This window comes from Sapajus apella, unplaced genomic scaffold, assembly GCF_009761245.1.
Source record: "Sapajus apella isolate SASKATOON/1434 unplaced genomic scaffold, GSC_monkey_1.0 scaffold19, whole genome shotgun sequence".
Lineage (NCBI taxonomy): Eukaryota > Metazoa > Chordata > Mammalia > Primates > Cebidae > Sapajus > Sapajus apella.
Window position 1 is genome coordinate 38,523 of NW_022436959.1, and position 144,179 is coordinate 182,701.

At 38.5% G+C, this 144,179-nt stretch overlaps 2 protein-coding genes, 1 long non-coding RNA gene, 1 pseudogene and 1 gene segment (V, D, J or C); 3 read left to right on the forward strand and 2 right to left on the reverse strand.

Moving 5' to 3' along the window:
• Positions 1 to 550: 550 nt before the first annotated feature.
• On the forward strand, positions 551 to 68,063 carry LOC116557317 (T cell receptor gamma constant 1). Of its 6 annotated transcripts, XM_032286773.1 has the most exons (7): positions 567 to 821; positions 926 to 1,242; positions 13,168 to 13,172; positions 40,545 to 40,600; positions 48,842 to 49,171; positions 54,250 to 54,297; positions 55,908 to 56,495. In XM_032286773.1, exons 1-7 carry the CDS (start codon positions 779 to 781, stop codon positions 56,048 to 56,050), a joined length of 942 nt encoding a protein of 313 aa, XP_032142664.1. In that variant the 5' UTR covers positions 567 to 778; the 3' UTR covers positions 56,051 to 56,495. The 6 variants fall into 6 exon arrangements, with proteins under 6 accessions (XP_032142666.1, XP_032142665.1, XP_032142664.1 ...); XM_032286774.1 differs by lacking the exons at positions 13,168 to 13,172; positions 55,908 to 56,495 and adding an exon at positions 67,473 to 68,063 and having other exon boundaries at positions 558 to 821; positions 926 to 1,249; positions 40,547 to 40,600; XM_032286772.1 differs by lacking the exon at positions 13,168 to 13,172 and having other exon boundaries at positions 926 to 1,249; positions 40,547 to 40,600.
• Positions 28,250 to 30,039, forward strand: LOC116557323. The segment is given in 2 exon segments: positions 28,250 to 28,385; positions 29,184 to 30,039. Coding segments are annotated over 2 exon segments (390 nt in total).
• On the reverse strand, positions 52,389 to 52,962 carry LOC116557325 (annotated as a pseudogene).
• STARD3NL (STARD3 N-terminal like) lies at positions 64,201 to 113,024 on the reverse strand. 7 transcript variants are annotated; one of them, XM_032286770.1, is made up of 9 exons: positions 112,581 to 112,797; positions 86,726 to 87,008; positions 80,328 to 80,405; positions 79,702 to 79,779; positions 77,741 to 77,794; positions 77,509 to 77,626; positions 75,136 to 75,231; positions 65,996 to 66,068; positions 64,201 to 64,942 (listed from the first exon to the last, which is right to left on the reverse strand). In XM_032286770.1, exons 2-8 carry the CDS (start codon positions 86,948 to 86,950, stop codon positions 66,013 to 66,015), a joined length of 705 nt encoding a protein of 234 aa, XP_032142661.1. In that variant the 5' UTR covers positions 86,951 to 87,008; positions 112,581 to 112,797; the 3' UTR covers positions 64,201 to 64,942; positions 65,996 to 66,012. The 7 variants fall into 7 exon arrangements, with proteins under 7 accessions (XP_032142661.1, XP_032142660.1, XP_032142657.1 ...); XM_032286769.1 differs by having other exon boundaries at positions 77,741 to 77,839; XM_032286766.1 differs by lacking the exon at positions 86,726 to 87,008 and having other exon boundaries at positions 112,581 to 113,024.
• Positions 112,925 to 115,176, forward strand: LOC116557327. Its single transcript, XR_004271466.1, has 2 exons — positions 112,925 to 113,275; positions 113,524 to 115,176. It is a non-coding gene; the product is annotated as an uncharacterized LOC116557327 (long non-coding RNA).
• The last annotated feature ends 29,003 nt before the right edge of the window (positions 115,177 to 144,179 follow it).

Below are 144,179 nucleotides of genomic sequence, written 5' to 3' on the forward strand. Positions count from 1 at the left end.
TTTGAGGTCTCATGTCAGATGTACTTGAAAATGTCCAAGAGTTAGCTGGATATGATACTCCCTTGCCATGCTGGGCTGTGGCAGTGAGCCACGGCTCCCAGTGGGTAAGTTAAGAATGGAAATCTGGAACACAGCAGCTTTTAAACGGTGTGTTGGGGAAGTTCAGTTTATAGCAATACACTGGGACAGATGAAACTGTCTTGGGTTAGAGAAACAACAGACAATAGGAAGCTGTGTCATCGAGGAGAAGCCGGGATTCAGCAGACATATATTATTCAGGTAGCTGAGGGAGGGGACAAGAACCTGAACCTTCAACAGAAGCAAACAAACTGGAACGGAGGGCCCAGCCCCATGAAGGTGACCAGAAGGACCCCATGCCGCAGCCTGTGTGGGTAGCTGAGCAGAGCTAAGCAGCTTGATGGACCAACATCTCTCCAGCTGGTTGAAGACAAGCTCTCGGAAGACAGTGCTGCATGGCACAGCCCCGACAACCAACAACACCAGCCTGACAACTTGCTGGGGTGACTGCCGGGGGGTCTGAGGTGGCTGTCTGAGCTATGTGGTCTGAGCTCACCCGGCAGGCCTTGTAGCACTGCCTTCACACAGGCTGGAAGTGCCCACAGGTGGTGAGGATACCACTTTACAATGATGCAGGAGGCCTCATGTCACCCTCACTCACGGGAAGTTTGACTTGGTGGACTCAGCCACGCCACAGAGGTCTAATGCTTCTCTGTGGTGATTTCAGGCTGCCCTGGCGGAGAGCACAGTGCCTGCAGACATGTTACCGCTCCACGCATCAATGCTGGCAGTCCTTGGGGCTCGTAAGTAGTTTACTCCCCCAATACCTTTGGACTGATATTCTCTATTGTTATCTATTTTTATAAATTCTACATTGTTGGTTTATTTACTCCCATTTTTCCCCCAGTGTGTGTATATGGTGCAGCTCACCTAGAGCAACCTCAAATTTCCAGTACTAAAACTCTGTCAAAAACAGCCCGCCTGGAATGTGTGGTGTTTGGAGTAACAATTTCTGCGACAGCTATATATTGGTATCGAGAAAGACCTGGTGAAGCCATACAGCTCCTGGTGTACATTTCATCTGATGGCGGTGTCAGAATGGAATCAGGCATTACGTCAGGCAAGTTTGAGGTGGATAGGATACCAGAAACGTCTACATCTACCCTCACCATTCACAATGTGGAGAAAAAAGACATAGCTACCTACTATTGTGCCTTCTGGGAGGTGCACAGTAGCCGACAGTTATAGCTATCTCATTCAAAAAATGTTTATTGAGTCTTTATTTATAATTACAAATTGGGAAGCCACAGTTACCATCAGTGTGCTTATAAACAGTCTTCTAGATAAACATTCTTGTGGTGACTCTACGTGGAGTTGCCAAATTCTATATTTTCTCAAAGCAGAAGCTTTGCATAAGTCTGTACAAGTGACTAGTCTCCTCTTTTACAAGGTTCTACTCTCTCTCCAACAGCTTTTCTAGGTCACCCATGTCTATTCATCTGGTTCAGCCTCTCCTACTCACTGTATCTTTTTCTGGCATAATATACACACATTTTTGGTGTGATTCTTTTGTACTAGTAAACAGGCATCACATCAGTTTTCTCCGATCTTCTTATCTCTCTTGATTAAAAAATGGACATTACATTAAATGACATTCATTTTTCTGGAGGTTAGCATGTAACAAACACAGCAAGATCTAACCATGAGCAATGACAGATATGTTTGATCTTAATTTGTAAACACTTCCACTAATTGAGTCTAAGTTAAAGTCTACTTTGGATTGGGGTTTGAGGAAAAAATCATTTTCTGGCTTAAGATTTCATTTATCCAACAATGACTCTTTGATAGACTACTCCGAGCTGGGCATTACGCACGGCAGAAATGACCATAAGCTCTGCAAAGGCTCGAGGTTGCTTTTGTTCCCTTTCTGCTACTGGGCTGCCATTCACCACTAAAATGAAAGTCCTCAACTTGAATATAACTCATGGTTGTTAATCTCTCATGAATTTTTGTTACTTCTAGTTCAACTTGGGCTTTGCAATTTATTATTATTGATGGTGGTGTTTTAATTTGTTATTTTTTGCCATGAAACCCTTTCTTGAAATGCGATCTTACAAATATAAAATAGAGAAAAGTAGATTTCCACCAGTAAAGAGTTGAGGGATGAATGATTCTTAGCCTCATCTTCTCAAATAGCTCTGATACCTTGATTTTTCAACAGCCCAATAATTATCTGAGTATAACGCATAGTGTACAAAGTGGTCAACGTCCAAATGGGACTCCCCTTACCACGAATGAGCTGTGTGGCAAGGCCTTTAGCGTCTCGAGCTCCACTTCCTCACCTGTGAAGCAAAGGTCCTGTAGTTACCATATGGGGTGGCTGTGAGAACTTCTGAGCTGATGTATGTAAAGGATTTGGCCCAGTGCTTGGCATATTGTGACAGCCCAGTGTTATCTGACAAGAAACAAAACTAGATACAACAGACAAATAACAACAAGCACGCATATATAGTCTTGTGTCCCTTAATGACAGGAGTATATCCCGAGAAATGCATCTTTTGGCAGTTTCCTTGTTGTGCAGATATTGTAGAGAGCCCTTAACACACACCTAGATGGTATAGCCTGCTACGCACCTCGGATATATGGTCTAGCCTGTTGCTCCTAGGCTACAAACCTGCACATCACATTACTATGCTGAATACTATAGGCTATTGTAACACTGATAAGTATTTGTGTATCTAAGCATAGCATAGAAAAGGTATAGTAAAAATACAGTGTAAAAGAAAAAACGCTACACATGTATAGGGCAGTTTTATTACAATTTGTCCATCTTTGACAGAAAGATTATGTAGTGCATGACTGTATATACAAGAAAACACACACACACACACACACACACACACACACACACACACCCCTTTATGTATCCAGGGCTTAGCACTACATCTATCATAGTATGGCTATCACAGTTTGTAGAGAGAATAGATAAATATGAAGAATCTCTTACAAGAGGTCATCCCAGATTAATTTAATTCTAACATTTTGGTCATGGTTCCCTAAGAACTTTGACTCACACACAGCTGGAGACGACAGTGGTCTTATGCATAGCACAGACCACCATCATGGGGAAAAAACAAGTCCAAACTTATGGTCATTTACTCCTTCCCACTTCTTTTGGCTAAGATGAGCTTCACCAGGGACATTTTGGCCACACCAAAGGAAAACTAGCCAGAGGCAAAGCAGTTCCGTCTAAGCTAATATTTGCCAGTTAAATGGTTTAAATTTCTGATTCATAGAAACACTGACATCATCTTATTAGAATATATTGTACTGCATATAGTAGGGGCTCAATGAATATCTGTTGAGTTGAGATTGATATTTTCATTATTATTGAGGTGTTCATTTTACCTAATGGGTCAGGGGGTTGTATGAATGGACGCTGTGACTATCTGATGATTTGGATTCAACTTATTTTCTCTTATACCTGAGGTGGGTGAGATACAATGACTCTGGATAATAGAATCAGCATTATATTATCTAGTTAACATAAAATTTGAATAAAATCTAAGGAAACCTTGGAAAGCAATATTTTCATACTCCATATTATTATCATTATCTTCCTGCCTGCCCCAGGAGAAAATTAGAAGAGAAAAATAATGGTTGCAGATTTCTGAGGAAACAAAGCAAGGTAAAGCCTCTTTTCTTCACCTTCCATTGGCAAAACCACCTCTTCAGCATTTTTGTTTAACTTTGGATTCAAAAGCATCTTGCCAATAAAGATAAATGTCATATACATCATTAATAAAATACTGCTATAATAAACCATATATGAATGTTGCATACAACTTTAGGGTTTGCATTTAATCCTGAAGTGGTCACCTCCTTTCATGTCTGTTTATACTATTTTCCCATTTACTGAGTGGGGAAGGGTCTCCTTATATAGTGCTTCATTGTTGATAAGTCAATACCTGTTGTTTCCGGGATGTTCTTTTTGTGCGTTAAAAACTTCAAAATCCAAAAAAGAAAAAAAAGCAAAAACTACCCACGCATACAAGTACTATGGAAAAAGTAATGTCTACTGCCCAAGAGTCATTGTACAGAAACCACAATTCTAGAAGTTGCTGTATCCACCTGAAAATCCATGTTGACTTTTTGTCTTGGGTGCTTTTTGCCTTCAGTCCTGTGAATGGGCTCACAAGAGGCAGCCTGGGGTAGGGAAAAAGGGCACAGAGTTTGAAATCTTATCTCCAGACATTGCGATCATGAGTATTTTTATTCATGTCATTTATGTACTTTTGAAATGGCCTAATAGAGAACACATCACTTTTGAATTTTATTTTAAAATTTACTTAAAAAAAGAAATCATGTTTCATAATATTAAACATGGCTCTGCATACGACTGAACACCTAGAGACAATATGGAAAATTTGTTGGTTAGAATGGCCTGGAAGGGGCCTGCTTGACTGCTTTTTCTTTAGTCTTCTCTAACAACTTCTGCTTCTTTTTTTTCTTTTTTTTTTTGAGACAGTGTCTCTTTCTGTTGCCCAGGCTGGAGTGCAGTGGCACCATCTCAGCTCACTGTAACCTCCACCTCCAGGGTTCAAGCAATTCTCCTGCCTCAGCCTCCCAAGTAGCTGGGACTACAGGTGCATGCCACCACACCCAGCTAATTTTTTGTTATTTTAGTAGAGATGGGGTTTCACCACCTTAGCCAGGATGGTTTCGATCTCCTGACCTCGTGATCCTCCTGCCTCGGCCTCCCAAAGTGAATTTTGCTTCTCTTTCAAAATGAAATCTTATCTTTTCTCCTGTTTCCTACTGATCACTCCGCTGAGCTAAAGAAAATGTTAGTGATTTGAGTGCTCAAGGCAGCATATTGGACTTGTATGTCTTCATTGAGCACTAGGATTTTCAAGCCTATAGATCCAAGGTCTTGGGAAAAAATAAACAACTTTTTTTCAGTGAGCTAATTGATATAGAAGATAATGGCCACTCCCACCCACACCTTTTGGATCCTGGGCATCAGCTGTGGAGTAAATGGCCCTATATATTGGCCAATGAAGGAGGATGCAGTCAACTCAAGGTCCCTTGTCAGGGAGAGAATGCTGACCCCACTCTCCTATTTCCCAGCTGCCTGCTGGTACATAAACAACGTCTGCAAGATAAGGAAGACCATCCATGCAGCCCAGCGTGGTCAGACTTTTAAGGCAGAGTCAGTTGGAAAATGGACTTGGATGAGCAAAGGAGGAAATCATGCAGATGGCCCAATAAGTGGGTTATGTTTGACCTCAAATAAGTAAGACAAGCTAAAGAGCAAGAAGGTTTTATCTAGTTTCATTTCACTTTCCACAAAACCACAAAGATCCCATCTCCAACAGAACAGATGTGTGACTGTTCCCTGGGTAAAAAAACAGGAAACTGGGCAAATCTTTTGAGATCATCATCAATTAGTGCTTCTTTAGATGATTTCTTTTTTTCTTTTTTGGATGTTTTATGTGTCTTTGTTTTATCAGTTTATTTGAAGTTGTTCATAGCATACTGTGCTGAAAGTATTTACAACTAAACTTAAACAAGTACAAGTCAGCGCAACAAAAGACTATGAATTTACTTTAGTCAAATGATCTAATTATATTCCATGGAATTTCCATTCCACTGAGACATTAATCAGCGAAAGTATTTATTGAACCTCGCATAGACACGCTGTATTTCAGCCTAAAATGTTTGTTGGGGGAGGAGGATGAGGTAACAGTGCAATCATTGCTTGAGAAATTTTATTTCACTCATTGGTTATGGCAGAAAATACCAACTACACATTTTTCTCTAATCTTCCTATTTTTTTTTTCAATATCTCCATTTATATGACATACTTATTTCAAGAGTATCAAAAATAGAATGATTTAAAGAGGAGCATGTCTATTATTTGTAATGCCTTTGTTCTTCAGTTAAGTGAAGGGGTATCAGATATTTGTCGTCTCATTAAATAAATCACCAACATATAATAGAATCAAATAAGAAATGTAAAAGTGATATACATTTAGATAAATGATTATTATGCTTTACGATTATAATACTTCATGAACTGATAACATGATTAATCCAATTGTGCTCATAGTGTTCTTTAAAACAATAACTAAGTTTAAAATAGGGAAACCACCTCAACTCTCATTAAATGATTGAGACTAGAGAAATGCCTGTCACGTTCATGTCAAGTAGGATTTATCCCCTCATCCCCGTTGCTATAATTGATGTGTCTCTTCTGTAGATTCCTAATTTAATTTCTTGACACTTTTAAGTCAACTTTTAACTAGCAAATTAGCAAAGTACTAATGGATTTTCAGAGAGATTGAATCACGTGCTGACCATTAGTAATTTACTGTAGTCCTGTTGTCTTTGTTTTTTACTTATAAATTAAAGTTGGGCTGGGCTTATATCTGTAATCCCTGCACTTTGGGAGGCCGAGGCAGGCGGATCACCTGAGGTCAGGAGTTTGAGAGCAGCCTGACCAACATGGAGAAACCCCATCCGTCTCTACTAAATATACAAAATTAGCTGGGTGTGACAGTGCGTGCCTGAAATCCCAGCTACTCAGTAGGCTGAGGCAGGAGAATCGCTTGAACCAGGGAGGCAGAGGTTGCAGTGAGCCAAGATCGTGCCATTGCACTCCAGCCTGGGCAACTAGAGTGAAACTCTGTCTCAAAAATAAATAAATTAATAAATTAAAGTTCCAGAGTAATTATCAAAACTCCATATTTGTATTCTGAAATTAGCATAATTTGAATTCACAGTCTATGGGTCAGCAGATTTCTCTGACTTTCCTTATTTTCTTTGCTTAGCCACAGACACAGAGAAAAATCAGTGAGTATGTGTACAGAGTTAAATACAGACTGTTCTCTGAATGAGCTCAGTTCTATGTGAAAATAAGGAATATGGTAAATGTTCTGATAAGAGTATAATAATGGTAGCTATTGTTTATTGAGTCCTTCTTATATGTGCGGTACTTTATACTGCATGCTTCATGTCACTTCAGCCTAATAAATTACCGGAAGACAGGTATTATTATCATTATCTCATTTTTATAGATGCCTTCTAGGAACAAATTTGAGACTGATAAATTAAGAGACTTGATAGTAAGCAGTGAGGCTGGGATTTGAATCCACGTCTGTTTGACTATAAAATCTATTGCCTCAATTTCCCAGTGATAAGAAAAACAAAGCCAAACACGTACTTTTAAATGGAGACATTTTGGGGGGAAATAGAAAATTTTATTATTCATGTTATGATTACTTTTTTTTTTTCACCTGCAGCATTAAGCTCCATTCTCTAGGGTCACATGAGGTTCGTTAAATTGATGCTTACAGGGTTTACTTCAAGACAATCTGCAGAGCATTCTCTACAGAGAACTTTCTTATGCAATCAAGTTTTTCTGACTTTCAGGTTCTGAGGTGGTTTTTTTCAACAAGAAAAAAAAAGTGCAACCAAGTGTTCGTTGAGCGACAGAAAGGCAGCGAGATGGAACACAAAGATGTTCCTCCTGATTATCACCTGTCCGCTGCACTCCCTTACTGTCAGCCTGCTGGGGAGCCCAGAAATGTTATCCAAAGGTGGACAGGAAAGGGAGGAAAGGCTGAGACCCAACTGCAGCCTGGCCTGAGATGGCCACATCATGTTCTGCTTCCTGCATAACTGCCCAGAGAGGGCTTGGATGGGCAGAGGGCCAAGTCAGTGTCAGGCCTGGAACTTTACATGCCTTTCTCACTTAGATATTATCAACCCCTTTCTTAGAGAAGGAACTGGGGGTTCAGAGAGACTGTAGCCTCCGAGATCACGTAGGCATCACTAGTAGCAGAGAAGGGATGGACAGTGAGTGTGACTGTCAATGAAACGTACCCTCTTTCCACCATACCACACTCACCCAGCAAGAACTGGCATAAATGACAAGGGAGGAACAGGGCCTCAGACTTCTCCGTATATTCACAAGGATGTGGAATATGTTCCTGTTAAGTGTACCCAAGCACAGAATTTTGTCCTTTAATGTAAAGGTTGAAGCAGAAAGACTTCCAATTTACCAGATGAAACGTAATACAGCAATCAAACAGCCTGACTCTTTTTAGTGACTATCAATAGGATTACCACTATATTATTCATTTGTTCTTCAAGGGAAAAAATGAAACTAAGTCCTTGATTCCATGACATAGATAAAAGTTCTGAGAAGGAAGAAGTTAATGGGTCACTGGGAAGGCTTCATGGAGCCAGAAGATTCAAGTAAAAGTCTTGCCAAGTAAGAAAAGGAGAAAGTTCATTTGTGCCACACACAGCCTGGTTGCAACAGTACAAACTAGCTTTTGTCATCACATTTTCTAATACCGAAAGGACATATCTTAGGAAAAAAGCATCCCAAATTTACAGATATGTTTTTATTTATAGCACTTAATTATTTTTTGAATCAAACTCTTCAGTTAAGTAATTTTACTACTTCCTTGGGTACAGGATAAGTGAGACATTTGCAGCCAGTCTGCTCCTTGCCATGTTTGCTGTGGACGTGGGAAACCTCTCTGGGGGAAGAGGATGGGCACAGCAGACCCATCACTGGTCATGCTGTACCCCACCACCCAGAGCCTCCATTCAGAGGGCAAGGCTGAGGGCCCCACCACTCCTCATGATGGGGAGTTCCTCTGTCTAGAGATGCTATTTATTATCATTCAAGTCAAGGAACTAAAATCCTAAGAAGAAGAGCATACCCCAAAGCCAAAATTAGGCCTCTTAACAGTAGCTCTGTGCTCATCCTGCTTCAACAAGGAGGCAGAGGAGAGAGGATGTAGGTGAAGGATATGGAATCCACTGAGTTTCCACTTGATGTCAGGCCTGTTATGCACTTATTCAAGCCAATGCTGGATAGGGCATTTCAATTTCATTTTCATAGTTGAGGGCACTGGGTGTCAGATAGCAACAAGTCAAGCTAACAGCAGGCTGAACTGGAATTAAAAGCAGGACTGAATGATTGCATGCTCACCTGTATAGCACACTATGTGGACTTGCTTGGTATTGAAGAAACAGGGTTTAGTTCCAATTCTACCATTTACTAGCTAAGAGGCCGTACATTACCCCCTCTTTCCCGTGGAGAATCCCTTCCTGTCTCAAACTGTTGCTTGGATTAAATGAGCCAATGTCTGTCAAAGTGTTTTGGAAATTGTAAACACCATACCAAAGTAAAGAGTTCTAGTTTTATTTTAACACATTTCATTCATTCCAGTATGATTTCTCATATGAATTATCTTCTAAGAATAGTCAATATTTGTGGAGCTCCCACTGTAGGGAAGGCACCCTTCTTGATAAAATAAGGGGCTTTAACAATCCCTAAAACATATGACCTCGATGTAGCAAAAATGAACTGAAAGTAGCAGGTAGCAAGTGTTCTAGCAAAGCTGCAGTGCTGTATGCTGAGTGATAGAGGTGTCTACAGTAATAGCCACTCTAATTCCTCAAGAAAAACAGATGGTAGCAAAGAAGAGTAAATGATATTGCTCATTGAGTGATTAGCTTTTTTACATAGTTCTGTGGGAGTTTCATTCAGTCGCAATCTCGGCTGAGACTCAAAGCTCGGGGCAATGGTAGTTATCCAAAAGAAGGGGACGGAACCAGAGTTTCTCAGTGAGGGGCAATCCCCTTTCCAGCTGATACTAGCAATGTCTGAAGACATTTTTTGTTGTCACAAACAGAGTGAGAATGCTACCGGTATCTAGTGAGTAGAGGCCAGAGGTGCTGCTAAACATCCTACAATGCACAGGAGAGCCCACAACGAAGAATTGTCGAGCCCAAAAGGTCAATAGTGGAGAGGCTGGGAAACCCTGGGGTAGCTGGCTGTGTTTCTCAAAGACTTGCTAAGAGGCAAACAACATTGATAGCTCCAACCTTTGGCTCATGAACTATATCCAGCCTAAATACAGTAAGAGCTTGGAGAATTCCTGGGGACTCTAATTTTGCAAAGACTTTCTCCGAAAAGCACTGTTGGAAGTTCCCTGGAAACCCCTTCCTTTCCCGGTGAGGGGGTAACAAGGTAGCTCTCCTACTTCCACACCAGATAGGACTCCCAGGTCCTACAGCCACCATGGGTCCAGAGCAGAGCCCTGTGTGCAGGTCATGGAAGTGTTGGGTCTGTGCTGTAAGCATTTGGTGGGCAGAGAAACCAGTGAGGACTCTCACCTGGAAAAGTGGACAGGTGGCTTCAGGTCATAGCACACTTGGTAAGTTAGTTAGATAATCTTGATGAAACAATAATAATGAAAAAGAATCTTTCTAAAAGTTTCTAAGAACGAACAAGATAACAAGGTGCCTGTTTTACCCTAGCAAACAGACTGATTATCATGGTGTCATATAGTTATGGGTAAAGGTCCCATGTGACCAATTAACTACCTCAGAAATGACTGATCTGGGCACAGGGCCGGGAGACACCCATTTTCTCTGTGAACACTCTACAAGTTTCCCCTTCCTCATCCTGGAGTGACTTCTCGGCTCCAGGTCACCTATCTCCTCAGCTTTCTTCTCGGGCACCCAGCCCTAGCTGATAGGACATCACAGCTACATGTATGCACCTGTTCTTCACTCTGGGAATGTGAACTTATTCCCCTAATTCTCAGATTGGCTGAGGGATATTTTTTTTTAAGATGTATGTTTCATTTCTTGATAACTTTGGTTTCATCGAAAACGCTATTTTGTTTCTAGTTGAAATTGGCTAAAAACAGTTGAAGCAAGAGAAAATCTTTATTTCATTAGCAGAAATGAAGCATATATTTTCACTGTAGGGCATCCAGATAGAACTTTTCATACACACTCAGATAGTAACAAATACCAAATCAGGCTTTTGAGTATCTGACATCTTTTCAAGGTCAGATATAGGCAAAGAGGTCAGATTATAGGCAAAGAGCCACAACCATATATAAAATTCTGTATATAAATTCTATATATAAAATTCTGTCTACTCTCCTCTAGTTCTTAATATAAAATTCCCAGAAAAAGAGGAAGACATGATGACCCAATATAATGGCCCCCAGGAACCTAGCATGACATTGGAGCCAAGGTAATGAGCACTTGCCCTGTTATGATGTGTGACCACATCCTTCCCAGTGTGGAAGAGCCTCGTCCAGTCCTCTGCCTGGCTAGGACTCAGCCTCAGCTTGCAGCACTTCCTGTGTTCCTCAGGCGATGCCTCTGTGATCACAGGAAACCAGAAAGGGAGCCTGATGACTATCAATACCCTTAAGTGTCTTATTTGACATCATTTCCTATTGACTTAGGCTCCTATTTAGAGACTACGTTTGTTGAAACTGGATGATTATTTCAGATAAGGCAAGGTCCATTATTTCATTTCTTAGAGACTTCTAGTCATGGTGAAATGCTCAGGGTGAAGATGCTGGCAAGGAACAAGATGGAATTCATATCCACTCATCTCCCATGGGCTGCCAGAAAATGTGATAGATATCCTACATGTTCAGAATCTCAGGTGATTGTCCTTACCTGGTAAATAAACTTCTTCATGAAAGAAATAACTGATGCTTAGACAGGGGCAGGTATCTGTCCAAACAGTTCATGCTCTTTCAACTGCACTGTTGGGCCACTTTGAATACCTTTAGTGTTTATTAACTTTACAGGAATAGGGCAAGGCGCCATGGCTGAGGCCTATAATCCCAGCGCTTTCAGAGGTTGAGGCGGGCAGATCACTTGACCTCAGGAATTCGAGACCGGCCTGGCCAACAGGTTGAAACCTCGTCTCTATAAAAACACAAAAATTAGCCAGGTATGGAGGCGCATGCCTGTAGTCCCGGCTATTCCAGAAGCTGAAGTGGGAGGATCACTTGAGCCCAGGAGGCAGAGGTTTCAGAGAGCCAAGATGGCACTACTGCTCTCCAGCCAGGGCTACAGAGCAAGACCCTGTCTGAAAAATGAACAAACAAACAAAACTTTATAGGAATGAACAGTGGCATTTGTGAGTAACTATGGGCTGGCCCAGACCTACTGCCCAGCCCTGCAGAGCCAGGTCAAGACAGAATGGGCAGTGACTCAAGAAGCCAAGGCTAAAGGGTCATGTTGGACAAATATCTGGAAGAGTTCCACCCTCTCACCCCATGCTCACCCTGCCCCCCGCCGGCATTCTGCCTTAGGACCCTTCTTACTGGAGGGGAAAAGGCTAAGAAAACAGAAAGTTCTCTCTGTTCTTGTGAACTTGCTTTAGCAGCTAATACTATAGGTGGGATACACAGAGAGAGATCAACACTTCATGGCCCAGACTTAAGGAAAGAATCAAAATGTGTAATGAGGATCATATTTTGGAAATATGTGGCCAACATATTTTTATTCTCCCAAATAAATCATGTCACCTTTCGCCCTTTCTTTATTATAGTGAATCCATATTTACTACCCATAGAAAAAGATGGTAGTTTCCCAGAACAAACTCAAGGTTTCAATTAATTGTGAGATGTTGGGCTTGAAAATTGGGTTCAAATTTTTTTTTAAGAGTTTTCTAAAGTTGTGAATCTCTCATTCATAGGTCAAAAGGCCACCCTGGCAAACTAAGAACACAGAATTTTATTTCAGGTGCTAGATATGAAGACTCAGTGTATGATATCAGTGACATTAATACCCACCCAGGGAGAAGCAGTGTTCCTTCTGGCTGGGAAGTGTGAGATGGTGGGGAGAGTGGGAGGGGCAGAGGGTTACCTAGAGGTACTTCCTGGTCCCTTGCCTCTGAGGTTCTTATAGCAGAGGGGATAGAAAGCCCAATGGAAACCCAAGATAGACAGAAGCAGAATCTACATGTGTCTGGTTCCTGTCAAGCTTCCCTGATATGGCCCTGGTAGAACTTCATCAAAAGTGGAAGGCGTTTGCAAAGCTGAGGCCAAACCAGTACCACTTTCCACATAGGCTGTGCATGTAGAAGGCCCAGATGCCTCTCAGGGTCTCTGAGAGGATATAAAGGTACTGAGGGGGCCAGGGGAGCACAGTGCCTGGGATTCGGATGAGAAGCCACAGGATGGAAACTTTGCATCCCAAGGCCATGGTGTGAAGTCAATAGTGGCAAGTTCAGTCTGGTTATTACACTAGCCAGTTCAGAGGAAGAGTGAAATCCCCGAGGTCAGCAGGGCAAAGTGCTAGAAGTCGTTGAGGATGCAGAGAGCAGCAGGAAGACAACTCTGACTCGCTCACACACCCTGGCCCTGTGTAGCAATGCCATCCTGGGGATGAGAAGGAGGAAGAGAGAGAAACGCAGAAAAGCCTAAGCCGCCACCATAAAGAGACAGAGCCCATCCAAAAGAGGCTGCTCTAACCTGGTGGAAACACTTTTAAGTTGGTAAGTTTAGTGCCTCCCCACAATATCAGAACGAGCAAGAGATGACAGGTATAGGTTGTATACATTTTCCTTCCATATTGAATGATAGCCTGTGTGTGTTCCACCACTGTGCCCCACTCAAAGGTACCAGGGGGCTGTGCCCTGCTCAAAGTCACTTGGGTAAGGGAGGGCAGGAGGAATCAAAATCCCATCTCACACCCACCTGCCCCTGCACACTCTGGAGCTGGGCGGTGACAGCCTGGAGAAAGGGCGTCTTTATCTAATTACTCTGCCTAAGGGCATGCCTTTTGTTAATTAGCAAAAAAGGAGCCTGTTTTGAGCTCTGGGAAGTGGAGGTCCAGTTGAGGAGGTAATTAATGATAGAGCCACACAGACAAGGTTTTAAATAAACTGAATCCATGTAGCTTCCTAACCCCAAGGAAAGACAAAATTAGTTTACACAAAAATCATCATTAAAGAACTAATGAAAATAATGTGTGAATTCAGCCACCAGACATTACATTCCAGAGCCTCAAGAAAAATCAATGGTCATGAAAAAAAGTCATTCGCATAAGCGACACCATGGCGTGAAGTCAAGGAGTGCAGACTCTGGAGTCAGAGGATTGAGTCCACTTGAGCGTCTTCAGCTTTGTCTTCTCTTTGGCAGAGAAGCCTTTATTCCAGGTAGTCAGGTAGACTGTGGACTCCAGCAGTTAGACACACTCCTCACAACCTCCCCACCACACGCACACACACACACACACGGCTGCTGGAGTGGCAGGGTCTGAAAGGTACTGTCTGGTAGGATGGAGTGTGCATGGGGGAGTTCCAGATGGCCAAGGCTGCCCTAGCTGTGGCAGCTCCAGGGCCCTAAGGCAGGCCCTGCAGACTAGCTCAGCCTGCAGGCACCCTCTCCTCCTTCTCATTCCCAGGACAGATCCTGTGCAGGGGAAGAGTGAGTCCTCCTACTTGTAGCCACAGGCCCATTGGTCTACTGACCTCCGCCTCCTCAACATTCAACTCCCCACCACTGAGTGTCTCAGAAATGGTATTTATCAGAAAAGAGGGTGAACGGGGCAGCTGCTTTAGGAGGAGCAATCCGAACCAGCCGTTTCCTCTCCTGTCTCCTCAAAAGGATCCAAGTTGTTGGAGTTCACACCTGTCACACATGACATGAGCCAGAGCTGGACAGAAGTGTCAGGGACAACCACTGTCCAAGGTTAAAGGAGCCCTGAAGCACCAGAAGATCTCCAAGAAAACCACATGGAATTCATAAAATGGAACTGAATGGAGGAAAAGAGAAGCTCTGTAATGTGGGAAAATGAAGTACTAACAATATTTGACCAATTTCCCTTGATTTAGCCGGGTTACTACTTCAAAACAGTCAGCAAAGCACTTTAACAATGAAAGTTGGGGTGGGAGGGGGCGGAAGTGGAGGGATGGTTGGAAGCGGAGGGAAGCTGTGCATGGTGATGCGTGCCTGTAGTCCTAGCTACTCAGGAAGCTGAGGCAGGAGGATGGCTGGAGCCTAGGAATACAAAGCTGCAGTGAGCCATGATTACACCACTGCACTCCAGCCGGGGCAGCATAGCGAGACCCTATCTCTACAAAAATAAAAATAAAAAGCAAGGGGGAGATAAAAATGTAGTAGTAGTAGCAATACCTAATAATTACTGAAAATTTACTGTACGTCAGGAATCATACTGTGTGTATTTAACTAGTCCGCATAAAATTTTGATATAGGTGTTATTATTATATTCATTTTCAGATGGGAGATTTGAGGCACAGAGATTAAGAAGCTTGCACAGGGTCAGGCATCCAGCCCCTAAGTGGTAAAGATAAATAGATAGACATTAAAAAGTGTTTCAGTGGGCCACGGAGGCTCATGTCTGTAATCCTAGCACTTTGGGAGGCTGAGGTGGGCTGACCACTTGAGCTCAGGGGTTGGAGACCAGCCTGGGCAACGTGGCGAAACTCCATCTCTACAAAAAATACAAAATTAGCCAGATGTGGTGGTGAGTGCCTGTAGTCCCAGCTGCTCAAGAGGCTGGGGTGGGAGGAGGCTGGGGTGGGAGGATCACTTGCACCTGAGAGGTTGACGCTGCAGTGAGCCATGAGTATGCCACTGCACTCCAGGGTGGGTGACAGAGCAAGAGCTTGTCTCAAGAAAATAAAATAAATAAAAAATGCTCCAATGATATGGGTAGTTGCTTAGAATATAAGACGAACTGAAAGAATACAGAACACTATACATGTAAATATATCTACAGTCAATAAAATTGTATTAATATTTACATATCTGCAATGAAAAAATCTACAAGTGAAAATATTATAATGTGAATAGTAGCAGGCCTTAGTGATATGACTGTGGATGTTTTTGTCGTTATCTTTCCCCATTGCTCTGAGTTTCTTTGACAAGCACTGTTACCAGCATCTTCTACCTATCAACTGTGTGACTTCTGCAGAGTTACTTGATGATTCTGGGCCTCATTCTCCCTGAAAATGAAAATTCCAAGTCTCCATATTACATGATCATTGTGAAGATTAAAAAGGTGAAAAGCACATAGAAAAAAAAAGAGCTAGAAAATAGAAAATGCTCATTAAGTGTTTGATATTATAAATGTTAATGCTTATAAATATGCAATAATTAAAAATATTATGCAGAGGAAAAGTGTTCATAAACAACTACTAGGCAATTAGAAACCCTTCTCATTTCCATGGAAATTAAGGAACACCCATGGCCCCCTTGCATTTGTGTGGAGGAACCCGTGGAGACTGCTGGCCTGATCTGAGATACACAGGGTGAGCAGGATGGGGGCACAGTGCTGAGCCTGCAGACGACACTAAAGGACCCCAAAAACCACTTTCTTTTCTCTCCCCAATTCAGGCCACACCCTCCAGCCCCTTACCCAAGGCGTCTAGCCACTATGTCTGCACTTTCCTGCCTTCTCCTTGGGGACACCGCCGGGCAGACAGGATGTCGCTGCTAGAAGCATTCGCCCTCTCCTCCTTCTGGGCTCGTGAGTCGCTGTCTGAATTTCAGTCTAGATCAGTAACTAAAATCATTCTTCGTTTCCTTCTTCCACTCTCAGATGCTCACTGGAAATTCTCCTCTTTTACTTACAGTTGGACTTGGATTATCAAATCCAAGTCCAACTTGGAGCAGTTCCAGCTGTCCATTTCCACGGAAATGAAGAAAAGTATTGACATACCTTGCAAGATATTGAGCACAAACTTTGAAACAGATGTCATTCATTGGTACTGGCAGAAACCAAATCAGGCTTTGGAGCACCTGATCTATACTGCCTTAATGAAATCCTCAGCTGGAGGCAGCATGGGTGAGAGGAGCAACAAATTGGAGGCAAGAAAGAATTCTCAAACTTCCACTTCAATCCTTACCATCAAGTCCATAGAGAAAGAAGACATGGCTATTTACTACTGTGCTGCTTGGGAATACACCATATCAGAGCTGTTGAGACAACACGCACAAGATCCTCTCCTGGGGTCTGCGCACCACATCCTTCCCGACAGGGGCAACCACAGCTGGTCCCCAGCTGGGCTCCCAGACTCAGGCTCGCTTTCTCTGAGGCTCTTCCGGGGCTTTCCAGGAAGCTGTTTCGGGTTGTGCTTATACCTTCGTTCCAGGCTGATCCCAGGAATTGTGCTCCAGAATCTTTATTTAATACTATTTCTTAATGAGTGTTAAAGACTTGTCTGGGGGCTGAGAGGACACAGGTCATGCCACCGTCCATCATATCACCACCTAGAGACTTCCAGTAAGTAGAAAGGTGCAGTTGAGAGAGGCATCCTTATAACAGACAGTCAAGACAACCCACTTGCAGCCTAACTGTCACTGGCACAGTTTACAACTAAAGAAACGAAAGCTTAGAGAATTGGGGTTGCTTGATCTGCCAGATGAGTCATGCTCTTAGAGCTGGCCTATGACACCATACTAAACAGTTTAAGGATCGCAATTCTCTAAGTGAATGATAGGATATCTGGGATAAATTTGGGAAAGAGTAAGTGCCCTTTTTACTGGGAGGGGTAAGGAGGAGAATTTGCTAACATGAGATTGTAGGAATAGAGCTCCAAGTCATCCCAGGCTCCACTGGGACATGTTGGAATAACCCTTGATCTTACCTGTAAAGGAAGAGAGAATTGTATCATGCTTGCGTGTGTGTGTGTGTGTGTGTGTGTGTGTGCACGCACGCGCGTGTGTGTGTGTGTCTAAGTTCTCTACAGTGTTCTCAATTCTTTGCATACATTAGCTCCTTTAACCCACACTATTTATAAGGTCTGGTTGGTTGTTCTCATCAAACATATATAACTCCTGATATAAGTGGAGTATTAGTTCATGCACTTGTCCAAATCACAGAGCTGGTATGTGGCAGGACAGCCTAGGGACCCAGGTCATCTGGTTCCTCTTGAATCTGACACTAAACTGTTTCTTAATCACAGGAGTAAAAAAGAAAAGACACATTTTTCCTATCCCCATGGAGGAGACAGAACTGACCATCATGGAACTTTAACTGACACAAATTGCTACTGTGTGCTGAAGCGTATGCCCAGGATTCCAGTGATTAGATGTATTCACAGAATGAGTAAAATGCCAATCAACTACCAATTGACTTTTCAATATGGAAACATAAAAAATTGGAGTTTTCCATTTCTATGTATGTGACAGGTACTGTTATCCACACTTTATGTTCATTATCTTTATTAAGTGATAATGTAAATTTCTTAAGTCCCTGGAAGCTATTAAGACACTGATAGCTGTAGAAAGTGAGACACAAAAATTTCAAATAACTCAGCCGATGTTGGATAGGGTAAGTGGTCTTAGAAGGGTGCATATTGTCATAGGTCACTAATAGTAATATTCAGATGAGCTTTTGAAGGACCAAATATATTTTTAAATATAAAGTTAAAAGAACAGAATATAAAACTGTAAATGTAAAACCCATTAAAAATGTTTAATCCTGTGTAATAATCCAAGTATATTACTATTATAAACATGTAGATAACATGCTTAAAAATAAATGCTGATTGCTCTTGTATTCTTTATTTTAATTAATTAACTAACGTTCTTCTAGAGTCTTCTCAAAATATTTTCATCACTTTGCAACACATTTGGTAAGATTTTCTTCAGGGAGGATCAGGTACTTATCCAAGCTTCATGTTTACCAACTTTGTGATCTGGGATGTCATGTGTGCCACACCATTCTTGTCTGTCAGAGGAAGATAAAGTGTAAAGGAAGTAATGCAAGAAAATGTTTAGAACAATGTTAGCAAGCCTACAATAGATGTTTGATATAACATTAATTTTAAAGTGCATGTAAAAATGAAGTTTATTTAAAAACACTCCTCTCTGTGACATAGTGTTGATAAGACTGTTCCGAAGTCCAAGGCGAGTTCCCACAGATTGCCCTGTCGGTCCCTCCAGCAATTTCAATCAAGTTTCCTCTTGAGGTGCACCCTCATTATAAGTGAAACTGGATTTCTCTGAGTTATAATCTGCATTGTGACATCCCAATTAATTATAAACCAAATACTCCACTGTGTTTCAAATAGAAATGACTATAGCTTTTTAAATGAGGTATGAATAATGCTGGCGTAAAATTTCAGTTTGCCTTTTTTAAAATTGTAAAATACTGTCCATGTTTTATGCTCCTGAGTCCCAAATCCCCAAAACATTAGCAGAAGGATCAATTTTTATGCGAGGTAGAGAAAGCCATATGCTCATTTCTCTGGAACAATGTTGTATAGTCTGAAAATCAAGGGGGGAATAGCTAAGTTTGAAGGAGAATTAGTTCAACTCCGGAGCTGCCTCCATCCCATTCCACAGATACGTTCCTGTCAGGTCATGGACTCTACTCCACCAGTGGTCAGTGCAGTGCTCCTGGGAACTGGTCAGCTCTGTAGTAGGCCATGAAGTCCCCAGAGGCCACCTGATCCCCCACATTTTTCTCTCTCGCCAAGTCACGCCACACCCTCTCCCCACTGACCAGGGCCAGCCAACAACCAGCGTCCTTCTCCTCGGGATATGGTTCAGCAGACAGGAGGATGTCCCTGCTAGGAATATTCATATTTTTCTCCCTCTGCAGCTGTGAGTTGCTCCTCAATTATTTCAATATAGATGAGCGATGAAAATGATTCTTTTTTTTTTTTTTTTGAGACAGAGTCTTGCTCTATCACCCAGTCTGGAGTGCGGTGGTGCAATCTCAGCTCACTGCAACCTCTGCCTCCTGGGCAATTCTCTCTCATGCCTCAGCCTCTCAAGTGGCTAAGATTACAGGCATGAACCAACGTGCCCAGCTTATTTTTGTATTTTTAGTAGAGATGGGGTTTTGTCATGTTGGCCAGGCTGGTCTCAAAGTCCTGGCCTCAAGTGATCTGCACTTCTTGGCCTCCCAAAGTACTGTGATTACAGGCATGAGCCACCGCATCCAGCCAGATGCAAGTGTTTCATTATCATTTTCTCTTTCTATGTCCCAGGTTCATGGGAATTTCTCTTTTTTGTTTGTAGTTGGACTTGCTAAGTTAAATTTAAAGCCATCAAAAATGTCATCTACTAGAGCTACAGATAAAAGTGTCCAGGTATCTTGTGTGTGGCCCACTATGTTTACAGAGTCTGTAAATATAGTTATACACTGGTACCAACAGAAACAATCTAAATTATGAGCCATCTGACATATATCACTTCAATAAAAGTCCCAGCTCATGCCTCCTTAAGTAAGAAAAACAACAAACTTAAGGCAAGAACAAATTTGCAAATGCCTACTTCATTCTTTATCATAATCTTTATAGAAAAAGAGGATGAGGCCATTTACTACTGCACTGCTTGGGACCCACAGCACCAGTGCCACACTGTCCCACATAGCATCCTCTCTTGGGTCTCTGCCCAACCACATCCTTCCCATGGGAGCAAACTCTGTGGGCTCCTAGCTGGGCTCTTAGCCGGAGCCTTGTTTTCTCTGCAGCACTTCCAGATCTTTCTGGGAAGCCATCTTGGGTTAATGCCCATGCATTAGGCCCTGCTTTAAACAGGAAGCATGCCTGATTATGACATTCCCAGATATTCATTGAATACTACTTCCTAATGAATTAAGGTTTTGTCTGGGAACGAGTGGACACAGGTTAACGCCCCATTCCTGTCACCATCTAGAGATTTCTATTAACTGCAAATGGCTTAGGCCAAGGAAGAGAATCATTGTATACCAGGAATCCTGTATGTAATTATTATAACACCTCTGCAACAAAACTATTATTTACCCATTTTAATAAAGAAATTAAAGCTTACAAGTTTAAAGCCACTGGTTAAAGACAAGAAGTGCATGTTTTGTTTTCTAAAATGAGATCATGAGGCCACCCTGAATATCTAAAAATCACAGTTGTACAACAAATAGATTCTTTGAGGTGACTTTGGGGTTGAGCAAGTATCTTTTTTCTGTAGAGAAGAAGATGGTTCCTCATTTCATACTAAGGGGTGTGACCATTTCATCAGAAAAGAGCCCCAGGCATTGGGCTGTTAAATAAGCCCAGTACATTGTGGATCACCTTGGTTTTGCCTGTGAAAGGGAGAGAATCAGTCAAGAGAACAGCTAATAATTCTGTGCAAGAAGGTTCTTTATTTGTACTCTCAATACTTTGCATTTGTTAACTCTTTTAACCTCTGGCAACCTCTGAGGTCTGTTCTGTTATGAACAGAAGTGCATTTTACTCAGGTAAGTGAGAACTGTGTGTCCTAGCCACTCAACTAGGTTCCACAGCTGGTTTTGTGGCAGCAGAGGATTGGACCCAGCTCATCTGGCTCTAGAGTCTGTACTCCTTGAACACAGAAGGGTGAAGAGAAGTACTGTACATTGTTCCTACTCTTTTTTTTTAATACCTTATTCTATAGATTCTCATGCCTCAGCTACTATTTTATATTTTATAGTAGTATTTTATATTTATAGTAGTATTTTATAGCTACTCAGCCATCTGAGTAGCTTGGATTACAGATGTGAGCCACTGAGCCTGGCCAGCCTCAATTAATTTTTAAATGTGATAAGTTCCCATAAATCCATCACAGACCCTAAAACTGGAATTTACATGTACCTAGACCAAAGATAATCACAATCTGGAATTTTCCTTTCACCATTCCTTTGCTTTCATTTTAATATTGTTTTGTGCCTCTGTATTTCTAAAAAGTATGCTTTTATTACCATGTTTGACTTTATAAAAAGGATATCATGCTCTATAATCTGCTGAGATTTATATTCCCTTATAGCATGTTGCTAAAATTCATTCATATTGTTGCAGGTGCTGATGCTGTAGAACACTCACTTTGAGTCTATATAATATTCTTTCCTGCGAATATACCACAATTTATTTATTCACGCTGTTGATGGCATTTGGGTTTTTTCCAGGTTTTTTGCTATTGTGTACATACTTCTTGAAACATTGTTCTGCATTCCTGTTGATCATGTGTTAAGAGCTTCTTTCATTCAAGACATGCACATATACATATATCTAGGAGCGGAATTGCTGGTTTGATAGGGCATGTGATGTTAGACTTCATAAAACAATGGCAAACTATTTCCCAAAGCAGTTGTTCCAATTTCCACTCCTAAATTGGTCAGATATGGTGGTGCACACCTGCAGTCCCAGCTACCGGCAAGGCTGAGGTGGGAGGACCGCCCTCATTGTTCCTACTCTTATAGAGAAGACAAAATTGACAACTTTTGTAAAACATTTAATGGCACAATAATTTTGAACTGAATCAGGTGACCAGAATTTGAGCAATTAGGAATCCTTGCTGAGTAAGTGAAATACCAATAAATTATCACTTTTTTAAAAATATAAAATGATACAAATTCTATTATTTTATGATGCCATCTCTAAAATAACTGAGAAAGAAATGAAGAATACCTTTAATCCAAGTGCTTTTTCTATAGCAGTACATACTAGGCACCCCATGGGAAAATATAGACACCACCTTGCCTTTGTACCATGTGTTGTCTTATTTATTGGATAATTTCCAAGGTCAGGACAACACATTCATCCTCATCATCCCCTTTTCCAAGGACCTAAGAAGGCTACTGAAGGAAATAAAGGGGGTCCCAGGAAAGGCTGACCTGGTGCTGAAATCAGACAATCTGTCAGTCTTTCTCTTCCCACCCCGATGCACTCAGCCTTTTGTGATCCACGTCTTGTCTGTGTAATTCCTGACCAACATATTCCCTCAGGGTGGGCCACACTTGGTTTCTTGAATCTATATAGGCAGCCTTTCAGGCATCAGACTAAATAGTGAGAAATAGAGAAAGAGATGCCTGATTCATAGTGCCTTCAAATGACAGAATACTATGACCTTGTGAAAATGTTTTATACATTTATTATTAAAATCAAACATCTTCACAATAAAATGTGAAGAAAAGTTCATGAAGTGTATAAAACCTCTTAAAAATATAAATGTCCGTGTTGATAGAATATTTTTTTAAATCAGAAAGGAATTATTCAAAACTGTAGAATAATTATTCCCAAGGGAATACGTACTTTTAAATTCTATGTACTTTCACTAATTTTTATATATTTTCTTAACTGAGATACTAAGGTTTTGTTGTAAGATATACTTAACAAAGTAATTTTCTCATTTGGTAAAAATAGTAATACTAAGACACAATAATGTCATCAAGGACTGATGCTGTGCCAGGTACATATCTGAGTATTTTATGCATTACAATTGTGTAACAGGATAATGATAATGCAGGCCCCTTAGTACCTCCAGAAGATATATATGTAAGCAAGGTACACATGTAGAAACTGAGGCCCAAGAGCTTAAATAACTCAGCCTACATTCTACAGAGTGAAGTGGTATAGGAAAGTGGAGCAACGTGAAATATTCATTTCCAGAGAAAAATACTATACGTCCAAATATTGTCTGGGGTGGTGTCTAGCCACTTATACTGGCTGAAGCATAACTTGATACATTTTCCACAACACCGTCACCTGCTAAATTCCTAGGGGCTATAGCTGAAAATGATGTTCCTAGATCTGTTTTGACCTAGAAGATAAATTCTCAAGAAAAGGAAATGGGGACAGTTGTGTGCTTGCTGGAATCACAGATGAGAGATGTAAGGACACCCGCACAGAATCCCTCTTCAGGCCTGTGTGTACCGGCTCCCTCCCAACAGGAGCACAGACTCAGTGGTGTTGTCAGGGTTGGACTGCATCTCCCAAGACTTCCCCCTCCACCTCTGGAAACTTGATTATGTTCACACATTAGGACATAGAAATCAGGGTACTCTGTACTCATGGTCCAGGGATTATCTGTAAGTTTATACGATCCAAATTCAAAGATGGAATCACCGAGTGGCAGAAAACACACTGGGTATCTTATACGTCTTATATAACCATGGCAACATTTCGCAATGTCATCTTCATTTTTTTTCCACTTTAATATGAAATAATTTGAAAGATAAAATACCTTCTTAAACCCCAGGTGCCCATGTTTCCTCGGCTCTGTCCTGCTCCCCTGAAGAAGTTAGCATTCATTTGTTCCACTCATGTTGGAGGGTGAGCGTGGGATCCAGCTCCTGCCCTCTCTTAGGCCCATTCCACTCTGAGGGATCCTGCTACAGCCCAGCCAGCATACTTTCTTTTGCACTGGCCTCAGATCCTCCTGGGGAAGGGAGGGGGCATTCGATTATCCCAGAACAAGGTGGATACCCACCAGAATTGATCCTCTTCCTGGCTTCTGCCTGTGATCACCACAGCCATTTATTCAGGGCCTTTTGCTCCCTTTTGGGCACTACTCTAAATCCTTTTCATGTAACTCATCTCATCCTTGGGACAATCTTTTTATATTAATCTGTCGTGATTCATATCTTACAGGGGAGAAAACAGAGATAGAGCGATGTGATTTACTTTGTGGTCACGGGGTTGCTAACTGGGGTGGGGAGGGGCTGGGGTTTTGGCTTTGGTGTCTGTCCTCCTAAGCACGCTATGTCCTGACTCTTAGAGAGAGGGTAAAAATGGCATCTGGTATATGGTCTCTATGGCTAGAAAAAAAACTGATAGGAGATTAAACTAGACATTTTAGTGAAATTATAAAGGCTGAGTGCAGACTAGTGGGAGAGTGTGAGGTTTTGGGGGCCACAAATACAGGGAATTTTCCATCATCTTTTAGACTTTTTCTCCAGGAACCCTATCAGGCTCTTGCAGGGAAGGACATGGTGAATTCAGAGAAAGCTTCCCTTTTGATACTGGCTGTAGGAGGGGAACAGTAGCCACTGCTGAAATTCACTCCGACCTACTCCACTTCCTCTCCACTGTAGAAGAAAGACTTAATTTGCAAGAGAAGGTCTCCATGGAATTTCATCTTAGATGAAGGAGGGAAAAAGAGGCCACCATCCACTCTGCCCAATACTTTACCCCTATCTCCACAAAGTAACAAGTTTTAATGTGCAGAAAAGTGGGTGTCAAAACCATAGCCAGAGGACATTGGTGGGTGCTTCCTGTGGCTGGAAATGCACCACCTCTGGAGTAGGAGCAGCAATTGTGAAGGTACATTCTCAAGTCCCAATTTCACCCTGCCTGTTTAAGACAGAAGCTGAATGAAAAAAGCAGAGAATGTCTCCTCTCCCCACCTCTCACCACCATATTGTCTTGAGTAAAAACAACAGTAGAATGCAGCAAAGAGAGCTTCAAAAGACAGACTGTATCTGGGGAGCAGAACAAAGGGAAGACTCAAAGCTAAGAACAAGGGATGACTAGAGAAATCTAAAGTCTCTGACGTCCTATGAAAAACAAACTCCAATCCTGATAACTTAGCAGCAACAACAAACTTCTAGCCCAGTCTAACTCTTAACTAGATTAGCACAGACTCTCACACTAAAGGTCTGGCAGAAGGAAAGATGTAGGCATTTTTAAGCATCAAATGTAATTATCTCAATATCTATTGTGTTATACAACATAGTCCCCTTTTAATAAAATGTCTAAGTAGCTTACCCAAAAACAAGAAGGAACACAGTCTGAAGCCACCAAGCAATCATCCACATCAGACTCTGAGATGACTTAGATGTTTGAGCTGTCAGGCAGGGAATTTAAAATAACTGATGAGTATGTTAAAGGCTGCAATGGAAAAGGTAGACAGCGTGCAAGATCAGATCAGAGAATTTCAGCAAAGAGACAGCAATTACATTTAAAAAAAATCAAATGAAAATGCAGGGCATAAAAAAAAAACCCACACTAACAGAAATCAAGAATGCCTTTGAATGGCTCACCAGTAGACCCTACAGAGATAAGGAAAGACTTGGTTAACATGAAGATAGGCCACTAGATGTTACCCAAATTGCAATGCAAGAAGATAAGAAAGAATAAGAGAGAAAGCATATCTTCATGGAAGAACAGAACTGTGGACAATATCATATTTTCAAACGTATTTGTCATGAATCCTAGAAACAAGAGACAAAGGAGCAGAAGAAACATTTGAAAAAGTAATGGCTGAGAATATTCCAAATGTAGTGATAGACACCAAACCACAGAACCAAAAAACTAAGAAAACACCAACCAATCTAAATATTAAAAACAAAACAAAACACCTAGTCATATTAGATTTAAACTGCTGAAAACCAAAAATAAAGAGAAACTCTTGGAAGCAAAGAGGAAAAAAGCAGATTTTCTGTCAGAAACCATGCAAGGAGTGAAATCTTTAAAGTGCTGAATGAAAAAACTGTCACTTGGCATAAAGACATCTTCAGGCACAGTAAAAACTGAGAGAATTCATTGCCAGCAGATACACTTCACAGGGAATGTTAGAAGATATTCAGGCAAAAAAAATTGATATGGGTCACAAACTTCACACAAAGAAATGATAAGTACTGGAAATAGAATAAATGAAGGTAAAACATTGTCCTTTAAATTTTATTTTTTAATTGCTCTAAAACAGGAGTTGGCAAACTATTTTTTGTAAGGGGCCAAAGAGTAAATATGTTCTGTGTTGGTAGACAACATAGTCTCTGCCCTAACTACTCAAATGGGCTACTGAAGCACAAAAGTTCTTGTTACTCTTAGGTCTGGAGGGATGTGGAACTGTTAGAACAACCAGGAGGGCATCTGTATTGAAAGCGACACAGCCAACCTGTCTTACTTTGAGTTCCCCAGGAAGCGAACCTCAGGCTTTGAGGAGAGCTATTTTGCTTGGGAGATGCAGGAAGACTAGGAGGAGAGTGAAGAATTGATGTTGATAGACTGGACAGGGAAAATGTGGCACATATACACCATGGAATATTATGCAGCCATCAAAAATGATGAATTTATGTCCTTTGTAGGGACGTGGATGAACCTGGAAACCATCATTCTCAGCAAACGTACGGAAGAGCAGAAGATCAAACACCACATGTTCTCACTCATAGGCGGGTGTTGAACAATGAGAACACGTGGACACAGGGAGAGGAGTACTACACACTGGGGTCAGTTGGAGGGAAATAGGGGAGGGACGGCGGGGGGTGGGGAGTTGGGGGTAGATAGCAGGGGGAGAGATGCCAGATGTGGGTGATGGGGAGGAAGGCAGCAGATGACACTGCCACGTGTGTACCTATGCAACAATCTTGCATGTTCTTCACATGTACCCCAAAACCTAAAATGCAATAAAATAAATAAATGGAAAAAAAAAAAGAAAAGGAAGGCAGATAGTTAAGTTAGTTTCATTAACTAGATACTAAATGAGCAATAGGCGCCTCATAGAGGTTCAAAAAACTAAGTGATCAACTAAACAATAATTTCTTCTTCTTCTGTGCCTGTAATTTGTGGGACTGGTCATGTAAAATAAATGAAATCACAGACCCCTATGTGTTCTGATGGTCAGTGTGGTGGTGAACCAGGGAATCTTGCTGAGTGTCGGAACATGACAAGAAAGTAACCACAGAACAGAAAAATGTTCCTGGTGTTAAGTTATAAAGGCAGATCTTAAAATTGAGCACACATCTTATATCTATATGAAACAAATGAAAAGGATGAGCATATATTAGCCTGTAAGGAAGTACACCAAACTCTTCATAGTAGTTGCCTCTGGGTGGTGGGGACAAAAAGGGGTTGTTTTCTCCCCTGTGTTTCTTTATGACCCCTCTGAATCTACACCTGTTTTATTATAGGAAATAACAACGGCTTTTGTTTTTGAAATGTATTAAAAATGTTTTGTTTTAAAAGTATACTTCAAGGACACAGCATCTGTAAGGTTCCCATTTAATGGTAACATTCAAAAATGAGAGAATCTGAAGTAAGTTTGCTCTAGCTGGGCTGTCTATAGGATAAAGCTGGGTCATACGTAAATTAGCTCTTCCCTTAGCCTAGATTTACAGCTGTCAGGTGATGTGCAGTGAAAAACAACCGTGTTATAACACTTGCCCCAGCTGGGCGGGGTGTCTCATGCCTGTAATCCCAGCATTTTGGGGAGGCCAAGGCAGATGGATCACGAGGTTAGGAGATGGAGATCATCCTGGCCAACATGGTGAAACCCCATCCCTACTAAAAATACAAAAATTATCTGGGCATGGTGGCACGTGCCTGTAATCCCAGCTACTTGGGAGTCTGAGGCAGGAGAATCGCTTGAACCAGGGAGTCAGAGGTTGCACTCCAGCCTGGTGACAGAGCAAGACTCTGTCTCAAAACAACAACAAAACAAACAAACAAACAAACTTGCCCCTGAGGCACCTCAAAGGCAGACTTTAAGGTTTCTTTCTCTCTTTCTCTGTTTTAGACCAATAAAGAATGTTTATCCTTTAGCAAGAAAAACATCTTCAGATAGTAAAAATCACACAGCAATGAGAAATCCATTGACATATTGAGTTTGAAAACCGGTTACACAGGATGTTTGAGTGAAGCAGCATGGGTCCCTTTCCCTGCAGTCTACAGGTCTTAGCTGTGTGTTCAGAGTGCACTTCCTCTTGCCACCTCAGACCTCAGATTTTCTCTGTGATTAGAATACCTCAAATCTGGCCACCTCTCTGGACAAGAACTTATAGAATGCTGCTCCTGCTGCCGGGCATCCTGGTGGCCTCCCTGTGGACGTGTGAGTTGCTTTAGCCAAGGGACATCTTGTTCATTGGAAGGGAGGCACAGAAAGTGTGGATGTTTATTTATTTTTATTGTGGGTATTTATTTATTTTTACTGTTTTACTTTTAAGTTCAGGGGTACATGTGCAGGTTTGTTATATAGGTAAACTTGTGTCATGGCGGTTTGTTGTACAGATTATTTTGTTACCCAGATGCTAAACCTGGTACCCATTCATTATTTTTCCTGATCCTCTCCCTCCTCCTACCCTCCGCCCTCTGATTGGCACCAGTGTCTGCTGTTTCCCTCTTTGTATCCATGTGTTTTCAACATTTAGCTCCCACTTATAAGTGAGAACATGTGGTATTTGGTTTTCTGTTCCTGTGTCAGTTTGCTAAGGATAATGGCCTCCAGCTCCATCCGTGTCCCTGAAAGGACATGATTTTGTTCTTTTTATGGCTGCATGGTATTCTGAGGTATCCCCATCAATCCCATTACTGGGCATATACCCAAAGGAATTTAAATCATTCTATTATAAAGACACATGCATGCATATGTTTATTGCAGATCTATTCACAATAGCAAAGACATGAATCAACCTAAGTGTAGACATTTATATAGCACCATTTTCAGGTGGAACAAAGCCACATGGTCATTCAAGCTAAGCTGACAAATTCCACCATTACCTTGAATTCTTCAGGAAGAAAATGTAAACTTTACATTCAAGCTTTCCCTTAGTATATAACAAACATGCTATCTTAATGAACATCAAAATTTCATATTCAAAAATTTCAAAATTTTTGTTTTTTCTTTCAGACACAAGCGGAGACAATCTCATAACACAACTTGTAACATCCATCACCAAGAAAAAAGGAAATACAGCATTTCTTGAATGCCGAATAAAACCCAATACCTTTAAGAAGAATGTATGTGTACACTGGTACCACCAGAAGCCAGACCGGTTCCTAAAACGAATTCTGTATATCTCCTCAAATGAAAATATTGTCCATGAACAAGGTTTTAGTGAGGAAAGATATGAAGCAAGGAAATGGCAAAGTGACTTGTCCTCCAGCCTGAGAATACACCGAGTCACGGAGGAGGAAGCAGGGATGTATTACTGCGCCTGCTGGGACACACTGTGTCAAAATGCTCCACTGTAACTGAACAAAAAGGCCTCCCGAGCCCGTTACACCTGTGCAAACACACACACCGCCTCCTTTCTACCTCCCAGAGGCACCTGGCTGCTGGCTGCAGAGCGCCTTTCTCTGGTGTGTGTGTCCTGAGCAGTCTGAGCAGGAGCCCAAGAGCCCAATGTCTGACGCTTCTTTCAGTGAGAAACTTTATCATCCAACCTCACCCTTCTGGAGACTGCACTGGCTTTTGGGCTGGTTTCTTAACTTTGAGTGAATGAAAGAGTGCTGGAAAATACAAGGCCTTTTGAGTGACATAGACCTGGGTTTCGAATTCCTGCTGGGAATACTGACAGTGTGATCTAGGAAAGTTCCTAATGCTTTTTCATTCTGTTTATCCAGCTTCAAGTGGGGCTAACATTAGCCACCTCATAGATTCACTGAGGTTTGAATGAGTCTCCATATATGAAAGTTTCTGACCTAGTGCTCAACAGATCACTTCCTTTGTGTCCTTTCCCATTATGACTAAGTCACTGAGCTGTCTCAGCTAAAATAGCTAAAATAAAATTATTAAAATATAAAATAAAAAGCTAACATAGCAATGCTTAGAGACTTTTTTTTTGAGATGAAGTTTCAGTCTTGTTGTTCTGGCTGGAGTGCAATGGCATGATCTCAGCTCACTGAAACCTCCATCTCCTGGGTTCAAGTGATTCTCCTGCCTCAGTCTCCCGAGTAGCTGGGATTACAGGCATGCGCCACAGCCCGGCTAATTTTTTTTTTTTTTTTTTTTTTTTTTCAGTACAGATGAAGTTTCTCCATGTTGGCCAGGCTAGTCTCGAACTCCTGACCTCAGGTCATCCGCCCACCTCAGCCTCCGAAAGTGCTGGGATTACAGGCATGAGCCACCACACCTGGCCGCTTAGAAACTCTTAAAAATAAGCCAGGCATGGTGGCTCACACCTGCTATAATCCCAGCACTTTTGGAAGCCAAGGTGGAAGGATCACTTTAGGCCAGGAGTTTCAGACCAGTTCGGGCAACATAGTGAGATCCTGTCTCTGAAAAACACACAAAAATTATCTGGGAGTGGAGGTAGTCACTTGCCGCCCTAGCTATTTGGAAGGCTAAGGTGGGAGGATGACTTGAGCCCAGGAATTCGAGGCTGCAGCAAGCTATGATGGTGCCCCTGCATCCCAGCCTGGGTGACAGAGCTAGAGCTTGTCGCTAAATAAATATAAATCACATCTTACATCGTTCCCCAAAGAACAGTACATTATAACTTTAATTCTGAAAAACTAAAAATGCACATGGGAAGAGTGGAGGGTAATGAACCAAAAAGACTTCTTTCCTCTAAAATTTTGCTTCAGTCACAACAGAGTATAACATCACAGTGTCTAAAGTAGTAACTACATGAATTGTTAATATTTATCACAGTGCGAGGTTTGGGCACACTCCTAATCTATAAAACATACACAGTACTGCAAGAGGTTGCAAGATTTTAATCCCATTTGTTACTAGACACAGTAAATATACTTTTCCTCCAATACTCATGATAATGCATAGCAACTCACAACTCTGACTAAATATGGCAAAACAGGGAGAGGAAACAGAGGTCAAAGATGGAGGTATTTGAAGTAACACTTCATCATTCTCAGCAAACTGACACAAGAACAGAAAGCCAAACACTGCATGTACTTACTCATAGACGGGTGTTGAACAATGAGGACACGTGGACTCAGGGAGAGGAGCATCACACACTGGGGGCAGTTGGGAGGGGTTGGGGAGAGACAGTGGGGGTGGGGAGGGAGGGGAGGGTGGGGGGGGTAACATGGGGAGAAATGCCAGATATAGTACGCACCTAAAGTAAAATAAATAAATAAATAAATAAATAAAAACAAAAGGAGGGAATTGCTCCAAAGGGGAAGTTAACATTAATTTATTATAGCAGAAATGTTTTCATGAGACCTTCTGGGATTTGATACTTTCTTCACACCAGACAAATACTACTGCAGCAGCTCTCACTGCGAGGGACTTTCATTGGTTCTGAAACAAACCTTTCCCTCCCCGTCACGCAGCAAGGGCTCCACTGCATCTTCAGTCCTAACCTGTGGTCCCTTGTAGCGCCTACTCCAGCTAGCCACTGGCAATGTCAACCTCATGGGTTTTCCTTGTGTCTTTGGCTTGGGTTTGTAGGCTGACTTTACTCCTTTCTCATCGTTTCATAATAATTTTTGTGTCCACAGTCGATTGTTTTCAGAGCCTCTCATTTCTCTTCCTTGCTTTTCAGAGGGAGACAACAAAATGAGAATATCTCAGGACCAATTCTCCTCCAGCCGCAGAGTAGACAGAACAGTGCACATAGGCTGCAAGCTGTCTGGGCTTCCCCTCAAGAAAACCATTGTGCACTGGATCAACAAAAGGAAGGGGAGCCCCTGAGACAAATCCTTTATGGCTCAGCAAAAAATTACAAGCAAGACAGGCCTAATCCCTGCTTGGAGGCAGATATAGATAATAATATCTTTTACCTGATCATGACAACATTGCCAAGCTGAATGAAGCCACCTATTACTGTGCCTGCTGGGATATCACAATGTCACAGAGTCAGAAGGGACCTGTAAGAAAACCTTCCTATGACCACCCCCAACTGCTTATGTACTCATGCAGCCACAGCAGACCAATGCTCTTGTTCATTGGTTCACAGCCTGTTTGAACAGGGAGGGCCCTTGGAATATATTTAGCCCAATGTCCCCACTTCAAATGAGGAAGCTGGGGCCACAGAGGCAGCACGTGACTTGTGTCAAGCTAGTTAACCACAGAGGTAGGGCCACACTGCATTTCAGATTCTCAGTCCAGTGCCTCTTCCTGCCTCTCTTGTGGTCAGTGCTGAATTTCTTTCAGCAAAATCACATTTTTTTCAAATGGGAACAGTGACAACTATGCGTTGTCTTCCTCAGTGGTACCCCCAGGCCCCAATCAAGTTGGATATAGGCCAAACATATATGTGACTACCACACTGCTGAGAAGGGGACAAAGGTCGGCAGGGATGGACTCCACGCTTCATCTACCCATGTTGTTTTCCCATAGCTACTTACTGCCCCTTTTTTCTGTAGCTTCCTATCTGTTGTGAAATCCCTGCTAATTAGAGCAATTTCCCTGGTGTGCCCATCACCATATGGGCACGTGGGAAGTAGAGATTAGCTTTTTATCTGACTAGATTAGTAAATTCTTATAATAGAAGAATCTGCTGAACCAAGGCTGGGGTTTCCTACCTTCACTCTGAAACCTGGAACCAATCCTAGCTGTCTAGCCATGCACTTGGTTCACATTGGGCAGCCCTGGCCTGCTTTCTGCCTTGAGAGAGCGACTTAGGACTTGTTCGTGTCCTAGGCCTTACCAGCCACACCTTGAAAATAGCAAGAACAATAGCAGCAACCGTATCTATATGATTACATTATAGCTCAGTACCTCTCTTTTTGGATGTCTGATAAATAGCCAAAAAAATTGTTGATTCCAATTCCATTCCCTTCCCCTAATCTCCAAGCATGTATTATTTGTCTCTTCAGGCTTTCTTATTGCGGGAAATGGCAAGCGTATATTGTATCATCTGATGCAATGGCAAGGGTGTTTTCTCAAGCAGATAGTGTTTTGTTGACTTCTACATTTTTTATTTCTCCTGGTAATGAGAGAAGAGGTGAGGAGACACAACTATTATTGAGTTTCCTATGATGTGAGATCTGAAGGGAGGTTATGGGAACCCTGGAAACTAGTTTCACCTGCCAGAAAGTCACCCACAAACCAGGCCCAACTCTGTGTGGCCCAATCTGAGATTGGAATAGGCTGTCTCAACAGAGCCCCCGACTGAAACACTATGGACTCAATGCAGAGAACACCAGTCTTCTCTCTAACTTACTGCAGGTTTAGAAACTCTTTGTGTTTCCTCTGACATGTGCAGGGTGATAGACAAGCCGTGACAGCAATGATTGTCATTCTGAAGTGCATGGCTCAAATGGTCCCATGGATGCTATCATCTCCTGGTGTCACTGAAAGACAAATAAAAAGAAGGTAAATTGTCAGATATAATTGGATATTCAGATTCAACTAGCTCCATTCCTCACAGATTATTTTGCTAGCTGTTTGCAGTGACTATGCATTGCTTTTGAGAATATCCAAATTAACCATTTCATCTGCTTTTTATTTCATTTGACATGTTCTGTGATTCCTAGAAAGCAACACCCAGTATCCTATATATGGCCATTTGAGATACAGATTCCCTATATTATACAGACCTAGACTACACCTGGAAACTGTGTTTCTCCCATGCACATCTTTCCAATTACACTCAAACAGTGAAGTAATTGATGAACAGGGTTTGGGATCTTGAAAACTTGAGTGAAATCCTAGCTCAGTTTAAACTCCTAACTCTGTTTCCTCACATGACTTTTAATGGTAATAACAATTTATGGGGTAAAGCTGAAAGAGATAAATGCATAATTGGTGCCTGATTTTTGGTAGACCCTATATTTATGAGTTTTCTTTCACTATCAGAGAGCACAGGCTTATGGAATATCATCCTGGATCAGGGGGAAGGGAAGTGAAAAGGAGATTTGGGGCTTAGAGTAGAATATTAATTTCTCAAGACCTTCCAGACACAAGAGTCTTTTATACAAACGTTTCTTGTTTGCCCAAAAGAAACAAGTGTTTCACCAGGCGTGTTTGCCTATGGGGGCAATATCAGTTGAAAAGTGGCTATAATATGCATAGTGGCATGTTAAATACCCCAATTGCAAAAGAAACCCTAAAAGACTAAATCATCAGGTTAAGAATGAAGACAGATGGCAAAATTGCTAAAAGGCAGAATCTGCTTGAAAGTGCAGTGACCTGACCTCTTCCAAAGACTGCTCCCGTGTTTTTAGAAACAAGTAAAGATCCATTGTACTATATTGTAATATATCTGATATCTAAGTGATAACATATGTGAAACCAAATTATGCTAAATTATGAAAGTTAGTGGTTCAGAGATTGTCAATATGTCATTTTTTATCTCTTGTACATGTCAGATAATGTGTTTATTTCACTTCAGAGAGTTGTCTGCCCATGTTTCTTCTCCGATGTGTCTTAACTTACTTCTGTACCCAATTTAGTTAAGATCCATTAAAATTCTAAAAGATAAACCAATGTGAAAAAATGTGCAAATGATTATTTTGGTTCATGTTGGCAACCAAATCCTGAAATGAAATATGAGATATATCTTCATTACCTTTTGATGGTCTAACAAATTTGGCTGGAGCTGTTCTCTATGAAAGTGATCATCATCAAACTTGAAAAAGTGATGCAAAACTTCAAGCAATGCAGTGCCAACTTGTGCTTTAGCTCACTTGACTTACTTGTTATTTATATATTTATTCATTCATAACCCATCTTCTTGGAAGCAGGATTTAAGTTGCCTCAGTTAGTTATCTCAAGACATGACAAATGTGGTAGGAGGGATGCTTGTGTTCCAAAACATAGGGTTAGAAGCAAAATTGCTCCTCTTTATACACATTCATTTAGGTTTCATTTTATGCCTTTAATAAAAAACTGGACATTATGGTCTTCACATAGTTCTTTTATTTTTTTGTAAATTTAATAACAGATGTGATAATTTGTGACTTACTTTTTTACATTTCATTACTTAAATCCTTCTCTTGAAATGTAGACGGTTTCTAAGACTTCTGATACTTCCCCACATGGTCCTGGGATAAGGAAAAGCAGAGGACAAATAGGAATTGAGTGGGCATCATCCCGTCTATGACAGGTGCAAAGGGTAATTGACAGTCCGAAGTAACAATAACTCAGAAGTTTCAGATAAAAAGACACAGAAATAGGATGTTTCCATTCTACCTTACGAAGTGAAGTCTCTCTGTCTGAATTATTGCATAATCAGTTTTTAGCACTTGCTGTGTCCCAGGTTCTATTATGAATATCATACAAAATTCCTGGGAAATAGGTCTAATCCTCTCCTTAAAAGATGAGGAAACCAAGGCTCTTAGAAGTGTGTGCTCAAGGGCACATCACCAAGAATGGAAGAACTGGAATCTGAACCTGGGTTTTCCCATTTTAAAGTGTCTTTTTTTCTTCATTCCCAGCTTCCTGAGATAATAATTTATTTCATAAGAATATTTTTAAAACTCAAATAAACCTGTTAATGTTTATTGCTCCAGCCACTCTGTCCATCTCCACCATCACTGCAGCAACGCAGGTCCTCGCTTGCCTCTTATTGGCTTCTGGCGACCACCTATACAACCACCTGCTTCACCTTAATTGCTGTGCTGGTCAGTGCCCCTTCCTTTCTGCTCGACATTTATCTTCCCAAAGTGCAAATGTGATCATGTCACTTTTCTCCCTAAATCTTTTAGCAGGTCTTCATTATCTATCCTTCTTTCAAAAACATTTATTTGAAAATACTATAAAAACAGAAAATTTTCCACATTCTTACTTTTCAAAAATTAATGTGTTAAGGTTCTCCTACCCTATATGCATCCCACGCCCCTTTACCCAATGGATACAATTATTCTCCTACATGTTCCTTCTAGCTTTGTAATTTTAATCTATTGAGGCCTTATGTTATATGAGGTGAGGTAGAGTGATATTTCTATTATCCCAAATAATTATTTTCCTAATGTTCATTTCTAAACAATCCATCATCTTCTTAGAATTTAAAAATGTTACAGTGTGTTTCAAATAGCCACACATACTTGGCACATTTTCTGGAGAATTTCTGTTTTATTCGTCTGTCTCATTATTCTTACATCATTACCTTACTATCTCAGTAGCTTTGTGATAAGTATTAAGATCTGCTATGCCAAATGTCTATTTGCTAAACAATTTTTCAGAAAATTCTTTTTCTATCATTTCATATTTATTCATCCCTATACAATTTAAAATGAACTTATCTAGCCCAGCATTTAACCTTACACCCTAGAGCAACAACAACATGTCGTAGTAATTCTGACTGAAATTGGTGGAAATTTATACATGAATTTAAGATGTATTAGCCTCTTTATGATAGGAGGTTTTGATCCATCAATGTATGTTTCTTCATTTATTTAGGTTTTATCGTATGCCTTTAGGAAAACTGAATACTGTGTTCTTCACATCGTTGTATTTTTTTGTAAATTTAATAAAAGAGTTTACAATTCATTACTTTTTTACATTTTATTACTTAAATCCTTCATGGCTCTTGAAATATTGACAGCTTCTAAAACATCTGATGCTTCCCCTCATGGTCCTGGAATAAGGAAGACCAGAGGACAAAAAGTGATTGAATGGTAATCACTCCATCTGTGACAGGTGTAAAGGGTAATCGGCAGCTCCAAGTAATAATTTTGAATTTTCTATTAAAAAGAAACACTTTCCAAACATAATTTTCACTCAGCGCTGTTGTCCTCTCCATTGGATTGGGAGCTGTGAGCTGCCATGTATGGATAGGTGCCCTCTGTGACCTCATTCATGCCTTCCTGAATGAGGACACATGATACTTCGGCTGGAGCAAGGGTGGATCTTCAGTGGACATAGAGGTTGTCACGCACGGCCTGTCCTCCTCAGTCCTTTCAACTGAACACCTCATCTGTACTCAGGAGATCACACAGCAGACGCTGGCTTAAGATTGCAGATTTTTCAACATATCAGATAACTGGATTTTTTTTGGGGGGGGTCATGGCATGGTTTAAATAAAGAATCTATTATTTCATGGGAGATAGAATTCTACAAATTTCTTCTGCTATTCCAGGAAAAATAATAGTCATTGCAGAACACATTTTCTTATTTGGCATTGCTTGGTAAAAGCATCACGTTGCCAAACGGTAGAACAGGCTTTTTGAAAGTGGAGACCTTTGTTTAAATTTCTCAAGTATGTCTGCGTTGACACATTTGCATTTTCAGTTACTAAAGAGCTTCCTCCTTTCAGAACTATCTTCCCAAATTGCTAACAGAGAGGCCCTGGTGTTTGTGAGAACAGTAGAGCTTTTCCTTTGATGTAATCTCAAAGCAATTTCGACAAATTCAGCACCTGGAAATTAAAAGAAAAAAAAGACAATTCTCTGAATACTCTTCCTGGTAATTTAGAAAAATAGTGGGTTGACCCATTGAGCCTGCTGTTTTCTCTTCTTGCTTTTTTTTTCTTTTTTTTTTTTTTTCCATTTCCCTTTTCTGTTGGTGCTTTTCAAAAATTACTGCCTTAAGAGAAAACAGGTAATTTATCAGGGAAAATAACAAACTATCAGATGTCACAATACCTATATTCAAGGACTTCCAAAAAAGCCAGAAGATCAAATTGCTACTTCAAAGTTGTTGGATTGCTAGTCATGTCATGAAGATCAGAAGGTTGAGATTTTGTAGAAGCTTAGACCAGTGTGACAGCAGTGGTTGGATCAAGAAATTTGCAGAGGGGACTAAGCTCATAGTAACTCCACCTGGTAAGTAACTTTTTTTTCTGCTTTTATCCCCGTAATGAAAAGCTGATAGATGCTTTATAGAAAAAAATGATCAACCTTATCTGAATCTTTCACATTCCTGGCCTCAGTATACAGACAGCAATTTTGCCGGCTAGGTGGATATGCAAACAAAACAATTTGTACATGTTATCTTCCCTTCCCTGCCTGTAAGCAGATTGAAATTTGACTTTTAGAATACACACACACACACACACACACACACACACCCCGTAGACTCTGGTTAGAAATTAAAATGTTTTCAGAACCATGTCTGTATACCATTGGTGTAAGTCCTTGATCCAAGGACAGTTTTTTGTAGGTCTTTTAAGTGAAAGACATAAAAATGGAATTTTATTAATTACTCCTCTGTATTTTGAGATATAACATAGTGCTCCCTTCTTCTGGTAGCCTGCCAAACCCATATTATTGATTTTTATCTCATCCTGAGAAACAGTGAAGAAAAAATTAATTCTTATAGTAAATTACCATAGCAGGTCAATACATCCCGTTTGTTACTGCTCTTGCTTCTTTGAAGGAGGCTGAGGTCACTCAACATTTATACTATTGGAACTCTTGCAATATCACCTGGAAATGGCCCAGTTTAATAGAATTTGTAAGTTCAAACAGCTGTTTCAGCTCCAGGGTCAATGAAAAGAGTCTTCATGATTTTACATCTTCATTTGTTCATTCATCCTCTCAGCAAATATTAATTGAATTGTTCTGTATGTTAGAGATAAAAAGGCAAACAAGATGCAGTTTCAACATTGAAAAGCTGCCAGTCTGGCAGATAAATATTCTAGATTGTGGCTTGGCTGGGCCCTGCCCGTGTTCTTTGGCCTGTGGCTGCCAGAGAAGCAAAGGTCTTGGGTTCATGAGCTCGTTTTCTTTCTTAATTCGTGTAGCAGTTATTGCTTATAAGATCTATGTATTGTGTTTGGTGGAATAATTTGGTAAAATGACCCGATATTGTCCCCTTAAGAAGAAAATTAATATTAGTAAAGTTTATTGAGAGAGAGTAAAGTTTGTAGACACCACGCTAAATAGTTTCAGTGCGTTATCTCATTCCTCATCAGGCCTATACAGGAGATCCTCTTATTTCCATTTCACAGATGAGGAAACCGAGCCCTGGAGAAGATCAGTTATTTTCCTAAAGTCACATGACTAGTCACTGTGGCAGTTTAGGATCTAGCTAAGGCTGTCTATTCCAAAAGTGCCCCATCTGGACCCTTATATGATGTATAGAAATATTAAGTCATATTTTTATACTTTGAATATTTTGTCTTCTGTAGCTTGACCCTATGAATGGACACTATAGTTGGCTGTTTTTGTAGTAACAAGTCACAATTTGTATTATTATTTGTACATGAATACAATTCTTCTGCTTCTAATTATGGCACTGAAATTCTCTCTCCTCCAAAAAGTCAAGTGGAATGTGCATTTATTAAATACTCAAAATATAATTTTTAGGTTATTTCTATAGAATGAGTCATTTTGACATCATTCCACTCAGTTGTCTTTCTGTATTGGCATCAAATTTGCTAGATATGTTGAAACTAATAAAGGAGCTATTGCAGCTATGCTATATTGCAGTATTAAGTTGCATAACTCGGAGCTGCCTCTCTGGTGAGTGGCACAGGATTTAATTCAATGATCTGGAAACTGTAAGGGTATTTTCAAGTCAAAAGGCGTAGTCTTTCAGCGATGAATCATCATTAAGAATTCATATTTTGTAACAACTCTTCTAGTATTCTATCAGTGAGAACTGGATTCTAAAAAGAAGTTTATTTATTTTTATTTATTTATTTATTTATTGAGACGGAGTCTCACTCTGTCACACAGGCTAGAGTGCAGTGGCATGATCTCTGCTCACTGCAACCTCCACTTCCCGGGTTCAAGCAATTCTCTTGCTTCAGCCTCCTAAGTAGCTGGAATTACAGGCGCCTTCCACCATGCCTGGCTAATTCTTTTATATTTTTAGTAGAGACGAAGTTTCGCCACGTTGGCCAGGCTGGTTTTGAACTCCCCACCTCAAGTGATCTGCCCCCACCTCAGCCTCCCAAAGTGCTAGGATTACAAGCATGAGCCACCGCACCCGGCCAGAAAGAAGTTACTTTAGAATCAATCTAGATACCCATCCATACGAATCACAAAATACTTATAAATCATATCGGCTTATCTACTTATTAAATAATTGTCAAACATAAGTATCCTATTACTGTTTCTCTTTGAAAATTAGGAAAATACTAACTCTAAATTACACTTAAAACAAAGCGCATACATGAAAACTCTTTAGGGAAGATTCAGGCAAAATCATGAGAAAAGGTAAAATCAGATTCTCCAATGTATATGACACAAGGAGACAATGTACATAACCCAAAGTGTGCAGGATGGGGTAAGGTCGGTTCTTAAACTCCTAATTACATTCAGGTCTATTGCGATTTTGTTTGAGCTTTGTCTTGGCTTAATGTCAGCAGGGCCAATTTTTATGTATTTATGCAAATACTGAAAAAAAATGTTGGCACAATTTTAAAACAAACACAAAGGGAGTTTCTTATAAAGGCTTCTCAGGTGGTGGGCAAGAGTCTGGCAAAAAAATCAAGATGTTTGGTCCCGGAACAAAGCTCATCATTACAGGTAGGCTTTCTTTAAATTTTGCAATGTAAAGAAGGACAGGAGGTAGGCATGCAGGACCTGGCTCGGAATTCTAGGATCCCCTCCTGGTTTGGTCACTAATCATGGTGAAATCTCCAGAGAGGTCAGGTGACTTGGATCACGCCTTAGGAGTCAGACCTTTTCCTGCTGTAGCATGGGAGGCATTACTCAGAAGCTTCGACCAACTGTGGGTCTCTAAAGGAGGGAGATCTTTGGTATCTCTCTTTGAAAGTTTTGTAAACGAGTTTAGTTTAGAGATTTTATTTCTTCAATTCTAAAAATAACCAGTGGAAAAGAGTAAAAAGAAATCAGCTATCCTCATTATTTGGTCACTGAAATATGAAATATTTGATAATTTGACCAAAGGATGATTAATATCAAGTGTCAAAATATTTAACAGTGTGGCTATATTCAAAAGTGACATAAGCTGCTTTTATTGTTTTTTTAAGTCAGTTCAATAAGTTAATTTATTATTTGTTAGCTTAAGCTTAAAGATGCAATTTTGCTTGGATGAGAGAAAGCATCTTACAAAGATACTCTTAGTCTATTAGATCCACTGAAATGAAAGTTTTCAGAGAATTTTCACAAAGTTGATAAAGCATTGAAAAAAGTGAAAACAATTATATATTTTTGTTTCCTTAGTGGTTGAGATCATATGGTAAAATGAACTTATAAGTTAAAAAGTGACCTTCCAATTCCCTTTTATCCAAATGACTTAATATGAATTATAGCAATCAAATTCATAATTTGTAATTTTTTGAGAAGTGATTTTTCAGGAAAGTGTGGTGCAGGAAAAAGTATAGACTTTCTTTCTCAATGACTCGTGGGTCTACCACTTTCTATGTAATTGTCCTTTAGGAAGTGTACTTTGATTCACCAATTATTCAAATTATAAAAATACCGATTCATTCATTATAGAAAAATTGGAAAACATACAAAAATAAACAAAAAATTACAATTTTAAGTTTACCCTCATCACATTATCATTTTGTTACACTTTTATTTCAACATTTTTCTATGTTTTTTGTTTATTTTAGAAAGTTGGAATCATAGTAAATACACAATAATAGATTTGGCTTTTTCACCTTCACATTACTTCATAAACATTCTTTTCAAATGTCCTTAATATTTTTCAATAACAGAGCAAAGTTGAAACTTCTGATTTCCAGTTGATCTGTACAATAAAGATAATGGAGATTATTTATCTCAAATGAATGTTGTAAAAATTAAATGAAATTAAATATGGAATTACCTACCAGAATGCCTGACACTTGGTAGGTGATAGAAATATTAATTTCTCTTCCAGAATTCAAGTTACGACCCATGAGAGGTCTTTATAAACTCGGGAATACAGATAAATGTATCAATCCCCATCTATTCAACAGCTCACTTCAGAACAAATATCACTATTTGTAAAATGCTTTCTATTTCTAAATGACTAATTGTACTTGCTTCTAAAAGTAATTAGAATGTTTATGTATTATCTCAAACATAATCTGCCTGAATAAAAGGTGATTTTTCATTTTCCAGAGAAAATATATAGAAGTTTAAGAAAAATCTATATTTTTTCTGTCCCCTAACTTCATTATGTAAATTTATAAGAATCTAGGTAAAACAGTCAAATGTCTACTTATAGCTTTAATTTCTTAACTGGATCATACCTGCAAAGTTAAAAATTATATCAATAGCAATATCAGTTGAGAAATATTACCTTTTTTGCCCTTATATTTCATTAAAAATTTTGTTTCAATGCTTCACATGCATCTAAAACATCTACCTTAGAGCAAATTTCTAAGCCCTCTGAGGTCTCAGTGTCCATTTTGGAATCCCCATAGGATGGTGTCTCCTCTGAATATTTTATCCCAAGAAAAAATTATCCACTCACAAAATAAAAGGAATTTCTTTTTTACAATTTATTCTGTTATTCTACATTTGTATGAAGTAAATAAAAACTGCAGGAAACTTAGCCCCAAGTAATAATGACCAAATCCATGATAAATTTCTTTGCTTTTTTTTTCTTTTATCAGTGAATTTTACCAAAACTAGCATTCATTGAGTTCATTTCATGTTGATATCTCATCTAGTTAGTACTTTTGGATCAAAGCGGAGTGTTAGAAGAACATTTTTAAATGTGAGAGGTTACACAAGGACTGTAACATACATTAGACACCTCCCCATATAACGAGCGAAAATTTTGGGAAAGAAAGCCTCATTTTATATTCTGGCACTTTCTATCTAAATTTAGTATGTAGGTATCCCTATCACAGAGGTAGGATTTGCAAACATATTCTCTGTTCCTGTGTCTTATGTGAGCCTGACCTTACAAAACAATCAACTCCTGGAGACAAAAGAGAAGCATGCTATAATGCACAAACTATTTGTTTTTTCTTTTTTTCCCATTATTTATTTTATTGCATTTTAGGTTTTGGGGTACTTGTGAAGAACATGCAAGATTGTTGCATAGGTACACACGTGGCAGTGTGATTTGCTGCCTTCCTCCCCATCACCTACATCTGGCATCTCTCCCCTTGCTATCTCTCCCCAGCTCCCCACCCCCCACCGTCCCTCCACTATTTCCCCTCAACTGACCCCAGTGTGTAATGCTCCCCTCCCTGTGTCCATGTGTTCTCATTGTTCAACACCCGCCTATGAGTGAGAACATGCGGTGTTTGATCTTCTGCTATTCTGTCAGTTTGCTGAGAATGATGGTTTCCAGGGGTCGGGCCTGGTTAGTACTTGGATGGGAGACTATGTGTTGTTTACTTAAACTACCTGTTTTCAAAGTCTATTTGAGAAGACCTAAATTAAAATACACAAGCATAGTAAGACCATTAAATAAACACAGATGATCAAAAGCTCTACGGAAAGGAGAAGGAGAAAGGCCTGTGATTGTCTAGCAAGGAGCACAGGTTAAAATTTTATGCTCAAAGGTAGGAGAACAAGGTAGGGGAATACATACTTCTTACTAACTGTAAAAAGCAGCACACCAAATCTTCAAATATAATATTTTTTCCATTATAAAATTAGAAAAGGTCTTTGATACTTGAGTCCTTTAGAAGGAAATGGAAGAGTGTGCTTTGCCTTCAACTTCCATTTTGGAAAATGAAAGGAATGGCCATGAAGGAAACCCATTGTATATTACTCCATCGCTTCTGTGGGAATCCCGACATTTAATGAAAGGAACAGATGGTGATGCTCAGCAGACATGATCATGCAGATAGCGTGTAGTGATTTAAAGTGACAACAGAAAGATGGATTTGAGGACCATGCGTCCCGCCATTTCTCTAGCCATTCTGCCTTGAAGGGCCAAACCAGGAGTTTCAAGTTGGACTTTGGCATGAATTCAGAAGTCAGTCTGAGGCTGAAATTTCTTATAAAACTTGGAATGCAAATATGTTGTGCTGCTGATTAGGAAAAAGAGCCATTTGTTTTGGAAAACACAAGTGAAGAATTTCCATACACTGACTGCATATATTAGACTTTAGTCAGTGTTTCCTTTGATTTTCTTAACACAGCAGATAAGGCAAATGATAGCCTATTAAAAATTGGGCGTGTGGAAAGCAAGTTTCCTGTGATGTTGGGGATGGTGGCTTTGAGAATCCTAGGCATGTCAGAGCGAAGTGGAATGCAAACGGAGGAACTGAGAAACGATTCTTCCTGCTTAATTTCTATGGATTTAACTGCCACTCCAAAATGCTGAATTTTTTTTAGTAAAGGATTAAAATGCCATGTCAAGGCACACAATAATAGCAAACAGATTGCTAATCGTAACAATGATGATGATATCATTACCACAACCTCTTGTATTTCCATAGCATTTTTTATTTTTTGAGACAGGGTCTTCCTCTGTTGCCCAGGTGGGAGTACAGTGGTGCAATCAAGGCTCACTGCAGCCTCAAACTGTTAGAATCAAGCGACCCTCTTGCCTCAGTCTCTCAAGTAGCTGGGACTACAGGCATGCACATCATGCTCAGCTAATTTTTTTTTTAATTTTTAGTAAAGACGGGGTCTCACTATGTACTATGTTGTCCAAGCTGGTCTCGAAGTTCTGAGCTTAAGCAATCCTCCCACCTCAGCCTCCCAAAGTGCTGGGATTACAGGCACGAGCCACTGCACCGGGACCTGTAACATTTTGATCAAGTTGCTTGTTTATAGTTTCTTTCATTTTGGTCTCACTTCAGTGCTGGTAGGGATGTTGAACTGATTTCCACAAGCATCACTGTTTTTAGATAAATAAAACACCAAAAGCTTTCAGCTATCTGATTTGTTGAGCAACATAACTTTTATGAGCAAAATGAACAACGACTGGAACCCTGGTGTTTTGAGAATCCCAGACGACGAGAATTTGGAGAACTCAGGGAAATTGACTTAAAGTTTTTCATATGTATTGAATCACTGTGGGATTAAGAAACTCTTTGGTAGTGGAACAACACTTGTCATCACAGGTAGGTATCAGAAGAATACAATATTTCCAAGGTAATAGAGGGAAGGCAAGAAATGATTAAATTGGAACAATGTAATAATGTTTAGAAAAAAAGAGGAATTTGATGGGGATTTGATGTAGAAATCTTAGGAGAGACTTTAAAACAAATGCTTATACTAAAAGAGAACCTAGATTATATTGTACAAATATCATAATAGGATTTGGCTTTGTGCATATATGGACTTCTATAAAGTACTCACATATGATGTATGAAATGTTATTAAAATATTTGTCCCTGAGCAAAATGTATTATGACAGGTAAGTTTGTGATAGACTCTATCAGGTGGGCGCATGTTCACCTCTGATGGTCCAGCATGTTGTGAAAGAAGCCGGGTGTTGGAGTCAGATCGACCTGGAACTCCAGCTCCACCACTTACTGCTTAGCAAACTTGGGTGATTATTCTCTGTCCTCAGCTTTCTAATCCATAAAATGGGATAGCAGTATACATTCAGCAAGGTTGTATGAAAATTGAAGAAGATAGTGTGAATTAAGTACTTGGCACACTGTCCAACACAAAATAGGTGCCCAACAAGTATTCTCTGGATTCGCATGTAAAGAGAGAATGGGATCTACTATGCAGAGTTGCTTTCAGCCCATGGAATTTACAGAACAGCAATTCTCCAGAGAATTCAGCTGTACGTCTAACTGCTCAAACGGAAGCTTATCTTAAAATCCACTCACACACACACACAAATTGAACTTAGAAATATCAATTCATTTCTTGTTAGCAGACTTTTTAATCACTTGGCAAAAAATTATATTAAGATGTTTATTTTTTATTTTTGTAGTCCTATGTGCTTTACATAATCCTTTATCTTAATTGATATAATTTTTAACACCAACATATTTGTTCTAAGATTTATCGCCAATTAGTTTAGGGTGCTGTTTATACATTTCAGAAAAAAAAAGGTTAAAATCTTACAAAAAATGGTCAAGATGTCAAATCAATTAAATACAGTTGGAAACATAAATCTGAAATACATATTTAAATATAAAATAGCTATAACTATTTATCTAATGAAACAAGCAAAAGAGAACACTTAAATAAGTATTCATATGTAAATTTAATATATCATACTGTCTATAGAAAATATAGTTGATATTTGGTAAATTTACATAGAGTTTACTGCTGCATTTTAATAAGCAACAAACAACAGGCAATTTAACTCAAATATACTATTTGATTATGCAAACAAATGTACACAAATGAATCCAGCAGGTTTATTATTTTAAATAAATAAAATATATAAATTCTATTTATCATTGAAGTAAGTAGAATGGTTGCCATTCTATGCATTATAAAAAAATTTTGACCATAAAAACACTCTTAAGATGTACATTTTAAAAAATCATGTGATAAGATGATCCAGAATATCGGCCCTTACCATGTATCATCAAGTATGCTATTTAATGATTAGTTAACTGTTACACTGAAAAAGTTATGGGAATTCCAGATTCATTTTGTCCTGAAAAGAATGAAACTGAAAGAATCTAGCTAAAGAAAAGGGACAAGAGGCAATGAATGCTGTGGCACCATACAGAATATGTCCAAGTTTATCACTTGATTTTTAATTTCCTTAGTACGATGAATAGGAAGTATTTCCAAGAAGAGACACCAGTTCCCAAGATGAAAATTAGATTTGAAAATATATTGATTAGAGACTAAAATTATATACATATAATGTACAATTAAAAAATTAATCTTATATTTTATAACATGCTTTTAAAAGTAGAAACAAACTACATAGTGGAGAAATATACACTGTCTTACAACTATAACAAGCAAAATACTATTTGCACTAAAAGCAAAGTATATGAAATTAAAATAAGCCCATTATGCCTAATTAAATTTATAGCATGCTCAAAAATTAATCTTACTGTATATGTTTACTAATTTTGTGTAAAAATCAGAAGCTTTGCTACACAAATGCAAATCATCAAGAATTTTTTTCTTTTATTCTCAAATGAGAAATTTAATTCTTACTTTTTAAAGAAATTGTTCAATTATCAAACTCACTTCAAACCAGCCAAAGCATTTGAGTTTCAATTGGAAATCAAATTAGAAAGAAATGCAACATTTATAATTTGTTATTTGATTAAAAGTAAATGTATAACCCATTAACATTCCAGATTCCAGTGATATGTCTTGTAAATGTATAATGTTTCATTATGTATCTTGACCCTATGCCTATAAGAAACTCTGGAATCATGACTTTTAATACAGCAATTACATACACATTTTATTCAGCAGGCTAAGACAAAGACAATAATGGAGCTTTAAAACAGTTACGTCGCATATAGGACAGATACAAATTCTGGGAGAGACATCAAAAGTCAAAATATAGATATGCTGATTTACACAGATCTTCTCATTAATAGGGCAAATTTATAAAAACCAGTCTAAAAAACATACCCCTGGTGCATTCTTAGTTATGCTTAAACTTCAAATGAAATTCCAATATAGAATGTGCTTTTGGTTAATATTTTCTAAAGCAAAACAAAATTTTGGTAAGTGCATTACTGGATAAGATTAATACAAGAGTATTTCTGAAAATCAATAAAACTTTTTAATAGGAGTTTTGCAAATGTTGCCATTTTGCTTCTAAATTCAAGACATGGTGAATGATTTGGAGGTACAACTGTAAATACTGGCTCACTCAAAAACCTGGAGGGTGCGGATGTGAAATTGAGATATTATACAAAGTTAGATATTAACTGGAAGGACTGCGCATGGTATACTCATTGAAACTACCCGGTCAACTTGATAGACAGTATGTATATGTGGAAGTAGACTCCCACTAAAGCAAGTGACTGTGTATATATTGTTAACAATAAAAGTGAAAAAAAAATGGCTAGGCATGGTGGCTCACACCTATAATTCCAACACTTTGGGAGGCTGAGGCAGGCAGATCACTTGAGTGCAGGAGTTTCAGACTAGCCTGGTTAACATGGTGAAACGTGTCTCTGCGACAAACAAATATTAACCAGGCATGGTGGTGCATGCCTGTAGTCCCAGCTACTTGGGAGGCTGAGGTGGGAGGATCACTTGAGCCTGGAAAGTTGAGGCTGGAGTGAGCCATGATTGTGCCACTGCATTCCAGCCTGGGCAACAGAGCAAGCCCCAGTCTAAAAAAAAAAATTAATAAAGTAAATATGGCATATCACAGAATAGGTAAATGAAGAGTGGGAGTATGCAAAATTGTGGAACATAAGAACGTATGTTATTTGGCCAAAGAATATAAGTTATAAAGGATGGGAAAGGGAAGTGGGATAAGGACCAAAGAGTCTCATCTGTAGAGAGATCTTTAAAGTTATCTGATCTTCTTCCCCTTTCCCCTGCCATCCACTTTGAAAACATGCTTCACTGTGATGAAATAAGAGATTAAAAAATAAAGTGAATATGTTCATGAACGTTGGAAGCCTTGGTAGGAGGCAGTTAAAAATCATACTCCATCACAGCATGGGCAAAATAAACAAAGGCCAGGTTTTCATCCAGCAACTGACAGTTGAGAGCTGTGACTTTTGGCAAGTTATTTAATTTCTTAATCCTCTTTTCAACATCTGTAAAATAAGCACAATAATAAGTACTGTGCAACCTATCCTGGGTGAAAGGCCATGGTGGACACCAGCTCACTAGCAACTTCTCTTTTTGTTGTTATGTACTAGACCATTCCAAAACATGCCATGTGTGTGTTTCTCTAATAATTCTTTTAAATTCATATTCCATTTCTCCCCATAGATGAATATATTGGTGCAGACATTTCCCCCAAGCCCACTGTTTTTCTTCCTTCAATTGCTGAAACAAAACTCCACAAGGCTGGAACATATCTTTGTCTTCTTGAGAAATTTTTCCCGGATGTTATTAATATACATTGGCAAGAAAAGAATAGCAACACGATTCTGGAATCCCAGGAGGGAAACACCATGAAGACTAATGAAACATACATGAAATTTAGCTGGTTAACGGTGCCAGAAAAGTCACTGCATAAAGAACACAGATGTATCGTCAGACATGAGAATAACAAAAAAGGAGTTGATCAAGAAATTATCTTTCCTCCAATAAAGACAGGTACGTGTCTATACATATCATCTCTCAGAACACTTCTTTGAAAGGGAATACTGCACTTTTTTTCTTTCAGTATTAATGAAAAACAAACATAAATCTTTCTTAAATGTTGTTATACTTAATGGTAGCATAAACACCCTGCTATTTTTCTACAGAATTAAAATGGTATAGGTTTTGGAGAAAACAAAATGGAAAAAGTTACTGAAGCTTTCTCAGACTCAGCTCCATTATCCAAAATAAGGAAGTGAAATGCTGTTTTTTAGCGTTGTTAGTTGGATTAAAGGAAAGAACATACATGGAAGCATCTAGCAACCTAGCACATGGTAAATGCTCAAAAAGAGTTCTCCCTTCTTTTGATGACTTCACTTGATTGGAAAATACGAACAAGTATACGTATTTCAGGAATGTTCTACCCAAGCAGGAAGAGCCACTCACCTCACTCTTCCTACCCACAAAGTTTAACTTAGAAACGATGGGTTCGTTGTTGACAAAATGACATTTATCTGAAGAAGCCAAAATGTGGCTCTACACAACAGATAATAGTCTTGGCCCCTGCAGTTTTATGAAGGCCTTGGGTTTTTCGGATTTTTATTTTATATATTACCATATGGTAACATTTCATAATTAAAGGTTGGTAAGGCTTACCTGTACAAACGTTCTTCCATTTTCCATAATAAATGCATTTTCTGCCATTGGTGAGTGCAGCTTAACAAACATTAATTGTACTATGATGACTTGCCAGGCTCAGGCTGTGGAAATGTGGATGAACAGAGTAGGATGAGTTACTGTCCCAAGGACGATGCATGACAGTGCAGAGAATGTACTTTTTTCCTGATCACTCAGGGTCACCCACGATTCATGCACGAGGTCCCAAAACAGTGCCTTTGATGCAGATTGTGTAGATCTCCAGACAATCAGGCAGAGGGCTGAACGTGCCCTGGCCCAGTGGTCCAAGCCCTCACTATGTGTCAAAATTCTGAGTATGAATATAACAGTCCAGCAGCTCCAGAGTGGCCATGAAAAAGACCCATTTTGTGCTTTTCCCTGTGGTTAACATGTCCTTTTTAGCTAGCAGGGAATGAGCATTAACAAAATGTTTGCAGACCTTTGCCATGTACCATTCCAGATTTCTAGGGCAAGTCTTTAGCTTCTCGGATCCTGAGTTTCTGCAGTGATCAAATGTGATTTCAAGAGTTCCCTTGACTTGCTCCTGGGGCTATGATGAAGAGCAAAGAAAACAATGGCAGGGAAAATGGGAAAATGGCTTGCTTTCAAAACGCTAGCATGGATGTGTTCATTTGTGTATTTAGTGTATTAGGCACAGCCTTTCCTAAAACTAACTGAAGTAGGGTTAAAAAACAGTCCCAATTTTCTATTTCCTTTGCTGAGGCACAAAGGGGAGACAAATGTGCAAAGCTTGAGGTTAGTCTTACCCCTGTGCTTAAATGTCCACTTAGTAAGTTCTGATTTTTCTTCTCTTTTCGTTTTCTTTCTTTTTCTTTTTTTGAGACCGAGTCTTGTACTGTTGCCTGGGCTGGAGTGCAGTGGTGCGATTTCAGCTCACCACAGCCTCCACCTTCCAGGTTCAAGTGATTCTCCTGCCTCAGCCTCTCAAGTAGCTGGGATTATAGACACATGCCACCACGCCCTGCTAATTTTGTATTTTTAGTAGAGACGGGATTTCTCCATATTGGTCAGGCTGGTCTCAAACTCCTGACCTCAATTGATCTGCCCACCTCAGCCTCCCAAAATGCTGAGATAAGAGGTGTGAGGCATTGCGCCCTGCCAGGTTCTGATTTTTCTAGTGATCAGTGCAAAATAAAAAGTATAGTAAGTTACAGTGCAGTGAATATCATACGGGAAAGAAGTTACAGTTTTATAGTGTGTTTTACTTTACACTAAATTCTAAAAGTAAAAAAAATTTTTTTTTTTTTTGAGACGGAGTTTCACTCTCATCGCCCAGGCTGGAGTGCTGTGGTGGGATCTCAGCTCACTGCAACTTCCACCTCCCTGGTGCAAGTGATTCTCCTACCTCAGCCCCCTGAGTAGTTGGTATTACAGGCACCTGCCACCATACTTGGCTAATTTTTGTATTTTTAGTAGAGATGGGGTTTCAGCATGTTGGCCAGGCTGGTCTCGAACTCCTGAACTTGTGATCCATCTGCCTCGTCTTCCCAAAGTGCTGGGATTACAGGTGTGAGCCACCGCTCTCAGCCTGAAAGTAAAATGTCTTTCATGTGTTTCTCAAGACAACTAAGTTAAGAAGGACTCTTCTCTTAATGTCATTCTACCAGTAGATTTCTAGTGCTCTTTATTGGAAGTTTGTTTTTCTGATAAAAGCTAAAAATATAACAAGGAAGTGATCATATTATGTAATAATGAAGTGTTTTTGAAGCACTTCAATGTGACTTGACCTTGACCTTTCTAGTCCCAGAAATAATTGCACTAAGATGCTGAGCTCCTGTAATAAAAAGGAGATAAAACGAAATCTGGTCCACATTGGCAACCAACCATGATTGTGAGAGAGGGAACTCAGGATACACTTACAGGTTTTATTATGAGGAATTGTTACTTTATTTTTTGCCTCAGTCAATGCATAGAAATAAGTTATAGTCATTTCCATTTACCTTTTAATAAATAAAGCCACCATAAGGAAAATAAAAAGACATTGAAAACCCTTTAAAGTTAGACCTTAAAGATATTTGGACATGAGACATGGAAACTAACATTTTCATCTGTGAGACTTACCCAGAACCTATACCTCAAGTCCATTTCATAGAATACACGAAATAAAGATCTCACTGAACAGAATCATATCCGTATAGACAGGAATACATCTACTCGAAAAATAATAAACCAAACACCAATATGACTCTCTTTTCTTCTATCTGTTTTAAAATATGTTTTTTTTGCATCCATGTTTGTTGCTTCCCTTTTTTTTTTTTTTTTTTTTAACATCACAGATAAATTCCGCTCTCACCTCAGGTTTTATTCAGAGAACTATCAATGTGGCTTGACCTTGACCTCTCTTTCTAGAGTCAAAAATAATTACACTAAGATGCTGAGCTCCTGTAATAAAAAAGACCATTTGCTGAGAATAACTAACATACTGAAAGAGATTTTCTTAGAGTACACAATGGTGAAATTATATTGTCTCTTTATAAATTACTTTATATCTATTTCTGTGGATTATTTCTACAAAGTACTTTTCACATGTCCAATTTCTTTATTTTTATTTTTAAAACCAGAACATTTATTGTGTGACTAATCGCTGAAATTCTTAAGATGAACTGGATGCTGCAACAGCTGCCCTCTTGGGTTTAGGTGTTGTTCCCTCACGGAATCCATGCCTGAATCTGCGGCATACAATTTTAGGTGCCTCATTCGACCAGTCCCGGCGGTATTTCGTCTTTTAGCCTTGGCACTCCCGTTATACTTTCTCTTGCGCTTGGCGGGGCAGCCACATTTGCCACAGGTGGACTTCTGAGGTGGTAGGCCTTAGAGCCACAGCGGCGGCGCAACGCGAGGGTCTTATTGCGATGCTTCCCAAACGGTGACGTTCCCTTCGTCATCTTGCTTCTGCGGCCGAGCCCAGAAAGACCGGAAGACGTGTGCAATTTCTTTTATTGCCTTACAACTACTCTCTGAATACCGGCTCTGCTATTCACTGGAAGGATTCTCGGCAAGTTGCCTGAACTTTTTTTTTTTTTTTATGACAGAATCTCTGTTGCCCATGCTGGAGTGCAGTGGAGCAATCTCGCCTCACTGCAGCCTCTGCCTCTCGGGTTCAAGCAATTCTCCTGCCTCAGTCTCCCAAGTAGCTGGGACTACTGGCGCGTGCCACCACGCACGGTTAATTTTTTGTATTTTTAGCAGAGACAGCGTTTCGCCATGTTAGCCAGGATGGCCTCAATCTCCTGACCTCGTGATCTGCCCACCCGGCCTCCCAAAGTGAGCCACTGCTCCCGGCCTTGTCTGCACTTTTTAAACGTTATTTCCTCATTCAGAACATGGGGCTATTCATAACACAACTCACTTAACTGTTATTGGGGAATTAAACAAACAAACAAAAAAATGCATGGGAAGCATTTAACATAGTGCCTGGCGCAATAATGAGCACTCAGTAGATATTAGCTTTTATTAATATTGTTATGTCCAGAAACACTATACCTCCAGAAAATCATGTGTTCGAACTGGGGACCTCGGGGATATGCATGATTTGGAAAGGTATGACTGCTTTTTTCTGGTTAGATGAGAATTTTCCTAAGCCAGACTCCTTCAAACATGTAAGATTCTGTTGCGGATTCTAGAACTGAAAGGATTCTTTGCCAGGTGTGGTGACTCATCCCTGTAATCCCAGCATTTTGGGAGAACAAAGCAGGAAGATTGTTTGAGCCCAGGATTTTCGAGATCAGCTGGACAAGATGGCGAAACCTTGTCTCTACAAAAAATACAAAAGATTAGCTGGGCATGGTGGTGTGTGCCTGTAGTCCCAGCTACTCAGGAGGCTGATGGGAGGATCACCTGAGCCTGGGGAGGTTGAGGCTTCAATAAGCTTTGATGACACTGCTGTACTCCACTTCAGTCTGGGTGACAGTGAGACTCTCCCTCAAAAAAAATCCCCAAATTATTCTTTTTGCTGATTTCATGACACAGTGTGCGCTGAAGACTGTAAAGCAGCCACTTGCTCGGTTTGTTTTTCCATTGAACAAGCATTTATCAGAAACATACTTTGTGGCAGGCACTGTGTTAGGAGCTATGAATATAGAAGGAAAACCAAATGGTCTTGGATACTACACTCCAGTTCTGATAAAAGAAGAAAAAATATGTATCCTTCATGAACTTTAACATTTTTATGTGCAAAACGCAATATATGAATTAAATCTACCTAATTACATAGAATCAGACCAATTATTTCTGGAAGTTTGGATTCATATTTTTAATAACTGTCCTTCTGCCTCTCTGTTGACAGATTTTTATAAATATTCATTTAATTACACAACACACACACACACACACACACACCCCTTGGCAAATAATGAGCATGAACAATTGACTAGCACTTGCTCTCATTCTTCTAGATGTCATCTCAATGGATCCCAAAGACAGTTGTTCAAAAGATACAAGTGGTAAGTTTTTGTGTTTTTTATTTCATCCTGATCATTTTAACTTTTCAACTTCTCTGGCTTGAAAAATCAGGAAGTGGATTTTTCTAGGTTGGATGTTGCAGAATGAACTTAGCGATATTTTACATTAGTCCCTCATTTTCTGGGAGTTGTATTAACAAAGCAGACTACTGCTTTGGGTATGAGATGACTGTAAATTAGGGGATACAGTGATATGCTTTTAATTATTTCAAAAGAGAGACTTCATTCCTGTGTTTTTTGTTTTCATGACTGAAGAAACATGATACCATGTTGCTTCTAGAGTTGCTTTGTTTTAGTCTTTGCACTTGCTACTAGCTAATAACACGACCTAGTGTTTATCGAGTGCTTTTTACACAGACGGGCTTGGGCTATGTCCTGTACTTTCTTGTTTAATCCTCTTAATACTTCTATAAAATGGTACAACATTTTCTTCTCCCATTTTACAGTCCCTTTAAAGCAAATAATTATACAAATCCTTTATACACGTCGCACAGCTAGTTCTGGGATTTCAAATCAGGCCATCAAGTAAAGAGTCCATGCACTTACTAAGTTCTGTATTTTTTTTTCTATAATAGAGTCAGATAGCAAGAAATGCCAGAGCCAGGGACCTGAGACAAAATGGACATAATGTGGGGATGGCTGGGTTCCTAGGCTTTGCAGACTGGACTTTAACTCCAGCTCTTTTAATGATTAGATGTAAATGACCTGTATTTTGTGAGTAACATTTTTCTCATCAGCCAACCAAGAACAAGTACACCAGATTCACGGTTATTGAAGAGATAAGGGCATGCATGTGAGATGTCTGGCATAGCATATCTCATTTAGCAGACACAGAATCAGTACTGGTTTCTGGCCTTTTCCCTCTACATTCGCACAAAGAATGTGACTAGAAGCACGGGCTCTAGCCCTGCTCAACTTTCCTCTATTTCCAATACCAAGGGGGCTCTGGACTTCAGCTGCCGCACCAGGCAAGGAGGGGTGGTAACACCTCACTTAACCAAGGGCAGGGAGTTATAAACACATCACTTCTTGAGATCCTTTTCCACACCAAGGAGTGATGTTTCTAGATTTCTGACTTTAGGAAGACAAAACGTGTAACGTGGAAATTTCCACAGGAAGAGACTCAGCCTTGTAGCTAATTGACTAGCCACGGTGGTCCACCATCATTGTCTTTACTTATGCCTTGACATCACATATATCTTGCAAAAGCTCAAATGATATTAAATGATACCACCCAATAATAGCATAGCCATAATTAGAGACATGTAGGAGAGACAGGTCAGTGTGCCACAACTACCTAACACATCGGCGAATCCGGATTAACCACTTTCTTTGATTTTCAACAATGCAACCTTGCTTTTTAATAGTTTGGAATGTTCCAACTGAATTTAGCAGAGGTTGTTAATCAACTTGAAAGCTGAATTCTGACTTGTTGTGCTCTTGGTGGTGGTGGTAGTAGTAGATGTTTACTTTTGGGTTTTGGTGGTGGTGGAATATCACTGCAATGTAGATCATGAGAAGTAAGTATTTGTGAACCCGTCTCCCAATAATATATCTCAGTCTGAAAAAAGAACATGTGAAATTTCTCTTAGATGCACTGCTGCTGCAGCTCACAAACACCGCTGCATATTACACGTACCTCCTCCTGCTCCTCAAGAGTGTGGTCTATTTTGCCATCATCACCTTCTCTCTGCTTAGAGGAACGGCTGCCTGCTGCAATGGGGAGAGATCGTAAGAGATGGTGGCATAAGGAGGCCATCTTTTCTTCATCATTTATTGTCTTTAGAAGCGTCTGCTGAGGATCTAGCTGGGCTTTTTTCCTGGGTCGGGGCTATTTCAGTTCTCATGTGTGTGCTATTCTGTCATTATTATATAATTGTTTTCAAACCAGCGGGCACACAGAAAACCTCACTCTGTAATAACAATGAGGAATAGCCATGGCAGTCTCTAGCACCACTCTCTCCAAATTCTCCGTAGCTCCTCCAGCCAACCCAAATAGCCACTGCCATAGTGTAGACAGCCTGCGGCTTCTAGCCTCGTTCCTCCCTTAGTGTTCTTTAGTCAGAAAACTGCCTGGAAGCCTTTCATTTTACATGCCCTGAAGCAGCCTTCTTTGCTAGTTAAATTATGTGGTGTGTTTTTCATAATAGGCAAAATAAATTTTTTAAAAATGAAAAGTTGACTTTTGTCCATGTGTATTTTAATTGGGTGACATTGAATTGAACATCCAAGGTAAGACACAGCATGGCAACTGGGCTATGGAATTCTGTGTTGGTTGTAAGAATGGTCCAACACCTCATTTCTAATTATTTCCCTGAGATGGTGGTTAGGACACCTTCTAAGAGGACTCACAACCAAATGAAGGAGCCAATGTGGCTTCTTTTTTAAAGGTCACCTGGGTAAAATTCATTTGGTTTAGGACATTCCAATGGCAATCGGACACCATCTACTGTGACGCGTACTGTGTGAGCTCAGCTCTAGTGTGTTTCACAGACACTGTGTTTCCTGATCCTCACAATATCCTCATGAGAGCTGTCCTAACACCAAAGAGGCAGCGTGATGGAGAGGTTAAGCACATGCTTTCTGGTCTCCGGAATCCTGGGTATGGTATTTAGTATCTGTGTGACCTCAGGCAAGTTACAGGAACTCTATGTGCCATAATCTCCTCGTGCAAAATGAAGTCATAATGCACCGTTTCCTGGAGTTATGTGGATTAGATGAGTTAATTACACCTGGCACATGCAAGCCCTCTGCAGTATCAGCACGCACTGTTGGTAGTTCTACACTACAGTAATAAACCAAAAAGTATCTGACACAGGCCTCAATCAACTGAGAAGTTTATTTTGCCCAGGTTAAGGGCATGCCCAGAAGAAAATAACACGGAATCACAGAAACAGTCTATGATCTGTTTCTTTCTCCAAAGATGAATTTGAGGGCCTCGACATTTAAAAAGGATAAGTGGGCTGGAGAAGAAAGAGGGAGAGTGTCACAGTCCACATGTTGTAAGAGCAAGAGAGCAGGCAGGGGAAGTGCCAATTATGTATTCATGTTGCACTCAGTAAATCAGCACTTTACATAAGATAGGGTGAACATAGAGTAGCTACCTCTGGAGCTATTTAACCTTTTATCTGTAGCTGTCTGTGTAGGCACAAAAGGAAAGGCAGTTTCTTGCATGACCAAGTTTTTGGGTTCTTTATTCCTTTTTTCGAGACAGAATCTCGCTCTGTCGCCAGGATGAAGTGCAGTGGGGTGATCTCGGCTCATTGCAACCTCCACCTCCCAGGTTCCAGCGATTACCTTGCCTCAGCCTCTTGAGTAGCTGGGACTATAGGCACGCAGCACCACACCCGGCTAATTTTTAAAATATTTTAGTAGAAACGAAGTTTCACCATGTTGGACAGGATGGTCTCGATCTCCTGACCTTGTGATCTGCCCGCCTCGGTCTCCCAAAGTGCTGGGATTACAGGCATGAGCCAGCACCCCAACCTGGCTCATTTTTATTCTAAAAAAAAATAGCATGGTGAATTGGGGTCCTGAGTTTTTCTTTTCCTTTCATAGTAGATTCCACACATATGCAAAAGCACTAACAGTGAGCTCTACTCTTACCTCTCTGCAGAGAGGTTAGGTGGTGGGAATACGGACTCAGTGAGTATCTGCTATGCACCAGGCATCCAGAAATCCTTGATGAGCCAGTTGAGGTCAGTACAATTAAGGCTCACACTTTATAGATTAGAAAGACTAAATTATCTACTCAAGGTCACCATTTTTAAAGTAATAGTCATAATTTAAAGCTAGGTGTCTCTGAACCCAGAGCCCATATATTCATACACACACAAACACACACATATTTATCCAACATAACATCTTTTTTTTCATATTTTCAACTGGGGAAAACAAAACAAAAATATGCATTGTTTCTTTACTAAAGGCATCCTTCTGGGAGTCAGAGAATTTTCTTAAGGAAATGAGGAAAACTTGTGTTTTCTCCTCATCTATTCTCCAAGCTACTGGTTCGTCACTAATTTCCCATTTGTTTTTCTCTTTGGGTAAAATTGACCTACTCTGGAATTACGATAATTGCGTCACTGGCTGTAAAGAGTATAGAAATTCTGTCTCTGAGAGTGTGTGTCCTAGATGTGCAGCTGCTCTTGTTGAGGGTGCTAATGGACTGTCTCAGGCACAGTTAATGGTGCTCTCTGGTTATGTATAGCATTCGGACACCCCAGCTCCTCCCAGAGACTAAACAGGCCCAGAGATCTGCAGAATCACCTTGGAGGAGATTCTTTGGAACATCTTGGTGCATTTCTGAGGTAGGAGGTAGAAGTTATGCATCCTTCTTGGTCTAGCACACTTCTACCATGGCACAGCTACCACATATAGGGAAGGCACATGGTGCAGGAGGAATACTAGTCACACTTCACAGCTAGTTAGAGCCCTGGCCACTTGATCTGGCTCTAACTAGCTGTACCAGTTGCTTTCTTTTTCTTTTTTCTTTCTTTCTTTCTTTCTTTCTTTTTTTTTTTTTTTGAGATGGAGCCTCATTCCGTCACCTAGGCTAGAGTGCAGTGATGCAATCTTGGCTTACTGCAACTGTCGCCTCCCAGGTTAAAGTGATTCTCCTGCCTCAGTTTCCCAAGTAGCCAGGATTACAGGCACCCACCACCATAAGCAGGTAATTTTAGTAGAGATTGGGTTTTGCCATGTTGGCCAGGCTGGTCTCCAACTGCTGACCTCAGGTGATCTGCCCACCTCGGTCTCCCAAAGTGCTAGGATTACAGGTGTGAACCACCACACCCAGCTCCCATTTGTTCTTAATCATCTCACATTACCTAAGGTCATCTGTCTTTAGAAGAATGTGCTTAGATTAAATAATTTCAGATTTCTACCTAAAGTTACAAATTCAGTGATTAACATCCTGATGAAGTAATGATAGCAGTCACTCATATAGTGCTCACCATGTATCTAGTGCTGGCTTAAGGATGTGTTCACTCATTTAATTCTCACAAAAACTCTGTATGTACAATTACCTTTGTTCTATGGATGGAGAAACTGAGGCAGAGGGGGCTAAAGAACTTTCCCATAGCCAAATAGCTACTAAGAAACAGAGCTGAGATTTGAACTCAAGCAGCCTGGCTCCAGGAGCGCTGCTCTTACCTTCTATATTATTTCCTCATAGGGTGAAAACAGGTTACTTGTAGTTTCAATTAAAACAGGAAAATGTCCTTCCTTATTACGCTAAGAACTGGGAAGAAAACTTCCTCTTTAGCTGTTCACATTCCCACTCCTTGCTCCTATGCTGTTCAGATAATTAGAGAGTTGTAGGCCAACCTGCCAGTTTTTCAATGCTGGTGAGACTTACATGCTGAGCTCCCATCCACCAAATAGGACTTCTGTAATTAAAGACCAAAGCACATGGTTGGATTAAATAGTACAGAACAGGCAGCACCCACAGGTGTGCAATGGGAAAATTGGGCAAAGATTTTTACAGTTCTACATAAAAACATGTCTCAATAGTCACCACAGAGCTAGCGAACTTCATACACTTGTCAACCAAAAAAAGAAAAAAATTATTAAAACAACTGCATATATTTCTCAACTATAAAAAAGGAAAACTTCAGTGCAACAGTTCTCAAAATATTTATAATTATGCATTCTTTCTACTGTTCTGGAATTCCTTCCCTCATAGATTTCATTTTTGAAGGGTTTTGGCCTATCACGAAGGTCACAGTTAATGCTTTCTTTTCCCTGTTGTGCTAATCAAAGTCCTATTAACTGCCAGTGAGCAATTCTGAGTAATGAGATAGCCAGAGATACTACACCAATACAATGTAGCCAAACAGCTAGAAACTCAAGATTTCCCTTAGCCCTGAAAAATTATTTGAGTAAATACATAGTTTCCATTATGTTTTGTTAGGTTCTCTTTCATTTGTTTGCTTTTTCTGCTGTATTTGAGTAATAGTGAGTACCAACCACTTACTGAGCACCAGGAATTCTGCTCAGCAGCTTGCATTCTCTCTCTCTAATGCTCTCAACTGCATCACCTTACAGCTACTATACTCATTTCACTGATAAGAAAACCAGGCCTTGAGGTTAAAAAAATATGCCCAGTTAATCACTGAGTGAGTCCCAGAGTTCACATGATTCCAGGACTGTCTGATTTAAGACCTGCTGCCTTATCCATCCTACCAGAGGCTCTCCTTTTGGGAGCCTCTATCACAGACCAGGCATCAGGGCTTTGGAAAACCCTGCTTTCATAATTCTAATGTGCAGCCAGGGTGGAGGCCAGCAAGTGACTGAAATAGTGCCTGAACTTCAGCTCTGCTCCATGCAAGCCATGAGGAAACATCACAGAGCCACTACACACGTGTGGAACCCATGCCACCTGGAAGGTGTCGTTTTCATGGAATCCATCTATTTCTCAAGGAAACAAAACGTGTGTACCAAGATTTATGTGCAAGGATGTTCATTCACAATGGCACTATTTCAAACAGCCCCAAATTAACCCAGATGAACAATCAGAAAGTCATAGAGTCCAACATGCATCTTAAAAAATGTGTAGCTTGTTTAACTCATTTCCTATTCAGAAAAAGTGCAGCTCGCTGCCAGTGCTCATTTAACTTTACATAAACATGCTCTTTGAGGCCGAAGTAAATCTGACTGGTTTTCAATGTGAAAATAAAATATAAAAACTGTTGTTGGAGTTTTCTAAACAAAAATTGTCTCTTATCCTAATGTAACATCATATACACTTCTGTTACATTAGGATTAGAGATGAGTATTTTGGGGGCAAATAAGAAATGGGTTAAAAACTGGAAAATAGATGAGTGGTGTTGTGGTGCTGAGAAATAATATTCATAGCATAATCCTATTAATCCTATTGTGCAATAAACACATTTGAACATTTACACACTTCAAAAACACTCGAATTTTTATTTAAATATGATGTGCATATGTAAGTATACATGTACATGTAGATATGTTCTCATTTCCCCTTCTTACATAGGGAATATACAATATACATTATTCTGCACATCTCTTTTCATTCATAAATCCTAGAACTCTTTTTATGTCTGTATACAGGGACACTACACTGCAGGTATTTTTCTTTTTTGAGACGGTCTTGCACTATTGACGAGGCTGGAGTGCAGTGGTTGATCTCGGCTCACTGCAACCTCTGCCTCCGGGGTTCAAGCGATTCTCCTGCCTCAGCCTCTTGAGTAGCTGGGATTACAGGCTACCACCACCATGCCCAACTGATTTTTGTATTTTTAGTAGAGACAGGGTTTCACCATGTTGGCCAAGCTGGTCTCGAACTCCTGATCTCAAGTGATCCACCCGCCTCAGCCTCCCAATGTGCTGGGATTATAGGCGTGAGCGAGCCACCGTGCCCAGCTAACTACAGGTATTTTTCACTGGTGATCATACTTTTAATCAATGCCTTGGTTTAGTTCCAATCTTTTGCTATTACAAAAAACACTGAAATAAATAATAGTGTTTTATGTCATTTGAACATGTGCCCTGGTAATTCTGATAGGTACTGCCAACCTGCCCTCCATAGAAATAGCCTTAGTCCCTTCTCCAGCAAAGTGTGTGAGTGCTGAGAGCATACTGCTAACATTGAAGTTTTACTAATTTGATAGGTGAAAATGGTATCACATTGTGGTTTCAATTTGCTTTTTTTCTTTACTGTGAGTGAAGATAAACATGTTTTTATGTTTAAGGTCTATTTTATATTATCCATGCCATATTTGTTCATGTCCCTTGACCACTTCTTTCCAGAGTAACAGTATAAATAGGCATGACACTCATTTATATGTGTGTCTGTGTATTTCTGCAGACAAAGATAAAACAAAATGTTCAATGTATGGTAGGTGGGTGAAAACATGACAAGTGGTTGTGTGTTTTCTGTTTTCTCTAGTGAATCCTTTTAAAAGGTAAACATTTATATATATGAGAATTAAAACAATGTGTTACTGAACATTGAGAATGTTTTTTTGTTTGCTTACAATCAGCTTCAGGTTGTGTGAAACATGTTATTTTGGAAACTAAGTAGAGAATCCTATTTGTAACAAAGTAAGACCAAACAGACTTAAGAAATATCAAATTTAATTTAGATATATTCCTTGATTCTCATGAATTGACTGGATCTCTTTAGGGCAAATACCTGGCCTCTCTAAAGAAATCTGGAATGATTTCGGCATTGGGAGAGGAAACTTTCAAATCACTAAGGGCTTTGTGCGGCTGACATCACTGGCTGGGGTACTGGGCAATGCCACCTGTGGTTTCACACTTCTTAGCAATTTCCTTCCCCAACGCAGGCTGGGCTGCCCGGAACTTCAGCAGTGTAGACAGGGAACGCAGTGGTGGTGGTGGAGGAGGCAGAGTGGCTGGTGGGAGGGTGCTGATGTGGCTGTGTTGTATTTTCTCAGGCTTCTTTTGTTTACGTGCTCTGTCAAATGTGGTTGATTCGTGGAAAATGCTCAAAGTCAAACCTGCCCCTACTGGTTGGGGCTGTGCAAGGGGTGGCTAGGGTGTTGTAAGACAAAATGAGGACAGTTAAACCACAAGCAACTTTGCTCACTTTCAAGAGCCCACGGCTAATGGAAATAAAATATCCATCTTCACACATACACGATTGCTATCAAACACATTCTGCACACTGTGGGTAGGTGGGGCTCCCTGCATTTGCATTTGATATTCAAGGTTCATTAGCTACTAGGAGAGTTGGGAATCTGATGCCCAGGACCGTTCAGACACTGTAACTTCGGTACATTCCCATGACACTGTTCCAAAAAGCAGAGGACATCTTGCAGTACAGATGTGATCCTAACATTCCACCCAGTATCTGTACTTCCAGAAGTACCTGATTCAAAGACGCTAGTGTCTTTGGTTTCATTTCCTGAGTGTAAACAGGGTGACACAAGACTCCTGAACCTATTAGGACAGGTAGATCATAGATGTGGGGAACAGGGTTTTGCTTCTTTCTCCACAGGAATTCCAGGATACAGAAGCCCTGAGTTCAACTGTATAACTGAATGTCATAAATGGAATCATATGAAGTCCTTCTACAGAGACAAAATGGCTTCGGTGTCAACCAGAGCAAGGATTACTAGAGGACATTAACATCAGATAAATGAGTGACAGGGGTCCATCAGAGGATTGCTCAGCAATGTGAGCATAAAGGAAAAACAGCTCCACTCCTACCCCACCAAAACATGGCAGAGTGGGTGTTCTGGCCCCTATGCTGAATCTATGCAGTCCCAGAGGAAAATATAACTCATCGTTGAGATAATCACTGTAGGCTTCCACAGTCTGACTTCCTAGCACATTCAAATGCTATACCTCATTCCTCTTGGTCTGCGCTTAGAGAGCTGACTTCTGAGCCAGCTTTGGCTTCCTCTGAGGATTGGCAGCATCCTATGGGTTCACCTCAGCATGTCTGGGTGAGAGCTCCTTCTCAGGTTAAATTAACAACCTGATGGGCAGCTTAATCATCTATGGGCTTGGTGCATATGTAACTCCAATTCTGACACAGGAGATTCTCACTCAGATAATACCATTGAGTTCTAAGGTTTTAGTCTCAAGGCCAGACATTGAGATTTTCCTCGCCTTTTCTCCACTATGAGACGCTCATCCTGGTTAGACTCCAGCCTCCCAGCAAGCCTCCCTGTTGCACTGCTGAGATCTGATCCACTCTTAGAACAAGCACAGATAGAAGTGACCTGATATGCACAAAAGGTCCATTTCTACCCAAGCATCATCACCACTACAGGCAATTGGGTTTTTCTTGAATGACACAATGGATGATGAAAGAAAACTAACAGACATCCTGACTTCCCATGAATTATTAAGGGGAATATTCATGTTTGAAAAAATAGCACACAGTATAATTTGGTTCATTTTAATTGAAATTGGCTGAACACAAAGGAAACATGATATGAATGGTTCAAGTCATTTTGTGCATTCAAAATACGAGTATTTAGAATATTTCAGAACAATCAGAGAAAAACATGATTTCATGATAAAAATAACATAAATGACGGGTGACACTACACGTATTCACAATCCCACTTTTTTCTTTGCAAGTCCAACACTTTAGGCCATATACATAATGCAAAACAAGAAAAATAAAACTAGCCACATTGACATGATGCATTTTATTATACTTTTTAAAACTGTACAAAGAGCACATGTGCATGAGTTAAAAAACACAAAGGGAATATAGGGTGTTAAAAAAGAAACACAAAATAAATCTGAGACATAAAACAAAAAAATGTCATTCTGTGAATTGAAATAAAAAGGTATTTTGCTTACTAAAAAAGTGTTATTTCAATATATTAAGTCTTCTGATTAGGAATACAGCACAAGACTTTCCTCACCTATTCGTTAACACATCAGACTCAGTCTCACTGAAAAGAGAATGAATCATGACATTACCTTATAAGCCACAGGCAGGCGACTAAATGTGCATGGGTATGGTACAATGTCTGTGAGGTATTACAATAAATAAATCTTTATTAGCTGTTCAATAAAGTCAGCAGTGGACATCACCATTTTATCGTCAACAGGGAGACTCCATTGTCAGCCTCTTTTTGCCTCCGATGACTTTCTGCCAGGGTTTTTCACACTTAGAAAAAGAGAAAAGACAAAAGTATGTGAGAAATAGCATTAAAAGACAAAATGCCACAGTCACCTTAGGTGTACATAAAAGTCTGTGTGCTGAAGAGGGCCTGTGACAGATACACGAAGGATCATGGGTGTGGCCACACTAGAATTCATGTTAAAATATTTCAGAAAAGGCTCAACTACCAGCACGCCCACCTTTTTGCTTTGTGTCTACATGACTGTGGTGGAGAGATGCAGTGGAGGTTTGTGGGGGGCTGAGGACGCAGGCACAGGGGCTCCAGGCGCCGTGACCTTGACTGCCTCTCCCACCTAGTCAGCCTCTGTCCTGGCTTCCCAATGACTTACAATCCGGCAACATTTTCCTTCTGTGGTTAAACTGTCAGGCAGATTTGCTGCTACTACAATTTACCTCATTTGCCTTCTGTGTATGAGGCCGAAATGATTATCATTGATGATTTAAAGGAATTTAACAATGTGTTTTACTTTGAAGCCCATTAAGCATGACTGCTTTGGATGTACAGCAGCTTGCATTTCAGAAGCTCCAAAGTCTTTGAGAAATATCCCAGCATGGGGCTGAAGTGGACCTGGTACCAGACAGCATGGGCCCGAGCCCCAGCTCTGCCCTTACTTCTAGCCATGCAGCCTGAGCTAAGTGATCCATTCTGTGTCTCTACTGCCTCAAGTGTCAAATGGAGGTGATAACAGCACCTGCATCTCACAAGACTGCTGTCCTTTAACAGAGATTAGCACTTGTCATTAAAACAATGGCAGGTGACTTGCATGTAAACATTCTGGCTAACTAAACAAACATAAATTCATCTTTATTCCTCAGAAATTTAGAAATCTGAGTTAGTTTTCAAACCTCACAAATGTATACCTATACAAAAAATGTTAAGACACTTGACATTAATAAAATGTGACTGATAAATTCATGCAAGTAAGACAAATCTGGTTCCACTTATATTCTTGTTCTCTGAATTCTACTTTGACTCTACTCAAAGGAAATCCCCATACTTAACTATTTTGTTGTTACAGTTTCATTTCAAAAACTTACTTTAACAAAAGTAGTACTCATAGTTCTAAAAGTGGTTTCTCACTGTCTTGTTTTTCCTCAGCTTCGTCAGATCCTACATGGTACAGAAGGGGAAGAAGAAAAAGTATTTCATTCTATTACAGTAACAAACTATTTTAAATAGTTTAAATATACACATAAAAGCATTAAACATATGTTTAATCCTCAAGAGATTTAGGTTAACAAACGGCTATTTAAAAGTTTTACTTTATTTCTTGTAAGAGGAAAACCTTTAAACAATAATCTATCACTTAAACTAATCTGTCAAAATGGATTTCACTTATGAACTAAGAATATTCATGGAGACCAAAATTCTTATCAATCACTCTTCTTCCTCCACCTCTTTGCTAACAAGCTTGTATATGTTTTTTACATGCAAAAATGTTAAGCTTGGCACAAATAATTGAATCTAGGTGTTTCTAACAACGGCTGTAGCAGGTGAGCAAGACAGCAGTGAGACAGCACTGTGGCAGTGACCACTGTCTGGCCCTCCAGGATCAATGTCTCATGAGCTTCAGGATATTCCTAGATTTGACCTGGTCATTCCACTCTGGAATTCTTTCCTTAGGATACACCTATCCCTGAGGAAATAATGCTTATTATTTATTATGTAGATTTTCCCACTAAAAATTAGAAAAGAAAGCTAAGTATCTGAGAATAAAGGTTAATGCTATAGTCCCATAAAATATCTTGCATCCACTTAAAATTATGGTTATAGATAATTTGTAACAATATAAAAATGCATACACTGTAAGGGAAAAGCAAATGTATAACAAATAAAACTTTATATGCCATGAGATCACATTTGATAAAATTAAAAAGAATACATGTGTGCAAACGAGAAAGAGTAGGAGAAAATAACCACGTAACTTTTACATATTTTTCTGGATATTGCAACATTTCTACAATAAACCTGAATTGACTTCATTATTTTTGAATTATAATTTTAAAAAGCAGAATGTGAATAATATAGGCAGCATGGGCACAATAATGTGAGTGAACACACACACAGACGCACACACACACACAGAGCAAGAAGGAAACTAAACTGTCAACACTGATGCTACGGCATAGTTTAAAGGATAGGTGATTTCTAATTTTTGTTCTTTCTACTTTTTTAAATGCATGACTTTCATAATCAGGGAAGGAGAATAAAACAAAAAGGGGAGCCCTGAGAGAAGTCCAAGATAGTAGGTGAGCGATGCCATCAGTTCACACACAAAAGCCACAGCCTCTCCTAACTGCACCTGAATCTTGTTAGATAGCATACTTTAAAAAAGACATTTTTTTTTTCCTTAGGAGAATGTCTACTTGAATTATAGCCAAGGACAAATTTGGTAGAGGGAAAGAATGCCTAAGAATCTGAAGAAAACATTTTAACCTCATAAATGTCACATGGTTAGGTTGAATTTGTAGGAAACTGAATAAAGACATAACTGTTGAACGTTTTACTTTCTAGCCTATTAACGCACTGTCCATCGTAGAGGCAGGAGGTGGAAGGAGGCTGAGGAAGATGGTTACACCACATCTTCCTGTTCCCAGGCTAACTTTCACCTGCTAGGCCAGCGGCACTGAAACTACAATGAGTTGCTGTTTGTCTTGGAATTATCTGGGAGCCCTAAACAAAGCTAAACCTTTAATTAAAACATAACAGTATGTCTTCTTTACATATTTTAAAAGGGACTTCTGGCTATGGCCAAGTGAAGAAGTCAATAAATCCTCTCCCTGACAAGCACCCCCAAAATGTGTCAAAATGGGCAAAACTAGCCATCTCACCACTGGGAAAATGACCAAAGGTATACAACAACTGGAGAAATGTTTATGTTTGAAACATTGCAGAATTCAGGGAATAGCAGTGGTGTCTTGCCTGGAGCTGCTCCTGTTCCTCCCTAACCTTCCAATACCCAGCTCAATAGGCATGGAGGTTCTCCCAGGGTGGGGCAGACCATGGGGAATGGCAGCAAAGCTACTCCGTTGAAGGCAGATCACTTAATTTGGAGTGGGGAGCCATGTTCATGCCCAGTGACACTGTCAGTGAAGTGACAAATTCAGAGGCAGGCAAGCAGAAAGGGCCACTACTCTGGGAGCCTGAGTTGTGGTCACCACTGGGACAAGCATATGCCCGGTTGGGGCTGTCTCCAGGCACAGAGGAGACCCAAGAGAGCCTAAGCCAGCCAGCCAATCAGCCTGAGCTCTGAGCATATGCAGAGAGAGCAGGAAAGGACTTAGCAGAAAGTAAAAGCTTGGGGTGGGGGGTGGGGTGCGGGACTTGAAAATGGCCTGAACTCTGAAGGTGCTATCCGATCCGTGTACATTTCTACCTGGCAGAGGATGGAAGCCTGCATCCAGATGTTTGAGCGTAATTCTCTTGTGTAATCACTAACTAGGCTCTGCCTAATCAGTAAGCTCTAGACACGGGTAACAACCATGAAGCTAGGCTTAAAAACATAGGCAATAATTAAAAAGGAAAAAACACAATGGGCAATAAAACAAAAAAACTGAGAGAAAACAGAAGCATCCACATCACAGGATGTGTACATTTCACAGATTTAGCACAGGCGATTTACTAAACAAATCAAGAGCAATAACAGCAACCTTTTACGAAAAAAATAAAAACCCAGAGTCACTTTATTTTCAGCAAAATACTTTTCATCAAAAAATACAAGATATGCAAAGAATTAAGAAAGTGTGACCACTCCCAGGAAAAAAATTACAGTCAAAACAACTATCTCTGAGTGAGAGAAAAAGACAAGAAACGCTGAAGAGCTCAGAGGCTTGTAGATAACATCAGGCATCAATCAACCACGTAATGGGAATCCCAGAAGGAAGGAAAAGTCAGAAAAATGTTTGAAGAATGAATGGTCCAAATTTCTCAAATTGGTTGAGAAATATGAATCTATACATTTTATAAGCAGAATAAACACAGATTAGGATACATACAAAGAGGTCAACAGGTAGACACATCCGTGTCAACTTGCTAAAAGCCAAGGAATGCATTCAAATGAAAACACAACATATCAAAATTCATGCAATATCACAAAAGCAATTCCTAGAGAAAAATTTATGGCTTTAAATGGCTGTATCAGAAAAGAAAGAAAATAGTATCATATTAATCATATAAGTATTCACCTTAAGAAAGCAGGATTTAAAAAACAGAAATTGGCTTGGCACAAAATCAGTTTATAGTAAACTGATTTTGGCAAATGTGTCAAATCAGTTCAATGGGGAAAAGTTGTCTTTTCAATAACTGGTGCTGTTCAGCTTTTGGATATCCAAAAGCAAAACAATGAATTAATCCTTTACCTTCTCCATATTTGAAAGTTAATTCAAAATGTATTGTAATTTTAATTGAAAGGTGTAAAACTATGAAACCCTTCGGAAGAAAATATGAGAAAATCTTTATGACATAGAGTTAAGGTAAAGAGTTTTTAGATATGACCACATATATTATTCATAAGAGAACACATTTATAAACTACACTTAATCAAAATTAAAAACCTACGCTTCAAAAGACTCTATAAAGAAGTGAAAAGACAAACAATAGACTGGAAAAAATATTTGTAAATCATATATTAAAGAACTTTTATCTGGAATGTATAAAGAATTCTTACAACTCAAGAATAAAAAAAAACAATTAAAATCAAAAGACTTGAAATAGATTTTTCTCTAAAGAAGACTTATGAATTACATATAATAGAAACATGAAAAATATCTCAGTATCACTACAGAGATACAAATTAAAACCACAATTGGATACCACTTTAAACCTGCTAGCCTGGCTATAACCAAAAAGACCCAATACTAAGCATTGGTGAGTATATGGAGAAACTGAAATGCATACACAGTAATTCCCCTTATCCTTGGATGCCTGAAATCACAGATAGTACTGTATCCCCAAAATATTATGTTTTTTTCTTACACGTACATACCTATGAAAAAGTTTACTATATGATGAACATGACTACGTTCTGCATAGGATTTTTGTTTCTTATTAAGTTTGGAATGGTCACTTTTTCGCTTACAGGAAGCATTTTATGGCTTCTCTTTGGCATATATGAATTGACAGAGTTACTACTTTGCCATTATTAAGTGAAATAAGGATGGCTTGAACACAAGAACTGTGATACCAGGATGGTTGGTCTGATAACCTGGATGGCTCCTAAGTGACTACCAGGTGGGTGGTGCACACAGTGTGGATCTGCTGGACACAGGGATGATTCACGTTCTGGGTAGGACGAAGCAGGACAGTATGGGATTTCATCATGCTGCTCAGAATGGCACACAATTAAAAACGTAAGGACTTTTTATTTCTAGAATTTTCCATTTAATATTTTCAGACCTTGGTTGATCTCAGGTAAGTGAAACTGTAGATAAGAAGGGACTTGGAGGGAATGTAAAATAAAACAGCCATGATCAAGAACAGTTTGACAATTTTTTAAAAAGTTAACAGAAACTTGCCACAGGATGTGGCAAGTCCTCTCTTAGAAATATATTCAAGAAAAATAAAAATAAACACCTATGCAGAGGCATGTACATAAATGTTCGTAGCTGGATTACTTATGATAGCCAAAAGGTGGAAAAAATCTAAATGTCCATCAACTTGTGAATACAGACAAAATGTTGTATATCCATATAATGGAATAATATTCGGCCATGAAGAGGAGCAAAACACTGATATGGTTTTGCTACAACATGACTGGTCCTCAAACCGTATGCTAAGCAAAAGAGGCTGGATGCAAAAAAACATGTATCATATCACCACATTTATATTAAATGCCCAGGAAAGGTAAATCTGTCAAGAATACAAAGAAATCAGTGGTTACTTGGAATCAGAGGTAGAAGTGGGGATTAACTGCAAATGAGTATAAAAGAAGTTTTTCAAGCAATGAAACTGTTCTAAAATTACTCTGTAATGTTGATTAAAAAACTATGAATTTACTAAAAATCATGCAATTATACATTTACAATGGATGAATTTTATTATATGCAAATTATATCTTAATCAAACTTTAAAAAAAAGTGAATAGTATTCAGTATCCCTGGCAATAATTTTTCAATAATTTTCAAAATTTTAATTAAAAGATGGAAAAAACTGTGTTTCAAATCCATTTGATACACAAAGGGTGATCACAGAAATGATCATTTAAACAAGAACACTGCTGAGAGATACAGGGGATTCTAATAGTAACTACATAGGGGAACCATAAGAAGGCAAGGCTGCTGCATGGATACTCTGGGGAGGTGGCAACTTAGAATTGTAATGAATGTCTTATCTAGACTTGCATAGGACAGGCTATATTATGCAATTGAGCAACTCCTCATTTTAAGTTGGTCTTTCCATGGTCTAGGAGGTGACGAATTATCCTTTCTTTGCCATCACAACTAGTTCATTTAAGTTCTCTGACCACGCATAATTTCAACCCAGTCATCTGAGAGAGGATCACGCTTCCTTGTTCTTTCTATTTAATACACAGGGATGCGGGATGTGGTCTGATCAACAGGCAAACCTGCAAACAGGCTACTTTTATACCCTTTATAAGTATATCTAATAAACCATGCCACCTCTCTGATACTAAAATTCAGGCTGCTCCTTCACAAGGAAAAATGCTAACATTTTTGTTTACAGTGCCTCTGATTTCTTTCCCTTTTCATCCCTTTCTTCAACAGTTAATAAGTCTAATATAAGCCAGGTATTGTATTAGGTGCTGGAGGAAAAAAAAAACAAAAAAAGGCACGTCAAGCCTTTTTTGGATGCCCTCATGTGTATTAGGGAAGTCAGTGCTGTAGCAGGGCAACAGCAGCTTAGAACTTCAGCTACTTAAAGGCTTGAATTTTTAGCTATCGGCATAATGGAAAAGCTTTGCTCTAGAGTAGTCTTTTTTCTCCTACGTATATTAATTTCAGAAACGGTTTTCAATTTTAATTCTTTCCTAAGTTGAACATTCAGACAATGCAAATATAATAAGGTAATCCATTTTGACCACTCCTTCTCTGCCCATTACTAATCTGTCTTTTGTCAAACAAAGCAGCTACACAGTGGAACATCATGAAAATGTTTTCATTCTTCTTTACTTTCCTAACTCAAGGAAATAGTAGTGCTCCAGAGTACCACTAGGTGGTGGTAAATGACAAAGGTGAAAGGCCCGGATGGATCCAAGAACTAGAAAGCTGGATGAGGCATGCCTGAGGCGGTGTTCCTAATGTCACTGCTATTCTATGTTCTGAACTCTAGTTAAGAAAATACATTAGTACTGAGAAACTGTATTAGTCTTAGAAAAAGAAGTAGAAATTCATGAACTCTAATATGAACTTTCTTTTTTCAAAAAGTCCTATGACACAAAACATCTCAATGAAATAATCCTTATAATGAGGCAATCAACAATTTAATACCTAATTCTAGTTTTTACTATTCTAGCAACAGGTTTTCTACTAATCCATATCTGTATTACACCTGGCTCCATGTTTCTGTGTTGTACACTGCTTTCAGATCCATAATAGTCTGGAATTTCAACTTAACTTGGAGTTCCTCCCGCACACTGCTATTTCACATTGCTGCACCTTAGATCATTCATGGCTCTTTCTGCCTGGAATCCGTTTTATCACGTGTGTGTGTGTGTGTGTGTGTGTGTGTGTGTGAAAATATTAACTAGGCCTAATACAGGGAATACAATGATGTAGTCTGTAACTCAAGTTTACATCCCAGCAGTAGAAACAGACCAGTCAGCGTGGAAGGCAGTGCAGACAACACAGGATGACAGGGCTGGGGCAGAGGTCCCAAAGAACACACAGGGGACATTCTAACTAAGACTGCTGGGAGTGATGGGGAGGGCAGGCATGGCTGGAAAGAAATTGGGAACATGTGAATGGCAACTAGGATTGCAGAGGAGATCAGAATGGAAACAGCAAGGTGGACAGTGGCTGGAGGGCTCTAGAGCACCGCATTTCAGAGGAGCTATGAACAGCACACGAGAAGGCAGTCACAGGGTGAGAAGCCAGACAACTGGTGACAGTGCCCACAGGGGCACTTTCAGCCAAGCTAACATCTATTGATTTCTTTATCCTTTATGCTACTGAAGGCTTTTGAGCAGGGGACTGGCATGAGCAATTCTATATTTTCATAAATACCAAGAGGCCAATATACTTTAGGAGTTATAAGCATGAACTCTAGCAGTGGAACCCAGGTTCAAATCCCAGCTACACCACTTATTATCAGTGTGATATTGGGTAAATTGCCTCAATTCTCTGTGCCTCAATTTGCTCATCTCTACATTAGGCATAATATGAGTTTTACGTCACAGAGTGGAGGCATTTAGCAAACATCTAATATGCCAGGCATTAAGAATATGAAAATAGGTTAGACACAATATGACATGAGATCAGTGGTAAGACACAGAGCTGTAAGAAATGAATGTAATGGAGGAGTGATTAGACGCTATGGTTCATAATCTGTATCTCAGAAGATAAGCAGACAAGGGAAAAGTCAATGACTGAATATTAATAAAGCTTAGACCAGCACCTAACACTTAAAAAAGTGTTAGCAATTTTTAAAATGTTTTTTTAAACCATAGAAAAATACATTTACCATAAAATTTACCATTTGAACCATTTTTAAGCATGCCATCTAGTGGCATTAAGTTCATCTACACTGTCGTGCAGCCATCAACACCATCCACCTTCAGAATGGCAATCCCTATTCTACTTTGTTTCTGTGAATTTCACTTCTCTAGGTACCTCATATTAAGTGAAATCATACGACAGTCCTTTTGTGTCTGGCTTATTTTACTTAGCATAATGTGTTCATAGTTCATATATGTTACAGTATATGTCAGAATTCTATTCTTCTCCTTTTTAATAGAGACAAGGTCTCACTATGTTGCCCAGGCTGGTCTTGAGCTCCTGGGCTCAAGCAATTCTCCCACCGCGGCCTCCCAAAGTGCCGGGATTATAAGCATGAGCCACTGCGTCCAGCTTTTCATTCTTTTTAAATGCAGAATAATATTCCATTGGATGTACATACATTGTGTTTATCCAGTCATCTGTTGACGGCTGTTTGAGTTGTTTCCACCATTTAGCCACTGTGAATACTGGTGCTATGAGCATGGGTATACACATATCTGATGTAGTCTCTGCTTTCATTTCCTTTGAGTACATACCCAGAGTGAATCATATGGTAACTCTATGCTTAACCTTTCAAGGAAACACCATACTGTTTTCTACCGGAGCTATACCATTTTACATTCTCACCTGTAATGCACAAGGGGTCCAATTTCTGCATATCCTCACCAATACTTATTTTCTGTCTTTTTGTTTTGCTTTTTTTAACAGTCATTCTAGTGGGTAATAAATGGTATCTTGTTGTGGTTCTGACTTGCATTTTCCTAATGATTAGTGAAGTTAAGCATCGTTTATGTGCTTATTGGCCATTTGTATATCTTCTTTGGAGAAATGTCTATCAAAACCTTTGCATATTTTTTAATCAGGTTGCTTATTTTTGTTGTTGAGTGTCATTGTTATTTTTAACACAGCACTCTGGTTGCTGGTAAGTGAAAGACAAAACCGGAGGCAGGGAGACCAGGGCTGCTGCAGAAACAGCAGAAAGTAATGCTAAAATGAGGTTGGAGCTGTTAAGAAGTGGTAGGATTTGAATGAGAAAATGGAGGCAGAAATAAGGGAGAGAGGATGGAAACAGCTTTGTGAATGATGAGATGTGAGCTGTAAGAAAGGGGTGGAGCCAGCAGTGAGGCTCTGGTGTTTGATCTGGGCAACTGGGTGAACACTGCTGCCATTCTCAGACACAGGAGTCCTACAGGGAGGCTGGTTTGGTGATGAACAAGAATAATGAGAGCACTAAGGCCCTTCCCATTATCTGTGTGTCTTCTAAGATACATACGACAAACCATGGTGTCTAATCACTCTTCCCTGACATTTATTTTTACAACTCTATGCCTTACTGCTGGTCTCATGTGAGACTGTGCCTCACCTATTTTCACCTATTTTCATATTCCGAATTCCTGGCATGTTAGATGTTAGCTAAGTGTATTGAGAAATAGAGGGGGTAGGGAAAGGGAGGAAGAGCAGAGCCTTTGAGAGATACAAGCACAGATAATATTCAAGTTTTTTACCTGCTTCAGATTCAGGAGGGGAATAAAACTGACCATCAGAAAGACCACCAGGTATAAGTGCTTCCCTCTCTGAAGCATCCTGAACTATCAGGAGTCCTGGAAAAGAAGAAATTCAGATGTTGGGAATGAGGTCACCTTTCTGGTAGTTTCTTGGCAAGATTAAGTAAAATAAAATGGTATTATTATTATAACGAAATACTTTTAGAAAAAGAGGTACTTAAAAAAGTTTTCAAGCAAACAGTAAGTTTCATTAACAAATGACAAACAATACTGTAAGGACAGATAACCAGGCAGTTTAAATAATTGTCTCATGAGGCTGGGCATGGTGGTTCACACCTGTAATGGCAGCACTTTGGGAGGTTGAGGATGGAGGATCGCTTGAGCCCAGGAGTTTGAGATCAGCCTGGGCAATACAGCAAGACCCTGTCTCTATAAAAAAAATTTTTAAATTAGCCAACTATGGTAGTGCATGCCTGTAGTCCCAGCTATTGAAGAGGCTACTGGGCGGATTGCTTGAGTCCTGTAAGTCGAGGCTGCAGTGAGCTGTGATTGTGCCACTGCACTTTAGCCTGGGTGACAAAGTGAGACTCTGTCTCAGAATAAATAAATAAACAGCCTCATGTTAACTCAGTATTTACATCTTTCCCTTGTGAATACCCACCTTCCTACAAAAAAAGCACAATATCAAAACCAAAACACAAAGTAAAATAAAAAACACAGTCAGCTCCTACAAATGGTCTGCGGGCTACATCTGGTGAGATATGTCAGCTGTAAAGTACAATACAGGGATGGCCTTTTATAAATATATAAAGAACAATTAAGATGACAAAGAAATATTTGTACAACAAGAATGTTTCAAAGAAAAAAAGTGTCTTAAAAAACAAAGGAAGGGGAAGAAAGCAGGATGCCGACAGCTGAGGAACCCTAACACATGAAAGGCCATCAAAACTTAAGTTCTTCTGACTGAAAGCTGAGTTAACCTTAAGATAAAGTGGAAGGAGCACCAGGCCAAACAGCAGATGCCAGGTATGTGCGTCATACGTGCTACGGACAATGAAAAGAAGTACTATTCCAAGATTTTCATTAATTGTATCTTCTGCTTTATTAGTCACTTTGGATGTGGTTTAATCCCATAGCCATTCAAACCTCAGTCATAGTAATAGTTGATATATTTTCAGTAAAGTTCAGTTTCATATTTACATACAATTTAAAGACTTTGATTGCCTTTACTTATACCTTCTCCGTAATACACTTTTACAAAGGAATAGAGGGCAGAGGATAGAAGATACACCTCGGTCTGATTAATGTGTTTTTAAAATCTGCTCTTGAATTACAATTCTTTTCTTATATATTTATTCTATGTAAATGAGATTTTCCAATAAACCATTTACAAGATTATTTTGCATCCTGATTTTTTTGAAGTTATAGTCATGTTTAACTTTCTGTAAGATACTTTTCCTATGAGGCAGGGCAAATTCAGCCAGGTGGCTGGAAAAAGTGTAAAAACAGCACGTCTTAAAACTGCATGCGTGTCTGAAATGAGCTTTGATCATTTCACCTTTAAGATACGTGGGTGGGGCATGTAGGCTTCCATTAAGGACATTATATGGAGAAGAATTCCAGCTCATTAATTTACCATAAAGCTCAATCAATCATTTGGCCTTCCTAGTTAATATTCTGGGATACTCAAAGCCACGATGAGATTATAGCAGCTTTGGCAGGTCTCATGAGTACACCATGCTAGCTATGACTCAGCTACTCAGAGGATGGTAAAAGGCTGAGCATCGCTCTCGCTTGCTGTCATCCTCCTGTGAATAACCTTCATCCTAAACCCACCAATCATCTCCAGCCCTAGGCATTTAACTGTTCTAACTGTGGACCACCTGAAGCCACCAACTAATACATGGATCACCATGGGAGACTGGAGAACCACTGGCTTGTATTTATAATAGTTGCCTCCACACACTTAAAATTAGTTTTATTTTCTCTGCCCCTCAACAGTACAGTTCTATGTACATGCACCAAATTCTTAGTGTCCTCCTATTGCTAATGGGAAGAAAAGAACAAGGTGTCTGGGGAGAAAGAGGTGCTGGCTAGTTTTTGTTATCGCTTCAATGCCCTCTTCACCAGTGTTCACATTTTCTTCCCGGTGAAGCCTGGCCCAACAGCTAGAGAGGGGAGATGATTTCTATTACTTATCCTTTCATCCACCCAACCCTTGTATCAATTTCTGCTGTAGCCACTAAAGAATGGAGACCCCACCACTGCCTAACTCCACCCGTCGGTAGCTCCATTCACATCAACACACCACATCTCTTCCTCCCAGCCTGATACTCAGCCAGGCTCAGGAGACTGATTTTGAGAGGAACTTACTGTTTTCTTCTTCTGCTTCTTGAGGTAACACTTTGAAATCTAGGAACCACGTCTCAATCCAGGCAAGGATGAATGAAATGATGGGCAGCACATAGCCAAAAGCCCCTTGAGAGAAAAGCTGGAAGAAAAGATACGACCAGGAAAGGGAAATGAGGTTACCACAAACTCACACTGGACAACAAGGCTTCATCACTGAAGATGGTAACTATATAGAAAAAGTGGTAGGTCATACCTTTGAAAGGATCACTTTTGCTAGTAAAAAGGCACTGGTCACTGCCGTCGTCAACTGCAAGACACATGATCCAGCACTGTTCACATTAGGCATCTCACACTGTGAAGGCACCTCCCACTTCTCAAGAGACCCGTCTGAGCTAGGCGCAGGCAATGCCTAAAAACCTGTCTCTAGCCCTGCGCCTTCCCATATCACTCAGTCTCTGTCCCCAAGACCCACACTGGGGCAAAACAGGCTTCTATGTGACACAATACCAAATGGCTGCATGTCTTCTTCCACATTTCGGTAGGCTGGTGTGCTGGGTAAATGTTTTATCCACCAGAAGGTACAATTCCAAAGCCTTTACAAGCGTATGAAAATGGACTGGTAAAATGCGTAGGTGGGGTCTCCTCAGGGGTTATGAAGACCAGAGATCTCATAACACCTGAGTCTCATCACTGTGTCCTTCAACTAATATTTTTAGCAGGATGAAACCTGACCAAAATGAATATCAATAGTAGCTTGATTGACAGAAGTGAGGACAGGGAGCACCAAGTATCTTGCTCAGTAAGTATTAACAAAGTTGCAGCGCACACACACACACACACACACACACACACGCACACACACACACCCCATAGTAAGCTGCTTGGGAGAGGAGGCGGTTTAGCATTTTACATTCTGACACTAATTAACTTTACATGCTGACACTAGGCACTCTTTAGATTCCAGCTGACTTCTCCTCCTTCCAGCTTCTAGATTCTTCTCTGCAAATGTTTTTTTAAACAAGAATCAGAAGCAATAGAACGGATTTGCTAAATTAGACTTATTCTTCAGATAATCTGAAAGCAGGTATTGAAGACACTGTCTTACAGCTCTCACTGAATATCCGTACGTTAAACACGTTTCTAAAGCAAACATTGAGAGGGATGGTCTGACAAATACTAGCATACATATGGGGACTCAGGAATACAATATTCCAAAGCAGTTTGTTGTAGAAAATGTAGAAAAATGGGAGGGTACAATCATCAAAAGCTATGATGATATCAGCAAGAGAGTACTCAGTATTCAGGAAAGGGAATCAAGTCTGGCCAAGACTGTCGGCCTACATCCATGAAATGAGAGCTTCCAGATTAACAGACAGTCTGATCTCTGCCCCGTGATTCTGCGAATGCTCAGAAGAGATGGCCCAGGCTGATGTGGCCCCCTGGTGGACTCAGGAGGGCAGCACAAGTTCTATTCTCAGCTGGACAAACCCAGGCCTGGGCCACCCAGACCTGAGGTCTCGCCCTCTAACAGCAGAACTGCAGGTTATTTCTAAGCAGTTTCCTCTAGTCTGAGGAGCTCAACATTTCCTTCCCACATAACTGACTTACTAAAGCTTTACAAAGGCGAATATTCAAACATCTGTCAGGCAGAATTGCTAGTAATTCTATCAATCTCTAAATATTTATTGAGGGTACCAAAGCCCTCTGTGCTAGATGCAAAGAAACAGAGGAGTAAAAAGGTCTTTGTCCTTGAGAAGCCCAAGGCAACAACAGAAAGAGTGAGAGCTCTTCCCTCCAAGACGGGGGTCAGAGGGAAGAAGGAGGGGGTAAGGCTATTACCTAAATACGTATGGACCATGTCATGAAAACAATCACTAAGCATTTTTAACCAAATGAGACATTTCCCAAATATCTTTGTGACAGAGGTACTACTCCCATCTCTTACTCACAAAATGAGGTAGAGGGTGGCTTGGTGTTGGGCTTCTAGATTCCTCATTTGGCTCAGCACAAAGAGACAAATCCAGTTACTCATTAACGCTGGAAAGAAGCCCTGGAGTTTTAAACCTACTTAAGTATGGAGGAAATGGGACTCAGGAAAGCTAGCAGGATTCCACCCACATTACAACCATATCTTCTCCCAGCCCAGGCCTGTTGAGAGCAGGACCCAGCCACGAGCACTGGAGGAGACGACCCACTCACACAGGGCATACTCACCGCTATTGCCCACCAATGGCGCAGTCTGCACACAGCGTATGCAAGTATTAATACTTTAAATCGAAAAACTGCCAAAAGCTGAAAACAATAAGGAGATGTTTTAAAATATATACATATACATGACATAGCTTTATGAGGAACTCACCAGACTGTCTTCCTTATTGTGATTTAGCTGGAGACTAGTCTGTAAACCGGCATTTGGGAATCCCTGCACTAGAACTTAATGTAAGAGCAAATTAGGTTTCACATTAATCTCCCGTTATGAAAGAAAGAACAAGGCAAGAAAAAGGGTAGCATTAATAGGTTAATTTTCCTTTCAGTGACTAGATATGTCCATGGGTTCTATTTCAGCCATTTGAAAGAAGAAAGGCTCTCCACCAAGAAAATAGGAATGGCTCCTTCTGCTGCCCTCCCTTATCTGTCATTAATCTTTTATTTTCTTGAGATGACCAGACAATTCCTTAGTAAGAGAGAGAGAACATTGAATGGGTGGGGAATTAAAAGGAAAATATGGTCAGTGTTCAAAACAAGAAAAAAAAAAGCATAGAATTTGAAGTCCATTTAGAAGAAGTCTGCCTTTTGGATCAGTTTTATTACATCTCAAATGAAACATAAAAAATACTTACAAATATATCAAAATATGAAGAGTAGTAGTCATACTGCACCACCTCTTTCTCTAACGTATTCTCAATGCCTCCATTCACCTAGAAAGGAGAGTAAGAAGAAAAAACAAGGAGAGGTTTATGCGTGGAAATAAAACAAGGGTTAAGATTTCCTCTCCAACTTTCCTATCTTCTCAGAACCCAGAAATGTTAAAATACGGAAGAAAACAACTCTCACAATTTTAATAGAAAAGGACTGGATAGCACTTTCTGATTCCTCAATTGTGAATTCATTCATTCAACAGATATAAATGTATAGTGAAAAATAATGACTTCTGTAGTTCATATTTGGGCAAATGGTAAGAAAATTATTTTTTCCCTTCTAAGATAAAGTCTTCCATCATACAAATGCATATTTTTAGAGAAGGCGATTCACCTTCATCCAGGACTCCCTCACTTTCTGATCACTCTCCACAGTCTTATGTTCCGGAAGGCCAAGCCTCCCCTGACCTCCTGCCAAACATCAGTGATGGCCACTAGCATGACATAGGGTAGAACTGTAAACATTCTCTGTGGTTTCTCATTTTTATTTTTCCTGGCATTTAAAGATTCTGCACTTTTATCAATTTAAATATTTTTAACATGAATAGATAACGAAATAAAGACAGTACTAGACCTGAATCCTAAGTGAGAAAGTTACAGTAAATAATGAAACTCAAGCCTGATACAACTTTCTGTCCTCTCCCAATTCTACCGTCAAAATAAATTTTAAATTATCGAGTTCAAAATTTGACAAATTAAACTATTTTTTTAAAAAATTCTGTTTTTTAAAAGTTTAAACTATTTTAAAAAAATCAAGTAAGGGGACATATGTCGGCAGCTAATGCAGCACCCGAGCAGAGTAACTCTTGGGGCCCCGGATTAGCCTAATCAGAGGGAGCAAGACGTGTAAAAATAAATTCAAATTTCCAATTCAGAGCATGGTCCTGGCAAACAAATGCAGAGGGTCTGAAAAAGGACAAAGGAAGGACAGTTAACTAGCGATCTGGGTAAGAGGGAAAACAGAAATTAGGAACAACTTTGCCACGTTCAAATTTGAATGAAAATTGCCACAAGGGAAGGGTATTCTTGGCTTAGATATCTTTTCATGTATTTGTATTTGTTATGCAAATGAAAGCATACCATAAATACTATCCTTTTCCCTAAAATCCCTTACACAGGTCTACATTTCTGTGTAATTAGCACAAAACATTTGTAGACCCACTTGGCAATAGACCATTACAAATGAATAGAATTGAAAACCTGGAAGGAAGGAGGAATAATGATTGACAGACACCCAATCACCTAGTCTCATTACTGTGTCTCCAGACTCAGGAAACTTGCCAATATCCAGAATATTAACAGAATAAGTATTCCAAGCAGATTAGCAAAGAGGGGCTCTCTACCACAGAGAGACCTCCCCTTTCTATTCCTGGGAGAACAGGAATCAAAGCTGCCAATACAGTTTTGCAACAAATAGCCCACAGCTTTTCTCTGATATCTGCATACCTTAAAATACTCTGATTTTGAGTTGCCTTTAAATAGACATTATCTAAAATTTATATCTCTAGTCCTAGCTTATACTCTAAATCCTCATTTCAAAATTTTTGTCTCTAGCTCAAGATGTCTTAAATAGACTAGTTTAGTTTCATACAAAATCTCTTCCCAGTCAGTTCTGATACTACTCTGCTAGGTTTCATCGCCGGAAACTTTATAGTCATCTAAAGACATACTGGGAATGAAAAAAATCAGCCTATCAATAAGTCTTCTCACACTCCTTCCTTTAGTGACTCTCAGGTTAGTTCTTTCCTTCCTATTCTCACCACCTTGTGTTCTTATTGCCTATCTGTCCAGCCTGCACACCACTGCCACAGTGATCTCTATCCATTCCCCAAATATTTGCTGAGCATCTATTATGCACCAGGCACTGTTCTAAATATAGGAAACCCTTCAGTAAACAAAATAACATCTGTCTTCATGGAGATTATATTCTGACAAGGTGAGAGAGAGAGCAAATAAGAAAATAAATGCTACACAGAAAATAGAAGCAGGTTATTGTGACAGAATAATGAAGACATTTAAATTGATACTGGCAAGATAAGAAGTTGATTTCTACAAAAAGATAAAGGAAATTAATCATTTCATATAGAAGAAACAACCAGTAGAAGAGTCCCAAGATAGAAAGAAGTTTATTCCTGTCTGAGAACAGAAGGAGGCAAGTGTGCTGCTCCTCGGAGAGCCAGGAACAGAGGGCGGGAAGAAGTCTGAGAGGCTTCTGGGGGCTCTGCAAGCCAAGGCACAACATTTGGATTTTATTCTAAATGCCATGGCCTGCCAGTGAAGACTTGTTACAGATCGTGACATGATCTGACTTTTGTTTTTCGCAGATTACCCTAACTACTGTGAGATGAATGGATTGCAGGGTGAGTGGAAGCAGGCAACCAGTCCGGAGTGCAGTCTGGATGAGTGATACATGAGGCTTGGTGGAGGCTGGAAACAGTGTAAATGAAGAGAAGTGGTCATATTTTGAATATATTTTAGAGACAGATTTGACAGGACCTACTTTTAGACTGGATATGAAGCATGAAAAATACGAAACAAACAAGCAAATCAAAAATGTGTTTTGACTTTTGGCCCAAGTCTCTGTGTTGGCTTACTGATGAAGAAGGGGGAAAGCAGGTGTGTGTATGTGTTGAGGGAAGCATGTTAAATCAGACATCCAACTGGAAAGGTCAAAAAGGCTGTGATGTAGATTGTGTCACTGACTTCTGAAAAAAATCTCAAAATCATGTGTTCCAATCTGTTCCAGAACCTACAGCTCACCATTGCAGTAAATACAAATCCTTCTATATCCCTTTTAATAACTTGAATAACCTAGCACCAACCTATCTATACAATTTCATTTCCAGCAGGTACCTTACTTTCTGGCCAGGCTAGTATTTTCTCGGCCTCTGTTCCTGTCCCCTCCAAATACACACACTTGAGCGCACACTCCCCATGCATAAGCACACACTCTTGCATCAGTACTTCCATGCACCATGATCTCCAAACCCTCTCCTGAAGCTCCCAAACTGAAGGATCATCCTTCCCAGATCATCCTCCCATCTTCACTGCTACCTGTCCTTCCAAACCCAATTCACAGACCATCTGTTCCATTCACTCCTTCAAACAGTCCAAGCCACTGATCTCCCTTATCTGAATTTCTATTATACTTGGTCATCACAATTTATGGAGCATAGTAGAAATGAAGTAATAGAATCAGAATTAGCAGGGTAATAAGTACCTGAAACTTAAATGTAACAATAGTGAGAAAATGGCAACCAGCAGTTTTTTCCTCTTTCTGGGTTAAATTTTAGTTAATAATAAACTACATAACTTCTAATTGTGCACACCTTTGTATCTTCAAAGGGGCTGCTGTGTACATCTTTCCATTTGATCTTCACATGGACACACGAGGAAGGCAAGACCAGTATTAGTTTACTGAACTGATGGAAAAACCAAGGCCCAGAGAACTTATTAAACAGCTTGCCTAAGGCCAAAGACCTGGTCATGACAGCTATAAGTCAAATTAGGAGGATTCTGACATTTTCTAGTATACCAGTTAGAAAATAAGAAGAAAGATGTCACTAAGCACTGATAAAGCCTTTTTTTCTGAACCATAGTCTCAATCGAGTATCAAAAGCTAAAAAGAAAATCAACTTCCTTTCGACTGTCACTACTTTGATCCCTGTTGATACTGTCTACAGAGTCTAGGAGAGAGTCTGCAGAGGGAACAGAGTCCTCAAGGAACCCAAGCCATGATTAATTCCACATCCAACTTGGGAAATCGGTCTACTCAAAGGTGGACCAAGAGGCCTTGGATGGAATCAAAACAATCCTCTTGACTGACCAAAAAGAGATCAGCAGCCCTAAGATCTTCCAGAAGGAAAATGAACTAAGGTGGTGTTAGGCTTCTTCGGCTCACAGGAGCCCTGCACTTGAGGCCGGATGGTGCCAGTCAGGTCCCTGGAGCAAGGAGGGAAAGTGGCTGACTAAGGCGGAAGCCATACATGAAGACAAAGTACTTTGGTTATTGTTATAATGGCAGAGAACAGCTGGCTACCCATATTATAAAGGCCTAGCATCCTTTATGACATTTTCTTTCTTCTTTTAAAGACTACATCACAAGGCAGTATAAGATTATGTGCCATATTTATTCAGCTAAACTCTAAATCCCATATAGTTTTTTTTGGTAGAGCTTACAACACCTGAATTAGAAACCTGTTCTCTGGTACTCGGTAAATGTAAAGACATGTTAAAAAAAATGGATTTGAATGATTAGAGATTTACAGCAAGACAACAAAACAAAATGAATGCTACTGTATGAAGTGAAAATGCCAAGTCAAGATGACAATTCAAAACAAACAGAACTAGAAATTGGACGTTGAAAAACAATCATACTAAAAAAAGTTAAGATGTTCTTGCTTAAAGATCGTATACCCTTTTCCAACCTTTTAATTTTACAACTGGGGCAACTAGTAATTGGTGGGAAGGTAAGGATAAAAACACATTTCAAAATTGCTAGGGCTGATGATTTTTCATGTATAACATGTTGCATGCAGATGTAAATATATAACTTGTCTGTGAACAAGAACAGGGGGCAGCCTACTTCATTTCTACTTCCCTGAAGAAAACAGGAAGGAAGGAAATGAGAAGTGTGATCCCATGAACCCCACCACAGTTCTGTCCCATGACTTCCCATTTTAAAGGCACACAGTAATATATGCAGCCAAAGCAATGAATGCCTGGACTTGGAGTTGGCGATAAAATAATTTTTAAGTGTGCCCCCTTAAAACTGTTGCTGTGTTTACTGTTAAAAGATGCATTTCCTTTTCATCTCTCATTATATAGCTATAGTTTTGAAAACATATTACTCCTCTAAAATATACATTAATTATTTTCTTTAACGTGCACATATGAAACAAACAGTAAAAAGAGACTCTAAATTACTACGTCATATCAATGTCCTGTCTGGTTATAAACAAAATGTAGGTATTCCCACAGTGCAAAATTAACAGAAGAAAAATCTGTTAATAGAAGCATAACAGTGGACTCATGCTCCATGTCACTCTGATTATGGGACAAATATTATTTTCTAATGTAACTGTCTACTTTCATAATGAGTTTTATTCCTCTATTAGTATTCATGATGAAGTTAAATGAGATTCAATGACCCTAATTGTTAAGAGATTAGAGTCTAGAATTGAAATGACTGCTATGTATTAGAATCCTAATCAAAATTTAGATTAAGATGTTGCTTCTTGCTATTAAAAGGCAAATTTTAAAATAATTTTCAAACAGGAATCTCAGCATCTTTTCATATCTTCTGTATTGTAATAAATTCTCATAAAGGATCTAGTACTGTGCCTCGCAAAGGCTAACCCCCTAAAAATAAACAATAGGTAATAATTATTACTAACTAGGTCATAGCAAGCATTTCCTGGAAATAAATGAACTGCTGAAAATAGGAAAGCAGATACTTTTTTGCCTGTGAGGAAAAACTTCGGGAGGAATTCACCTATTTGTTGGTAAGGAATGTAAACAATCAGACCAAAGGCTTTGGGAAGAAAACACATATACTGGGTTACATAAAAATATTATTAAAATGAGTTTCATCTGTTTATTTTGATTTTTATTAATGTGGCAACTAGAGAATTTTAAATTACATATATAATAAGTTGCATTATATTTCTATTGGACAGTACTGGTCTAAACAATTAGTTGGTAATACAGAATAACTGCATAAACCTCCAAATGCCTCCAGGACAACTTTTCTGATGAAATATAAGGAAGTAATCTCTTTGCAAGAAAGTAAAGAACAAACATATGCAAAATGTTAAACGTGGGAATTAGAAAAGTACATGAAACACCCAAAATTTATTCCAAAAGCATTCTTCTACATTTTTCTGGCAGAAGGATGGGCAAACTTTTTCTGAAAAAGACTAGAGAATAAATGTTTTTGCCTTTGTGGGTCAGAGGGTCTCTGTCACAACTATTCAACTGCAACTACCAGTGCAAAAGCCTGCCATAAACAATATGTAAACAGACAGGCCTGGCTGTATTCCAATAAAACTTTATTAAAACAGGCCTACTGAATTTGTCTCACAGCCTATAGTTTGTCAACTCCTGTTACAGAGCAAAACGCCAGGAATTTAAATTTCAAAATCTCAGAAAACATGATTTTTAAACTGACCACATTTACCTTAAACAATAAATTAAAGAATAAGAAAGGTCCAAGATGGAAATTACTAAATGAGATAAATGACAAGAAAAACAAACAAACAAAAAACCCTGTTGTCTCTGGAAACATTTCTTAAAAAGTCATGAAAGAATCACCAACTTACATTTAATTCTATTATCCACAGTAATGTTACAAATAAGAGGTCAAAGGTGACAAACAAACAGAAAGTCCTCCTGACATCAGATATGCCTTTCTTTTCCCTTCCTTCATAGGACTCAATTCTGGCCATGAGTTGTGTGGGGTTGATGGAATGGATGTCTCGCAGAGAAGCGTGGGAGCTCTGGCTCCCGGTGAGAGCATTCTCCATGTTTTCTGGCAGGTGGTTCATCCTGGAGGAGGGTTACAGGAGCCTTCTTCCAACCTCACCATCCCTAAAGAGAGGACACCTTTGAGAAATAAAAGAGAGACACCAAGTTAAATCTGAGCTGATCAAATACAACTGTGCTACCCTCTCCACAGTGGAACGATTTCTCTAACTGAACAACAGAGTACCTTGACTGATTTATGTTTTCATGAAGACATAAAGAGAAAGAGAAATGAGAAGTAACACTTAATGTTTTAGAGTAATACTCCTACAAAATAGCTGTTTTAGCAAAGAATGGCAACAGAGAAGAAGCAAACTGACTGTAGGAAAGGGTGAAAACAGCATGTTAACTGCAACTGAAAGGTGTTCCTGATGACCTGGGGTAAGCCACCTGGTGAATGAATCATGCCCATTATCTTGCTGTGCCAGGGAGAAAACCTCCACAGTCCTGTACGTATAATTATGCATGGGCTAGAAAATCATTTACTGAATGCTTTCCTGGAGCATGTAAGCAGAACGTGTAAATTAGCTATAAAAAGCTTATTTCCAAGCCTGGGTAATATAGCAAGATCCTGTCCATATAAAAAAGAAAAAACAAAAATTAGCAGCACATGGCAGCACATGCCTATAGTCCTAACCACTCAGGAGTGGGGTAGGAGTTCCGCTTGAGCCCAGGAGTTGAGGTTATGGTGAGCTATGATCATACTGGACTCCAGCCTGGGTAACAGAGTAAGACACTGCCTCAAACAAAAAACAAAAACAAAACAAAAATCACACAAAAATCCTTACTTCCTAAGGAGGAACTTCTTTCCATCAGAAGTACCTAATAAACTAAAGTTAGCATTTCCCCATCCTCTTAATGAACAAGCATGTTTCTACGCCTCTTCTTGGAAAAGAAGTGCACACACTCCAAAAAGTTTAGCACCATGCAAGCCACCTGAACAATAATCGCAGAAGGTATAGTCCTATACAGAGATGCAGACTCCTCACCACCAGAGGGTGCTTTTATAATAAAAATAAAAGATGAGTAATTGAAATACGGTAATCTGATCTGCTTATGGACGGGACGAAGACATTAAAAAAGTGTGGTGGTCTAACAGCCTAGTTTCCTTTTCCGTAGGACCTCTCCCTGTGGGATTATATACAAGAACGAGAAGCACTACACTAGCTTCTTCATGAGGCTTGAAGCGACACAGCAAGTTAAAGGCAGACAGGTACATTCAGCTAGGTGATGCATTTTGAGATGGGTGAAATGGAGAAATCATGCCTCAGAGCAGTCTGGGGTGGAGAGTGTCGGGGGCAACAGGGGGAGGACTACATCTCCCCAGCTGCTTCTTGTTGCCTATTGCCACCTAACAGTGGGTTAACTCTACTACATTTCTAGTTACTTCATCTGGCCAAGGTAGCCTTTCTTAAAGCCAGATTACACATTCCTGGATATGGCATTTCATTCGAATCTTGATGGATGACACAAAAACTGGGTGTGGGACTGGCTAGCCTAGGTGCTGGAACCCTACAGACTGGAGTAAAGCTGCCTGCCCAGGAAAGCCAGAGGCTGCAGGTTCTTGAGGCAACACCAAGAGAGCTGACAAAGTGCAGAAAGGGTGTCATGGAATTTTCATATGTATATGCAATAAAGTTATGAATTTTTGGTATGCATATGCACCAATATCATATGTGGATCTTGGTTAATGCCTAATACCTGAGCCATGTGATTCTGGCACTCATTGAGAGAGAGTGAGCACTTCCTTTTAATGAGTAAAGAGAGGGATCATTCCTTAAAGCCACTTTCTACTGTCTGGTTATTGGATTTCATCCTAATCATATCCTTCAGAAAGCTGAAGTATGGTGTGAGTTCCCTCAGAGAGGGTTTTCTGAATGCTCCCCATATGCCAACCTCCAGGAAGTGTCAGATGCATTTCCCCCAAGCTCCCCTAAGACCGTGGATGTGCCATTTATGGCACTGCTTACCACACTGGGCCTTAATTATCCACTTCACTGCCTCTCCCACTAACTAGTATATTCCTTAAAGGCCCTGAATTTGACCATAGCACATGACAGACAGCAGGAACAGAACAAATATCAACTGTGCAAATTCTATGTAGCATCTAGCACAGATACCAGCAGAGAGTAGGCTCTTAGCAATCTCTGTTGAATTCAGGAGATTACAACTCTTTGTTTTTGATTCTGAAAAAGAGCTTGCGTATTTTTCCAGATGTCATTTCAGATGTATTAAATATTCAGTCTGGGGTACTGAGATCCTCTCTGGGGTTGGCTTAAGGAAAGCCATACCTTTCTAAAGAGGGTGCTAAGTATTGATTAGCTGTATACACAGGAATCTAAATCTGCAATTCAGGGTTTATCCCAACTGTGTGGAAAGTATGGGAGTGAAGAATTAGAACATAAATGAAAACATTTGTGTGAGAAGATGAGAATCCCCTTTGGTTGTTTTTTGAAAAAGAAGCTGATATCTTGTTTTATAGCAATGTGTAACCATCCTCCTCTATACTACAGTATCAGTCAGCTACTTCTATTTATGCTATATTAACAAACCACTAAAAAAATCAATGGCTTAAAGTAACCTGCATTTATTCTAAAGCTCACAGGTCTGTAGGCTGCCTGCATTTCACCTGATTTTCACTCTGTACCCATGATGGGTACAGAGCCGGACCAAAACATCAGCTCCAACTGCTTCTACGCAGAAATGACACTACCCAGATGGTGGACAGCAGCTGCTTTGGGGCCGGAGCTATCACTGGCTTGCATTTTACAGCAGCCCCACAATCTCTCAGCCTTCCCAGCAGGAGAAGAGAGGGACTGTGCACCTCCTGCTGACAGCCAAGCCAAGTCTCTCAACCCAACCACCCAGCCCTCTCAGCACTAATAATGGCAGCAGCCAGGACATTGTACGTTTTCCTCCAAGAAAATGTTGGAATAACAGACATTAAAAATATTTAATTTAGACAGGCCTTAGTCATCATCTTAGCTAAAGGTCTGGAGATGATTTGGCTTAGAGACATGTTTTGCTTGGTTTTGTACAGTGTTTCTTAAGATACTGACTTAATTGCTAACGTTTTAATTAATTACCTTTTTCCCAGATTTCCAGCTTCTCTTGAGAAGTCAAAAGGTATAGAACCACCAGGCCTACATTCTCTCACCATTATAATAAAGCCAAGCTGCTGACCACTTTGAGTGGGGTATGCACTCTAGGCCTCAATCTTTGGCTGGCCTGGAGGCATTTGAGTTTGCCAGCCTGATCTTTCTCTTTTTACAGGCAAAACCAGTGGGGCCTACATGGCTCCATTTAAGAGATATTTCAAGACGGCGTATAGTTGGGATTAAAACTTGGCTCTTTCCCCTCCATTGCCCTGCCTCACCCCAGGTTCATAGAAGGAAGCAGGAGACACATCAGGTGTTCACTTGGTGCGCAAAACACAGTCATGGGATTTGAGAGTCCCGAAGGACAGGCTGCCATGGGTGTGCCCACTGTATCCTGGGACTGGGTGCCCCTGGAAGCAGGAGGCAGCCTGAGCTGGCTGTCTTGCAAGGCCCCCACACTGTTAAGAGACCTGGCTAATGACATATAAGTCCTGTTTAGAGCCCACACCTTCCGAGATGAAGCACCTAGAAGTGGGGAATGGGAACAATGAGGGAAAACCTGACGTTTATAAACTTACCTTGCCAGTATGAGAAAGAGGCCTGAAAAAACACAGATGCTTTAAAAATAAGCATGCATAGAGAAGAGAGGGATGTGGGGAGGAAGCTAATCCAGAGCACTAAAAACACAGCAAGACAGAGTCACCTTCATTTTCTAAAGGCCCCATGTGACATGAGGAACATTATGCCATGCTATGAAGACCTGGAAAACTGACATGTCAAATTTAACCAGTAATCCAAAGTTTCATAAAATAAAAAGTTCTGCTTAATGTTTGACTATATGAGGCTGTCTACATTTTGAAAACACCTCAAAGGTGGTTTGTAAATAAGATATTCTTAAAAAAAGAAAAAAGTAGCTGGCACAGTGAATCACAAATGTAATCCTGGTACTTTGGGAGGCCAAGTAGTTTGAGAGCAGACTGGGCAACAGAGTGAGTCCTCATCTCTACAAATATTTAAAAATTAGCTGGGCATGGCGGTGTAGTTTTGTAGTCTTAGCTACTCAGGATTCTGAGGCGGGAGGATCACCTGAGCCCAGGAGTTCCAGCCTGCAGTGAGCTATGATCATGCCTCTACACTCTAGCCTGGGAGACAGAACAAGGCATTGTCTCAAAAAAAAAGAAAAAAGAAAAAAAGAAGAAAATTAAAAAAGAAAATGTAATGCCATTTCACAGGATCCAAAATTCATGGGGAAAGGACTGGCATTGGGCAAGGTTAGGGAGCTAATGCATGTGTGTGACGTTCCAGCCTCCTGAGTCTGAGAACCTTCACCAAGAAGCTCTACAGGAAGTTTCATAAAGCTAAAAGCAAACAAATCTTTCTTTGGCAAACTGCCCATTACAATTATGTTGACATTTCAAAGCAGCCTTGTTTTCCTGTATGCCATATATGCTCCATGTTAAATACAATGTCTAGAGAAAAACAGGTGTTTAAAAAGTCAATATTATAGTCCCAATTTTAGAAATAGTTTTTCTAAAAATTTTGTTGCATAGATTACATCCAAATTAATAGCTGAGGCAACAGAGAGCTACTATATAGAAAAATATGGGTAAAAACCAGTCATCTCAAAATAATATGGGAAAAATTCTATAAGGCATTTAAATAAACTCACCCAGCCAATTATTTGGTATTACTTCAAATTAAAAAATATTCTGGAGTCAAAGAATACAATTTTGTCAGCAAACTCCTAATGTGCCAAGTGAAAATGAGTGAAATGTTTAAAAAAAGAAATTTTAAAAAGGGGTTTATGTATAAAATGCTACAAAGCATTTCACAGATACATATCTTCAGGTCTACAATGGGGAATAATTTTGAAACAAAGTAAGACTGAGAGTTACACTATTAAATCAACACATAATGAATCGGAGTAGATGTGCTATGTCCTTAAAGGAACAAAACAGCTCACAAGCCAAGCAATAAGAACAAGCTGACAGGCACATGCTCAGGTCTAAAGAGAAGAGGAAATGTGCCCATCAGAAAGAGGATGGGTCAGCCAGGAAAACACTGGAAAAGGAGTGTCATAATCCAATGTGACACTCCTGTAAGTATCTTCCATCCACTGGCCAAGTAATTCCTGTAATTAATTGACAACAATTTAATAATCCTCTGCATACCTCCCACATCCTTTTTCTAATTCCATGTTTCTGATTACAGTGGCACAGTGAATAACAAATGTAATCCTGGTTCTGGATTACAATGTAATATTTTATGTAAGGAAACAACTGGCTGGTCAGGTTGAAGCTAACGTTTAGTCTACATGGCAGTTAAGGTGTTCACTGCAGACACTGAGATATGTGCCTACTCATGCAAGGCAAAGCCACTTGCAACTAGGCTACTCAAGCTGCTGACTAATCAGGTTTCTCTGTCAATAAAAAGGAGGTCTGGGTTCAAACACTAATAAGGTCACAAATGTGATGAGATGACACTGAGTAAGTTTTTTGGGAGATGTGGTCTAGATGTGTTTCTAATGACCTACACTGGCATCATCAGTTACAAACTGCTCTTTGGGAACTTCTAAATGTATTATTCAGACACAATCCAAGCGATGGATAGCTATCACAAAATATTGGCACATTCTGTATATGGTAAGCAAGTGGTAATTCCAAATAAGAATTATAGAAAGGTTGTATCGTCACTCAGATATTCTTCTTGTATCTCTTTATAAACTTATAGGTAATTATCAATAATTTTCCTTAACGGGAATTATCAAGTGGATTACAGTTAGCAAGCTCAAAACAAAGCTAGAATCACTGAATCTACAATACAATAATACTAACACATTTGTTTATTCTGATTTGCAAGTATTTGGGTATGATTACTAATTCATACCCAATAAAAGTCAGAGGAGGTTCATAGCTCACCCAAAGATTTTTAGAAGTCTGCAATAACTCAAGGTGTATAATTAAGCTCTGAAAATGCTGACATATATTCTTTCAACTCAGCAAATACAGCTAATACTTGGATTTTTAAAAATTAAGAAGTTTGGGTGGGTGCAGTAGCTCACGCCTGTAATCCCAACATTTTGGGAGGCCAAGGTGGTTGGATCACATGAGGTCTGGAGTTCAAGACCAGCCTGTCCAACATGGTAAAACCCCATCTCTACTAAAAATATAAAAATTAGCCAGTCGTGGTGATGTGCACCTATAGTCCCAGCTACTTAGGAGGCTGAGGCAGGAGAATCATTTGAACCCGAGAGGCAGGGGTTGCAGTGAGCTGAGATTGAATCACTTTACTCCAGCCTGGTCGACAGAGTGAGACTCAGTCCAAATATATATATATATATGTCTCTCTTTCTCTCTATATATATATGTCTGTCTCTCTATCTATCTCTACATGTGTCTATATATGTCTATGTATATGTCTATATATAGACACACAAATATATAAAATCAGGTTTAATATTCACCCCTCAGTATCAATGTACATGTTAACAGAAAGAACAGAGATACTAAATGTTTTACAAATAAAAAAAGGCAAATGCTATGTAAATGGAAGATACAATCACAATGAAAGGTTTTGACATTTATTTTTTAGCCTATTTTTTTTCCCCATTTATTTATTTTATTGCATTTTAGGTTTTGGGGTACATGTGAAGAACATGCAAAATTGTTGCATAGGAACACACGTGGCAGTGTGATTTGCTGCCTTCCTCCCCATCACCTACATCTGGCATTTCTCCCCTTGCTATCTCTCCCCAGCTTCCCACCCCCCACCCTCCCTCCCCTATTTCCCCCCAACTGACCCCAGTGTGTAGTGCTCCCCTCCCTGTGTCCATGTGTTCTCATTGTTCAACACCCGCCTATGAGTGAGAACATGCGGTGTTTGATCTTCTGCTCTTCTGTCAGTTTGCTGAGAATGATGGTTTCCAGGTTCATCCATGTCCCTACAAAGGACCCAAACTCATCGTTTTTGATGGCTGCATAATATTCCATGGTGTATATGTGCCACATTTTCCCTATCCAGTCTATCGTCGATGTGCATTTGCCTATTTGATATTTTGATAATATGAATACAGATTATTTGAATACTATAATTATTTTTTAAAAGAGATAATTATTTTTACCTCTACAGTCACAGACTATATGCTATTTTGAGAGGATAAGCCATATTTACAAAATTGATCACAAAACTAGACTACCAAAAACACGTAATAAATCTTGCAATAAGGAACTCTACAGAGAACTAGAAGTGCATAAAATAAAATTTCATAACATAGTAATATTTTCTAAAATAACACTGGGCTAAAAATATTTAAAGAGTAAAACAAACTATTGAAAATGACAATAAGAACAGTGAAAAGCTGTAAACTTGAGTTTACTATCAAATTCACTACCTTAAAGTACTTTAATTACTTTTAAAATAAAGAATAAAATTAAATAATTAGGCACTTAAATAAAGTTAGGAAGCTGCAACTATTCTATATGGAAAAGGACAGTAAAGAAAAAAGAAAAATAATGAATACAATTAGTAAATTCAAAAGGAGAAAGATGACAACTGTTGTAAGCTGGGGGGTGGGAAGAATGTGATTCTTTACAACAAAAACTCTACTTTTGTACTTGATGAACACTTCATAAACAAATTAAAGATATATAGATAAACCCAATAATCAGTCCTTTTAAAGGGTAAATATAAAGTACTAACGAGGGGAATACTAACAAAGGAATACAAGTACCACTACAGAAGAAGTCACTTTCAAAGTATAAGTAATATTTTAATTCCATTTGAAAACCATAACTAAAGTCAATACTCTGGAAATATATAAATTACAGTAAGAAGCAGCAAATGACCTGAAGAGAATAAACCATCCCAAAAAAATAATATTGAAAAAAGTGAAAAAGAATTATTTAGCAAAGGGACTGGAGTCAGACAGTTTTATAGGCATTTCAATATTTGAAATAAAAGACAAAATCCTACATATTTATTAAGAACATTAAAAAACGCTATCCTATTATTAAATAAAGCTAGGATAATACTGACATCTGAACAAGAACATATAATAACACAAGAATATAAAAGATTGCAACATACAACACAACAAAAGTATAAACTAAACCGGCATATTAATATAACATAATTATACATTACATAATACTGTATATCACATATTAACATAATAACAAAATGAAAAGAGCTTCCTTACACTAAGACTTACTGTGTCAGGCACAATGCTGAGTACTTAAGATACATTATGCCATTTAAACCTCAGAACAGCTCCCACAAGTAGGACAAAGATACCAGAGCTTATTCCTAAAACCTTACATAATTCAAAATGCACGTAGATAAAAAGTAAACCTAGTAAGAGGACAGACATTTCTGTTTACTCATTAAAATGCTTCACTGCATTTCAAAAGCATGCACAAACACAACTTACAATTCATTTGGGCCAAAAGCTTTAAAACTGTGTTCATTTCGACTGGTTTTTAATTGGAGGCGGGGGGCGGGGAATGTGAATAATTTCAAACTTTGTAGGACAACTCTTAATTTCTAAACATATATCTGTTTCACTCCCTTAAAATGTGGCTCTCCACATCTCTTATTCTGAAAGAGACATAAAAAAAACACACAGACATAGAGAAGGATTTTGGAAAAAGCCACAGAGAAACACATCCCTGACATAAGAAAAACAGCATTGTAGGCTGAAATAAAATTGGAAACTGACAACTGGCCTCAGGTGACAAGGAGGAACAAACAAAGGAAGAGTGTTTGCCCAATCTTCAGGGACTATATGTGTGGAAATAGAGGGCAGATTTTTATTTATCAGTGGAAGCCAGAAGTCTGAATTGTAATAGAAAATTTTCCCAATATTAAGCATTAGTTCAATTTTTAAAAAAAGCACCTAGTCAACAGTTAGCAGATTTCTTAGATAAGCAAATTAAATTTATGAGATCATTTATTAAATGGTTTCTTGGGACCTTCATTCAGGTAGACCTCAAACTCTTTAATCTTGCCTAATCTAACACTGGCCTATTTCTCCACAGCCACTTCATCATGCTAAAAAATCACAAGCAGTTCTCTAAAGACATCACGTTCTCACAAACCTCTGCTTGCATTTTTCTCTCCAGCAGCACCTCAAGTGCCACTCTTCTTATCTCTAAGGTTCTGACTCATTTGATAAGCCTTAATTCAAAGGCCATGTTCTCAGGGAAACTTTTGTTTCCTCTTACTCTTCTAAACCTCTCTGCTCCTACCAGAGAAGAGTGTATACAGACCTCTATAATTACATCTATCATGCCACATCAAGATTACTTTTTCGGTCTCATTTAAAAAAGCAAGCAAGCAAGCAAACAACAGCAACAACCACACTTTGTTAACAAGAGCTCACTTTTATGATTTTGTGATTCACATATTTACCAGTTTCTTCAATCTGGGAGAGTGAGAGAAAAAACTAGACACAGAAAGAGACAGAGAAAGAAAAAAAGGCAGGGCAGCCAATTAAAATAGCATCAAAAGCAAAATACTAAAAAATAAATTTAATAAAATATAAAGATTAATAAAGTAATATCCCCAAACTGAAAGCTACATAATATTGCTGAGAGAAATGGAAGAAGCTGAAAATAAATTGTGAGCTATACCATGTTCATGGATTGGAAGAATTCATACTGTTAAAATATCAATTCTCCCCACACTGATCTACAGATTCAACTCAATCCCAATCATAATCTCACCATACTTCTTTTTTTTTAAATAGAAATGGACAAGCTAATTCTAAAATGTATACAAAATGCAAAGAAATGAGCTGTTCAAAGCAATCTGGGAGAAGAACAAAAATAGAAGACACATTATCTAGCTTAAAAACTTTCCACAAAGCTTCAGAATTCAAAACAGTATGGTACCAGCATAAGAATAAACAAATAGGTCAATAGAACATAGAGAGTACAGAAACAGACCCACATGTACATGATCATTTCAGTTTTGACAAAAATGTAAAGGCAATTCAATGGTGAAAATAGTCTGTTTTCTGCAAACAGTGCTTGAATAACCAGATGTCAAAACTGAAAAAACCTTCAAACCCTAACTCACACCACATAAAAAATAATTTAGATGATTTACAGACCTAAACATAAAAATTAAAAATATAAAGCTTTTAGATGAATGTGCAGGACAATATTTTTGCAATCCTTTTTGCAAAGCTTTCTTAGAGAAGACACAAAAAGCTATAATCATTAAAAAAATTACGCAGGCTGTAATGAAGGGGTTCCCCCTGGTCTGCTTGGGACAACTTAAACACAAAAATGAATAATGACAGTAATGTTGGAATTTACTTGGACAAATTAAAAAATTCCATGAGTCCATGATAATATTGTACTAAAAGACAGATGGGGTGGGAATAATTCTTCTATACAGAAAAAAGTCAGATAAAAATGTAAAAGGAATAATAAAATTAGAAAAATCAATGGTTTGCAACTCCCAATGTAGTAACAGATTCAGGCAAGGATCATTTATGGATGCTAGCAATTATTAAAATGTTGTTGGTGAATACAGTATTATAATTTCAAAGCAGCAACTCTCAGATTATTTAATAATTTCATTGGGGATGCCGATGATATGCTTTAACAATGGAGAGATCTGGTAGTCACCACCTAAACCAACTATGCAAACGGCATCACCATACTGGAGCAAGCTGGCATTACCTGCCTTCTGATGTGTTGCGATAAGAACTACATAACATCAATTATGATCAATCCTTGCCAAAAGTGTTTTACTTGAATTTAGTCATTAAAAATAATCGAGAAAGAAAAAACAGTATATGGGACATTTTACAACTCAACTGGACTCTATCCTGGACTCTTTAGAGAAGCCAATGGGGTGAAAAACAAAAGTAAAAAGGATAGTGGTATGAACACTCTTCAACTAGAAAAGAGCATAAAGAGACACAAGCATCAAACGCAATACACAAGCCTAGACTGAATCTTGAATTAAAAAACAAACACCACAAAAGACAATTGGAGAACTGATTACAGCTTAGTATCCTAGTTATGTAGGAGAATTCCCTTATTCTTAGGAGATGCATGCAGAAGTATTGAAGGATAAGTGTCATCATGTATGCAACTTATTTCTGATTCATTTGGAAAAGCATAAGGGCATAAGGTTGTTCTGGGATGGCACTTCTGTGTCTGTACCTGTCTATATATAGTATATACATATATACACACAGTATAAGTACATTTAAACACACATTGCATACAGTATACATACGCCTATGTGCCGTAGTCCCTCTCCCCAACCTTATCTGCAGTTTCACTTTCCAGTTTCAGTTACCTGTGGTCAACTGCTTGAACTAAAAAAAACTACATAGAAAATTCCAGAAATAAATGTTCATCAGTTTTTAACTGTGTGTCATTATGAGTGGCGTGATGAAATCTCCCACTATCTCACTCCATCCCACCCAGAACATGAATCATCCCTTTGTCTAGAATGCCATACTGCATATACTATCTAGCCATTATTGCATAAGTAAAACCAAAATGTTTATAGAGATTTGGTACTATCCGTTGTTTCAGGAAACCCCTGGGGGGGCTTGGTATGTACTGTCCATGGATAAGAGGGAATTACTGTATAGCAAAGAAAGCAAAGGCAAATTTTCAAGGCAAAGAAAATCATTAGACCAACTTTGCTATAAGTATGTGCTATACTTGAAGGCAAAGAAAAAGCAAATATCCTCAAAAGCCTCTTAAATCATGCTATAAAACAGAACACATATGGATTCTGTAAACATACCTTTGTATAATAATTCTTACGTACACAACATTTTGAGATGTACTAATAGACTTACAGGAAAACCCATATAAGAATTCCGGATATCCAATCATTCTACCCTTAATACAACTATCAAATAACCTAAACACAAATGGAGATAGTTAAAGCCTTCTAAAGTGTGTGTGACTAAACATAGAAGTCATTCTATTTGCATTATGAGCCAATGTCACTTATATAACTGAAAATGGTCTTTTATTATTGCATATAAGACATATGTCAAATAGTGGAGTCACATCATGCAATGGTTTGGGGTCTAAAGTTTGCTCAGGTCTTTAGTAAAAACACATATAGCATATATACCACAAGCTTTTACAAGCCAGGTTGCTCCTTCACTTGTTCCCTGCACTAGAACTCAGGGACCCCTGGGGAAAGACAGATCGTTTACAAACTACCACAGACCAAGGCTCAGATACACCATGTGTTATTTAATTCACATGGCTGACTTACTACTCTTGGTCCCACATTTCAGCTGCACTTCCTTCTGCTCCTCCCTTTACTTTTCTTTAAGAATTTCAACAGCCCAACTCTATGCTAACATCTTTATATATTATTTCCATGGTGTTATTCGTAATCTTTATCTTCTAGGTCTATTTTACAGTGATACTCACATTCATTCGGGATGTAATTAATGATTTCATTCCATTTTAATAAATCTGTCACTCTTCAATGCTTTGTGTTCTGCCCTTTTCCCAAACATACATATCCAAGGCTGCCTGTTAAAAAGTTTGGTCTTTGTTTTGTAGTCTTGTTTCATTCAATGATTTCTGTTACCACCAGCAGAAAAAAGTAATTGTGTGCATATAACAGAACTTAACCTTTCAATAATATGCTTTAAGACTCAGATTTATTTAGAAATTAACATCAGTGACTTAGAAAAATTAAAGGGAAAAAATACATACCATGGTCCTTTTAAGTCACTCCTCTGGCAGACATGAATTTATCTCCTGAACTCCAACTGTTTTTTTAAAGCAATATAATTTCTAGGTGATCTATATCCTACAGGAATATTAAAAATATTACTAAACTTTCATTTGACATACAATTCAGAGAGAAATATTAAGATTTAAAGATGGCTGGGCAAATGCATATCAATGTTTTCATAATTTATGAGACAAGCCTAAAATGTATATTGAGAAGCTGAATCTGGATGTGATCTACATGGTTTAAGAATTGCACTTGACGCTGTTCGAAAATTCAAAGTTTGCCAAGAATATACCACATCTGCTTCATTCACTCCACAAATATGTTTGAGTACTAAAATTGTGTCAGGCCAGCCAGGCGCAGTGGCTCAAGCCTGTAATCCCAGTACTTTGGGAGGCCGAGGCGGGTGGATCACGAGGTCAAGAGATCGAGACCATCCTGGTCAACATGGTGAAACCCCGTCTCTACTAAAAATACAAAAAATTAGCTGGGCATGGTGGTGCGTGCCTGTAATCCCAGCTACTCAGGAGGCTGAGGCAGGAGAATTGCCTGAACCCAGGAGGCAGAGGTTGCGGTGAGTCGAGATCGCGCCATTGCACTCCAGCCTGGGTAACATGAGTGAAACTCCGTCTCAAAAAAAAAAAAAAAAAATTGTGTCAGGTCCTCTTCTGAGCGCTTCCATGGTGATTAACAAAACAACAACAACAAAAATCTATCCTCACAGAGTTTACCTTCTACAGGAAGGGGACAGAAGACAAAGTAGGGCTGGAAACATTGTCATTTTAAGCTGAGAGGTCAAGATGATTTTATTGAGCAGGTGGCATCTGAGCAATTACTAGCAGGAGATAAGGGATAAATGCCAAAGTGGATACAAGGAGAAAGGGCACTGCAGACAGAGGGAACAACAGGGGCAAAAGTTCAGAGGAGGGGTGGAGCTGGTCACAGATGAGTGCAGCCAGAAGGCCAGCCAGGCTGGAGCTAAGTGAGAAAGGGGAAAAGCATCAGACGATGACAGATCAGTTAACAAAGGGATGAGCCTTGTGTACGGGCCACTGAAAAGATTTACTGTGAATGAGATGGGAAGACATTGGAAGATTTTCAGTAAAAGAGAAAAATAATGTAGCTTAAGGTTTAAGAGGCTCTCTCGTTGCTCTGCTGAAAGAAGCATGCAAGTGTGGAAACCAGTTAGGAGATCATAGCAATAATTCAGGACAGAGATGATGTACTGAGTCTACAGAATAGGGTGAGGGCAGTGGAGGAGATGAAAATAGGTTGGTTCTAAATAAAGAGCCCAAAGCATGTGGTGTCAGATTAGCCACGGAGTATGGGAGAAAATGACTAGAACAGAACTGCAAGATTCATAGCTTGTAGTGGTGGAGATGCTATTTCGTAAAAGGGGGAAGCTAGAGAAGGGGCAGTTTTGAGCAAGAATATCAGTTCAGTTTGGACATAAAGTATGAGATGCTTATTAATATCCAAGTCAAGAAAAAGTAAGCAGCTGGATATGAATCTGGAACCCAGGAGAGCATAGAGATGAAATTTTAAAACATAAGACATGCAGAAATAAGAATATTCTTCTATGCCACAAAAACATGAAAAAAAAAACACCTCATAAATTGTATCTATTTGTAGAACAAAAAATAATTATACAGTGGCCCCTACATAAGTCCACTAACAGTTTCCATTTTGGTAAACCGTAGGTGTTGAACACCGAAAAAAATTTAACACCACACAGGCATTTAAAAGGATTCAAAGGTAACAGAATAGCTCTCATGCTCTCAGCAGAACCTACATCTAGTCAAGAGGGAAGATATATAAATAATGCAAGGGAATGACTGAAGAGACAGAAAAAATCAAGTATATATTATCGACCATAACCACACTATTAGGGCTGTTGCTTGGTCTAGGGAAAGAAGAGCAAGCCAGAAACAGGACAGGCATTTGACAATATATGTAAGTTGTTCCACAGACTACAGGCTGGTAAAATGGGAGGAAGCCACACAGCCATTCAGTAATGTTGGGTGGTACGAAACACTTGTTAGCTCATCAACCCTGCAGGGGTCAACAACTTGGTAGTCAGTTATTTCACCAGCATGGGCTGAGTCAGACAGCTGGCTGGCATGATGGAGCTGGATCTTAACATTCATTCGATGCAAGTCTCACCTCAAGAGGGGCGCTGGGGATTAAGAATGTTCTTTCATTTGTTTCTCTCTTTTTTTTTTTTTAGAAGCTACTGTCAGGTAGCCCAAAGTAACTGAAACAACAGGGTCTCTATAGCTACCTTCCTCCAGCTTCTATTGTCTCTTTTCAAGCTTTCATTCTCTGCCTTGCGGATTTCTCCTGGTGTTCAAATTGATTTTGCAGCTATTTCCCCCTCTTTTCTCAGCTTCAGCTCTAACTCCTAAACTTAAATACAGCCATATGTCACTTAATGACAGGGATACATTCTGAGAAATGCATCATTAGGTGACTTCCTCATGATGCAAACATAGTGTTAACTGACACAAACCTAGATGGTAGAGTCCACTACACACCTAGGCTATATGATGCAGCCTACTGCTTCTAGGCTACAAACCTGTATAGCATGTTATCGTGCTGAACACTGTGAGCAACTGTAACACAATGAGAAATATTTGCATATCTAAACATAGAAAAATACAGTAAAAATACAGTGTTATAATTTTATGGGACCACCATCATATATGCAGTCCACTGTTGACCTAAATGTCGTTATGCAGCACATGGCTGTATTTTCTCCACAGCTCACCTAGAAACTCCTTTGCCTTAATCTTCCAGGTCACAGAGCTATTTGTAACCCAATTTTTCCTTTAGGAGACAAATAAGGTCACATCCACAAGTACAAAATACTGCTGATTTTTTTGGTTGCTGTCTGTCATTTTCCAGAACTTTTCCGTGGTCCTCCATAACAAAATCTACCTATAGCTTTCCTTAAAAAGTCACACAAATCACACTGCCATGTGTGTACCTATGTAACAATCTTGCATGTTCTTCACATGTACCCCAAAACCTAAAATACAATTTAAAAAAGTCACACAATACATCAGTTATAAAATACGTGATAGCTGGTGTGAAGTTACCACTATTTTTGCCAATTTTGACTCATTAGTTCTATCACCCATCAGTAGACCAGCACCCGAGGAGTCGTGTTGCTCCTCAGTGTACATACAAATATTCCTACAAATAGAGATGTATCACCAGCCTTGGCAATGAATGGGTCAAGAGTCATTACTATCTAGACAGGTGAAGGTCCCTCAAGTAAGGAACTTGAAATATTTCCAGTACATATGAGGACGTTTCTGCATCACATGCCATTCCTTCAGTTTACTATAAGCAATTTTCAAACAAATGCTGTCAACTTTCAGCACAGAACTCGGGATCTTATTGATCTAGATCTGAAAGTCAATAGTATCCATGGCAGTGAGCTCACTGCTCTCCTAGGAATCATAGGCAAGTGGTTAAAGTATACTCTTCTTTTAGTAACTATCCTTCATCCCAGAGAATGTATTCATCACACATTCTTCAACGCCTCCCTAGACCTATCTTTCTATACAGAGAAAACAGAAGCTGAATTCCTAGGGCCCAGCTGGTACGTAGTCAGCAAAGCCAGCACAGCTATTCATAGACAAAGCTAGGTTTCTTTTCATTCAACAACATAAAACTCCTCAAGAATGTGGGAGATAAGTGTTCTTGAAAATGTCACTCCAGCTGACAGAGCCATCTTCTACTCACAGTCCCTTTGGTGGCTCTTGGTTGGTGGAAGTGGCACACTAACAGCAATGCTAGGGAAGATGTAACATCAACTGCCCCAGGAGACAGCTGAGACCAACTCCCTATGTCACAAAATAGAGCAGGTTAATGAAAGGCATGCCATTCACGTCTATGCCCAGGAGTACCTACCAACATGCAGAAGTTACATATGATATCTCCTATGATGTGATGTACAAGCACGGCACAGATGTCCAAAAAGAAATTATGAATCATACCACAGATGAAGGTTTATAGTCCAAAGCTCAGCGCATGTGACAGATAGGGAATGTCAATCTCAAAATCTTGATGCCTAGGTTTTAAAGATCCCAGTATCATTTTTTTCTGAAAGACTTCTTAGGCAGTCGCAGAGAAAATCAGACCCTCAAGAAGATCAGCATCAGAAGTAACCTCCTGATCCCCTTTATCAGCCTAACTCATGCTTCAGAAAATAGCATCACACAAAGACCACTAATCACAAGATTCAATTCAACTACAGGCTAAAATACTCAGAAAGTAAATTGCACTTTACAGTCTAATAATGAGAACAAACTCAGAGCATGTTACAGAGGCAGAGAATACAATGGAAGTAGTAGGATCTCTAACTTCACATGGCTCTCAATAAAGGTTTGAAACTAGCACCACTCCTGAAAAAATTTGCTCTCAAGTGATTTAACAAAACAAATTTATAGGAACCATATATATATATATTACATATCTATATATATGTATATATTATATATATTATAATATATATATAGTGCCTATAAATACTTTAAAATGTTTAAGGTAAGACTAACCAGTAATAATCAGTAAAATCGTCTTTACAGTTAGCCTAAAGAAAATGTATTAAATTTGATTCCGCTGACTCCATCCTCCAAACAGTCAGAATGGAGACCAACTCCATCCCTTTACTATCTCTCATCACTTTCCCTCACTATTTCTCAATCATGTCTCACCCACATTACTCCAACAATTCAGTCTTACCCATCTCCAAAACATTCATCTCTCTACTCAAAATGCTATCTCCCTCACCCAGTGCTTGCCATTTTTAGTATCCTTGCATAGGACATGATAGGATTTGGTCCCCTCTGATTCTTATGTTGAAATGTAATCCCCAGTGTTGGAGGTGGAGCCTGGTGGGAGGTGTTCGGATCATTTGGGTGGATCCCTCATGAATGGCTTAGCACCATCCCCTTGGTGATGAGTGAGCTCTCACTCTAAGTTCACGTGAGATCTGGTTGTTTAAAAATGTATGGCATCTCCCTCCCTCTCTCTTGCTCCCACTCTTCCCATGTGACATGCTGCTCCTGCTTTTCCTTCTGCCATGATTATAAGCCTCCTAAGGCCTCACCAAAAGCCAAGAAATGCTTCCTGTACAGCCTGCGGAACTGTGAGCCAATTAAACCTCTTTTGTTTATAAATTATCCAGCCTAAGATATCTATACCAAGTGACACAAATGGACTAACACAGGAAGTTTTACCATCCTGCCTTTGCGCCAGTCCTCCCTCTGCCTAGAATGCCTTTTCCTTGAACCACCAAACTATCATATTAACAGCAAGAATAAGCCTATTCATTTTCAAGGTAGCTTAAGTATCACTTCCTCAATGAAACTTTCTCTGACCACCTATGTCTAATATATATTTCATATACCTTTCTTTAAGAGCCGTCTTTAAGTCTTTCTTTAAGAAGAGTCTTCTTCTCAGTACTATACTGAAAACTTCTGGAAAACATTCTATATTCTTAGCACCCAAAGAAATGCTTGTCATGTGTCAGGCATTCAGTTAGTTTAAAAATTGCAACTATCACTGTATGAAGTACAAAGTCTGAGTACTTGCTCACTAAAGTTAGACAAACTTACACATATGGTTGGAGTTAAAACGTATTATAGTCTTCCCTTGGTATATGCGCGGAATTGGTTCTAGGACCACCTGCATACATGGGTTCCACTTCCTGTGAAAACTATTTTAGGTCAGGTCCCTGTTTTCTTAAAAAAATTCACATACAACAGGAACCGTACAGTTCAAACCTGTGTTATTCAAGGGTATATTAAACAGGCCAAGCCAAGAATATTTAACCTCCAGATAATTTCATTTACAATGAAATTCTGTCTGTGATTTTACAGATAGAAATCACTACACATGTAGGAACCCATCTAACCCAAACAAATTGACATATTTATTAAACATCTCCCATAAGTAAAACACTATGCTAAATGCTGTGGGGGAAATAAAATGGAAAAGACATGGTCCTGACCAACAATCTTACATAACTGAGTTCTAATTATTTATTACTCCCTTTATCAAGCTTGAACAACTTGAACAAGTTGATAAAGGAGGTAATACAGTTACATACATAATTAAAATCAGAGTAAAAAATAATTCTAGTACAAAGAAGACCAAACTTCAGGTTTGTATGACCAGAAACGCTTAATGAAAGGATGGCCTTAGAAAAAATGAGATTTTCAAAGAAATAAAAAGTCATGTTCCAAGGAAAAGGTAGACTATATTAAAAAAAGAAGCACAAGCAGGTCTGCGAATAGCGAATAGGTGGATAGCCTGGAGAGGCCCACATGAGGGAGCCACAGGAAGTGCAGCTGGAATGGAATGTGTGCACAGAGCACAGATCGCCAGGAAGTCAGCATGGGAGAGTGTGCCTGCCTTTTACCCCAAGGGCATCTGAGGAGGCCAGGGTCCTGTGGACCAGGAAAATGTTTCAAAGGCCAGCAAGGGTTCACTGCTTCTAAAAAGCTGGCAAAGAGCCTCGTTGTTGAAACACAGCAAACATGGACTCCTCTGGTTACTGGCTGTCAACAAAGAGGTATGGTCATGGTTTCTCCAGGATACAGCCAGTCAACCCCAGAAATGATGTTTTCTCAGTGTCCTGTAAAATATCTATTTTAATACCTAGACAAGTGGAGGTCATGAAAGAAATAGTTATGAATAACGCTTTTCAAAATTAGGAAGAGTAAGTAACTTTCGACTGAGTCTGCGGAACATTCAAATTTCAGATTGGGCTGGATGGTCCCTTCTAGTCTGGAAGCCCCACCTAACCCACCCTCATTTCCACAGTCTTCAATGAAGAGGAGCCTTTGCCCTCAAAACAGAATTTACCTCATTTCCTAAATCAAATGAATGCACACTTCCCTGTAACGTCACACTGCTGCAGTCCACACAAAGAAGGCTGCAAGCTGATGGCCTTGGGCCAAATCTTGTCTGTACAGAGGTGATGGAATTTGTCGGCTTTTACAATCTCTCCCTTTTTCTCTCTTTCCTTTCTCTCTTTCTCTTTTTTCCCCTCCCTCTCTCTTTCCCCCCTCTCTCTCTCTCTCTCTTTCTGATGGAGTCCTGTTCTGTCACCTAAGCTAAAGTGCAGTGGTGCAACCACGGCTCATGACAACCTCTGCCTCCTGGGTTCAAGTGCTTCTCCTGCCTCAGCCTCTCGAGTAGCTGGGATTACAGGCACCTGCCACCATGCCCAGCTAATTTTTGTATTTTTAGTAGAGACGGGTTTCACTATGTTGACCAGGCTCGTCTTGAACACAATGTTTCTTAAACACAGAATTAACTGCAATATTAAAGATGTGAGTTTTTCACATAAATAAAATCCAGATTTCATACTACTCTTGAAAGACAGACAATTGTGGCAATACTCCCCCATTTACCAGTCTGCCACCTAGCCACCTCGCTCACTCCCAGCCCTGCCTGGTCCCTGCCAGCATGTATTTTTCCTCCTGGCTTATAAGGTCCGTGGAGCCCTAATAGTTGGTAGCCAGTCTGAGTCAGCTTTGTTGAGTGAGAGCTCAGCAAGAGCATTTCCTCATTTCACATCCCAGTACTGCTGCTTACTAGTTGTGTAACCTTAGACAAGTTACTTAACCTCTCTATGCCTAAATTTCTTCTTCTGTAAAGCAGGGACAATTATACTACAATTTACCTTACAGGGTTGCTGTAAGGAATCAACCAGTTTATATAAAACTGGTTCTCAATGGTGTAGTCAGGGAAGAATGGGGCATTCTGTGCTCTCCCTTCCACACCCCCAAGACCTGAGGCATCTGGCAATGTCTGGAGGCATTCTCACTTGTCATGACTAGAGGAGGTGGCACTAGCACCTAGTGGGTAGCGGCCAGAGATGCTGCTAAACATCCTACGATGCACAGGACAGTCCCACAACAAAGAATTACCCAGCCCAAAATGTCTACAGTGCTGAGGAATAGAAGCCTTGACATAAAGCATTTAGAACAGCTCCTGGCACAAAGAAAGCCTTCTATATGCATCAGTTATTATCACCAATGCCGAAGGCAAGTCTTGGGTGGTGTCCCTCCCTTGGCTAGAGAAAAGTCTAATGCCCTCTGTGTTACCTTTGAGGAATTTAACATATAATTAAAGTATAAAAAGGTACTTGAAATTCTGGTTCTACGTCATTAATTTAATAAGTGCTTAATTTAAAAAAATAATTCTAAGAATATATTTTCCTGAAACAAAAAGCAACCAAGAATATACTTCGGTGAGCAATAATGCAAAATATTTTAAAAGTATACTGTCCTGGAAAATAAAGGACACAGAAACCCATGATTACTGCAACTTACAAGGTCCTGGGCCAAACTCCTCCAAACTCCAGCTTGAACACTGAGGATGCTTGCTAGTGTCACAATACTATTTTGAAAACTGTAACTAGAAAGGAAGAAGAGAAGGGTTTTAAACTAAAGAGCCTACTGAACTTGATATCATACCCATGCCTTATTCAGGAAGATCCTCCAGGCTTAAATAGCTCAGAGTCAGAGATTCCTGGTGAGAGTTAAAGCTTTCATCTTAATTCACCACAAGAGGTATCTTCCAGATCCAGGTCAACTCATAAATAAAGCAAGCAAAACAATCAGAAAGGCCTGAGCTATACTGACACATCGGGTAAGAGGCTGCCAGGAGTTCCAACACAGGACATCAGAACCGATAACAGCCTGCTACAAGTCCCTGAAGCCATGAACCAAGTGTACTGACCAGGCTTCTTAGCCAAGCACTGCAAGTAACACAGGGCTAGTCTCTCTGGGCCTCAGTTTTCTCATCTGTCATATTAAAAAGTAGAAATTGTTGTTACTGTTTTCGAACGTCATAAACACAGAGAACACTGATTTTATTTGTGACAGTGTGCATTCAACATTTATAGCACAAAGACATGAGTTCCTCTCAAAGGACCCCTTGATAATTGCAGAAAGCAGATCCTTAACTAAAACAGAAAAGAGGTTCTGTGGAATCAAAGCTGAGAAAAGCCTAACAGTGTGTCTCTCAAAAAAAAAAATGATAAAAGTGTAAATAAAACAACAGGGCTCTACAATCTGCAAAAAAACTGTATGTATATAACACAAATCGTCAAGTTTTTTAAGCTCTGGTCAACATATATTTTAACACCTGTGTATATAATAGTGCATTACCAAAGATATCAGGATTGGTAACAGGTGTTGAAGAGAGACTCCCAAAAGTGCTAGGAGAAAAGAAGGCTTCTGTTAAAGAGACACAGGAAATGCTTTACTGACAAAGCAGCATTTGAGTGGGCTTAGGTAGAATTTTGGCTGGCTGAAGTTGTCTATCCAGAGGGCATTCCAAGCGCAGCAAGTAATGGCACTGAAGCTGGAAAGCCTAAGGCAAAGACCAGGAGTCCAATTAGGGACACTGGGCACACAGCAAAAGATGGTGGTCAAATCATGATGACCTGGGTCTTCAGAATGTGGGTATTAGTTGCATGAACAATCTTAAATAACAGAGATAGTCAGAATGTCCAGTTTTGTTATTTTGGCCTAAAGAGCACAAAGTTGCTTTTACTTAAACTTAAGGATCTTCCAATATATTTTTTAAAAGATAGTAATTCCATTAAATTTATTGTAAAGAAAAAGATAAGTTCTATTAAGTTACAGGATAGTCAAGAAGACATACAGAAAGTAAATTAAGCTATTTATTAGTCTGTTATTATTCCTCTACCATATTCTACTCATAATTACTAAAATAAGCAAACCTTAGAAATAAATAGTAGGTATTTTAAAATTTTAAGACCATTGTAACAGCTTTCTCAACCATATTAATTTATAAACTGATTTTGACTTATTTTTAAACATAGTACTAAGAAAGAGAAGTTACATTACTGACCTAAGGGCTTTCTCAATTACAGGAGGAAACTCTACTTGCTAAGAGAAACTATGAGTTAGCAAACTCTAGGCAATATTCCCCTACTTCTAACCATAAGGTTAAGGCTCGGAAAACAGTAACACATTTTAAACTCCTTTTCAAACATTTCTAAAATTAAAACAAAAATTTAAAAGTCATTTTTAAACCACAGCTTTCTATTAACAGAAAATGGACTCATCCAGAAAGTTTATATACCTATTCATTGTTTAGAAAAGGGAAGGAAAATAAGGCAAAGGATTATTGTAGCCCAAGAAGAAGCAACGTCTCATCTTTTTAAAATTAACTTTTACAGATTTATGGACAGCAAATTCATGATGTTGAAATATTATATTTTTATCTATACAGAAATATCTTGATAGGGGACTTTCATGAGGAAATATAGCAGAAAAAACACTAGCCTCAAAATGAGCAGGGTGAAAATTTGGTATCAGTTTGGCCATTATCTGCATTATTTTAAAATTCACTGACTTTCTGTGGGCCTCCACAGCCCCAGCTCTAAACTAAGAGTGATGAATCACGTGATCTCTAAAATGCCACATCATAAAACATAATTTTAAGTAATAGAGGCTTGTGGCTACCCAGGGTAGCAAGGTCGGGGGTATGTGGGAATATGGGGGGGTGGGATACAATGAATTAGGCTTTGGAGTAAAGCTAACAGCAGTTCAAATCCAGGCTCCATCAGTAGTAGCTCAGTAGTTGAAGTGTAAGTTTCCTTTACTATCAAAAAAGCCTTAGTATTTTCCTTTGCAACATGTTGGAAGAAATAGAATGTATGTAACATACCTGGCATACCATAGGTACTAAATAAAGGCAAGTGTTATGTTCCTGGTCAGTAATACAAGGTCTAATGCAAAACAATAATCTACTTGCCAATGCAGCTTCCTAGAATTTGGCTTGGAGAAGAGCAGGGACCAACTGCCCTGCTTTCCAAGTGGACGGCAGGTACAGGTAATAAGAAAGAGGATTCACAGTTGGAAGTAGCAAGGATTAAAAGCAGGGAGCTGAAAAAAGCAAAGGCTTTGAGTTCCGCACATAACAATGGAAAGGAAAGGAAACAAACTACATGGGGTAAGGTGCTGCAGGAAACAAGATCTTTTCATTTAAGAGGGCCTCTGGAGAAAAAATACATACACAATGAATTACTGCAATGATCTCATAATGAAAACAAAGCACAAAGTTGGTTAGAGTTTATGAGTATCACTAAAAGAAAACAAGACTTTGCAACATACAAATTATCCTTCCCTTGCCTGCCTGTAATTCTCACATGGGATGCAAGATGATCCAATCCCTGTACACCTCTCCAGTGTCACCTCTGACCACTGTCCCCTCACCTGACCCTACCCTAGGTTCACTCAGCTCCAGCCACATGGGATTCCCTTTGTCCCTGGAACATGCCAAGTTCATTCATCCTTTAGTTCCTTTGCACTGTTTATATCTCCGTAGAAATTTCCAGCCCATTTTCTCTTGGCTTACTCAGCTAAACATTCAGGTATCACCAAAACCGTCACCTCCTCAGGGAGGTCTTCCCTGACCACTCCATTTCTTCACACACCCCAGTCACTCTCAAGCTCCTTACCCAATAATATCTTTTCTGACATTTATTCCTATCTAAACTTATCTTTTTTATTTACATGTTTATTGTATTCTTCATCAAAAGTTAAAATCTTTGAGGGCAGGGGCCTTATCTAAACCGCTCACTACACAATCTCTAACACCTATAACAATGGGTGGCATAGACAGTCATCAGATAAAGTGTCCAATGAATAAATCCAAATGATGTTAATCACCATCCTTCTGTGAACATTAAGATAATATCCCTCAGAGGCTGTTTAATTTCATTTCTTTCACGCCGTTTTAGGCAATGCAATAATGCAGTTTTAAAAGATCAGTGACACAGCTAGATTTTAAAGAGAATGACTTCTACATGCAACATATTGTACATGTTTTCACATTATGAACATTAATAATCCACCACCTTAACTATCAGAATGCATAAATAAAACGATACCATAAGTTGTCTGGTGAGATCCTGCTTCTAGAAAGAGGCGTATGCATAGATGGTACATAGATGGGAATTACCTTTCAGAACTCTTCCTAACAAGGAAATGTAGCAAACTAGACTAATTTGAGTAAAGATTTAATTAGACTCGTTACTCTGTTACCTGCTAAACTTATCCTAACTAGTACTGTGTCAAGTGATGAATTCAGTGATTCCATCTGTGAAACAGAGGACAAATGACATAGTGAACAAAGAAAAGTTCCACAATGTCAACCCATGTTTGAACTAAAAGAGAGAGAGAGAGAGAAAAGAAAAAAAACCTAACCCTAAATCAGAAGTAATCAAGCAACTAAGATTTCACAAAATGGTGAGATATCTATGAATAGGCAAAGCACTGAACTGAAAACACAACGAGAACATTCATGATTCCTGCTTTTATTTTTGTTTTGAACACGACTTTCCTCAATGAATACAAGAGACTCACAACCGCCTGTGTCTGGACAACCCACGCATTACACCCAATCACCAATTCCTGGTCCCTCTGGAGGGCCCATAGCGCCAGCACGAGGTCGACCCCACCGGGGACTCATCTGGGTCCGCAAGCTGGAGGAATGGGGACCACCATCCCTGAATTCCTGCCCACGCCCTGGGAGCAGCTGGGCTCACATTCTGCAACTTCACTTTTGTGTCCATTATGAGCACAGCCTGCCTGGCCCCTCCTCCTCCCCCGGATGCTCGCGCAGGACTCAGTAAACAGAACAGGATCGGGCTATGGACTCCGTTGGCTAGTCTCCTGTGAGCAGCCCCCATGCAAGTCCTCTGACCCGGGGGACTCAGTTTTCCAACCTGTCAAATAGGGGAACAAGAAACCCAGCCTACCTCAACGGGTGGTTCCGGGCCGGCCGCCCCAGGCTGGCCCGGGAACTGCGGCTCCGCGGTCGCGCCCGGGCCTGAGGGGCGGGGCTCGGCAGGGCGGGACCCGGGACACAGTCCACCGGGCAACACACAGCCCACCGCCCGCACCCAGAAGCCCTGGGACCTCCGGACTCGTGACGTCAGCACGCTGACGTCGACGCACAGAACTCGCATCTCGCTCGAGGTACCAAAGACCCGGCTGGGGCCTGAGTGGCTCCTTAGAGGAGCTAACCGATTGGTCAGATGACCTGTTAATCTTTCACTGACCAGTAAACGACGTGGAAAGGAGGCAGAGGGCGGGCCGGCCTGCCTGGAGGATGGGTGGGAAACCTGGGAATCCAGCTTTGAAAGACAGAGCTGGTTGGACTTTCCCGCATTTTGCATCACGTCGGTTTAATAAGCGTTCGCTTCCTCTTCGTCCGCGACTCTGCGCCTTCCGCTTTCCTTCAGTCATTCGCTGGGGGTCTATGCTTCAGCTTGTGGGAATGAGTTTCAGGGCCCCTTGGGCACCTCCTGCTGAACCCTTCAGGAATGAAAACAGAGCATACCATTTCTGTGCCGGTACTCATCCCAAGAGTCACCTCTTCTGTCACCTCCCCCAGACCTATTTAGGACACCCTTTCTCTGCGCTCCTAGTTTGTAACTAACATCTCTAAGAGGTAGTCACATTTAATTATAACTATATGGCTGTTTTCCCACGAAGTTGGGCATCTTTTATTGTTTTATTTAAAATTTAATTAAACTTTTCTGCCAAGAGATGCTGCCGTTATTCACATTTTTAAAAGTACAGAGGTATACAGTGAACATTCTTTGGCTCCCCATTTGCTTATTTTAAATTATACAAATAAGATTATGTACATGCAAAAAAAAGTTTAAACATTACAAATTATGCTTATGTCCCTTTCAGGCACTAATTACAGCCCAGTCCCTAGATGATGACTCCTAGTTCCTGTGCATTTGTAAGTGTACGTGTTATTTTTTTACACTCAGCATTGAGATCTTTCCATATCTATACATAAATCTACCTCATTCTCTGAAAATGCTGCATGCCTTCAGAACCAATATGTGTGTGTGTGTGTGTGTGTGTGTGTATAAAATTAATGTATCATTTCCCCACCCTCAGATATGTTTGGTTATTAATATGAGAATCAGTGCTACCATAAACACATGTGTAAGTGCCTTTTTGTACTTATGTCCAAGTATTCTCTAGAGTACAGATACCAACAAGAGAATGTACTGGATCATAGAGTATGCATGACGTAAATCCTTAATAGAGTTCACTGACTTGTTCCCTTGACTAGTTGTTATAACTCACATTCCTTACCCCTAGTATTTGAGCAATCTTTTCCCTGTATCCTTGCCAAAATTGATAAAATACAATTTAAAAAATATTTCTAAACTGATAGCTGTGAAAACCTTTTAAAGGATAACACATATACAAAATAAGTGAAATAATCATAAGTGCTTGTCTTGGTGACAGTGTGAGCAAACTTGTGTAACAACGCCTCATACCAATATTTTAAATGTTTACCAGCAACATGGAAGCTTTCCTCATGCTCAGTCTTAGTCATTATGTCCCAACACACAAGTAGCCACAATTCTGAATCCTATCACCAAATTAGTTTTGCCTTCTTTTGAATGTTTATAAATAACCATACATAGTATGTGCTCTTATATGGCCCTCTTTGCTTAATACTATATTTGTAAGATTGATGAATATTAAAGAATGTAATAGTTTCATTTTCATTTTTGCATATAATTCGAAAATTTACTTGTCTATTCTACTGTTGTTTGACATTAGGTTATTTAATGTTTGGGGTAATTACAAATGATACTGCTATGAATATTCTAGTAACTGTCTTATGATGCACATAGTTACACATTTGATTTTGGAAGATCCCTAAATGTAGTATTATTCTGCACAGGACATATTTTCAATATACTCAACATTAGTAGACACTGCCAAATGGTTTTTATGTTTTACTAATTTATACATGCACTAACTGTGAATGAAAATTTCAGTTACTCTGCATCTCTGTCAACACTTACTATACTCATTTGTGTTTTGTGTCCTTCCTTTTTCTTCTCCTTTTTAAATGTTATACATTCTGGTGACTATGTAGAGGTGTCACATTGTGGATTTAATTGCCTTTACTCAAGTGTAGCCTCTGGAGTCTCAGAGAAATTGATGGAAACCACTCCTGAGGAAGCCCAGATATTAGACTTACTAGACAAAATTTAAGTCAACTATCTTACGTATACTCAAAGAACTAACAGAAACTATGAACATAAAACCTGAAGGAAACTAGGGGAATGATGTATAAACAAAAGGAAAATACCAATAAAAAGATAGAAATTATCAAAAGGAACCAAATAGGAAATCTTGGGCTTGCAAGTACAATAACTGAAATGAAAACTTCACTTCAGAATTTCAAGAGACAATTTTAGCATGTCAAAGGATGAATCAGTGAACTTGAAGATAAGGAAAATGAGCAAAGCCTAAGGGACCTATGGGACATCAACAAGGATACCAAAATAAATATTACAGAAGTCACACAAGGAAAAGAGAGAGAAAAAAAGAGAAAGTACATTAGAAGAGAAAAATGTCTCAAAATTCTCCAAATTTGGAAAGAAAAAGAGAAAGAATATAATTAAAGTCAGAAATGAAAGTGGAGACATTATATAACCTTATAGAAATAAAAAGGATTATAAGATACAACTGTGAACAGTTGTGTTCTGAAAAATTAAATAACCTGAATGAAAAGGACATGTTCCTGGAAACACACAAATTACCAAAACTAACTCAAGAAAAAATAGGAAATATAACCAGATCTATAACAAATAGATTTAATCAGTCCTTTAAAAACAACTGCAACAAAACCTAAAAAACAAAAGTCAAAGACCAGATGGCTTCACTGGTGAATTCTCCTGGACATTTAAAGAAATAACACCAATGCTTTTCAAATTCTTCCAAAAAATTGAAGAGGAGGGAACATTCCTAACTGATTCTATGAGACTAGTAGTAGTCTCAGTTAGGAATGTTCCCTCCTCTTCATCCAAAGCCAGATGAAGACACCATAAGAAAAAGAGAGACCAATATTCCTGTAGGAATGTAGACTCAAAATTCTCAACCAAATATCAGCTATTTGAGTCCAAGAGCATATTAAAAGATTATACACTATGATCAAGTGGGTTGTATCCTAGGAATGCAAGTGTGTTCAACAAAAGAAAATCAGTTGATTTAACACATTGTAATAATAAAATGAAAGAAACCATATGATCACGTCAGTTGACACAGAGCATTTGAAAAAAATCAACATTGTTTCTTAATAAAAACACTCTGAAAAATAAGAAGAGAAATTCCTTAACCCACACCTAACATCATACTCAATAGTGAAGTAAAGAAAGCTTCCCCCCACGATCAAGAATAAGACAAGGATGCCCCCTTTTACCACTGCTTTCAACATTGTACTGGAAGTTCTAGTTAGCGCAGTTAGGCAAGGAAAAGAAATAAGCATACAGATTAGAGAGGAAGAAGTAAAACTATCTCTATTCAGAGACAGCATGATCTAGGAAATCCCAAGGAATCTGAAAAAAACAAAAACCACACAACTAGAACTAATAAATTAGTTTAGCAAAGTTGCAGGTACAAGATCAACACGAATCTCAGTTGTATTTCTATGCACTAGTAATGAACAAGCTGAAAAGAAAATTAAGAGAATGTCATTTATGCAAGTGTTCAAAAATTATATTTTTGAATATAATTTATAATTTTTGAAATAAATTTAAACAATGAAAGACTTGTATACTGAAAACTAAAAATCATTGCTAAAAGAAATTTAATACCTAAATAATTGGAATTGCATATTGTATTCAAGAGATTGAAGACAATATAGTTAAGATGGCGATACTTCTAAACACCATTGTTAAATAATCAGGAGGCCATTGACCTGATGCTGTCTCCATACTTTGAGCTCCTTCATAATGTGTTGCAGTCTAACTTAGTACATAAAGAAACAACTTGGGAGTCAGATCTTTGTAACACATAGCCTGATCTTAACAAATCACAGGCAGCCAACTGATGAGACCATGTCCATGTCAGTCAGATGTCTAGCTCTAACCAACTGAGCTATTTCTGCACTTTACATCATGTTCTGTCTATACTCACTGCCCATGTTGCACAGTGGAGCTCTGAGCCTCTTCTATTCTGAATGCTGCCTAATTCATGAATCTTTCTTTGCTCAAATGCTATTAAATTCAATTTCTCAAAAATTTTTCTGTTACTATCATCGGCAGATGCAGTGAAATCTCTGTCAAAATTTCAACGGCCTTTGTACAAACAGGGAAAACAATAATTTTAAAATAGCCAAACAATCTTGAAACAAAACAAAGTTAAAGAATTCATATATTTTTACTTAAAAACTTACAAAGAAGCTATGGTAATCCAGAAGGTGTGACACTATTATATGGAGACATATAGATCGTTGAGAGACCAGAAATAAACCCATACAACTATTTCCAGTTGATTTTGAACAAGGGCATCAAATGGAAAAATGGTAATCTCACCAACAAATGGTGTTAGTGCAACTGTAAATACATAAGCAAAAGAATGAAATGAGACCACCTACCTTACTCCATTTACAAATATTAACTCAGAATAGGCCAAAGAATAAATACCAGAGCTAAAACCATAAACTGTTAGAAGAAAACTTAGGGGTAAATCTTGGTAAATCTTTGGATTTGGCAATGGATTCCTTGGTAGCAGAACAAAATCATAAACATCAACAACAAAAATTTTGCTATTAACTGTACTCATCAACATTAAAAAGGCTTTGCATCAAAGAACATTATCAAGAATATGAAAAATCAATCTACAGAATAGAAGAAAACATTTGCAAATCTAACTGATAAGGGTCTAGTATTCAGAATATATGGAGAACTCCTCAACTCAATAACAAAAAGACAACAAAGCTAAAAGGAAAATAAACAGAATAGACATTTCTTCAAATAAGATATACAAATTGCCAACAAAACATGCAAATACAATCAAAATCATTAGTCAATAGGGAAATGAAAATCAAAACCACAATGGAGTACTATTTCACCGCCACTAGAATGACAAGAAATTGGAATCCTTGTGCATTTCTGGTGAGAATGTAAATAGGGAGGCTGCTATGAAAAATATTTTCGTTATTCATCAAAAAATTAAACATAGATTTACCATATGGCTTATAATTTTCATTATATACCCAAAAGAATTAAAAGCATATACTCAAACAAGTGTACGTACACATATGTTCATAGTATCACCATTCAACAAGAGCCAAAAGTTGGAAACATCCCAAATATACATCAACAGATTAATGGACAGAAAAAACATATGATGTATGCATACAGTGGAATATTATTTAGCATAAAGAGGAACAAAATGCTGAAACTTGCTACAATGTGGTTAAACGTGAACATTATGCAAAATGAAAGAAACCAGACACAAGAGATTACATATTTTATGATTCCATTTATATGAAATATTCAGAATAGGTAAAGCCGTACAGACAGAATACATATTGGTGCTTATCAGGGTCTGGGAATAGGGGGAGGATGGGAGAAAGTGCTTACGGGATAAGGGGTTTTCCTTTGGGGTGATGAAAATATTTTGGAACTAGATGGAAATGGTAGCTGTACAACATTTGAAATACACTAAGTAAACACTAATGGATTGTTCACTTTCAAATGGTTAAGTTTATGTTATGTGAATTTCAACTCAATTATAAAACATTAATTTAGTGGCCCAACCACTACAAAAAAAAAATGTGTTCAGAAGAGGTTTTTTCTCCTTCCCAAACTTCCATGGACTGAGGTAGAAGTGAGATCTATAGATATTGTAAATATGAAAGAACTGTCTAAATTACTTGAAATATTTGCAATGTTCCACTTAAATTATGACAGTGTAAAAATTGAAATTACTAGGGAAAGTTCTACCATTATATCCCTAATTCATCTGCCACTCACCCTGCCACTTTGCATTTTAAACTAGGTTTACCTTTTGTTTGCTGCTCCAGAACTGGGGCTTAGAAATATTTGTTGAATAAAATGATGCAATTAACATACTAGTTTATAATTTCTTGAAAATACAATAATTCTTTCAAATCCATTCTCTATACAGCCCCTACTGAATCCATATGAGACTGATGAAAGCCTGAAGTTTTGCAAGAAAAACCTTGATAAGGGAAATCAGTAATACCCATTAGGGTAGATGGAAAAGGAGTTTTAAATATTTAATCTATTAAAGAAGTAGAATTGACAAAAGCTGACAATTACCTTTGTTTGGGAAAATAAAGGGGTGGGGAAATGTTGATTGGTTAAGCAATTTTGACATTAACTTAAACCAGGAATTCAGGAGGAAGGCTATAAACTCACTCTTGAACAGTTCATGTCTGAGATAGGTGTAGTTCATCTGGATGTTTAGAAGACAACTAGATGATAAACCTGGAGAGCTGGGGAGAGACATCATCATGTGTATGGGGAGAGTGCACAGATTGAAAAGGAAAGAGCACCAATGGTAGAATCTTGGGAATACCATTATTTAGAGTAGGCCGAAGCAGAAGAGACCAAAAGGAAACATGGACATGGTGAACTCAGGTCAGAGAAGAAACAGAGAGAGAAGTCATGGTTGACTAGAAAATATAGTGTCCTGAATGTGAAGTGATAAAGATTTTAAATCAAGTAATAAGTGATATGGAGCAAAAATTAAGAGAACACAGAATAGAAATCCTAACAGAATGACACGAATATTTGAATATTTACTTAAATAGACCAATTGCAGTTTTAATCTTCAAAGATATAAGTGATATAAAGCAGTAAGATAGTAAGTGGAAGAAGGAGAAAGACAAGCATTATGGGAAAAAATGGAGGGAGCAATGTGTGAGTCTACCATTAATTCAATCTTGACTGCATGTAAATTCCTATAGAACTTACTGAAAATTCAACTTCAACTGCAGCAATATAACTATCAGAAGTGGAAAAGACAGAGCTAATGATGATTTATGAGCCCAGAGCTAATGTTAGAGCTTTGTAGAACTTTGCCAACCCAAACCATCAGTAAATTTGGTCATTTCCATCCTATTCTCTCCTTCTCTGAGGGATTTGATTGCATTATGGTGAAGCAGTTTAGCTCACTGCGGTCTGTCATGTGACACAGGACCACAACTCCCATCTGAATCCTCTCCTGCTTCACTGAGTGAGTCAAGACAGCCAGGAAGGAGGCACTCTCTGCCACTGTGACTCACCATGCATGGGACTGAGCTGGTGTACCGGGGAGGGAGCTGCTGCATCTCTCTGACTTGTGGACCCAGTGTTAGCCAAAGCTGGTCAAACCACCAATTCCACACTTCAAATTAGGCCTCTGACTTGCAAAGCTGCCAAGAAGTCATACAGAGGTCATTGGTCTATTCTTCCCAGCTATGTTTGTAAAGATTTCACACAGTTTATGTTGGCAAGAAGATGCTCCTGAAGATTCTAGTGGTAACGTGTGAGGAAGGGCCAACATAATGGCAGAATATCCAGGAAAGCAATGTTTACAGTTTTCATTAATTAATTTTCAAAGGGAGCTATCCATATTGCCTTTTGGACTTATTGGGGGTTTTCTTAGTCTTTTTGTAAGCATGTGAAACCTGATGCTGATTCTGCGTTTAAAAAAGAATTGTTAGTAATTCTTAACTTTTGGCAGCAAAATATTGCTATAGAAGTTTCTCTATAAAATTATGCTATCCATAAAAGTTGCTTTTTTTAAAAGAAAAATAATACAAATGATGAAATTATAATAATCAATATTCATTTGTGGTGAACTCACTCACTATAGGCAGAAACTGATAGAGTTACTAAGGAACTTTTTGTTTGTTTTAAAAATTAGCCTGTTTAAAATTTTAGGGAAAAGGAAATTGGACCCATATGACTCTCTCCCTCCCTCTTTTTCTTCCCTTCCCTTCCTTCCTTTCTTCCTTCCTTCCTTCTTTCCTTCTTTCCTTCCTCTTTTCTTTCTTCCTTTTTTAGCTACAGAGGAAAGAAAATTTAGAAAAATAGTTTTCACACCTGGCTGTATTATCAATGCTGGATTCCAACAGTTTCAAAAAAAGTTTTTCTTTCACAGAAGTTCACTAAAACTGGTTATAACAAAGTAGATAGTACTTAGACCAATTACCTATATGAAATAAACTTGCATGACATGTTCATTTCAACTTTTCACTTTAAAAATACATCACTCACATAAGTGACGTAGGAATACATTCTTCTTGCATAAATGTGTAGTGTGTGTAGAGTGAAAATCTTTTCCAGTCCCTCCCCAAAGATGATTACTGTTAACTCTCTAGGTGCAGCCTTTATAACTTTCTCTCTGTATTAACATTGTATACATTAGTCTTTTAAAACAGTATACTGAACAGGTAAAACACATAAGCTATAATTTTAAAACATCTGTACTTTTGTTTCCTATAGTCGCCTTAAACAAGCTAAGTAGGATTTTTTTTTTTTTTTTGACCAATGGGGATTAAAACTGGGCATGTGTATTGACTCTTCTGTTCATTCCTAGCTCACTCTAAGTTGTAAACTATAGTCCTATACCAGAAATTTGAATGCCTAGTCTTTTATATTGATCAGCACTTCATTCTCCTCTCAGAGGAAAGCTATCCTCTTTCTTTCAGCTACGTCCTTTGCATATAGACATCTTGCTGCTGGATAAAAGCATGCTGTCTTTTTCTCCTGTCTTTCCAACTAGCTTCCTTCCCCACTCTCTGACAGTGATAGTTGATCCCAATTAAAGTTGGAGCTGGAGGGATGGAGAATGGAGGAGAAGAAGTCGTCAGGGAGAGAGTCAGGTAGGAATGATGTTAATTTTAATGAAATTTTGTAAGACGGCTCTGTGGTCTCTGGGCCAGGGTATTTTACTTTGTTTTGTTTTGGTTCAATGTGGTTAACAAAAGCACACACCACATCATAATATAAAATTTACCATCTTAGCCATTTTTAAGTGCATAGTTCAATAGTGTTAACTGTATTCACATTGTTGTACAACTGATCTCTAGACCTTTTTCTTCTTACAAACTGAAACTCTATATACCTGTTGAACAATAACCTGTTTTCCCCTTTTCCGCAACCCCCATTCTACTTTCTCTTTCAACGAGTTTGACTACTTGAGATGCCTCATCTAAAAAGAATCAATAAGCCAATCTGCTTGTGATTGATTTAAGTTAGCAGAATATCTTCAAGGTTCATTTATGTTGTAGTGTGTGATGAGATTTTTTTTTTTATGGCTGAATAACATTGCATATGTATTCCACATTTTAAAAATCCATTCTTCCTTTAATTGACATTTGAGCTGCTCTCACCTCTTGGCTGTTGTGAGTAATGCTTCAGTGAACACTGGCATGCAAATATCTCTTTAAGATCCCACTTTCAATTCCTTGGATATATACCCAGAAGTGAGATTGCTGGATCATATGTAACTCTCTTTTTAATTTTTAAAAGAAACATCATGCTGTTTTTCATGGCAGCTACACAATTTTACTTTCCTACCGTTAGTGCACAGGGGTTCCAATTCTCTATATCTTGGCAATGCTTGTTATTTCCTGGTTTATTTTGTTTGTTTTTGTGATACCTATTATGGTTTTGATGTGCATTTTTCTAATGCTTAGTGATACTGAGCATCTTGACATATGCTTTTTGGCCATTTGTATATCTTCTTTGGAGAAATATTTATTTAAGTCCTTTGCCAGTTTTTTAATCAAGTTACTTGGGGTTTTTTTGGTTGCTATTGAGTTGTAGGAGTCTTTTATATATTCTATTATTTACCCTTTGGCAGATACATAATTTGAAAATATTTCTCTCATTCTGTAGGTTGCCTTTTCACTCTGTGAATTGTTTCCTTCGATGCACATATGTTTTTAAGTTTGATATAGTCCCATTTGTCTATTTTTGCTTTGGTTTCCTGTACTTTTGATGTCATAATAAAATAATTTAAGAAATTCTTGTGTTAAGGAATTCAAATAAAAGCATTGTTAATAATTTTTAACTTTTGGCAGCATGATATTGATACAAAAGTTTATTTATAAAATTATGTTGTCCATAAAAGTTGCTTTTTTAAAAAAAGAAAAATAATGCAAGCAGACAACATCATAATAATCAATGTTCATTTGTGATGAACTCATTCACTATAAGCAAACCATTACTAAATCTGATATTATGAAGCCTTTTCACTATAATTTCTTATCAGAGTCTCAGAGTTTTGGATCTTATGTTTAAATCTTCAATGCATTTAGTTTTTATCTATGGTGTAGCTTAAAGGTCCATCTTTGTTCTGTTACATGTTTATAGTCAATTTTCCCAGCACCATTTGTTGAAGAGATAATCCTTACCTCATTGTATGGTCTTGATATCTTTGACCAAGATCATTTGACCATATGCACAAGGGTTTATTTCTGGCCTCTATATTCTGTTCCATTGGTCAGAATGTTTGTCTTTACATCATTATGACAGTTTTTATTGCTGTAGCTTTATAATGTTTTGAAATTGGGAAGTGTGAGGCCTCTAACTTTTTTCTTTTTTACTCTTTTGGCTATTTGGGGGTCCCTTGATTTTCTGAGTGAATTTTAGAATAGTTTTTTGCTATTTTTGCAAAATAAAATGACATTGCTATTTTTATAAAGATTGCCTTGAATTTGGAGATTGCTTTGGGTGGTATTAAGCTTTCTCATAAACATAGAATATCTTTTTATTTATTTGTGTATTTTTCAATTTCCTCGAGGAATATTTTGTAGTCTCTAGTGGACACTTTTTTCTTTTCCTTGTTTAAATTTATTTCTAAGGATTTTATTTTTTTATGGTATTGTAAATGAAATTATTTTCTAAAATTTCCTTTTGGAATGTTTATTGTTAGTGTATAGAAATGCAACTAATTTTATGTGTTGTTATTGTAACCTCCTACTTTGCTGAATTTGTTTATTGGTTCTGACAGGTTTTTTTGAAGAACTTTTAGGGTTTTATACAATATAAAACCACATCGTCTATAAACAGGAATAATTTTACATTTACCTTTTCAATTTGGATGCCTCTTGTATGTTTTTCTTGTGTAATTGTTCTAGGACTTCCAGTGCTATGTTGAATAGAAGTGGTGAGAATGAGCATCTGTGCCATATTCCTGATCTTAGAGGAAAAAACTTTCAGCTTTTTATCATGGAGTATGATGTTAGCTGAAGGCTTCTCATATATTGCCTTAATTATATTGAGGTACATTCTTTCTTTTCCTCTCCTATTATTTGTTTTTATCATGAAAGTGTGTTAAATTTTGTCAAATGCTTTTTCTTCATTGATTGAGATGATTATGTGGTTTTTATCCTTCACTCTGTTAATGTTATGTTTTACATTGATTGATTTTCGTGTGTTGAACCATCTTTACGCTCCAGGAATAAATTTTGCTTGCTCAGGGTATATAATTCTTTTAATTTGCTGTTGATTCAAATTGCTAGTATTTTGTTTAGAATTTTTGCATTAACATTCACTGTAGATATTAGTCTGAGTTTTCCTTTTCTTATAGTAATTTTTCTTTTCTGATCAGGGTAATGTTGGCTTCATTAACTGAGTTTGGAAGCGTTCCCTCTCAATATTTTGGAAGATTTTGAGGAGTTTTGGTATAAATTGTCCTTTAAATATTTTTTTTAGAATTCTTCAATGAAACCATTTGATAATGGGCTGTTTTTTGGGGGAGGGGAGATTTTTGATAGCCAATTTGATCTCCTCACTAGTTATAAATATGTTCAGATTTTTAATTTCTTCATGATTCAGTCTTTGTAGGTTGTATGTCTCTAGCTATTTGTTTCTTCTAGGTTCTCTGTTTTGTTGTTGTACAATTGTTCATAGCAATCTCATATAATCCCTTTTATTTCTGTTGCATCAGATGCATCTGTTCTGTTGAGGTGTAACTTTACATCATTAATTTAGGATTTTTCATATTTTTTGATGTATGCATTTACCACTATAAACTTCCCTCTGCTTTGATTGTATCTTATCTGTTTTGGTACATTGTGGTTTCATAGTCATTGGTCCCAAGATCTTTTCTATATGATTTTTTTTTTTTTTTTTTTTTTTTGGGACGGAGTTTCGCTCTTGTTACCCAGGCTGGAGTGCAATGGCGCGATCTCGGCTCACCGCAACCTCCGCCTCCTGGGTTCAGGCAATTCTCCTGCCTCAGCCTCCTGAGTAGCTGGGATTACAGGCACACACCACCATGCCCAGCTAATTTTTTGTATTTTTAGTAGAGACGGGGTTTCACCATGCTGACCAGGATGGTCTTGATCTCTTGACCTCGTGATCCACCCGCCTCGGCCTCCCAAAGTGCTGGGATTACAGGCTTGAGCCACCGCGCCCGGCCCTATATGATTTTTTTCCACCTTGTTTAAGAGTGTGGTATTTAATTTTCAATATTTGTAAACTTTCCAGTTTTCTTTCTGCTATTGTTTTCTGGTTTTATTCCATTGTGGTTGTAAATGATACTTGGTATGATTTCAATCTTTTTAAATTTGTGAAGACTTGTTTTGCGGCCTAACATATTATTTGTCCTGAAGAATTTTTCCATGTGTATGTGAGAAAAATGTATATTCTACTGTTTAGGTACAGTGTTCTGTATATGCTATAGTCCAGTTGATCTATAGTGTTTGACAAGTTCTTTGTTTCTTTATTGATCATCTGTCTGGTTATTCTATCTACTATTGAAAGTAGAATATTGAAGTCTCCTGCTATTTTTGTTGTTGTTTATTTCTCCCTTCAATTATGTCAATTTTTTCCTTATATATTTGGGACCTCTGATGTTAAGAGTATATTTGCTTATGATTGTGATAGCTCTCTGGTGAACTGAACCTTTTGTCATTATAAAGTGTCCTTCTTTGTTGCTAGGGCAGTTTCTGAGTTAACCCATTTATGCCTGAAGTTACAATTTTTGAATTTTTGCAATTATACCTTGGTGGTGACCTTGAGCAGTAGGTCTCACATGCTTAGCATCCCAATAATGGAACATTAAGTATAAATGGCTAAAGTCTATTTTGTCTGATATAAGTTTGGCTACCTGATATGGTTTGGATTTGTGTCCCAGCCCAAATCTCATGTTGAATTGTAATCTCCAGTTTTGGAGGTGGGGCCTGGTAGGAGATGGTTGGATCATGGGTGTGGTTTCTTATGAATTGTTTAGCACCATCCACTTGGTGCTGTTCTCATGATAGTGAGTGAGTTCTCACAAGATCTGGTTAAAAGCGTGTAGCTCCTCCCACCTCCATCTCTTTTGCTCCTGCTGCTGCCATGCAACAATTTGGCTCCCCCTTTGCCCTGTGCCATGTTTGTAAGTTTCCTGGGGCTTCCCCAGAAGCTGAGCAGATACCAATGTCATGTTTTCTGTACAGTCTGCAGAACTGTGAGCCCATTAAACCTCTTTTTGTGATAAATTACCCAGTCTCAGATACTTCTTTATAGCAATGCCAGAATGGACTAACACACCACTTTTGCTTTCTTTTGGTTACTATTTGCATGGAATATAGTTTTATATTCTTTCACTTGCAGTATCTATGTGTCCTTAGATCTAAAGTCTCTTTTATATAGCATATAGGTAGATTTTTAAAAAATCCATTCAGCCAAACTATGTCTCTTGATTGGTGTTTTAATCCACTCACATTTAAAGTAATTACTGATAGAAAAATACTTTTGCCATGTGTTAATAGTTTTCTGTATGCCTTGAAGCTATTTTACCCTCTTTTCCTCTCCTGCTGCCTTCCTTTTGTGTTTGGTTGATTTTTGTAGTGACATGCTTTGATTCTTCTCTTACTTTCTTTTGTGGATCTTCTATAGAAATTTTCTTAGTGGTTAGAATGGGAAGTACATTAAACATCTTAAGGTTAAAATGATCTATTTTAAACTGCTAAAAACTTCAATTGCATATAAAAACAACTCTACATTTCTGTCCCCTACTGATTTTATGTTATTGATATCACAAATTACATTATATTATATATCTGTTGACATAGATTTATAGTTATTTTTATGCTTTAGTCTTTTAAGTTCTATATCATAATAAAAGTGATTACAATACTAGAGGATTCCATATTTATTTATACATTTACCTTTCCCAGAAAACTTTACATTTTCATATGCTTTTATATTGCTGTTGTAAAGTAAAAATAAAAAACTAAGCCCCTCACTACTGAATGGACTCCCTCCTGGCCAAGGGGACTCCATAAAGACCTTAAAAACTGAGTTCTCGGTCATGATGGGGTGGGAAATCATATATGCCTCATCATACCGCCTCGCTTTTGGGGTTTAGATTAAAAATCTGACCATAATTAATATTAAAATAGAGATTATAAGACTAACAGAACAGGCTCTCCATGACCATAAGATACCAAATTATAAATAGGATCGAAGGCCATGCAAGTAAGAGTTTAAGTCATTTACTCCTATACTTAGATAATAAACTATGTTTTAAGTGCCACAAGGTTTTTCTCTTTCTTTAGCAGCTAAACAAGCACTGGCCTTGATATAAGCAGTGCTGAAGCACTTGCAGCTCACTAAACATGGACTAACTGAGCTCCTCTGTTCCTCAAGTCATAACTACAGTGTTGATTGAACAAAGCACTGATTTTAGTTACTTTCCTCTGAAAAGAAGACCACCAACAATGAACTGTTTCTGGCCAGTTTACAGGGGTTATGCACTTGAGTGCCTTTGTGTCCTGAAAAGATCTTTTGACATACAGGGCCTAATTGTAATATATTTACATGTTAAGGCTCCACCCCAAAGTGAACATGGGTTATGACCCATGTAATATGCATGTATGTTCAATACACATGCATTAGAACCACATTCATGAATATTCATATCTCCTCCTATAACCAGTTACGTATGTATGTTTAGCCAACTTATTCAGCATAAACCTCCTACACTAACCCCTACTCCTTTGAAGTGCTTGTTTCTGGGTCTTTGTCAGAGGCCATGCTTCCTAGCCTACATAATGGCCATTTGCATGCTGTAACTCTTTACAATAAGAAAAGTCTCCTTCTCCAAATCCTTTCTGAGACAGAATCTTGCTCTGTTGCTCTGGCTGGAGTGCAGTGGCAGGATCTCAGCTTGCTGCAACCTCCGCCTCCCAGGTTCAAGCGATTCTTCTGCCTCAGTCCCCTGAGTAGCTGGCACTACAGGTGTGTGCCATCACACCTAGCTAATTTGTGTATTTTTAGTAGAGATGAGGTTTCACCATGTTGGCCAGGTTGATCTCAAGTGATCTGCCTGCCTTGGCCTCCAAAAGTGCTGATTACTTGTATGAGTCACCATACCCAGCTTCCTTCTCCAAATTTGTGAAGACTTTGTAATTTTTTTTAAAGTTAACTCTAATGTCCTTCCATTTTGACTTGAAGGACTCCCTTTAGCATTTCTTGTAGGATAGGTCTAGAGGTGTTAAATTCCCTCAACTTTTATTTATCTAGAAGTCTTAATTTGTACTTAATTTTTTGAAAAATAGTTTTGCTGGATAGTATTTTTGATTTGCAGTTATTTTCTTTTTTCAGCACTTTGAATATATTACCCCACTCCCTCTGGCATGCAAGGTCTCTGCTGAGAAACCTGCTGATTATCTTACGGGGTTGGTTCCTTCGTAAATGATGAGTCACTTTTGCTGCTTTCAAGATTTTTTCATTGTGACTTGACAGTTTGATTACAGTATGTCTTGGTGTCAATCTTTTTTATTTTATCCTAGGTGAAGTTCTTTTAGCTTCTTGAATTTGAATGTCCCTTTCCCTCCTCAAATTTGGGAAGTTTTTGGTCATTATTTCTTCAAATAGACATTCTTCCCCTTTTCTCTCTCTTCTCCCTCTGGAATTACTATAATGTATATATTGGTTGGCTTGATGGGGGTGTCCTGTAAGACCTTTAGTCTCTTTTCATTTTTCTTCATTCTTTTTTCTTTTTACTCCCTAACTTAATAATTTCAAATGAGCTGTCTTCAAGTTGACTGATTCTTTCTTCTACTTGGTCTACCATTAAATACTTATTGTAAATTTTTAAAGTTTAGCTGTTGTATACTTCAGTTCCAAAATTTCTGTTTCTTTTTAAATGTCTTTATCTCTTTGTTGATATTTTCATTTCATCTGTTTCATCCATTGTTTTCTTGATTTCATTTAGTTGTATATCTCTGTTCTCCTTTAGTTAAGCAAGCAGCATTAACATGATTATTATTCCTTTTTAACTTTTATTTTTAAATTTCAGGGATACATGCACAGTTTTTTTAAACCTTTATTTGAAATTCAGAGGCACATGTACAGGTTTCTTAAGGTAAACTTGTATTATGGGGGGTTGCTGTACAGATTATTTCATCACCCAGGTTTTAAGCCTAGTACATGTTAGTTATTTTTCCTGGTCCTCCTCCTCCTCCCAACCCTCCTCCCTCTGGTAGGCCCCAGAGCATGTTATACCCCTCTATATGTCCATGTGTTCTCATCATTTAGCTGCCTCCTATAAGTGAGAACATGAGGTATTTGGTTTCCTGTTCCTGCATTAGTTTGCTAAAAAAATAATGGCCTGAAGCTTCATTCATGTTCCTGCAAAGGACAAAATCTTGTTTTTTTATGGCTGTGGAATATTCCATGGTGTATATGTACCACATTTTCTTTATCCAGTCTAATATTGATGGGCATTTAGGTTGATTCTGTGTTTCTGCTATTGTGAATAGTGCTGCAATAAACATGCATGCACGTGTCTTTATAATAGAACAATTTGTATTCCTTTGAGTATATACCCAGTAATGGGATTGCTAGGTCAAATGGTAGTTCTGTCTTTAAGTCTTTGAGGAATTGTCACACTGTCTTCCACAATGGTTGAACTACTTTGCATGCCCACCAACAATGTATAAGTGTTCCTTTTTCTCCACCACATTGCCAGCATCTGTTATTTTTTGACTTTTAATATTAGCCATTCTGACTGGTGTGAAATAGTATCTCATTGTTGCATTTCTCTAGTGATCAGTGATGTTGAGCTTTTTTTATATGCTTTTTGGCTGTGTGTATGTCTTCTTTTGAAAATTGCCTGTTCACGTTCTTTGCCCACTTTTTTATGGGATTGTTTTTCTCTTGTAAATTTGTTTAAGTTTCTTACAGATGTTGGAATTAGACCTTTGCCAGATGCATAGTTTGCAAATATTTTCTCCCATTCTGTAGGTTGTGTGTTTACTCTATTGATAGTTTCTTTCATTGTACAAAATCTCTTTAGTTTAACTAGATCCCATTTGTCAATTTTTGCTTTTGTGTGATTGCTTTTGGCAATGGTATTGCCTAGGTTGTCCTTTAGGGTTTTTATAGTTTTCAGTTTTACATTTAAATCTTTAATTCATCTTGAGTTAATTTTTGTCTATAGTATAAGGATGGGGTACAGTTTCAATCTTCTGCATATGGCTAGCCATAACCAGCACCATTTATTGAATAGGGAATCATTTTCCAATTTGTTTTTGTCAGAATTGTTGACTCTCAGATAGTTGTAGGTGTGTGGTCTCATTTCTGGCCTCTATTCTGTTCTATTGGTCTTTAAGTTTGTTTTTATATCAATATCATTCTATTTTGGTTACTGTAGCCCTGTAGTATAGTTTGAAATCAGGTAGTATGATGCCTCCAGCTTTGTTCTTTTTGCTTAGGATTGCTTTGGCTATTCAGGCTCCTTTTTAGTTCCATGTGAATTGTAAAATAGTTTTTTTCTAGTTCTGTGAAGAATCTCAAGTTTAATAGGAAGAGCAATGAATTTATAAGTTACTTTGAGCAGTATGGCCATTTAAAAATATTGATTCTTTGTATCCATGAGCATGGAATGTTTTTTCATTTGTTTGTGTCATCTCCAATTTTTTGAGCAGTACTTTGTTGTACTCCTTGTAGAGTACAATAAAGATTTTTCATCTCCCTAGTTAGCTGTATCCCTAGGTATCTTATTCTTGTGGCAAGTGTAAATGGGATTATATTCTTAATTTGACTCTCAGTTTGACTGTTGTTGATACATAGGAATGCCAGTGGTTTCTGCACATTGATTTTGTATCCTGAGATTTTCCTGAAGTTGTTTATCAGCTTAAGGAGCTTTGTGCTGAGACTATAGGGTTTTTTAGGTATAGCATCATGTCATCTTCAAACAGGGACAGTTTGACTTCCTCTCTTCCTATTTGGATGCGCTTTATGTCTTTCTCTTGCCCGATTGCCCCGGCCAGAACTTCCAATACTATGTTGAATAGAAGTGGTGAGAAAGGGCATCCATGTCTTGTGCTGGTTTTCAAGGGGAATTCTTCCAGCTTTTGTCCATTCAGTATGATGTTGGCTATGGGTTTGTGATATATGCCTCTTATTATTTAGAGTTATGTTCCTTAGTACCTAATTTATTGAGAGTTTTTAAAATGAATGGATGTTGAATTTTACTGAAAGCATTTTCTGCGTCTATTGAGATAATCATGTGGGTTATGTCTTCTGTTCTGTTTATGTGATGAATCACATTTATAGATTTGCATATGTTGAACCAGTCTTGTATCCCAGGGATAAAGTCTACTTGATCATGGTGAGTATGCTTTCTGATGTGCTGCTGAATTTGGTTTACCAGTGTTTTGTAGAGGATTTTTGCATCAATGTTTATCAAGGATATAGGCCTGAAGTTCTCTTTTTTTGTTGTATCTTTGCCTGGCTTTTATATCAGTATGATCCTGAACTCATAGAATGAGTTATGAGGTGTGCCTCCTTTTTTTTTTTTTTTTTTTTTTTTTTGGAGTTATCTCAGTAGGAATAGAACCAGCTCTTCTTTGTACATCTGATAGAATTCAGCTGTGAATCCATCTGGTGCTGGGCTTTTTAAAGTTGGTAGTCTATTTATTACTGCTTCAATTTCAGAGCTTGTTATTGTTCTGTTTAGGGATTCAATTTCTTCCTGGTTCATTCTTGAGAGAGCATTATGTGTCCAGGAATTAATGTGTCTCTTCTAGATTTTCTAGTTTATATGCATAGAAGTGTTCATAATATTCTCTGATGGTTGTTTGCCTTTCTGTAGGATCAGTGGTACTATCTCCCTGATTGTGGTTTATTTGAATCTTCTCTTTTGTCTTCTTTATTAGTCTATCTAGGAATCTATCTATTTTGTTAACACCACATGTTCTCACTCATAAGTGGATATTCAGCAATGAGAACACATGGACACAGGGAGGGGATCATCACTTACCACTTAGGGCCTGTTGGGGTTGGGGGTCTAGGGGAGGGATAGCAGGTGGTGGGGGGATTGGAGAGGGATAGCATTAGGAGAAATACCTAATGTAGATGATGGGGGGGTGATGGATGCAGCACACAACCATGGCACATGTATACCTATGTAACAAACCTGCACATTCTCCACATGTTCCCTAGAACTTAAAGTGGTCTTTTGTATTCTTTTTTGTTGCAATTTCATTTATTTCTGCTGTGATCTTTGTTATTTCTTTGTTCTACTAATTTTGGGCTTAGTTTGCTCTTGCTTTTCTAGTTCTTTAAGATGTCTCAATAGGGTGTTTAAGTTTTATACTTTTTGATGTAGCATGTATTGCTATAAACATCCCTTTTTATATTGGTTTTGCTGTATCCCACACATTTTGGTATGCTGTGTTCCCATTTTCATTTGCTTCAAGAAATTTTTCAATTTCCTTCTTAATTTTCATAATGACCCAACTGTCATTCAGGAACATAATGTTTAATTTCTGTATGTATAGTTTCCAAAGTTCTTGTTATTGATTTCTACTTTTATTTCATTGAGGTCAGTGAAGATACTTGGTGTGATTTCAGTTTTTCTTGAATATTTTCATACTTTTTTTGCAGCCTAACATATAGCCTATCCTTCAGAATGATCCATGTGCTGAGGAGAAGAATGTATATTCTGCAGCCATTTGTTAAAATGTTCTGTACATATCTATTAGGTCCATTTGGTCTATAGTGCAGATTATGTCTGATGTTTCTTTGTCGATTTTTTTTTTTTGTCTGAATGGTCTGTCCAATACTGATAGTTGGCTGTTGAAGCCTTATTGTATTGGGATTTACATCTTGGTTTAGCTCTAATAATATTTTGTTTATATATCTGGGTGCTCCAGTGTTTGCTGCATATAAATTTACCATTGTTATATCTTCCTGTTGAATTGACCTTTTCATTAGCGTATAATGACTCTGTTTGTCTCTTTTTATAGTTTTTGTTTTGAAATCTATTTTATCTAATGAAAGTATAGCTACTCCTGCACTGTTTTGATTTCTATGTGTTTCTTGTAGGCAGCAGATAGTTGCCTTAGAACTCAGTGCTGGCCTGTCTCTAAAACAAGCAAACAAACAACAAACAAAGCATATATTTCATGTATTTGTTGAGAGCAATGTTTATATACATACTACATCCATCCATCCAATCAAGTAGTTTAGTTTTATTTTTAAATGTACTATATATCCTTTTAAATATTTTTGTCTACTAGACTTAAACTTTTTGATAGATGCATGTAAAAATCTCCCACCATAATTCTGGATATATATTATTTCTCTATATCTCTGTCAATTTTTGCTATATATATAAATTTATTGTACTAAGGGATGCATAAGATTTACCATTTTAGCTATTTCTAAGAGTACAATTCAGTGTCATTAATTATATGCATGATGATGTGCAACCCTATTTCCAAAACATTTTTATTGCCCCAAATAGAAGCTCTGTAACCATTAAGTAAAGCTTCCTTAATCTTCCTCCTATGATCTCTGTTACTTTCTAATCTACTATCTGTCTCTATCAATTTGCCTATTCTTATGTAAGTGGAATTATAAATATTTGTCTTTTGTGCCTATTTTACTTAGTATAATGTCTTCAAGGTTCATTCATGTTGTAGCATGTATCAGAACTTTGTTTTTAGTGGTTGAATAATATTCCATTGTGTGCACATACCACGTTTTGTTTATTCGTTTATCTTTTGATGAACAGATGAATTGTTTCCATCTTACGGTTATTGTGAGTTGTGCTGCTATGATAATTGGCATACAAGTATCTTTTTCAGTCCCTGTTTTCAATTCTTTTGGGTACATACCTTGGCATTGAATTGATGGCTTATGTGGTGATTCTGTGTTAGCTTTTTAAGCCATATTTTAATATAATACACATAAAATTAACCATCTTAAACATTTTCAAGTGTACAGTTCAATAGCATCGAGTAAATTTGCATTGTTGTGCTGCCATCTCACCATTCATCCACAGAATGATTAATCTTGCAAAACTGAAATTTTGCATCATTAAACAGTAATTCCTCCCCTCCCCTCCCACTAGTACCTGCAAATCATCATTCTACTTCATGTCTCTGTGAATTTGACTACTCTAGTTACCTAATATAAGTGAAATAGTACAGTGTCTATCCTCTGGTGACAGGCTTATTTCCTTTAACCTAATGTTTTTGAGATTCATCCACACTGTAGCTTGTTTTAATTCTTTATTCCTTTTCATGGCTCAATATTCCATTGTATGTACATAGAGCGTTTTGTTTATCCATTAATGCTTCAATGAACACTTGGATTGGATACCCACCAGCAATGCACAATGTTTCAATTTCTCTACATCCTTGCCAATATTTGTTATGTTTCATTGTTTTTAAATAGCCACCCTGTTGGGTATGAAATTATATCTTGTGGTTTTGTTTTGTATTTATCTAATGATTAATGATGTTGAACATTTTTATGTACTTATTAGCAATTTGTATATTTTCTTTGAATCAATTTTGTTGGTTTGCAGTCACATACAATTTATAGAGTCTTAATAGATTCTTTATTATTCTATAATGTATATCCGTTTATCTCTACTGAACATTGCAAACTTTAAAATATGCAAGTTATCTCTACTGTTCCCTTCAGTCTTTCCTTTTGAAACACCTACTATGTATGCATTGGAACTTCTCATTCTCTTCTGTATGCATCATAATTGCTCTTTCATTTGAATATGTTATTATTTTATTTCTGTACTGCACGTGGAACTTCCTCAGTACCATCTTCCATTTTCCTAACTTACCGTGTCCCATTACTTTCATTGACTTTACATTGCTTTTCTGAAATCTTTTGTTCTATTTCAAAATTGTCATTTTCAGTTTCATATGTAACTGTTTCATTATTTTTATTTATGCCTAATAGATGCTATTACTTTTTCATGTACATTTGAAACCCACTGATTTTAAAACTTTCATTAGAAAATTATGATTATTGACTGTTCATTGTCATTCTTATGTTTTGGAATTTGATTTGCAGTCTCATTTTGGGTGGAAAGATCTCTCTCTCTCTCTCTCTCTCTCTCTGGGTCTCAGGTTTGAGGTTGCCTCTACTAGTATCATATGGCTTCCCAGTGCAGAACTAGGTTTACATAATATAATGAGCTCTTAAGTTCTTCTGTGATAGTGACATAATACAGATTCAGGTGTAAGCCAGTGAGCAGTTGGTTTTCGTTTTTGTTTGGGAGGCTGCTTTTGTGTCCTCCCATTTCCTATGCTTATGCCTATTGCTTCCTAAAAGCTGTAACGACATGCTTTTTGGTCACAGTTTGTTGGGTATTCCTCAGCCCACTTCCCCTAACTCCGTTTCCTTTAATGTCCAGGGCAGCTCTACCCCAATTCCAGGCATTAAGTCTTGAGTCAGACTCTCTGATTCCTTGTCTTGAATGGATCTTTTTCTGGCCTCTTTGCCTCAGGTAATTGGCATCCTCAGACCCTGTTTCCACACCCAGATCTCCAAAGGCCTGTGAGTTTAGCACCCGTGGCCACTTGGAATTTTCTTTCAGTTTCTGGTTCAGAGAGTATCTATATTATTTTCAAGCTCAGTTATGTCTTTTTATATCTTTCCCTGCATTGGACTGATAAAAAATTCTGTAACACTTTAAAAGCAAAACAAAACAAAACAACAAAAACACGACAGAATCTACTTGTTGTCCAGGCTGGAGCACAGTGGCATTATCTGTGCTCACTGCAGACTCCGCCTCCCAGGTTCAAACAATTCTCCTGCCTCAGCCTCTGGAGTAGCTGGGATTACAGGCACGCACCACCATGCCTAGCTACTTTTTGTATTTTCAGCAGAGACACGATTTCACTATGTAGGCCAGGCTGGACTCGAACTCCTGACCGCAAGTGATATGTCAGCCTCAGCCTCCCAAGTTGCTGAGATTACAGGCGTGAGCCACTGTGCCTGGCTCATACTTTATTAATAAATCTATAGGTTGTATTTCTATTCTTTTAGTGGCCATGATTAATTTTTTTAATGTGGTGAAATATAGCATTCTTACAATGGAGTTTATGAAAACATATTAATTCTATTTAAAGAACAATTGTAAAATACTAAATATATTTTGCATTTCTCTTTTATAAACAATAACCAATCTTCACATTTGTAGGAAGAAAATTAGTGACATTGTCAGTAGTTATGGTAAAGTTAGGAAGTATAGACTGTCAGAAAGAAATAGATTAACTCATTTTCCATGTTCTCAGAGAAAGAACATATAAAGTAGTCATTTTGCAATAAAACCTGTTTTTTTCTTTCAGCATTACAGTTGAAAAAATTATCTGTATATGTTTTCCTTTTCCTCCATTACTTTTTACTTTTTAAAAACAAACTTACAGAAAAGTTAAACAATATGATAGTGAACATTTATATTAACCTGCATCCAGATCTCACTGATTAACATATTACCACATATTCTTTCTCTCATACACTCTCACATGCTTAGTGTGTGTTTGTGGTGTGCAAGTGTGTGAGCGTATGTGTGTGTATGTGTGTATTTCCCATGAATCGTTTGAAAGAAAATTGCAGATGACATGAGATTCACCCTAAATACTTCAGCATGCAGCTACTTAGAATAAGGGAATTTTCGTACATAGCCACTCTATGGTGGCACACCTAAAAAATTATAAATAATTCTGCAATATCTAATATATAATCCATATTTATATTACCACGAATTGTCCAACAATTACTTTTATTTTGTTTTATTTTTCTTATACTAACAGCTTGACTATACATTCCCTCTATTTTCTGTAAATTGTTGGTTGGATCTAGAGGCTTTTCAATAAGATTCAGAGTAAACATTTTTGGCAATAATACTTCATAGATGATTTTTTAGTCCCATTATAATCACGTCAGAGGGCCAATTATTTCAAAGTCTTAGCAACTATTAGTGACTCATGCTAAGTTTGATCACCTTGTTAAGGTACTGGATTACAGATCTCTCCATTTTAAGATACATTTCTTTTTCTAATTAGTAAATTGTAGGATAATATTTGTCATATTCTGTTCCTTAATGACTTGTCCCTTAGTTTTATAAGACATTAATAAAACTCGTATGAATCATTGTACTTGGGTTTGCAAAATGGTAATTTTTAAATTTTACCATTCTATCTATATTTATTAGGTGATATTTTTGTAAAAAAGATATCTTCCTTCTCTTTTTCTCTTTTTCATTTTTGTATTCTTTTAGAGTATTACTATGGACTATTTGATTAAAAATTATTTTAAGTGTTCTAATCACTTACAGTCTATATATATATATATATATATTTGATGTTTAAATTGTCCCAAATGTGACCTTTAGGAGGCACATTAATGTAGCCACCATGTCTTTTTTAATATGACTCCACTAACCATTGAGTCTCTTCTTGCCTTTTATCACAAGTTGTCCCAGGCTCATCTTGCTCTTTTCTATCCAAAGATCTAGAGGAGCCATTTCTCTAAGTACTGGTTCCTTGTAAGTGGGGTACTGTACTTAGAAACTAAGACCTGAACATTAAGTATGCTAATTACTGTTTCAGTATTATTCTTTATAGGCTCTTTCGTGGGTTATAGCTAATGGTAATATTTTTTAAAAGTAGGACCTCATATTGATATCTCCATTTCAAACTTAATATTGCATGAGTTTTTCTTCAGCTTCTTTCATTTTATATTTGACAATCTTTTTCTATGACACTAGAATAATTTTGGTCCTTAATAATATTAAAGTGTTTATTTGCTTTATTCCATAATATGCCTAAAATAATTTCAAAATTATAGTACCAATAGTACTGCTAACAATGAGTATATGGGCTAAAGCTCAATATTTCTTTGCAGATTTTTTGTCTTTATAATAACACTAAGTACATGTAGTCAGAGTAATGTGTTATAAAATTACTTGAAATAATTATATCTTTCCTATGTGGTTGCCTGATCAAAACTGAATAATTTGGCTTATTTGTTTTGTTTCAGAGAGAGTTAGCTTTATTGAGGTATAATTTACACAAAATAAAATTCATAAATTTTAAATGCAAATTTGATGACTTAAATATATTCATCTTCATGATACAGAACATTTACATCACCCCAAAAAAGTTGCTTTATGCCCTTTTCAGTGAATCCCTTCCCCCATCCCTTAGGCCCTGGCAAACATTGATTTGATTTCTACTATGACGGTGCTTTCCCTTTTAGAATTTCATATAAATGACATGATACTGTCCGTAGTATTTTGGTTTGACTTCTTTCACTTAGCACAATGCTTTTAACAGGAGTCGCTGTTGTTCACGGAGCTGTTGTTCGTTCCTTTTTATTGCTGAGTGGTATTCCATTGTATGGATGTACAAAGGTTTGTTTGGTTTACTTGTGTAGTTTCCCATTTGGTTGACTATTAAAGTTGCTATGAACATTTGTGTGCAGATTTTTTTGTGTGAATACAAGTTTTCATTTTTCTTGGGTGAATGCCTACAGTGGGTTGCTAGATTATATAGTAAGCATATTTATAACTTTATAAGAAATGGCCAGACTTTTTCAGAATGCCTGTGCAGTTTTGCATTCCCACCAGCAATCTACGGAACTTCCAGTTGCTTAGCATTCTCACTTCATTTGGTCTTGTTAGATTTTAAAAATTTGAGCCATTATAATATGCTGTAGTCATATCCCACTGTGCTTTTAATTTTCATTTTTCCAGTTACTAAAGATGTTGAACCTCTTTTTAGATGCTCATTAACCATCCCTGAATCTTCTTTGCCTACATGTCTATGTAAATCTTTACCCAAGTTTTAATTCAGTTGTTTGACTCATTATTATTGAGTTGTAAGACTTTCGTATGTATTCTAGATATAGATCACTTGTCAAATATAGCTTTTAAAAATGATTTCTCCTATTCTGTGGTTTTTCATTTTCTTAAGACTGATTTTTAAAGAGCTCAAATTTGTAACTTCATAAAGTCTACTTGATCATTTTCTTTTATTGTTTGTGCATTTGGTATTTCTATTAAAAAAAATCTTTGCCTAACCTTAGATCAGTAAGGTTTTTATAGATTGAGATTCTTTTATTTGACTATGGATCTACAAATATCCAGTACCATTTAGTAAAAGGATTATTCTTTCCATGTTGAATTGTTTTGGCACCTTTTTTGAAAATGAATTTGCTATTTGTGTGTGGGTCTCTTTTCAGATCTCTGTTTTGCTCCATCGATCTATATGTATATCTTTATACAAATAACAATGTCTGAGTTAACTATAGCCTTAAAATTAGGTGTGCATATTCAAATTTGTTATTCTTTTTCAAAATTGTTTTGTTTACCCTACATTCTTTGCATTTCCATATAAATGACATAATCATCTTGTTCAGTTCAAACAAGATTGTGCTCCACGACACTGATTTGACTTTATGGAGTGGTGGTTATTTTGTTACTGATTCTATCTCATTTTAAGTTAATCATCTGTTTGATTTCAAAACATTATGCCCTTATCTCATCTAGCTCTTTCCTTAGGAGCTGTGTATAAGGCCGCTTTCTTTACATTGCAGTCTGAAACGACAGATCAAACATCAAATCCATAATTTCATTCATTTTTTAACATTTATTTGATAATTGTCATTTAAATACCAATTATATTTCTCCTCTGTGAGTGATGTCATGTCTTATGGTCTAGCAGGAACAACAGCCAAAAAAGCAAATAAATAAAAGATAATGAATGCTATAGTTAGAGTAGAAGATGAGTAGATGGTTTAATGAGCCCACAGCAAGAACACGTAACCTACCTGGGATGAGGACATGGGTAGGGTATGTCTAGGGAGGCAGCAAGAAAAGCACCCCAGAGGAAATGACATTTAAGGATAGTTATTTGAAAGATAAGAAGTTAGTCATGGTGCCACCAGTAGAAGCAGCAAGTCCCAAGAAGAAATAGGATACTGGAAGGGTCAGATGACTGAGTATGGCAAAAGGTAATGTCAGAGGACACAGTGTTAAGCTACAAAGGGTCCTGTCTGTCATTCCTGTGGAGTAGCTGGGTCCATACAATTACTTAGAACTTTCTATTATTTTGACAAGACACACATATGACATTTATGTATACATGTAACTGATACAGAACAATGAGAGAATACACTATATTATTGAATGGAGGAAAAGAATATACTGATTTTGACCAGGAGAGTATGAGAAAGATTCACGAAAATGTGAAACAGGCTGTGAAGGCAGGATTGGGCCTGGCTGAAGTCCTGGAGTACAGTAGTCAGATTCTTTATACCTGACAGACTCAGGACGACTTCTCATTGTTTCCAATTCAATTGCAAACTGTTTGTCCCACAGACATACAGACATCAGGGTATTGGTCCAGAACTAATATGACCTTTTCTCTGCCAAAATGATTTCTACATTAAAAAAGAAAAATGGATTCAATTTTACAAACATACATCTGTTACAGAGAGAGCATATCACATTTTCTTTGCACTGAGATCACTTTTCAAAATGCTAGAGCAAGGTGCATTACTGCTTTCAGAAGGCTCCCACAAGCTAGGGAAGAAAGATTCACTGCCTCAATCATTGGCCAGTTCATAAACTATTGTCTCCAGCTTCCAACTCACCTTTTCCTACTCTCCTTTCTTAGAGACGAAGCTCTGCACACTATGTTTTCCTGGTTCTGGCACACTCCCTGTTAGATCATTTAATAGCCTAACCTGGGGCAGCTGCCTTACAAATAGAGACTTACTTTTCTCAAAATCAACCTCAATTATTCATGTAGAATAATTGGGACCAATTACAAGTCGAACTTAGGAAGAAATAGCTTATATTCTAAAATAATGATAAGACTTTGGTAATTTATATTAGCAGAAACCTTGGACATATGTGTGAGACCATGGAGGAAAAGAATATAACACTGACAATGTCTATACTTATTGCTATGGGTACATTTACCAGACATTCTGAATTTAATGTGTGAACCTGTGCAGGCAGAGTAGCTCTGACAGTCTACATAAACCTTGGGCTCAGCATTGACTGACTTTCAATGAAGTTGAGATGCCAGGACTGCCCTGGCAAGAGGAAGGAATCCAGAAATTTAGGAATGAATTAGGGTGAATTCATTGCCTGCAGAATATGTACCCATACCACTACCCTGTTTCCCAAGAGGGCCCAGAGGATACTCTCTTCACTAAGGCATTGACAATTTTATTGATGAGTGATTGAGTGATGAGAGGAGCACCACTCTTTTTTTTTTTTTGAGACGGAGTCTTGCTCTGTTGCCCAGGATGGAGTGCAGTGGTACAATCTTAGCTCACTGTAAACTCTGTCTCCCGGGTTGAAGTGATTCTCCTGACTCAGCTTCCAAAGCAGCCGGGACTACAGATGTGCACTACCATGCCTGGCTAATTTTTTTTTTTTTTTTGTATTTTTAACAGAGATGGGATTTCACCATGCTGGCCAGGCTGGTCTCAAACTCCTGACATCTGGTGATCTGCCCACCTCAGCCTCTCAAAATGCTGAGATTACAGGCCTGAGCCACTGTGCCAGGCCAGGAGCACCAATCTTAACCTTAATGCTTCATTATGGTGTATATGACAGTAGGAGATACCACCATTGAGATGCGCTTCTTGATGTCAATGAAGATATCTAGGAGCAGCAGAAGCGAAGTGGAAATGCTTATCTGGCAAAGAGAACGGGAGAGTATTTACCACAATAGGCTGCCGGGATGAAGTGGCAATGAAACATTTTTACGTGAGATATTTGGCAGTGGTTTATTAATTTCAAGGACCCTAGGAATAAAATATACGGTTACCTTATAAAAGGGTTATGTGATCTGATCTATGCAATAGAAAAATCTCCAGGTCTAGTGGCTAGAACCTAGCAAGCTAGAAGTAAACCTTTATTGCATTAAGCCACAGAAACTTTGGGATTGTTAGGAGTTTGCCTGTCTTCACTAACACAACTGGGGCATGATAATAATGCTTATTATTTTTCATTATAAATAAGAATTGCCTATTGTCTGACACTGAAGCTGAAGCTTCTTTCAGTCTTTATTTCTGCTTTGGTGTTGGATGGTTGGAGGGAAGGAAGGAGGAAAGAGCGTGGGAGGGAAGAAAAGAGCCCCTCAGTGCATGAGTGAGAAACAGTGAAGGAAGGAATTACTCGAAAAACACATAGATTAACTCTGAAATATAATCCAGCCACAAAGGACTGTGTGGCCAAGTTACCTTCTCAACCTTCACTGTAATTAACTTTTCAGCCCTGCAGGCTTCAACCCACTGCTAAGTCTGAGGGAACAATTACTGAATTTGAGCACTCTGTGACTTAGACAAAATGTAATTTTAGTGGTTGACTTGCATATATACACTTTCCCCCAATCAGCAAAATGGGCAGATCAGCTGATGCACTTTTTCCTATTTCTGCCTGATCATAAGAGCCACCTGGGGTAACAGACATACGGATTTCTTCCCTGGCCCAGATACATCCGCCTTTCCAGGGGGAGGGGTTCTGAACATCTATTTTAAAGAGTTTCTCAGAAAAACTTCATGATCAGGCAAGTTTGAAAACTTTGAGATACCATGGGGAAATATTTCTGAGAAAGAAAATAAGAAAATTTGTCAATTTACAAATACTACAACATGTATTTGGCAATAAGTACTCCCTTGACTAAACACATTTTTAAAGCAAAACGTTTCCTGCTGATATCTTAAATTTTTTTCTCAGTTTGAAGATTAGTTTTCAGCTTCTCAATTGCGAATTTTTCCATGCCTCAGGTTCTATATCATCATCACGATGAACTGCGCACTTGTGCAATTAGCGTCTTTAAGTGAGAATTGTAAATAACCACTTATAAAACAGTATGTTATTATTTGTAAAAAAAAAAAAAAAAAAAAAAAAAAAGCACCATGACAGGCCGAGGTGGGAGGATCGCTTTAGCCTGGGAGTTTGGGGCCAGCCTGGACAAGATGGTGAACCCCCTGTCTTTACAAAAAATATTAAAAACTTAGCCAGGCATGGTGGCACGTGCTTGTTTTCCCAGTTACTCGGAAGGCTGACATGGGAGGATCCATGAACCCAGGAGTTCAGGGTGGCAGTGATCTATGATCATGCCACTGCACTTCAGCCTGGACGACAAAGGGAGACCCTGTCTCAAAAACAAAAAACAAAACAAAACAAAACAAAAAAACACTGGAGGGAGAAGGGATTTTTAGAGTGAAAAGGAAAAATAACCCATCTCACATGAAGGGAAGGAATGCTCTTTTTGAGTACTTACCATGAATGTTATATGCCACTATACAATATAATTGTCTTGAAAGTGGGGCAGGGGTGTCCATTCTACTGATGAGAAAACGGAAAAAGGAAGAGGCTTTCCCATGGACATGGTGTAAATTGTGGGCCAGGATATAAACCCAGATAATTTACTAGATAATGAACTTCATAACAAAATGGAGATGAAAGGTTGAGAATTCATTTGTATTTTACAAATAAAATTTTCTATAGCCAATGCAAGAAAAAAAATCTTGCAAATGCCTATGCTGACTTCTAGAAAATCTATACAGTACTGCTTTCATATTGGTGATTGTGTTGATTATAGCAAGATCAATGAAGTCACAGACTGGTAGAATCTACAAGGGTGATGAGTGAGTTTAATTAACTACAGCAAACATATAATGAATAAACACTATTTCCCACAAAAACAAATAAAATAAATATTGTCTAATGGATTTTAATTATGCAAAACAAACCATGGAACATTTTTTTGAAAAGCAAACTAATTTTTTGATGTTAGAATGTAAATGAAATATAATGGGACTTTAAATATTCTCTAGCTTCTCTCAATGGCTGGCTCATTGTTTTGAATTCTCCAGATGCTCTTTTGAATTTAGTGGCCTCTTATTTTCACTCTAATGTAACATATAAAATCAAACCATTTAGCTGTATACTTTTCTAATATCACTCTAAGCAAGATCTTTTAATTAAAAAGCTACTTTCTTGTTTATGTTATTTTCCCTTCAAAGATAAAATATAAACATCTACCATAATCTGTGTCAGGGCATACTTTGTGGCAGACAGTATATGAAGTATTTAAAGGGAAGATGTCAAACTGCTATTACATCAAACAACTTTCTAGAGAAGCATTACTAGTAGAAAATAATGCCACAGTATATTATATAGTCTTTTAGAATTTATACTTGGCTTTCATAGAGGTTATGACTCATACTTATTAGACATGTTTATCATGTATACGTTATATAAGTAACTTATTTATTTAGGTA

Coding starts and splice junctions, on each gene's coding strand:
- LOC116557317 (XM_032286777.1), top strand. CDS start 16,317: ATGTCGCTGCTAGAAGCATTCGCCCTCTCCTCCTTCTGGGCTCGTGAG. Junction 49,172..54,249: donor CTTTCCTCCAATAAAGACAG/GTACGTGTCTAT, acceptor TCATTCTTCTAG/ATGTCATCTCAATGGATCCC. Junction 54,298..55,907: donor TTGTTCAAAAGATACAAGTG/GTAAGTTTTTGT, acceptor AATTTCTCTTAG/ATGCACTGCTGCTGCAGCTC.
- STARD3NL (XM_032286765.1), bottom strand. CDS start 113,000: ATGCAAAATGCGGGAAAGTCCAACCAGCTCTGTCTTTCAAAGCTGGAT. Junction 80,406..112,580: donor GCCCGGAACCACCCGTTGAG/GTAGGCTGGGTT, acceptor TCTCCTTTCTAG/GTGAATGGAGGCATTGAGAA. Junction 79,780..80,327: donor CTTCATATTTTGATATATTT/GTAAGTATTTTT, acceptor TATTGTTTTCAG/CTTTTGGCAGTTTTTCGATT.